Source organism: Eulemur rufifrons, chromosome 28, assembly GCF_041146395.1.
Source record: "Eulemur rufifrons isolate Redbay chromosome 28, OSU_ERuf_1, whole genome shotgun sequence".
NCBI classification, from domain to species: Eukaryota; Metazoa; Chordata; class Mammalia; order Primates; family Lemuridae; genus Eulemur; species Eulemur rufifrons.
This window is the reverse complement of record NC_091010.1, coordinates 5,258,392-5,401,961: the sequence shown is the minus strand read 5'-3', so window position 1 is coordinate 5,401,961 and position 143,570 is coordinate 5,258,392. Positions and strand designations below refer to the sequence as shown.

Below are 143,570 nucleotides of genomic sequence, written 5' to 3'. Positions count from 1 at the left end.
AAAAAGCAGGCAGCTGGATGGGATAGAAGAACAGGGTATGATTGGCCAGTTCCCCTCCCAACCCACGGTAACCTTGGTAGAGGGGAGGAAAAGGATTATATAAGCACAATTGTAGTTACAGTGTCATGAATTATGAGTGCCTCTGTGGAATTCTCTACTCAGCTAGTAGTAGGTCTGCTGTTGAATGACTCTTAATATTTTTGAAGTAGAAAATATATTGAGCCAAATCTATGAATCAATTCATAGCAATCAATACATTAAATACACTATACATGGTTTCAGGGAATTAGCTACCACCTCCCAATTCTAAAACTCTTCACTTAGAACACTGCTAAGATGTATTTAGATTTCTATCAGACATCTGTCGGCATCCCTAAAGACTGACATTTTGAAATAAAATCATAATGGCCATAGCCAGACAACGTAAATCCCTTTTATTTTAAAAACTGAAGATTGTTTCAACTGACCTTATTAAATTTACAGAAATCTAAAATATCGTGTCCATCCCTCTAACTCACCATAAACTCACCACCACAGGGGAGAAATCTGGGAAGTGTGAATATACAGATTGACAGAGAACTGGAAACCTCAGTCCATACTTTACTTCATGGTGTTAAACCATTGACCTAAGGTTGCACAATACAGCCAAAGGCTAAGGCAGAGACAGAAGTAAGTTGCCTTTTTCCCAGAATACAATTTCTTCATTAAACAAACCCCCATCTCAAACAACAAAATACGGAATTAGAACACCTTAGAGGCCAAAATTGTAGAGAAAGGAAATTACAGCCATGAAGTAATCTGGCTTTAGTTTTCTCTTGATATTTTGTCTTTACCTTATTTACTCTAGAAAGTCATTTGATATAAGAGATTAGTATTGTTTGAATCTAAATATTTCAAGTGAAATAAGAAACTAAAATAATTACTTAGGAAATTTAGGCCAAACTGATCCTCCCACCCAAATTTTCACTCCAAAAAGACACAAAATTTCACCAAAGGTGTTTCCTGTTTAGAAATGTCTGTATACTTGTCTCATTTGGGGATTTAAGAGCAGATTTTACAAACCCCATGTGCAAGGCAGCCTCCCATGCCTACTCCTTCCCTGGTACCAATTTTCCATATTAATAAATATATATAGAGAGAGAGTCTTGCAGTTTATAAAGCACTGTTGCAAGTGTCAGCTCATTCAGCCCTCACGACTCTGAGGCAGGGAGTACCGTCCCCTCTTAGCGGAGGAAGAAGCTGAGGCCCAGGGAGATTAGGTGGTTTGTCTTGGGCTGCTCGGCGGCAAGTGGCACAACACGCAAACTCAGCTCTTCTGACTCCACGTTCTCTCCTTTCCCTACACTGTACTGCCCATTAAAGCTGCTTCATTTTTTTCCCAATTAAAAATAATAAAATTGTAGGTAATTTGTGTATTTATCTGCTGCCAGCTACTCTAATGCTTTCTGCTACCAGAGCTTAGACAAAAAGCCTTTCACGGCTTCATTTACAGAAAGCTTAACATTGAATGTTCCAGAACTCTACTCAAAGAATCTCTGGACGATGAAGCAACACATCTCTAAATCCACTGCTCAGTATGATCTGCTTCCACTGGATTTTGATCCATAAGGGTAACTTGTACTGAACCCAATGAGTCATCAGATACCATAAAGGAGAGAGTGACACCGTGCTCAGGCTGGGCTCGGAAGCAGCAGCGTGGGCCAAAAGCATTGCTAACTTGTGCCACCACCCACGTCCCCACCTAAAGCAGCCCTCCACCACCTTACCTAGAAGATGCTTTGTCGTCAAATGCCTCCAGCAACCCCAGCGTCTGTCAAACACATTTCCTTTCCTCTCCAGCCCCCCCACCACTCAGCATTCTGAGTGTGCCCCAGGCCTCGTTAGTTCCTCAGCCAGCGGCCCAGCATCACCTTCAAGCTCGTGTGAAATGCAGGATCTGGGCCCCACCCTAGACTCAGGAATTAGAGTCTGCACTTTCACGAAATCCCCCACTAATTTATAAGAAAGTCAAATTTGAGAAGCACTACCCTACAAAAAAGGCCAAAGCAAGTGAACTCCCTCTTTTTTGGTTGCCACACCATCCTGTCCTTGGCTCTCACTCAGAAGGTATTATGGCCAAGTTCAAACCCTCCAGGACCAGCCCACCTGCCCATTTATTCCCCTAGTTTATGCAATTCAGCTAGGTTTTATGGTTTAGTAAAAGAGCTTGGGCCACTTTACACTAAAGTGTGAATAGCTGGTGATGCTTACAAACACGGTAGATTCTGATGGAATATTACTGAGAGAACATAATGGTAGCAGGAAAGTTGTAAAGTCAGAAAAACCTGGGTTTGCAACTCGGTTTCTCTCAATGACCAGCTGAGGGGAAATCTCAGAAGCTTAAATAACTCTCTGAACTTCTGTTTCTGCCTCTATAAAAAGAGGATAATATCTACCCTACAAAAGGAGTAGGAACAATGCAAAATATCTAGTGTACCATGCCTGGCACATAGTAAGTGCTCTCTTTCTTTTACGTGAATGAATCATAACATCAGGGATCTCAAGATGGTATTGATGCAAATAAGTATCTAGTTGGTGTCCCTCCAGACAGTGTGGCCACATAGGAGACACTCTGGAGTATGTAAGGATTTCTGGTGACTTGTAAACTTTCACCTGCCAACCACCATTAGCCTAGCTACACCAGAAGTCACTCACTGCACACCTCCCACCTACTAAGTCCTCCTGCACTAACTTACAGAGTCCTATGATTCAAAAGGTGTTTCCCTTTTGTCCTTGAAGGAAGTGTTTAATCAGCAAATTAAAGGGCCAAAAATAATGGCCAGGGTAAAAGTAGGTTGAGATGTTTAAATTGTGATATGCCATTTTTAGCACTTAGAATATCATTTCAGCAATAGCAAAGTACATGAACTAGAATTTTCATTATTCAATATGACTAGTAAAATGGTGCTTTATCTGATTTTTAAATTGTCAGCTTGATTATTGACTATACTTGAGGACAATTAACTTTAAAAATGTAAACTAAAAGACATGAAAATAATTTTTAAAGATAATCCTTAAACTACATGTTATAAGTTCTTTTCAGAATTAATAATAGCTCTTTAATTTTTAAATAAGGCCAAAAAAGCATAAAACATGAATAAAAATGATTCATTTAAACAAAATAAAACTTAACGTTTTTGCCAAACAGTAAAGACCATAAACCAAAAGGCAACCAGCCACCTGAGAGATTTCCCAACACATGCATCCAACAAAGAAAGTCAATAAGAGAGAGAAATCAATAGTGAATATCACAAATAATATGAACATGCAATTCCTGGAAGAGCAAATCCATTGCCCAATAAACATAAAAAGATGTGTGACCTCATTAGTAGGGAAAATGCAACTTGAACAACAAAGACACTACCACATTACACTGCTGGGATGGGCAGAATATATTAAAGCGTAACATTACCGAGTATGGAAAAGGACATGTCATAACAGGAACGGCCTATATCCTGCTGGCAGGATTATAAACTCATGTGCCCACTTGGGAAAGCAATCTTGCAATATCAGGTAGCTTGAGAATGGTCACAACCTGTGCCCCAGGCATTGCACAAGTGTGCCCTATATACTCTACAGCAACATTTTCCAAAGTCCCAGTGCTGACCAGCAGTAGCAGTAGCACCTGGGAGCTTGTTAGAAATGCAAATTCTCCAGCCCCAGCCCTGACTTAATGACTTAAATGGGAGTGCATTTTTAAGAAACCCTCCAGCAGATTTGGATGTGTGCTAAAGTTTAACACTTTAACTGTCATATGAGTTATATTTAGCTCATGTTAGTTTTGAGCCCAGGGCCTGGTGAAGCAAAACCTGGGCAAAACCCTGCAGTTGGTTCGTGAAAATCTTATGTGTTGATGTTCTTATTGCCATAATTAATATTGACAAATTAATTCTAATAACATGGATTAAATGAATAGAAGTCAATAAATATCATTTTTCATTAAATTAGAAAGGATCGTTTTGTTTTTCAAGTTTTTATTATATTTTTGTAATAAAACACCATGGCCCCAAGGAAAAATTTTTTTTTCTAGTGTGGCAATGTGTGTTAAGAACCAATAGAGAAACCTCTATTAGTTCTTGTGTTCCAACATTAGACTGTGTCAGAAGGATCCTAGGTACGTTGTCATTGATAATATTCTCTAGAAAGGAGTGTCTGGCAGACCTTGGTTTACTGGGACAGTGTCACTTGAGAGTCAAGGGACAATGTGCAAACATCCCATTTCCTCAGATGGACACATTTGCACAGAGATACACACATGGATGTACATATTTATACAAATAAAGCATTTAAGCCATCTAAACACCTACCAATAGAAGAATGGATACAATTGTATATTACGCTGCAGTTAAAATAAGTGAAGTGGATATACATATTAATATATCCGCAGAGACAAATCTTGAAAATATAATGCTTAATGAAAAAGGCAAGTTGCAGAATGACAACTATAGTATGATACCATTTAACATTAAGTTAAAATCTCACCCCCCAAAAAACTATCTTTTTTTTTTTTTTTTTTTTTTTTGAGACAGTCTCTTTTTGTTGCCCAGGCTAGAGTGAGTGCCGTGGCATCAGCCTAGCTCACAGCAACCTCAAACTCCTGGGCTTAAGTGATCCTACAGCCTTAGCCTCCCAAGTAGCTGGGACTACAGGCATGTGCCACCATGCCCGGCTAATTTTTTCTATATATATTTTAGTTGGCCAGATAATTTCTTTCTATTTTTAGTAGAGACAGGGTCTCGCTCTTGCTCAGGCTGGTCTTGAACTCCTGACCTTGAGCGATCCACCCGCCTCGGCCTCCCAGAGTGCTAGGATTACAGGCATGAGCCACCGCGCCAGGCCAAAACTATCTTATTTATGGATAAATAAATATACATTTGTATAAAAACACCAAGGATGTATAACTGGGAATTATACCCACTGATCTCAAGATAATGGCTGTCTGTGGGTAAGAAATGAGAGGAATGGGATGGAATAGGGGTACAAAGAGAACATTAAGTGTAAGATTTTATTTTTAAAAAACCTGTCAATTTTTAAAAAAGTAAAAGTGTAGTATTTGTTAAATCTAGTTGGGAATAAAAGACATTGCTTATATTATTCTGTGTACTCTTTTGGATATTTGAACTACTTTACAATAATTTTAAAGTTTCAAAGTTGTTCCTTATACTTGTGAATACTAAAAAACCTTATTTCTGTATAAGAAGAAATGTTTCAAAATGACTGACTCAAGAGGCTTTTAAAAATTGATTCTTTGTGACATCTAGTGGTAGCAGAAATAGTTATAATTTCATACCTCAAAGAGCTACAAGTAGAACTACCATTCGATCCAGCAATCCCATTACTGGGCATCTACCCAAAGGAAAAAAAAGACATTCTATAAAAAAGACATCTGCACTTGAATGTTTATAGCAGCACAATTCACAATTGCAAAGATGTGGAAACAACCCAAGTGCCCATCAATACATGAGCAGATTAGTAAAATGTGATATACGTATACCATGGAGTTCTACTCAGCTACAAAAAACAATGGTGATCTATCACCTCTTGTATTATCCTGGATAGAGCTGGAGCCCATTCTACTAAGTGAAGTATCACAAGAATGGAAAAATAAGCACCACATGTCTTCACCATCAAATTGGTGTTAACTGTTTAACACTTACGTACACATTTAGTAGTAACATTCATTGGGCGTTCGGCAGGTGGGAGGGGGAGGAGGGGACAGGCATACTCACACCTAATGGGTGTGGTGCTCACTGTCTGGGGGATGGACACGCTTGAAGCTCTGACTCGGGTGGGGCAAAGGCAATATACGTAACCTAAACATTTGTACCCCCATAATGTGCTGAAATAAAAAATAAAAAAAGAAAGAAGGTTAAAAAAATACACGATTAGAAATAAACTTGATTCAGTGTATTACTATCTGAATACTTGGTTTAATTTTATTTTCACAAAAAAATTAATTTTCAAAAGCTTATGCTTTTGTTTTTTATTTGCTGTTTTCAGTGGCCTATACCTGAATATTTTTAATGAGGATGACACTTCAGAGTAAGGTTATTATCTTGTATACATTAATTATGTGGCTCAGCTGCTGGCCTCCTATCAATTATGTCAATTCTGGTGTCCCCCAAACAGGCAGCCTCCTGCTCTCCCACTCTCTGGCTCAGTGAGAGCAACCAGAAGCAGCTCTGAGCTTTCCTTTACACCCCACTACACGCCAGCTGGCCAGGTGTCCCTCCCATCCCAGACCTGCATCTCTGCCTGACCCCTCTAAGCTCTCAATGCCCCACCATTGTTCTGTCACCCGGGTTTTTCCTTGTCCTTCACCCCCATCCAATCAACTGCCAAGTCCATTTATACCATGTGTTCCCCCATCACTTGTTTTCCTTACATCCTCTACGTATTGTGAATGACTTGAGAGCAGGTACCATGTTTTACACATATGTTCCCCATGAGAACATAGTACAGTGTTTGTCATATAGTAGATACACAATAAATGGTCACTAAATTAATTCCCGCTGCCACAGCCTAGGTTTAGACCATCATTACCTTAAGTCTGGACTGTTTCAACAGCATCCTAATCCTAAACCATCCTAAATACCACCAATGAAGCATCTTAAAACATCTCCTAAGTACATGATACCACTTTCTCATCCTCCAATCCCAGTAAGTGTTTTCAATGCAACTCTCATCTAGAGTCCCTTTGCCAGCAGATACCATCCAAACATCTTAGCTTGGAATTTCATATGCTTCCAAATCTGGCTGACTTTCCTGAACTTCTCTCTCACTGCATCCCTGTACACATCAGCTATTCTTCAAGCCCCCTACAGGCACTCGGACCTTTATTCCTCTGTACACACTTTTACTCCTGCTCACCCATGATCAATTCTGTGCCTTTGTCTTTTGTTGGATTTCATTGGTTTTTATTGGGTTTGGTTTAGTCTTTCACTTCCATGAAGTTCTACATGACTTCTCTCCATGTAAAGTTAATCATACTAACTACCAAACTGGTCATTCAAACCACGCATCATTATTTATCTTCTTTCATGTGCCCTTGCTCGCCATCTGGAAACGTGCTTCTCAATGGTGCTGACCACGTCTCACACCAGCTTGTGCACTCAGAATCTAGCTAAGTCCTCAGAGGGAAGCCAACTAAAAGAGATTTGTTAAAATGAGGAAAATTCAGCAAAGAGTGGATGGCCATCGCTTGCAGTTAGTATAAGCCCACAAAACCTTTGATCTGGAAGGCCGCTGGGAAGGCACCACATGATTCTAAGGAGTGTGTTAAGCTGATCTTCCATATTTTGACAAGGGGCTGGAGACAGTGACACCAAGAAAATGACTAGTTAAAAACCTATCGCCTGTGGCTTCAGAACTTGAGAGGAAGTGGAGCAAGTATTAGTCTAGAAGTGTGGCAACCACAGAAGAGTGAAGGATGACTCTCACTGATTAACTGGGACACTTGGAAAATAATGAAGCCACCTATGATACTAAAGAAGTGAAGAGGAGAAAGAGCATCTAGGAAGTTAAAGTCAACTCTGTTTCATAGATAGCTACTTTTTTATGCTCTTGGTATATCCAAATACATTCAGTAGTTGTATGCCAAACCATGTCTAAAGAACCGAAGGAAAGTATATAGATGATGTTTTGCCAAAGAAAAAGCATCAGTAAAGAGATATAAATCACAAAAGGAAAACAAACATAAATTCAGGATCTGAAAAATTCAATGACTGGTGTGATAAATTTATATGAGGTTCTCAACAGTAGATCTGAGCTTGCAGAATAATGTTATCAGTGACTTTAAAGATAGGTCAAATGAGATTATCCCTTCTGAGAAACAGAAAAAAATAAGGCTAAAGGAATAGAGCCTCAGAGACCAGTGGGACACCGTCAAGTGTACCAACATATGTATAACAGAGTTGCAGAAGGAGAGAAAAGAAGGAGTAAAAAGAATATTTGAAGAAATAATGTCCCTAAATATCCAAAATTTGATGAAAACATTAATCTACATAAGAAGCCCAATTAACTTCAAGTAGGATAACCTCAAAGAGATGCACAATGAGACAAATCAGAATCAGTTTATCCAAAGACAAAAGCAAAGAGTGAATCTTCAGGGCAGCAAGAGAGAAGTGACTAATCACGTACAAGGGATCATCAATAAAATTAAGAGCTAATTTCTCATCAAAAACCTTGGAGGACAGAAGGCAGTGGGAAGGCAGTGGGATGACATATTTAAGGTGGTGAAAGAAATACTGACAATCAATAATTCTATATCCAGCAAAACTATCCTTCAAAAAATGAATGAGAAATAAGATATTCCCAGATTAACAAAATCATAGAATTCATTGCTAGTAGCCTTGTCCTATAAAAAGTGCTAAAGGAATCCTTCTGGCTGAAATAAAAAGACAATAAACAGTAACTTGAACTCCCATGAAAAAATAAAGAGCGTCAGTAAATGTAAGTATATAGGTAAATAGAAAAGACAATATAAATTTTTTGTTTATAATTTTTTTCTCCTTTTTAAAAATTTATTTTATTTTTGACAGATAACACAGTATGTGTTTGTCATGTACAACATGATGTTTTGAAATATATATACATTATCAAATAGTTAAATCTAGCTAATTAGTAAATGCATTACCTCACATAGTTCTCATATTTGTGGTGAGAGCACTTAACATCCACTCTGCATTTTTTGAAAATACAATATATTGTCATTAACTATAGTCACCATGCTGTATAATAGATCTCTTGAATTTATTCCTCTTTCTAACTGTCATCATGGATACTTTGACCAATGTCTCCTCATCCCTCACTCCTGCCTAACCACTCCCAGCTCTGGCAGCCATCATTTTATTCTCTACATCTATAAGGTTAACTTTGTTAGATTTCACATATGAGCGAGATCATGTGATATTTGTCTTTCTGTGCCTGACTTATTTCCCTTAACATAATGTACTCTAGGTTCATCCATGTTTTTACAGATGACAGGATTTCATTTTTTAATGGCTGAATAGTATTCCATTATGTATGTACAATAGTTGTCTGGAAAGTACCCAGTCATTGTTAATATAATGAGAACATATTGGATGGCTGGACACTTTCCGGACAGCCCTCATATACCACATTTTCTTTATCCATTCATTCACTGATGGAAACTTGGGCTGATTCCATGTCTTGGCTTTTGTGAATAACAATTGGCTAATGTGCAATAGGAGTACAGATACCTCTTCAACATACTGATTTCATTTCCTTTGGATATATAACAGTAGTGGGATTGCTGGATCATATGGTAGCTCCATTTTTAACTTTTTGAGGAACCTCCATACTGTTTTCCATAATGGCTGTACCAATTTACATTCCCATCAACAGTGTATAAGAGTTTCCTTTTCTCCACATCCAGGCCAACACTGGTTATCTTTTGTGTTTTTAGTAATAGCCATTCTGACTGGAGTGAGGTAATATGTCATTGTACTTTTGGTTTACATTTTCCAGATGATGAGTGATGTTGAGCATTTTTTCATATATCTATTGGCCAATTATATATATTCTTTTGAGAAATGTCTATTCAGTTCCTCTGCTCATTTTTAATTGGATTATTTTTCTTCCTATTGAGTTGAGTTCCTCATATAGTTTGTATATTAACCCCTTAGCAGATGTATAGTTTGCAAATATTTTCTCCTATTCTGTAGGTGGTCTCTTCACTCTGATGATTATTTCCTTGGCTGTGCAGAAGCTTTTTAGTTCACATTTATCTATTTTTGCTTTTGTTGCCTGTGCTTTTGAGGTCTTATCCAAAAAAAAAAGTCATTGACCAGATCAATGTCATAAAGGTTTTCCTCTATGTTTTCTTGTAGTCATTTCAGGTTTTACATTTCACTTTTTAATCCCTTTTGAGTGGATTTTTGTATGTAATCCTATCTTATTTAAAAGATAACTGTATAAAGCAATAATTATAAATCTGTGTTGATGGGCATGCAAAGTATAAATATGATTTGTATGACAATAATAGGACAAAGGAAGCAGAAGAAATAAAGCTATATATGAGCAAAGTTTTTGTAAATAATTGAAATTAAACTGGTATTAATTAGAATTAGGCTTATAAATTAACAGGTTATTTGTAATCCCTAAGAAAATAACAAAAAGTATACTTGAAAAAAGACAACAGAATTAAAATGATAAACCAGAAAATACCTAACAGAGAAGGTACTAATGGAGGAATAGAGAAATGAAAAGATGTAAGACACACAAAAAATACAACATGGCAGATATAAATCCTAGCTTACCAGTAATCACATTAAATATAAATGTATTAAACATGCCAATCAATCAAAAGGCATAGATTGGTAGCATGAATACCCACAAATATATACTTTGCATTCAACAACACAAACAGGATGAAAGTGAAAAGATAGAGAAAGATATTTCATGCAAAGAGTAACCAAAATAGAGCTGGAGTGGTTATATTAAAATCAGACTTTAAGACAATAACATTTTATTAGAGATAAAGAAGAGCATTTCATATGATAACAAGGTCAATCCATCAGGAAAACACAGCATTATAAACACATGTACAGTTAAAAATTGAGACCCAGAAACTTATGAAATGACAACAGACAGAAGCTATGGGAGCAACAAATAATAACGCAAATGTTGGAGACTTCAATTCTTTCTTTTCAAGAATAGAATAACTAGACAAAGGATCAAACACAAACTAGAGGACTTGAATAACATTGTCAACACTAGACCTACAAATCTATAAATACTCCACCCAAAAGCAGCAGAATATAGATTCCTCTCAAGTACACATAGAACATGCTCCAGAACAGACCATATGCTAAGCCATACAACAACCTTGGATAAATTTTAAATTATTAAAATCACATAAAGTTGTTCTCTGACTACATAGAATGAAATTAGAAATTAATAACAGAAGGAAATTTTGGAAAATTACAAATAAATGGAAATTAACACACTTGTAAAAAACCAATAAGTCAAAGAAGAAATCATAAGGGAAATGAGAAAATATTTTCTAATTGTAAAAACTGGCATTTTTTATGGGAATGAAAAAGCCAACCCTAAAATTGATATGTAATTGCAATGGACCCCTAATAGTCAAAACAATAATGACAAAGAAGCAGAGAGTTGGAGGACTCACACTTCCCAATTTCAAAACTTACTACAAAGCTACAATAATCAAAACAGTGTGGTACTGGGATAGGGACGGACCTACAGAACAATGGAACAGAACTGAGGGTCTAGAAATAAGCCCCTACATCTATGGTCAATTGAGTTTCAATAAGAGGGCCAAGACCATTCAATGGAGAAAGAATAGCCTCACCAACAAATGGTGCTGGGATAACTGAATAGTAATACGCTTACCTCATGCCATATATAAAAATTACATTCTACCATATGTAAAAATTAACTAAAAATAGATCAAAGAGCTAAATGAAAGAACTAAAACTATAAAACTCTTCAAAGAAACTATAGGAGTAAATCTTCATGACTTTGGATTTGGCAATAATATCTTAGGGATAACATTAAAAGAACAAGCAATAAAAGAAAAAATAGATAAATCAGACTTCATCAAATGAAAAACATTTGAGAATCAAAGGATACTATCAAGAGAGTAAAATGACTGATCACAGAACAGCAAAAAATACCTATAAATCTTATAACCAATAAGGCTTTCATATCCAGAATATATAAAGATCTCTTACAACTCAACAACAAAAAGGCAAACAACCAAATTAAAAAATAGACAAAGGACTTAAATGGACATTTTTCCAAAGAAGATGTACAAATGGCCAGCAAGCACAAGAAAAAATGCTTAAAGTCATTCATCATTGAGGAAATGCAAATCAAAACTCCAATGAGATACAATTTCATACACATTAAAATGGTTGCACATTTTTAGAAAAGAAGAAAATAAGTGTGGGTGAGGATGTGGAGAAACTGGAACACTCACACACTATGGGTGGGAATGTAAAATGGAGCAGCTGCTGTGGAAAACAGTTTGGTGGCTCCTGAACAAGTTCACCATAGAACTTACCATATGACCCAGCAATTCCACTCCTAGGTATATATGAGGATTGTAGGGGAAGAGCAGGGTTGGCTAAAGGGTACAAAGTTTCTTTTTGGGGTGATGAAAATTTTCTAAAATTGAATGTGGCAATGGACGCACAACTCCATGAATATACTAAAAGCCAATGAATTGTAAATTTTAAATCAGTGAGTTGTTTAGTATATGAATTATATATCAATAAAGCTGTTACTCCCCCCCCCAAAAAAAAACCATGTACAACTACATTCACGATAATACATCTTCAACCCAAACAAAATAAAGAACATAGCATTTACAGAAAAGAAAAGGGGATTCGAGAAAGTTGGGCACCCAAAAATATCAAATAAAAATAAAGAATGAAGAGTATGAAGAAAAAAATATGTTAGAGAAAAATAAAGTGCCCACAAATATCTTCTTTCTCCATCCACCTTAACTGGAAACAAAAATTTACATAGAATCACAATGTATGGCATATTGACCACAACAGTGACACAGTATTTCAAAATGCTGAGAAATAACTGTTCCAGCATTACATTATCAAAATGGAACTACCAAAATTTTTATAAAAGTATAATATGTTTTATTGCTGTGTTTCAGAAGTTGATATATAACTTCATCCTTGACTTTGGCTGAATACTCAGATTAGCTTTCTGCCATTCAAGATTCCGCAAAAATGTGTATTTGGTGCAACGGTATTTTAATATTCTCATCTTTTGCAGTGCAAAAAATTAGTTTAATTATCTATGCTTACATCCTTGACATCTCTCATGCTTCCATCCATTCCCTCCTCTTCTGGAATCATTGGCTTGCTTGATACCAGTTCAGCTGGAAAATCTAGAATATATCAACCAAGCCCAGGACATCATCTGGCAACAGAAAGTCTATCAGAATAGGAGCCATCTCCATCCTTACCACTGGGTGGGTCTGCTGTGAGTCTTGTTGCCATTAGGAGAACATTCTTGAGGCCCTGAGATACAGGCCAAGGTAGCAGCTCTATTTGGGAGTCACCTCCTTAAAGGGACAGGAACCTCTTCTTCCTCCTCCCTCTTGTGCCCAACTCTGGCTGGGAGCACTTTAACAAGACGATACCCTCACCCAGAACCACAGTGGTTCACCCTGTGACTGTCCAACACTCAGAGATTCCTGCTGCCAAATCCAAGCTCCAGATAATACCCCTCGGAGACAGCCACACTTTGTGCTGAGCCCAAGAACCCCCTGAGCCTGTCTTCTGCCCCAGCTCTCCATGGTGGCACCCCCTCAGGCTGAGCCCAAGGCCTGGAAGACACTGTACTCCTCGTATCCCAGAAACACTCTTGCCTGGGTGGCTGTGCATGCAAGTCATCTGTCCTGGGGGCACAGTGCCTGGCAGCTGGACTGACACAGACGTCATCTCTCCAGGGCCCCTGTGACTTTTTGCTCAAAAATGTACAGAACTGGTATGGCAGAATGACATTTCTTTTTAATGAAACTAATACTTTTCCTACCATTTATTCCCTTTTTCTCTTCCCATTATCTTAGTCCATTTCATGTTGCTACTACAGAATACCACAGACCAGGTAATGTATAAAGAAAAGAAATTTCTTTCTCACAGTTCTAGAGGCCAGGAAGTCCAAGGTCGAGGGGTCGCATCTGGTGAGAGGGTTCTTGTGGCACCATCCCATGGCGGAAGGTGGAGGAGCGAGAGAGCAAGAGGGGGCCAAACTTGCCTTTGTAACAAGCCCACTCTCACGCTAACCAACCCACTTAATCCACTCGTGTGAGCAGAGCCCTCGGGACCTAATCACCTCTTCAAGATCCCACCTCTCAACACTGTTGCTTTGGGGGTTAAGTTTCCAACACGTGAACTTTGGGGGACACATCCAATCACAGCACCATGTAAGCAACCGGGCTATTCGGTTCTCATTGCCTCAGGAAACGCATATTATAAACAAAAATCAAATCTAAAAAGAGAGGAGTCTGTTTCTGACATCTGTGTTTTCATATACGTGCCTTTAAGAACAGAAAGGACACATATCATAGACTTAGATTTGGAAGAATTTGGTAAAGGAAGTAAAGTTCTTCCACAAATCCAAGGATAGATCTGAAACCTCAAAGGGACCAGGAGTGTGTGGCCTGTAGCCAGTGGGATCTTCCCTTCGATAGTTGCCCCGGTGTTTGAGCTTACTGATTGTTCCTGAAGACACTCTGTTTCTTTGCACCCCAAAACTTTGTTTGGTCCCATTCGATTCACTCTATGTGGAAACTTCCTACAACATGCCCGGACTTCATAGACCCCAAAGAGGAAGAGGGGACCCTGGACACCCAGCTGCGCAGTGAGGAAGGGGAAGCCCCCACATCCGTTCCCGGGTGTGGATGAACCAACTAAGCTGGAGAGTGGTGAAGCCCTCCTTCCCCATCCCAGCCCCATCACCAAGTGTCGATTAAGTGGTTCTAGGAAGCATCACCTCCCAGCAAACTGGGGAAAGCTTTGCAGTTCACTCCCAGGGAGAGACGCCGTATCTGGAGCTTGCTGAATACTCCTGAGCCCTGCGCAGTGGCGGCCTCGTTCACAGACAGCAACTTGCCTCTCAGCCCGTCTTGCTCACACGCAGATGCACACGCTGTGTCAGCTCGTCCCCCCTTGGCCCCTCTTGGTTGCTTCAGCAAACTCTCCCATTTTCCCAGTGGAATCATACGCATAACCAGTTGCACTAGGGGATCCAAAACAACATGCTAAGGCTGCCCTTGAAGCCCATTTGTAAAGGTGAATTCAGAGGAAAAAAAGAGGTAGAGTTCTAGTTTGGAGGAAAAACATACAAAATGGGGACCTCATGATTTGAAACTTGAAACGAGCATAAAAATTTATTGTTCTTAGGTTGGTTGTTCCTACAAATCTTGATCAATATTTAATGCACCCTAAAAGCAAAATAAAAAGTAAATTTGCTTCAATTAGAACTGTGAAAAGGTACAAGCCAAAGAAAACACAATTTACGTCATTTCTATGTGACTATGGGAATGAAGCTGAGAGTTTGAGACAATTTCAAATAATATTCAAATAGAATATGATCATAAATTATGCTCTCCAGGTAGTTATTATCCCACCCTTTCTTCTATTTCTCTTGCTATGCTTTCTCGTTCTTGTGAGGTCCTCTTCCTGTGGCCACCCCTTAAATGTTGGGATGTGTAATGGGTTTCTCCCTGAGCCCCCAGGCCTGCGCACAGTGAACACTGTCCTAGGTATTGACTCACTCCCCTCGTGTCATTTAGCACAGATGCCCACGGCTGTTGAATTTATATCTCCTGCCTGGGCCCTTGCCTGTCCTCTAGACCCACAGCATACATCAGCTGGTCTTGGCCATTTTCACCTGCGTAGCTCAGAGCCGCCTGAAAGGCAACATCTCTGCAACTGAAGCCATCATTTTCAAAAAACCTACTTCCTCTTCTTATATTCATCAACTTATCACATAGTAACACTCCTAGCTCATTTGCCCAGGGAAGAAATCTGGGCTTTCTCCTGACCCCTCTCTCTTATCCTGCGAGCCAATCTCAAATCCACCCAGCTCTCGGTCTCTGCTGTCTAACCCTGGTTGTCTTGCGTCGGGTGACTGCAACAACCTCCTACGCGGTTTCCCTTTTCCATTCCCGCCCCTCTCCAATTCTAGCTCCACCTTATAAAAACACAGATCAAATACTTAATTCCATTTAATAACTCTCAAGGCACTTAAGTCGAAAATCCCTAGCAACACATGAAACCCAGCATGACCTGGCCTTTCTCCACCTCTCCGGCTCTAAATCACACCTTTCTCCTAGCTCCATGCAACCCAGCCACAATCCTCAGGTATTTCAGCCCCTTGAAAGCATCGTTCTCTCTCCCTCCTCTGGGCTCATCTCAGGCTAATCTCAAGCTTCACTTCCTCAAGAAGATTCAACCAGACTAGATCAGGTCTCCCTTCGCTGTCCCTCACAGCACCTGTCCCACTGGCCCATGCCCTCAATGATTTTGCATAGTGACACATCGTAGCAGACATTTAATAAAAACATATTCACAACAGACTAGCACCAAGTCCATCCAGCTCCACGTTCTGAACAGCTCTTGGAAACACCATTGGCTGCAGGCTGTCCATGTCCTGTTTCTCTAGATTACTACCATAGCCTCCTCACTGGTCTCAGACCAGCTTCTCCACTCTCTTTGCCTTATTGTAGCCAGATGGTCTTTCTAACATGCGGTTCTGAACGTATCAGCCTCCACTGCCTTTAGGATAAAATCTAAGCTCCTGAGCAGGAATTATAAGTTCTTCCCTGGTCTGGTCCCTGCTTTCTCCCAGCCTCATCCCACAACCCTCCCTGCCTCACTCCCTCCAGACGCCCTCCAGACTCCCTCCTCTCTGCTCTCTGCCGGCGACACCATCCTCTGCCTCCCACACCACCACTTGGTAACAAATCATTGATTTTCTCTGAGAAGCCTTCCCTGACCAAGCCCTCTTGACTGTGCCAGCTGTCCCGCCTTGTCAGTGCACACTGACTGAAGTCACCCACTCTATCCTGCCACGACAGTCCTGGTTTACACCTGCTGGTATGGCTCAATTATTAATATCCTCCGTGCATCCTCAAAAACATACCAGTTTGGACAATAAATTACCTGGTCACTCTAACAAAGACTATTAAATGCTTGTCTAATATCAGTTTGGACAATAAATCACCTGGTCACTCTAACAAAGACTATTAAATGCTTGTCTAATACCAGTTTGGACAATAAATCACCTGGTCACTCTAACAAAGATTATTAAATGCTTGTCTAATATCAGTTTGGACAATAAATCACCTGGTCACTCTAACAAAGACTATTAAATGCTTGTCCAACGGTCTGTTCCCGCCCCCAGACAGTAAACTCCACAAGGTATGAGACTGTCTATTCACAACAGCATCTGGCACAGAGCCTGGCACACAGAAGACGCAACATGTTTGTTAAGTAAACAAACGTACTTACATACTATAAAAGCATGCACTGTCATTAGATATTTATTTGGTTCTAGGCTTTGCTACTGAGAAATAAAATGGTAAGCACCCCCCCAAATTTAAAGATTATATATTTTACACATGATTTTAAAAACACATTTTGGGGAAGTTTTGCAATTTTCAGAGTCTAAATTATAGATACAGATACGCCAGTGACACGCTTCACAAAAAGGCAGGATGCCAGTTAGGAATGTCGTCAGCAACCAGGGAACCGGTTTTTAGTCTATGAAGCAAGAGCCTCATTTGTCAACCAACCCTGGCCTCATTTCCCCTAGGCTTTACCTAAGTTTTTTAAAAATCTGATTTTTACAAAACATTTTGATACTTACATCAGATAAAACTGGCTCATCAAGTTCTTCCACTCTGCTCAAGTTAGGTGCTCTATATCGATCACTGATTTCAGCCAGCGTTTTGCCTGAGTCTTGTGTTGATCCCTACAATCATAAAATCCATTTTCACTTTTAAATGCCTTCAAAATTATGGGCCACGTGCAGTGGCTCAAGCCTGTAATCCTAGCACTCTGGGAGGCTGAGCGGGAGGATCACTTATGGTCAGGAGTTGACATTAGCCTAAGCAAGAGTGAGACCCTGTCTCTACAAAAAATTAAACAATTAATTGGATGTGGTGGTGTGTGCCTATAGTTCTAGCTGCCTAGGAGGCTGAGGCAGGAGGAGCGCTTGAGCCCAGGAGTTTGAGAGGTTGCAGTGGGCTATGGTGATGCCACTGCACTCTAGCTGGGGCAACAGAGTGAGACTCTCTCAAAAACAAAAATCTCCTTCAAAATTAATGCATTACTTTTCTTTCAATTTCGATAAAAAAATTTCTAAATTACATCAAAATGAAGCATTGTTAATTAATGGAATTAGCCAATACCTGTTAATGACAAGAGAATTCTAGAAACAAATGCTAAAACTTATAAAAATACATGCAAAAATTCAAAATACTTATGAATGATTTTATATTCAATGTCTCAGGATATTCTAGTTTTTAAAAATACAAACACAAACTGAATGTCCAATTTTTATTCACTTTGAGATTTTCCTTCAAAGCACATACTTATGACTTGTTATTAGTGGAATATATATTTGGACTAGCTATTTTTATAATGTCCTTATTAAAAATGTAGCCACTAATGCATCAAAATTAAGCTTTACAGAATACTCATTCATTTCATGTAACATAGAATGACTTTTTCTTCTCACCTCTGAATGTAAAGTGTCTTCACTCTTAGCCATATTCATTTCCATCTCCTTTAATATATAAAAGTGAAAAAATATTTAGAATATACTTCATTTTGATTCCATGTTTAATTTTCAAACATTTTTATTTTTTCATAATGCTATGATCAATTGAAAGCAAAAATGCTATCACTCGGTGAGGAGTGGTATGAATACACTTATCACAAAACTGCAGATCACAGCCTTACTTAATACTCGACACTAATAGAAGACATTATGTTTTATATGTGAAACTTATAAATAAAACTGTTAAAAAATGAAATGGACTGAAACATTGAAACTGAAGCCACATTAGCAAATGTGAAAAGTGACAAAATAAAAATTCTAATCAATTCTTAGAAGAAGAGATTTTAAAGAGAACTTGCAGTTGGGTTTTGCACATAGTAAGAAGTAAACGTTTCTGAAGGCACTAGTCCGGCCCACGTCACTACCGACTGCGTAAATCTTCTCCCTGGTGCCCGAGCGCTGCCCTCCGTGACGCTCCCAACACCGCAGCGGGCACGTGCTGCCCAGCAGGGCAGGCGTCTTTCTGACCGTGAAGATGTTCCTCCAGCCAAGCCGGGCCTTGCCGTGGCCCCATCTTCTCACTCAGCAGGGTGACCTAACTGATCCCGAGCTGATTTGTTCCGGCTGTTGGAAGATTCGTGATCTCGTGATCACACACATGGTCACCCTGATTACAGGGACGTATATGGTACTGTTTTCCCAAAACCAGGCCGTTTTCCTGGCAACCACTTCTTCCCCCCCCCCCCCCCCCCCACGTCAGAGGGGTAATGTGCCTTAAGTTGTAACAAGGTTTCAGGAAGGCGCATCTGACGCATGCGCGTGAAAAACCAACCATCACGCTTAGGAACCACAAAAGGATCACCTGGTAACTTCTCATCCCCGTATCCACAAGGCTATAGTGGGAACACCCATGTTCTTATAGGATCATGTCCCCCAGCCACAGGGATGGATATTTCACACAAACTAAACCGGTCAGAATCCTTCCCCAAGATTCTTTTCTTAACTGAAGCCAAAGCAATGGAATCCATGCCTCTTAGATGGTAGGAGCCACAGCGGTGCGAGACTCGGGAGCCAGGAAGGACCACGTTTCTCACCGCGTCCTCATGTGCAGCGAGCCAGGCCACAGTGAGAGAGACTGAGACTGACCACCAGAGGGCAGCAGAGGCCAGAGCCTGCCAGCACCTGATTCTCTTGCTCGCAAAGGTCTGGAAGGCCCGATTGTACCAAGAGTCCTTCACACCCTACCTGTTAAATCCTTTCTTCAAACCAGGATCCTTCAAGTGAATTTCCTTTTGCAAGTGCTAGTTTAAGTTGTGTGTCAGCAGCCACAAGCAGGCCAAGGCAAAAGACGTGAACGGGCTCATCTCTGAGCAATGGGTGAAGCAGGGGTACTGGGGCCGGGCAGGGAGCGAGGGATGATAAGCCAGTAGGAATGTGGATCATTAAAGTCTGTGACTCTGGTCATACAGGCTGATGATGCCTGGAGATGATGAAATAACACGAATGCAACACCCTGGAGCCGCGGAGCAGAGACTCATCCTTCCTACAGACCTCTAAGCATTCAAATATAGCTATCAGATCATCTAAAAAAAATACTTTAAATTCCCTTATTTTGATCATTGTCCTCTTCTTGATATGTTCCTGCTTTTCCTCTCCTTTTCCAACTTGGATCACTGAATTGTTTAAATTTTATGGATATATACTGGGAAGGCTGAGGCAGGAGGATCGCTTGAGCCCAGGAGTTTGAGGTTGCTGTGAGCTCTGATCACACCACTGCACTCTAGCCAGGGTGACAGAGTAAGACATTGTCTCAAAAAAGGGGGGGGGGCAGGGTCAGAGCCCTGTGTCTGCAAGATCAGCCGGACGCTGGCCACCCTTGCCCCCAGTTGTCCTCCTGGCCCAGGATTGTGGCTGCCTGTCTGCAGCCCAGCCCCAGCCTCCATTCCTGCCTTGACACTTGTCACAGTAATTCTCCAGAGGTGGGAGTTTCTTATTTGTGTTGGGTCTCTTGCAAGGGGACCTGATCTACCCCAGGGAATAGGGTCTGCATTTCTGAGTCCTGGCTCCTCCGCAGCCCTGGCACTGGAGGTAAATATTGTGCACCATGGAGTTCTCTCTTTCCATAGTTCCCCAACCGACAAATCAGAGGGAAAATCCAAACCTGGCCCTCAGATGCCACCAGCTCTGCTCTGATTCCTCCTAGGAAAGCCTGGGTGGCACCCACGTCATACCCCCTGAAGGTATTCCATCAGTGGTGACAGGAGGGAGGTGATGAGATGATGACATTGCCCGAAGGCAAGCCTTGGAGCAGGAGTCTGGGTGCAACGGCTGCCAGAGCCTGAGCTCTGGAGGAGGGCAGACCTGGTTCTGTTTCTCCCCATCATTTTCTGCAGGGTTTGCACAAGTTGCCAAAGCTCACCAAGCCTCCATTTCTACTGAGGCCTCAATGTGCAGATCTGTGAAATGGAGCCAAAACTACATTTCTCACAGGTTCACTAAATGATCGAGCACGTAAATGTCTAGCACTGCGTGTCATACCTAGTAGGCCCCCCAGCACATGGAGATATTCTTCCCTTTCCTCAAGAAGTCGTGAGTTTCCTGTGACTGGCAGTTTAGGAGCAGAGAGAGTTGCCTATGTTGTCACTGTGGGGCAGAGATTACAAACTCTGATGCCTACAGGATGAGCGGACTCAGAAAACAGGGCAGTAGCTGGATGGGGCTGTGAGAAACTGGAGGCCACGTGCCTGTCTAACAGGGTAAGCTGCTACTCAGCTCAGCGCACGCTGCCAGGGGGGAATGGGATCCGGGCTGTGGGACTTCCTTGTTTCGCAAGAGAAACTGGGAGATGAAACTGGGTGGCGTGAAGCCCAGGCTGCAGCCAGCCACTTCAGGACTCCGGCAGAGGGACCCATGTGCAGGTCACTGTAAGGTTTTTTGAAGTGGCCAGCGCCAGAGACAGAAAGACGAGCAGAGTTGAAAGGGATAAGTAAAGAGGCTTTATTAGGGCGCTCCCGGGTGGGGGTAACGAGTCCCAAGAGAGGGACCCGGGCAAGCTTCACAGTCCCACGGAGTGGGGCCAGAGAAGTCGCCCAGCCCAGAAGTCTGAGTGGGTTTATATACGTTTTTTAGGGCTGGGGGATGGTAGCTCCTTCGGCCAGGAGATGTTGGCACGAGGAGTAAGGAATTTCTTTGTTTCAGTTTTGGGGCAGGTATTGAGGAATATGAGGGGCTTCTTCTTTTTCCTTAGGGAAGGGAGGAGTGCCTGCCACCAGCCTTACAGTCACCTTTGCTGTGGCCTGCTGCAGCCGGCACCCTTGGCTGCCATCCTGGGAGGCCAGAGAGCGGGGAGAAGCCTGGCTTTGCAGCATGACTCGAGCACTCAGTAAGGAGAGATCCTGGAGCCTCCTCTTCTCCACCTGTGAAGGGAGCTAGTCATCAAACTGACTGCACTGGTGAAACGGCGGATGCGGAGGGGGTTTGTTCCTGTCAACCAGCGAGGAAGAAAGCTCATCTGATGAAGACCACCAGCGATGCCGGTTAGCGCCCAGGGAAGTCAGGTTTGTTTCCTCACTGCAAACAGGGGAGACTGTGCCCTGGGGAGTGTGGGGCGCCTCCAGAGGAGTGACGGGGGACTGCAGACACCGAGCAGGGGGGCGGAGCGCACAGGGGCAGATTTACACAAAGCAGGGCAACAGGGAAGGGCTCTGTGCTGAGGGGTGGCCCCTGGCCCTTGTCCTTGGAAACTACTCTTAAGATCAGTGTAGAGGGCTGGCCTGAAACCCTGTCTCTGAAGCTCTCTGCACCTGGGCTGGAAATGGAGACTCTCTGAGCCACCACGGCCCCTGACTTGGTCCTCCAGAGAGGCCTGGGCTGTCTCATTCTCACCCACCATTCAAACTGCCCAGTCTCTGGCCGTCGATGATTTTAGAAAACAGATTTCTCAGCACCAGGTCCTCGGTGCTCTGCAGATGGGGGTCCTAATGGCAGCACGTGCCCCTCCGGCACTGCACAGGCTCAGAGCCCGTTGCTGGAACCACAAAGCCCACCCCTGAGCCCAGCTCTGCCACCCTCCAGCTCTGTGGTCTTGGCTTTTCCCTTAAGTCCTCAGAGCCTCAGCTGAGGGATGAGTGCAGACCTACAATTCTCCATCTGCAGTTCCAAACTCTAAAAACACAGACAGCCAAAGATTTCATGTAGCTCGTGTGGCTCCAATACCTGTCCTGACCTAACCCATTTAGTGGCAGAACCTGACCCGGACTGACATGAGTCCATTTGTTGTCTTTATTGGTCCCGCAAAGTATGAATATTTGTACAATTCTCTGTAGAGAATATTGATGTACTGGGTTATGGGGAGCCGCCCAGACCCTGCTGGGGAGTCAGGAGAGGTACAGTATATACAGTATATGTACCATCTCATTCTCCTAAAATGTTTAGGATTCTCAATTCCAAGAACCATAAGGCCCCAGGGTTTCGGACAGGGATTTACTGATGGTCGGTAGCTCACAAGGCGATCAGGCAGCGCGTGTGACACTGTGTAAAGCTGTTCCGTGTAGAGGCACCTGGCAGGTGCTCAGTGATGGTGGCCCTGAGGGCCACCCCTGCGTGTGGTGAGTACGGGGCACGTCCTCCATCCTCAGGCTCCCAGGCCCTCGCCCTCTCTTGTCCCTCAAGGCCCCCCCAGGCATCACCCGTCCTGTGCTGTTCTCGTGGAGGAAAGCCACCTCCAGATCCCCCTCCTCATCCCTCTGGAGTCCAGGCCCTCCTCCTGCTCTCTGACCCTTGGCTGGGCAGCTTTCTCCTTCCCACCCCACCTCCACACCTGACTGCTGCCATTGAAGGCCCGAGGACTCCTTGTGTCACCCACCTGCTGGGGGCGGGACCTACTCAGCCAGTTCTTCCCAGAACCTGCCACCTGGGCCACTCAGTAGGAGGCCTGGAGGCTTCTGGGCAGCTCTGAGTTGTCCCCTGGGATTTCCAGGCCTCCTGAACAAGCCATTTGGAGACCCTCTGTGCTTCCTCCCTTTGGACCCAGCCTTGCCAGTGAGCGAAGCTGGGACAAATATCTCCCTTCCAGAAAGTCCAGCTGCCGTGGGTGGTGTGGTCTCTGATTTGACCGAGGTGGAGCCCACCCAAGCTCATACCCTGGTAGCTTTCAGGTCCACAAGGCCAGGTCCCTTCTAAGGGGGCTGTGGCCTTCCAGCCCTGGGGGTCTCAAGTAGGGTGGGAAGAGCTTGGGAATCAGGAGGGAGGGGCACAAACACCCCCGGGGCACCATGGCCACAGGCACAATCTCAACGAGGGCTTTATTGAGACCCTGGACAAGCTAAAGCCAGGCCCAGAAGGCCAGTGACTACACGGTCAGAGGTCAGCCTTCCTGAGCTGTCATGGCTGGGGCCACTTGGGTCCTGCTTTGACAAATTCACAATTCCACCTGTGGGCAGATGCCCTGAGTTCTCCCCTTCCCTCCTGTTTCCTTTCGTGGAGTAGCCTGTGATCAGCTCAGCCCACCCCCTCCTTCCCACCTGCCTCTGCCCACCTTCCCCACACCTGCCCTGCACCTCTGGGCTGTCCTGGATCCTGGTCTTCTCTGGGGACACCGTCTCTTTCCTGCCCCCACTCTGGGTTAGTTCAACAGCCTCTCAAGGGCCTTTGAGGGCTAGCATCTGCCACCTCCTGGTCCCCATGGAAGGGACCACATACGCAGTCACCCAATTCCAGCTGAGGCAGAGAACACCCCGAGGCCGCCTCTGCTCAGCATCCAGCGAGGTCAGTGGGGTGCTACTCTCCTCCTCCCACCAGGAGCAGCAGAGGGTCAGACCCTAGGAGGCAGCCGGCTCTTCTCTATCCCCAGGCCTCCCCCGTGCCAGCTGAGCAGCAGGTGCTGGGCCCCGGGGGGCCACATTCTCCCTTTTCCAGTCACATTCAGCTCTGTGCCCCCACCTCACTCCCCGCTCGCACGGAACCTCATGGAGCATCCACTCCAAGGACAGTAGACAGACCATACACATGATCCGTAAACTGCCACGTGTGGAGTGGGGACATACAGGCTGGGGGAAATGAAGTGGCCGAGGGGAATGAGCAATGCTGGGGAGAGGTTTCTCTGAGGCAGTCTGCAGTTGTTTCTTTAACAAGGGCAGATTGCAGGGAGGCGAGGGAACGAGCTGGGCAGATGGGTTCCCTTCCAGGCAGAGGGATGACCATGCAAAGGGCCCAGGAGGGAGATGGCCCGGGCCTGCTGAGGACCTGCTGAGCAGCGGTGAGGATGGGGGGTAGCCCAGAGGGCCTGGAGGGTCTGAGAACGCTGACCCGGAAGGGCAGTAATCAAACAAGATGGCAGAGATCCCGTTAGCTTGTTGGTGTTTTTAAGGAAATAACATTAAAGAGGCACCTTTCACAGGGGCCGGGGTGGAAGCCAGCATCATGCTTTTAGAGGGCATTGGGCTTTATGCATTTAGAGACATAAAAATGGTCCTGCTTTTTGGATCAGTCATTCTGCACCTGGGGCTGAATCCTTAAGAAAAATTCCAAACATGAGAACCCTTACATCGTTCCCTTTGATTGGCCAGGGAAAGCCAGCTGGCTCCCCAGGGCCCAGCACACTGCCCCTCCCGTCCCCAAGGCTCCACACTCCAGCATCCTCTGCCCACACCTGGCCTCCCACTTGGGGTGCCTACCTTGGGTGTGACCTGGATCTTCTGGTCAGGGTGCACCTCTGTCTCCCCACCTCTGGCCTGGGACAGCCCTGCCAGTCTCCACCCCTGCCCAGGAGAGATCCCTCTTGCTCTCCCTTCCTCTCAGCATGCCCTCAGTCCTGCCCAGGTGTCCCTTGACATCCTTCCTGCTGGACCTGAAGCTGGGCCTGTGTGACAGGGGAGGGGCACAGCCTGGGCCACCCCTCACTCCTCCATGTGGGGCACAGCCTGGGTCCCTCCAGAGCCCCCCAGCATGGTCGGTGGTCCCAGCCCTCATCAGAGATGGCTGAGAAAGGCTACTTAGGGTCAGTGTCCAGGGGAAGGACAGAGGCTTTCCGAGCCCGTCCAGCACCATGCAGACTGAATGCTCCACCAGGGAGTCTGGAATCTGTTCATATCTGGTGTCGGATGAGGAGAACATTCCAGATCATACAGTCTGCTGCCAGAAGGCATCCAAGAAGTTCAGGTGAGAATGGCTTCTGTCTACCCATCCTTGGTCGTTTACAAACCCTTGGATGGTGCACTCTGTGCCAGCCTGGTGGGGCTTGGAGCCCACCGATGGCCGAACATCCTGCTGGGACCTCACAGCCCAGGGGAGACAAGCACGAGCCCTTACGGGGGATGCACATGTGCGTCATCAGGAATCAGTTCGAATCTAGCTTTAAAAGCAGTTTATTAACAGCATCTTAATTCTCCAGGGAAACAATGTGCTAGCTACTCTCAACACTCAAAGCAGACCATGTTTTCAGCTGAGTTGAAATGCCTAGGTGACGCTCCCCGCGGCCACCACCCCCGCTGCCTTGTCCCCACACACCGTGGAGAGATGGAGGCCACACCTCCATTCCTGTCTCCAGCTCGTCTCTGAGTCTCTGGCCACGTGCCGTCACCTGCAGCTCCAGGTACATTCAGGGCCCCCCATCCCCTGCTCAGATAACAGGGAGTCCAGCCTCACCTTAGAACCTGACTGACATGGCCAGTGTGTCTGGAGTTAGGGTCAGTCACGGGTGTCCCTTGCACCTGCCCACACCCCAAGGGTCCAGTTCTTCAAATCAAGATACAGATCTTCTCTCCAGGCCCCCCAGGACATCGCCAGGAGTCTGGGGGTGGGGGTGCCCCAGGCTCTCAGCTCACCCGCCCAGACTTCTCTTCTCATGGACACTTCCTCTCAGAGCTCATCTTGCCACGTGGCCACCAAGGTTCTTCAGGTATGTTTCAACATCTTTATGTCTCAACAGGAGGCGATCAGAGGTCTGGTCACTTTCCTGCCTGTGGGAGACTCCAAAACAAGCCAACTTTGATCTGTTCCTTACACACGTGCCAGGCACGCACTGGGCAGCAACAGGTCTCAGAGGGTCACAGACCATGTGTGAAGCACTGGCCATAATCAGTGCACATTCTCGGGTGGTGACTGCGACGTCCTTGTCCTGCTGCCTACTGTCCACTGCCCAGTACTATCCATGCAGCTGCCGGCCCTCCCGGATATCGCTCTGGTCTCCTCTCTGCTCTGCCAGGAACACTTCCTGCCTCCCTTCCTGGTTCCAGCCTCGCCCCCTGAGCACAGAGAGCAGGTGAGGAGAGGGTCCCCATCCCCCTGGCTTCAGCACAAGCTGTCCCTGCCCCTGCAGGAGCAAGAGCAGCACTCTGGGCAGAGCCACCTGCTGCGGAAGCTGGACCCGGAGGGGAGGGTGGATGCTTCAGCTCTTTCTGTCCTGCTGCCCCTTCCCACAGGTAGGTAGCCACCCCCAAAGAGGGCTCAGTGTGGCCTCCTGTGCTGAGTCACCCAGTCCCTGGAGCCCTGACCAATCACCAAAGCCACATTCGTGGGGGATGGGAGCACAGGCTCTGGGGCCTGGGTTCACATCCTGCCTCTGCTGCTCCCTGGGGCTGTGACCCAGAGTAAGTTGCTTTATCTCTCTGCATCCCAGTTTCATCACATACAAAATGCGAGAGAATAATAGTATTGACATCATAAGGGTGTTCTGAGGGGCTGCAGGTTATTGAACCATATTAGTAGGTTGTGAACAGCATTTAACATAAATACAGTAGATAACAGAGTGTGCCTCACTTCAGAGGGCTGTGCACACATCTGTATGTACGTGTGGCTCAAACCATTCCAGGTGTTTTTCTGCCTGTGGTCCCACTGTGGGCTTGGGGGATGTAAGATGGAGCAAACCCAGGCAGGAATCCCACGTGATGTTGAGTGGTGTCCGCACGTGGGCCAGCTCACTCTCGGTGCTGAGAAAAACCTCTGCCGGGAAAGTGGGGGAGAGAACACAGTCAGCAGTGGGGCTGGGACAGCAGGACCTAGCCATCATGGGAGGCAACCCCGCATGCGGCAGGGAGTGGAGGAGGCGTGGTGGGGAGAGCAGGACCCAGGCACCCAAGGCCTCCGCAGCCAAACTGAGCGAGTGAATTTGACCCCAGGCAGTGACCAATGTAACAACTATCTAATGAGGTCCTACAGTGGGGAAGATCTGTTTTAAGAAGCTGACTTGTGGGGCACTTTGGGGGATCAGGAGCTGGTGTCGACACTGGGGTCAGGGGGAGCTGCCAACAGGCTACTGTAGTTAGTAGTCCCAGCAAGAGCTAATAAGGACAGAGATCAGAATGTCTGGAGAAGGAAGAGACAAAGGGTGCCTGCCACTCTGTACCTGGAGCTGGAGGGTCCCCCGCAACCCGGGAGGGAGAATGGGTTGGGGGACCATGGAAAAAGCAGGGCTTTGAAGACCACAGATTCCACAGGCCCCCAAAGCACAGAAGCCACATGACCCAGTGGATAAACACATGAGCCTGAGTCACACGGCCTGCAACCCTGGCACTTTACTCTCCCACCCTGGGCGGCCGATTTTCAATTGATAAAATGGGGCCCAGAAAAGGACGTACCTCACAGGGGTGTTAAGAGAGTGAACGCTAATGACGGTAAAAGCCTTCCGCCGAGGCTGCTCCTGACCTCTCCCACCTCACAGTCTCTCCTGGACACGACACTGGCTGGCAGCCAGGGAAGGGGCCGACTTCCAGTCACGTAGACACGCGTCATTGGAACTGGCTGACTTTGCAGGCAACACTGCCCCTCTCTGGGCGGCTTGGTCCCCAGCCCGTCTGCAGTGACAGCGTGAGCACGGTACGCGCTCGGCAGGGCTCGGCCTTCCCACTAGATGGGGCCTTCTCCTTGCATCTCCGCGTCCGCACCGGGAGACCCTCTGAGTGGGAGTCTGATCTTGGACACCTCAAGACAAATGATCTTGAACCTGTGGCCACAGTAACCAAGCACACAGGGTAGGTGGTGACCACCACCTACCCATTCAGAACAATTGGCTCCAAAACAAGCATCTCCTTTGGATTTTCACTGCGCGGGGTCCCGGGATACGCAGCAGGCGCGCGGCAGGCGTCTGCACGGGCATCCTGCCGGGCCGCCCCTGCGCACTGCCCAGGCTCCCTCCGCACCAGCGTCCTGAGTCCCCTTCCCTAAATCTGCACTTTTCAAGTCTGAAAATGGAAGTGACCCTGGCTGATCAGTACTTGCTTTTCAGACCACAACAAGCCTTGGGACCCACGAGAGGGCTGGCAGCCTTCATCTATCTCGTTGGTTTTCCCAACAGAGCCAACTCTGACTGTAAAATGCAGTTTCCCCTAAATATCTTTCTTGCCTACCTGACTAGTTAGTCAGGGGATCTGTTTCCTGGGTCTCCCCAGGGTGTATCTGAGGTATTTTTCAGGAATACTTTAGTCTCCTAAGTGTCCCTCCATCCATTCCACGCTCAACAGAATTTTGGCAAGATGAGAAATCCCTAATTCTTTTCAAAACTGACAGACAGGCTTGTTTTTCCATTCCACAGTCATCGATTCAGGATGTTCTGCACCAGGCAGTGAGAGACCCAGCCACCTCAGCCCCCCCTTCAAAGGCTCACACCCTGGTAGAGGAAACAGACATGTGAACACCTGATTGCAATATAGTGTGATATGTACAGTAACAGCACATGGTCACGACACAAAGGAGGAAGAGATCAGGTTTATTTGGGGGGTGGTGGGATGGGACAAAGGCACGATGTGGTCATAAAAGATAAGCGAAAGTCATCGAGGCAGACAGGAAGTGGTATAATCAACAGTAGTATCAACTTACTTTACAAGTAATCTCATTCCATCCATACCAAACCCTATGAGGTATTGGCAATGCACCCATTTCATAGATGTGTAAGTAAGGTTTGGAGAGATTAAGTAACTTGCACAAGATCAGAGAGTTAGAAACTTGCAAAGGAGGGACAATTCTGTAAGGTTTTAAAATTGACAGACCCTAGACACAGAGCATTAAAATAAATTTGCTCAACCGTTAGAGAGATAGAAGGTGATGGAATCAGGAATCAAATCTGGGCATCACAAATCTACCACAGGGGTAGATGGATTATAGAGAACCTTTTATGTCAAGCTAAAGAATTTGGACTGGATACGAAGGGTTTTAATTGATGCAACAACCTCACATCAACTCTAATGTACACTGCCCAGTAAGTATTAGCCATAAAATCTAATTAGTGAAGATACAGCAATAATTTTCATCCACAATGGACATGTCTGGGGCAAAGATACTCTATTTTAAAATGTTGAGAATTCTTACAACTAAGGAAGAAAAAGATAAACAACCTAATAGGAAAACAAGGGGAAAAAGTAACAGGCAAATTTGCAAAAGAGAAAACACAAATGGCTAACAGACATATGAAAAGATACTTAGCCAATTAAACAATTAAGTGATTAAAATGATAATGAATGCCATTTCTCTCCCATCAGATTAACAAAAGGGAAAAAGACTGATTGGAGCAAGTGTTGGCAGAAGTATGGAGAATTGTGTATGGACATCCCCAACGTACATATGGTTCAACTGATGAATTTTGGACTTTGGTGCAGAAGTGATAGGCATTCAGTAGAATTGGTACTTCAAATTCTGAATTTTGATCCTTTCCCAGGCCAGCGATATGTGATATGACCCTCTCTGGTGGTGCTGGGCAGTGGCAGCTCCCAGTCAGCCACAGGATCACCAGGGGAATCAACCAGTAGGTAATCTACAGGGCACTGTGTTGCCAGAGGGTTTTGTCCACTGTAGGCTCCTGTAAGTGTTCTGAGCACGTTTGAGGTAGGCTAGGCTAAGCTATGTTTGGTAAATTAGATGGATTAAATGTATTTTCAATTTAACGATATTTTCAACTTACAAATCTACAGAGGGTTTATCAGGACAAAACTCCGTTGTAAGTCAAGGAGCATCTGTACTCCTGTACACTGCTGGGAGGGTATACATTTACATAGCCACTTTGAAGGGCAATCTGGAAATTTCTTTTAAAATTTAAAGTGTGAGCAGATTGCTGGAATCCACCCAGCAATCCCAGTTGTCAGTGTATTGGTTGGAAAAGTATCTACACAAAAACAAGGAAATTCATTGCAACATTGTAACATCTAAAAATCAGAAATAACCCAAATGTCCATCAAAAGAGAAATATTAATAGTTAAAAACATGGTGGTATGTTCGTAACAAGAAATAGCATGCAGCAGCTAAAACAATTGAGCTATTTCTATATAGACTAAAGAGGATATAATGAGTAGAAAATGAGGGAACTGCAGAATTATACAATATAACAACATTTATGTTAAAATATACTTGTTTAAACATGCTATTTATGTTAAATTGTATATGAGCTCATATATATGTATGGAAAAGAGCTTGGAAAATACACACAAAAACAGTAAGGGTGGTAGCATCTGAGAGGTGGCAGAGGGGTCCCAGCATTCTCAATGCTCTAATTTCTATGAGAAGAATATATGTAGAGAGAGAGATATATATAGATATATATGCATCACTTATGTGATTAATTAAAACAACACTAACACATCAGTTCCTATGCAAAGGGCTGTGGCCAGTGCTATGCAGACGCCTCACAAGCACAGTACAGATCTTGCCTTCAAGCAGCTCTCAGGCTGGAGTGGGGGAACAGCTCCAATACCATGGGGGATAAATTTCAGAGGAGTGGGGGTGGCATTCACAGTATTTCCAGAATCAGGGAGGAGTTATGGCTACCAAAGGGAGGCAAAGCTGGGCAGGAATGGAGAAAACACTGGTTCAAAGGTACAGAGGTAAGAGCTCCTGGGGCCTGCCAGGGAAGACAGGGAGGACAGTTAAGGCAGGAGGCATTGTGGAAGGCCACCATGCTGGGAGAGGGGCTGAGCTCCAGTCCCAGGCAGCAGGGGTCCCTGAGGAGTCTGGGAGCTTGCCTGAAATTTTATAGACAAAAGAAGTTGGCAGCCCCGTAGGAGTGGCTTGGCCAGGTCAGGAGGTGAGGGGCAAGTGGGAGGTGATTGACTGTCCCAGTGTGGGGGAAGATGTACAGTCTGGGCTGGGTAGACAGGCAGTGGTACCAATGGAGGAGAGATATGAGCCTGAGACACTCATTGGATTGGGATAAAAAGTACACGGAGGGAGCAGAAACCAAAGGGATTTGGAGACTGTGCTTCCAGCCAATGATTCATAGGAAGTGTCAGGGAACTAGAAAGAAAGTAGGAGAGCTTTCTTTCTGGGAGCTGCATGGAAGAGCCCAGAGGCCCACCCACAAAGCAAGAGCTGCAGTCCCTTTCTCTCCCCATTGAGGTCCAGCTATGCTGTGCACCAGGCAGATCTGGGCCTGAGGACAGGCCGGCCAAGGGCAGCCAGGCAGACACGTAGTCCTCTGGCTTCCAGCCACCAGACTCGCAGGTTTCTGGGAAAGGCTGACAAGGGGCCACTCTGTTCCTTTGAATCTGAGAAGATGTGACTGGGGAAGCCTAAATTAATTAAGTGATGCCGAGGCCCGGAGGCCCTCCCAAGGAAGTACACAGGGAAGGGCATATAGAGGCCTGAGCAAACTGCACTCCCCCTCCAGTGCTGGAATCCAATGAGGATTCATTGGAACTCAGCCTGCACTTAAGTGCTTCCAGGGAGACAAAGAAATAATAAATCAAGAGCAGACACCCTGCCCACGTGCTGCCGCCACCAACACCAACCTGCGTTTCTGCAGAAACACGGTCATTTCCCTTCTCTGGGACCAGATGTTTCAGTGAAGCAACAAATGGCAAAGCCCTGAAATTGATGAGGCCCCATGACCCTCTCAGAAATGAGGGCAGACTAGGATGGTACCTCCCTTCTAGTAGCACACCCACCCCTCCTGCAACCCACCCAAGACCCCCACATATACCCCAGACCTCACCCAGGCACCACAGGATAGCTATCCTTCTACCCCTTCCCCAAACTCCCATACACCAGGACTTCCCAGTCCCCCAGAAGCTCCCCTATGGCACTGGTCCAGCACGGAGCAGACTGTATTCTATCAAACTACAGGCACAGTTGTATCCAGTGAATAAAAAGAGAAGAAAGGTTTTTAGCCAGAAATCACCAAGCTGTCTCTATCCGTATAAAATAATAATAATTAAGCTCCTACTAAGTGTCAAGCACTTAGCTAGATGCTTTCAAGTAAGTCATCTCAAGGTCCTCAGCCATCCCACAGCAGGGCAATGTGGTGGGTGAGAGCTGGATGCTGGAGCTAGATCACCTGCATTTGAATCCTGTCTCCACCACTCATGAGCTCTATGACTACGAATAAATTACTTTACTTGGTGTCCTCACCTATAAAAAGGTAATATAAATGATGGTGAGAGTATTAAATGAGCTAATATTTGTAAAATGCTTAGAACAGTGCCTGGCACATTATAAGTACTTCCATATGTCTAATAAATAAATTCCTTCCTTTGCTCACTCAACTTACATCGAGTACCAGCTACGAACCCTACAGCAACAGTTGCTATATCTGGTTGAGAAAAAGAAGAATGTTTCCATTTTTTCTTATGGGATTGGATGGGAAGTTCTCTTTTGCCTGGAAGTTATGCTCAGATAGAGCAGTCCTGGAAAAGGAACTTATCCAGAGTTCAAGTGAAGAGGAAGCAGCAGGCGAAGGAAGAGAGGGGACGGGATTCTTGTGGGAGGCTGGTAGGCAAGTAGCAGAGCCAGGGCCAGCACCCTGGACAGCTCCCTGCAGACCAGGACAGGAATGGAGGTTGTGGCCAGGTCTTGCAGTGACTCAGGACCTACATAGCTTTCTGCTGAAGGGGTCCGTCACCTCCCTGCAATCTCTGCACTCAGTCCTTGGGTCTGATGATGGATGAGGGTCGCCTTCTGATCTGGAAGTTGGAGAGTGAAGGAGTTTATTGTCTCTGGGACCTCCTTAGGGAACCAGCCCAGGACCTTCCTTCTCCCATGGGTCTTGAGCTGCCCCTCTCTCCTACACTGCCAAGGTGTAACCACCTTGGAGATGGAGCAGCAGGAGCATAATGTGGCCCAGGGAATAGGAAGGCAGCAAAGGATCATAAGACAGGTGCCAAAGCCCGGATTTAAATCCAAGCTCTGCAAGTAAGGCCAGGGGAATAGCACCCACACTGCACCACGATTGTGGGAGAATGAAATAAAACAGCACACACAACACCACTGGCACAAAGCAAGTACTTAATGAGTCTGCTTCCTGCAATACAGGAACGGAGGACTGGAGAGTTAGGTATGAGTCCCCAGATAACTGGGCTTCAAACTCATGAAGTCATGAATTTTGTGTGCCAGAGGCTGGGAGAAGGGGTCTGCACCTTGAAGTCTCTGGGAAAGTTTCTCTTCTCTAAGATTCCACTGTTCTTCAGCCACTAGACAGAAAACTTCTGCCTCAAATCCTCCCCCCCCCCCCTTTTAAAAAAGTCAGACAGGGAAAACACCATGCGCATAAATAATAATTGCTCTGCAAGCTGGAAGACTGACACTTTAAAAGCCTCATAATGGGAGAGTCAAAAGAGCCCAGAGGTCTCAAATTCCAATGACTGCAGGGCCAGGTAAGTGACATAAGTGTGTGAAGCCAGCTAAGGGAAGACTGGGATGAGCTGGAGAGTATCTGTGTATTGACTAAAGGTCATCAAATAAAATTTAAAATAATTTTTCCATCCCCAAAGAGCCCTTCTGCAGCACACGCTTCTGCTGAGGGGGCCAGTGAGTGGGCTCTTGCCTAAACCCTTACTGGACAGACATCAAGGCTGGGGCTCAGAGAGGGGCTGTGACTCACCCAAAGTCATCCCGAGCCTGTCCTGTCCCCACATTGAGCTCTTTCCCACCCTCAGGGAGAGTGCAGCTTGGCCACTGCAGAGCAGGTGCCGTAGTGGATGAGTTTCTCCTCCTTTCCTGGGGTGCCACCGTGGGTAGAGGGATGGAGCAAAGGTGGCAAGGCTGCTGCCGCTCACCCTCACACCCTGGTCTCCATCATCTCATCCCACAGCCTCTCTTCTGGGGATGGAAGCCAACTTTCCAATGCACCCTCCCCCCCCACACACACCACAGGGAGCCCAGGATCACAATGCCCACCTAACCAGATCAACCAGCCAGGTAGCCACGTGCCTCCTGTGCCTTTTATCTGTTCTTCACAAGACCCACAACTGTGAATTGAGGATAAAACAGCACATTTTACAGGTGATAACAACACAGCAAGTACTTATTATACATTGTTCTTACTATGTGTCAGCACTCTAAGCAGTGGGTACTTGTTATTCCATTTTACAGATAAAGTAACTGAGGGGAAGAGAGGTGAAGCAGTTCCCCCAGGCACCCTCACTAATAAGTGGCAGGGCTGGGAGTCATCCTAGTTTCCTGCCTTCAAAGCCCAGGTTCTTTGTGCTGCATCGCCGGCCTCTGTGGGGTGGGGGCACGGTGAGATAAGCAGCTGGGTCTAATGCTGGCTTGCTTTTGAGGCTAGGATGGGAAGGCTCCTCTTACAGAGAGACAAACTGTAACCTCAACAACGTAAGTCTCTCCCACCCTCAGCTGCCTTGGAGCCTCTCCCCTGCCAGCCCGAAGACTGGAAAAAGGGCCCCGATGTGCCATCCAGGGTCAGTGCTCTTCTAGGGACCCGTCAGGCCCAGCGTGCAGCCTGGGCAGCCCAGGCCGTCAGCTGTGAGCCCCGCGCCTTAGCCGGTGCGCCCTCCAGGAAGGTGAGCCCCCCTGAGCCTCCGATAGCAGCAGAGCGCCTGGGCCCTGTCCAGGGAGTGGGCGCTGCATCCACGAGGGATTTCTTACAGCTCCAAGAGAGGACCCAGCCACATTACTCCCGAGCCCACCCAGGGCTTGGAGGCAGCTCTGGAGATGAGGAGGGGGGAGTAGAACAGTGGGCGAGGCTCGCAGGAGCCGAGAGAGGGCTTGGTCTAGTACGAAGAGGGCCTGGGAGGAGTTAGAGTGGGGAGGGGGGTGAGAAGGAGGGAAGAAAGAAGAGGCGGAGCTGGGGGACCAAGACAGTTAAAGCGGAAAGGGGGAGTCCAGGCAGGGGGAGTGTGGGCAGGCAGTGCGGGAGGGTGGAAGGGGCTGGGCTGATATTCCAGGCCCTGGGTGGGGGACGAAGCAACTTGTCCCCTCAATCCCCATATGCTCATCGTGCAAATTCGCTGCCGTAACATTCTGCCCAGGAGCCCGGGTCGGAACCAGGCCCAACAGTCTCTGAGCCTCCCCCTCCCTTCCTGGGTGGGGGAGGGGCCAGAGGGCGGGGCCAGAGAAAGGGTTGGGGGTCAGTGGCCAGAGCCCCTCGGGTCGCGGCTCCACTATCCAGCTGCGAGAACAGATGGACTCAGGCGCGGCTCACCTCGGGGGCTCCCTGCCCGCTGTGCGCGGAGATCCTGGCTGAGGCGGAGATCTCAAGATCCCGGCTCCCCCCTCTCCCGAGGGGCCGCAGGGAACCTGCTGCCGCTCCCCTCTCTCCGTGGGAGAAGAGCCGGCGCTGAGCTAGACCCGGAGGTGGGGGCAGACAGAGGGCCGGCTCCTCGCGCTGCGCACCCATCTCCAGGGGCTCCTTCAGGACTCTTCTGCACCAAGACCCCTTCCTGGGGCTTCCAGCCCTGGCGCATCTGGGGAGCGGACCCCTGCCCGGCCACGCCCCGCCCCCGGCCCCCGCCCCGCCGACGTCGCATTAGCATGAGCGACGCAAGTGGCCCGGGCACCACTCGGGGGCTGGGACTCGCCGCGTCACAGCCCCGAGTGGAAGGGAAAAAAGAAGAGGCGGAGGAGGCAAGAGCCGACGCGAGGGGAGGGGAGCGCGGTGGCGGGGCGAGCAGGCGGGCGGGCGGGCAGGCGGCAGCAGCATGCCCCTCGGCCGGCGCGGGCTGCGTCTCAGCGCGGCGGGGGCTGCTCCGGGCGCACCCCGGGGGCAGTGCGCCCAGTCTCCGGCCCCAGCCCCTCGGAGCGCCCGCCTCCCCGGCCGCCCCTGAGCTCAGCGGAGGCGGGTCCCCAGATCGGCTAAGAGCAGCTGCGGCTCTTCTCCAGACGGAGTCCTTGCCTTTCCCGGGGCGCGGGGCCATGAGCCCCGCGGCCACCTGAGGCACAGGAGCCGCTGCTCGGCGAGGACCGCGCCCCCAAAGTCCAGTGCCCTCGTCTCTGCACTGCGGGACGCCCGCGCCCAACCCTGGTGGAGGCGTCCTCGGAAGAGCAGCGGGGTGAGGGCATGGAACCCGCGGCACCGGCGGACCAGGCCCGGGCAGCGGCCACAAAGCTGTCGGAGGCAGTGGGCGCGGCGTTGCAGGAGCCCCGGCGGCAGCGGCGCCTGGTGCTGGTCATCGTGTGCGTGGCACTGTTACTGGACAATATGCTGTACATGGTCATCGTGCCCATCGTACCCGACTACATCGCCCACATGCGCGGGGGCAGCGATAGCCCCAGCTCGACCCCCGAGGTGTGGGAGCCCACCTTGCCGCTGCCCACTCCAGCTAATGCCAGCGCCTACACGGCCAACAGCTCGGCGCCCCCGACGGCTGCGTGGCCTGCCGGATCGGGCCTGCGGCCCCGATACCCCACGGAGAGTGAAGACGTGAAGATCGGGGTGCTGTTTGCTTCCAAGGCCATCCTGCAGCTGCTGGTGAACCCCCTGAGCGGGCCCTTCATCGACCGCATGAGCTATGATGTGCCACTGCTCATCGGCCTGGGCGTCATGTTCGCCTCCACTGTCATGTTCGCCTTCGCGGAGGACTACGCCACGCTGTTCGCTGCGCGCAGCCTGCAGGGCCTGGGCTCGGCCTTCGCGGACACGTCCGGCATAGCCATGATTGCCGACAAGTATCCGGAGGAACCAGAGCGCAGTCGAGCGCTGGGTGTGGCGCTGGCCTTCATCAGCTTCGGAAGCCTGGTGGCGCCGCCCTTTGGGGGCATCCTCTATGAGTTCGCCGGCAAGCGCGTGCCCTTCCTGGTGCTCGCCGCGGTGTCGCTCTGCGACGCGCTGTTGTTGCTGGCGGTGGCCAAGCCCTTCTCAGCTGCTGCACGGGCTCGGGCCAACCTGCCGGTGGGCACGCCCATCCACCGCCTCATGCTAGACCCCTACATTGCCGTGGTAGCCGGCGCGCTCACCACTTGCAACATTCCCCTCGCCTTCCTCGAGCCCACGATCGCCACGTGGATGAAGCACACGATGGCAGCGTCGGAGTGGGAGATGGGCATGGCCTGGCTGCCGGCTTTCGTGCCACACGTGCTAGGCGTCTACCTCACAGTGCGCCTGGCGGCGCGCTACCCACACCTGCAGTGGCTGTATGGGGCGCTGGGGCTGGCTGTGATCGGTGCCAGCTCATGCATTGTGCCCGCCTGCCGCTCCTTCGCGCCCTTAGTGGTCTCGCTCTGCGGCCTCTGCTTCGGCATAGCGCTGGTCGACACAGCGCTGCTGCCCACACTCGCTTTCCTAGTCGACGTGCGCCACGTCTCAGTCTACGGCAGCGTCTACGCCATCGCCGACATCTCCTATTCAGTGGCCTACGCTCTCGGGCCCATAGTGGCGGGCCACATCGTGCACTCGCTCGGCTTTGAGCAGCTCAGCCTGGGCATGGGCCTGGCCAACCTGCTCTATGCGCCCGTTCTACTGCTGCTGCGCAACGTGGGCCTCCTGACGCGCTCCCGCTCTGAGCGCGACGTGCTGCTGGACGAGCCGCCGCAGGGTCTGTACGATGCGATGCGCCTGCGTGAGCGTCCAGTGCCTGATCCGGACCGCGAGCCTTGCAGCCCTCCTGGCCCTTTTGACGAGTGCGAGGAAGACTACCACTACTACCATACCCGCAGCTAGCAGCCTGGCTCCTCCTCCAGGCCGCCCGCCCCACCCCCTTGGGTCAAAGTGGCTGCTGCTCTGCAAGCGAGCACTGGCCAGCTCAGGCTCGGGCCCGCCTCCTCTAGCGCGTACCCCAGCCCCACCCCCCACCCCCCGCCCGCCAGTCTTGACTTCTCCTGCCCGAATCCCACCCCACCCCCCATAGCCCATTCCGTGTCCCTCTCCCTTTTGTCCAGTGGGGTGTGGAGCGCCGAGGCAAGTGAAGCGATTGCGCTCCTTGTAGAGAGGAAGAGGAGCGCGCCCCCCTCCCTCGGGGCTCCTCTGGGTAGAGCCAAGCGTCTGTCTTTCCTGTCGTTCCTCCCAGTGCCAAACCGACCGCTGCACCGCGGTGCCTCTAGCTGGAATCAATAAACCATGTCTGTCCCAGGAGGCCGAGTCTCTTTACTGTGGGGGATGGGTAGCCAGGCACAGGGCCGGAACAGAGAAGGTGAGTTGGGTCTTCAAGCCCCAAACCAGGCCTGAGCCTAGCGGGCATGCGGGCAGCCTGTGGGATACTAAGGAAGCAAACCCACGGTCATCCTGGAGCGCACGCTCCCCTCAGCCCGGGACAGCCCCTCCTTCCCAGGCCCAGGGCAGCGCCCGTGGTGCCGCCCTGGGGAACCTGAGGACCGCTCCAGCTGGATACGCCAGGCCCCGCCCTTTGAGGACACGCCCCGCTCCAGCCGCTGAGTTCTGAGCCTGAGCTGAGCTTCCCTTACCACCAGCATCCCGCCCCGTCCAGGCTTCAAGAAAGCGGTAGGAGCCGAGCTGTTCCGGACAGAGGAAGAAAAACAGATCCCACCTTTCAGGGTCCGATCTCCGGAACGCGCGCGTGTGATGTGTGTGCTCGTTAGAGAGCTAGGCTCTATCCTGCGAGAGGCGAGGGAGGTGTCTGCTGTGTCCGGGTCCTGCGGGTCTGAGTCGCGAAGGGAGGGGATGCAAGTGCGGGAGCTGGTGCCAACTCGCTCCATCCCCACGCTGCCCTGAGTGCAAGCAGCCGCCCAGGGCTGTCAGAAAAGTTTCCCATCTTGAATCCCGGTCCTGAGAGCCCCAGGCTAGCGTTTGTGCGACACTTCCAGTCCTGAAATCCGCGGTCTGATGACCGCCGCAGAGTCCTCCGGACCCAGCCTGGAGCGGTGGCTGGGTTGGGGTCGCCTGTGTGTTAGATTGCATCTGCGGGGGTCTGCACTGCCTTGCGTGCGTGTCTGTCCTCAGCGTGGGGCTGGGCATGTGTGTGTCCAGGCAGGGTCTGTCTTTGCGGGTTGTGTGTATTCTTGCGTGGATCTACATGGGGGGGTGCTTTTGTCTGGGAGGAGAGTCTGCCTCTCGCCGCATGTTCCTAAGCACCCCCAGGTCTGCCATGAGGAGAGCCCGACAGAGTCTGTATTCCCTCTCCTCTACAGCCCTCACCCCACGGCGCCCGCAGGGATGGGGTGGCAACGGAAAGGGAAGCAGGTCCTGCAGTGAACAACAAACAGATTTCTTTTTATTATTATTATTATTTTGAAAGATGGTGTGAGACTGGCCGCCTGGACGGTGGGGAGGAGAGGGCAGATATTTCCTCGGGCCCACCCCGCTCCAGGGTTCTGCACTAGCAGCCGGCGGGGATAACCGGGTCGGGGGAGCACGGGGACTGGGGAAGTCTGGTCTGGGGTCGCCGGGCATGGGCGGGGCAATGTCCTGCGGCCCCTTCTCGGGCCTGGGTCTACCGCTTGTGTCCGAGCTAGTCCAGCACGCTGTCCAGGCAGGTTCCGGGGGCGGGAGGTGGGTTCGCGGCGGGGAAGGGAGTGCGGGGGGAGGGAGGGACAGAGGACCTTGAAGAATAGAGACGGGGGAGGGGCCGGGAGAGGCAGGAAAGGGAGAGAGGCGAGGGCGGAGGAACAAGAGGGAAGAGAGGAGAGGCGCGGCCAGCTCGCTCGCACCAGTCGGGCGGCCGCGGGGACCTGGCGACGTCGGAGGCTCTACCAAAAACCCGGGCGGCAACCCCCGCACCACCCCGCGCTGCTGACGCGTCCCTCCCCTCCGCCGGGTCCCTTCCGGCTCACACCCCCGCCCCCAGTCCCTCCTGGCGCGTGCGGTGCGGCGGCAGCAGAGGCAGCGGAGCCAGGAGAGCAGGTGAGGAGGGCTGGGTTGGGCTGGCCTGGCCAGCGCGGTGCGGGGAACGGGGCCCAGGAGCCGAGGGCGGCGGTCGGATGCTCTGTCCATGGACCGCACCCGGGCCAAGAGGCCCCGGCAGCCGCGGAGTCCTGGGCTGCAGCGGCCGTCGGGGGACAGCTGGGAGGATGCGAGATTCCGCTGCTTGGGTGCCTGGGCTTGGAGAGGCTTGACCCGCAGGGCTCTGGGACTCCATGCATGTTCTCCCTTCACCTGGACCGCATCTGCTACCTGCGGAGCTCTTCGCTTTTGTGTGCAGTGGGAGGGTCTGCGAGTCTCACTCCACTTCGCTGAAGTACCGGTTGGCACCCACCCCTCTCCAGACCCTAGGGGAGCTGGGGGTAGAGGGGGAGAAGTGGCTGCCCTGGCAAGTCTGAGCCAGGTTGCAGGTACAGATAGCCTGTGACCCCAAACCAGGCTGGAGGTGGGCCTCCAGGGCAGGGCAGACACCCCTCTGGCAGCCTTTGAAAGCCAGGCCAGAAGGCGCATGGATGGGAGGTACAAAACAGACAGAAAGACATACACACAAACACACACACCCTTAAGGCACTGGCCCAAGAGCCAAGGAGGAAGAGGAGCTGGCAGCTGCAGGGACCATCACAGAACCATCAGGGAACTTATCCCTCTCTGGTCCCACCCTCCTCTCCAAGGCTCTGGGTCCCTCAAGCCTTGCTAGTGTCTTCCTGCAGTGGTGGGGCCCCAGAGCAAGAGCAAGAGGAGGCATTGGCCACACCGTCTGTAGGGCCTTTACCAACATGCCATTGTCCTCACTGTCCCCTCAGAACACTACCACCCTCACCAGGGATGCAGCCTCTTTTACTTTGCAGTTGAGGGTAGCCTCTATGGTCTTATGGCATGGGGGACCTGGGGACCACCCAGTCGGGAGTGCCCCTGCACTGTGCCAGCAAAGACTTTGCATTCTCTGCCCAGGCTGCAAGGCGGCCCCAGGCTCCTCCGTCCTTGGCCTGGTTCATCCCTCTTCCTGGGGCCAGCTGTGCCATGTCTCCATACCTGGCCGTACTTGCCTCTGGGCTAGTGGAAATCATGGGTGTGTGCCTGTGCAGGTTTAGGTTTAGGGGGATCTCAAAGGGTAGCAGTTGTGCCCCACAGCCTTATAAAATGGCCTTTGCCTCCTTGGCCTGGCTGAATTCTACTGCACCTTTCAAAATTAATTGCTTCTGCCCAGGCCAAAGCAGGTGGTCCCTAGGGGTCCTGGCTGGCCAGCTTCCCTGCACTACCCTCCTCAGCATTCCCATGGCACCCTACACTGGGGGCCTGCAGACCAGAGACTGCCTACATCACAACCCATCCAGCAGGCCCCAGGGCCCTCCCTGCCCCGACCACAGGCCAGGCTCCCAGTCAGCCCAGAGTGCCTCTTGGAGCACAGGGCACAATGGAGGGTCTCGGTGCCACACACGCGCACATCCATCTACTCAGCCATGCATTCCTTTTCCTCAGCTAACTGACACTCACCCTACACCAAGCCAGGCCCCAGACAAGGCCCCAGAGATGAAGCACTGAGCATGGCAGGGAGAGGGTCTTGTCCTTGAGAAGCTCACAGTCTAGTGGGAAAGAGATTTTAATCAGCAAAGCACATATCTACCGGGTTCCAGGCAGGACAAAACAAGTGCTCTGCCAGAGAGCCCTCATGGATTTGGAGAGGGCAGGCCTAGCCCTGCACCCTCAGTGTTGTCCTGGGGTGGTCAGTTGGCCTTCAGTGGCAGCAGCCTCATGAGAACAGGTCCCCACTGGAGGCCCACTTCAGGAGCTACCCTCTCCCATTTGGGGGCCCTTAGAGGACATGTGGTCAGGGGGTGGAGACTGGGGCCAGGCCTGCAAAGAGGCTGCTATACACTATCAGGCTCTGGCCTCCTCATGGGGTGAGTTGGGGCCAAGCTGAGGGAGGGAGAGTGATCATGGCAGGCCCAGGTGGCTGCTGTGTTGATGCCTGCCCCTTCTTGGTCCTCAGGTCTACACCTCTGCTTCCCTGGACCTGGAGTCACCACGATGCCCATCCTGGACAAAGGCCCTCATAAGATGGCAACAAAGACTCCCAGCAGTGAGGAAGAGTCTGTGAGTGACTTTTGGAGCCCCCTTTCATCCCTGTTCTCTCTGCTCACATGCCCTTGCTTCCAGAGCAGTCCTGGGTGGCACTGGCCCCCAGCATTTGCTTGGCCCCCAGCATTGTACTCTCCTGGCATGAGCCCTGGGCTGCAGCCCTGCCCTGGGCCTGCTGAGGAGCCTGGGAGGACCTGGAGGGGCTGGGAGTGGCCTTAGGGGGTGCCAGGGGAATGTTGACAGCCACACTTACTGGTCCCAAAGCCAGAGGGAGAGCTTGACCAGGCCAGGGTCCACACCCCAAGTTCTCCTTCTGATAGCTTTGAGCCCAGTGGGCTTGCCTTAGTGGGGCTGAATTACCCACAAGCCCTGCCATCTCTCTGCTCCAGCTGCTATCAAGAGTGCAGCCCTGGAGGCTTAGGCACCATCTTCCCCACTGGCCTGAGACCATGCCTTTGAGTAATAGAGCAACGCTTCTGACTTCAGGTCACTGCACGTGTTGGGCCTTCTCCCACAAATGTCATTTTGCCACCCTCTCTGCCCTCTTCCCCCCGCCTTCATTTGAAACCTTGATCACAGCTTTCTGGCTTCTCCCCACGAGGCCGCTCACTACCTTGTCCTGCCCTCCGGAGCTGAGACATCTCCGCTGTTACCTCTGCCCACGGCATGCTCCCCCACCCCAGCCTGTTGGACCATGGCTTCCCTGAGAGCAGGCTCCGCCTTCCCAACGTCTCCCAGTCCAGCCCAGGGCCTGGCTCACATGCACTGCCTGGAACGCTGTACTGACCTGGGACGCAGGGCCAGAAGTCTGGGAGGGCCTGGGGAAGAGCATCGGAGGCTGAGATGTCTGAGCTGATCCCCTTTTCCCCAGGCTGGGTCCCCAGCACATTGCCAGACCCCAGAAAAAGGGTGGCAGTTTCTAGCAGGGCCTCAAGCCAGACCTGCTGGCCCTCCTGGTCAGACCACCAGCTGGGCTGGGCTTTCTCTAGGTGCTTGCCCACCCACCCACCTCACAGAAGCCCCCCACCACCCACACATGCACACATAGGAAGGAAGAACAAAAGCACCTGGGTGGGGGCCCGGACCTGGCTGGCTGAGAACGGGCAGGGCACCTGGGTGCTGTCCAGACCCGTCCTCCATCATCCCCCAGGGCAGGAGCAGCCTGCAGTTGGCACTGACGCCTGCCAGAGCAGTGAACTCTAAAGACAGGATCAGACAGGCGGAGGACCGTCATTCATCCATCAGCGCACTCTCACGTGGTCGTCCTCCTCCGCCCAGGGTGCTGCAGCAGCGGCAGAGCAGGGGGTGCTTTCGAGGGGCCCCTTCCCTGCACAGCCACCATGGTGGGGATGAACCCGTGGCTGCCTCATGGAAACTCACCACCCACAGAGCAGAAGCCCCTGCAGGATGGTGGCCCACTGCCCGCCGACTTTGTGTAATTTAAGCAATAACATTAAAAGTCCTGCTTCCCTGTCATCACTGGCTAGGTGGGGAAGAAGAGAAGGAGGGGTTGGAAAAGAGGGTGTGGGGAAGGGAGAGAACAACCAGGGAAGGAAGCTAAGTGGATCAGGAAGACTGAACTCAGCACCCAGCTCTGCCACCAGATTGTGGTGTGACCTTGGACTGCTCTTTCCACTCTGGGACTCAGTTTCCTTATCAATAAATGGGACAAAAATACCTGCCATGGCTAAGTCACAAAATTGAAGACACGCATGAAACCTCTAAGTGGGCGAACAGGGTGGGTGAACTGGGAGGCACAGTGCTCACATAGGGCGTGGGGGGGGGGTGTTCTGCCCAGACTCTAGCCACACTTTGGGGCCCCCAAAGATTGCGAGTTTCCTCTTAGGAATTCCTCTGGAGGGATAAGGACAGCAACATCCTAACATTTTCTATGTGTCTGTTTAGGGCCAGTTGTTTCTCCCATTCAGTTCTCTCTGTGTCCCTCTCAGGTAGGAATTGTTACTTACGTCCTAAGGATGAGGAGCTGAGGCCTGGAGAGATTTGGAGAGGAGGGACTGCCACTGTACCCCCAACTCCTGCCCCCAACACCCACATGGATCAAAACTCCCTGCCTGGGTTTTATAGCTAGGATGGACTTACGAAGAGCTCAGGACATGAGTCATCTTCCAGGGAAACTTCTTGCAGAATTCTGGTCATTGGGGCAGTGCTGAGTGTCTTCCACCCCAAACCATCTTTTACCCTTCCAGATCTCTCCCTAAGAGTACCAACCTTCAGGTCCAGAGATTAATCAGACTCTGGAGCCCCAGTCTTATACCAAGAGTGACCAGCAGCCAGCAATGTCAATAATAGGACTATTTCATCTTAGACCCGTCGTTTATGGTTTATAAACACTTTCACATCCATTATCCCTTTGATCCTATGAGAGGTGGGTCATTACCCCCGTTTTACAGTGGAATAAACTGAGACACAGTGGGAGGGTGACTTGCCGAAGGTCACAGAGCTGGTCAGCAGCAGGACTGAGGTATGAACCCAGGTCTGTCTGGTGCCAACATCATGGTCTTTTCCTCTGCACTTTGTGTCTTCCTGGGGACAGAGCATGGAGTGAGCAGGGAGAGCAAACAGGAGCTTCCTAAATTCATGATTCTGCTGAGTCGAGCCCTAGAAACAGGTCCCAGGACAGAGAGCAGGGACGGGCCAGAGCGAGACAGATACCAAGGCCGTGCCGGAAGACAGACAGTGCCTATGAACCTTCTCTTCCAGGCACTGCCCAAGCTGCCAGTGCCCCCACTGCAGCAGACCCTGGCTACCTACCTGCGGTGCATGCGCCACCTGGTACCCGAGGAGCAATTCCGGAAGAGTCAGGCCATCGTGCGGCGGTTTGGGGCCCCTGGCAGCCTTGGCGAGACCCTGCAGCAAAAACTCTTGGAGCGGCAGGAAAAGACAGCCAACTGGGTAAGGGGTGATAGGGGAGACAGGACCCACGGGGAGGGGCAGGAGGCAGACCCGGAGACAGGGATGTGAGTGAGGGGCAGGTCGGGGACAAATACGGGCAGACAGGGCAAAGGGGGACAGGGATGGGGGAGATATGGGGACAGGGATGGGGGAGATATGGGGACAGGGATGGGGGAGAGATGGGAACAGACAGGAGGCATGGATTGGGGTACAGCCAGGGCCAGGTGAGGGACAGACAGGAGGAGGGATGGGGGACAGATGGGCATAGGGATGAGGTCAGGAAGAAAAAGGGGTGAAGGGCAGGAAGGAGACACGCATAAGGACGAACAGGGGACTGGGATGGGGGCAACAGGCTGCCAGGATGTGAAACCAGGATGGAAGAAAGGAGCTAGTGCAGGGCAAAGGTGAAGGACGGGCGTGGTGGCCTGGGGACACCTGGGCCCGAGCAGATAACCGGAGCTCAGTGTATGTCTGTGGAATGAATGAATGAAGTGAGTGCTCCAAGGATGTGTCCTGATTTTCCCTTGGGGCTGCCAGGAGGAGTCTGGTGTCCTCCATAGGCAAGGTGCCCTTGGAGGCACTTTGGCTGGGGTAGGGGGTGTCATCGTGTGCCTCCACTTCCCTCCGTGCAGGTGTCTGAGTACTGGCTGAACGACATGTATCTCAGTAACCGCCTGGCCCTGCCTGTCAACTCCAGCCCAGCTGTGATCTTTGCTCGGCAGCACTTCCAAGACACCAACGACCAGCTAAGGTGAGGCCACGGTGCTCCTGGTCTCCCAGCTTGGGGACCTGCCCAAGGGAGGGGGCCTGGCCCCAGAGACAGGAAGGAAAGGCCAAAGCTAGCGCCTTGGCTGAGCGAGACAGTGACCTCCAGGCCATCAGGTCAGGAAGGAGGCTAGGTGTGGCTGCACTCAAGTAACAAATACACGGTCGGCCTCAGAATATGTTTATTTGTGGTGGGGTGGCACTAACAGAGGTCATGGGCCTCAGATGTCCCCACACCAGTTGCCACCTGGCCCAGGCCCTGGGAGGAGGCGTGTGTCAGTACTTGTTGCTGAGAGGCACAGCACAGGGCTGTCTGAGAGGGTCTCTGCTGCCCTGCAGAGCCCCAGCTCCAAACAGAGGCCCCAGAGGGGTGGAGACGATTCCTCCCTGCCAGCCGCCAGAGCCTGCGCCATCTGCTGCAATTTCAGAGCTCACTGAGCCGCTGGAAGGGCCGCTGGGCCCACTGATGACGAGGCAGGGTGGGGGAAGGAAGAGTCTCCCTGCGGGGGCCCTCAGAGCCTCTGCTCTCAAGACCCGAATGGGGCAAAGGGCAGGGACAGTGCAGAGGCAGGGGTGGGCCAAAGTGGCCTGAGGCGAAGAGGCAGTGCCCACCTCCCCTCTGGGCAGGGCGCACCATGCTGGGAAGGCCCCACCCCACCCCTGGCTCCCCAAGACCAGCCTGGCTGGCCTGGAGGCCAGTCAGCCCCTCCCCCTGCAGCCGGGGCCTCCCCTGGGTAAAAGGAAGGTGTGATGGATGACTTCTGAGAACGGTCCTCAAAATTGCATCTGAGGGGCTATTTTCCTCCCAATGCAATTAAGCCAGGCCTCATCAGCCATGGATAGTTAAGATGACACGGTCCCGTGGCACGGTTCTCTAGCATCTTTCCCCTCAGTTCTTGCTTTCCTTTTCATTGGCACTAAGGGGACCAAATTACTGGCTTTTCCCAGGAGACTAAATTTTCCAAAACTTCAGGGGTCCTAGCCCTGTCCAGCTCCAGGACTGGCCTTTCCCGGGAAGAACTCCACCCCTCCCCATCCAGCCCCTCCGGCCTGCTCTGTGGCCCTCCTGGTCTCCCTCTCCCTCTCCCTCTCCTCCTCCTTCCTGAGGTCACCCCAGTTTCCTCTCCTCTCCCCCAGAGCTGCTCCACCAAAGGAGCATTTTAAATCCAAGGCCTGTGATCGGCTGACAGCACTGGGGGGCATGGGAACCACATCTGATTAGTGCCCCACCAGGGCCTAGCATGTGGTGGGTGATCAGAGAGTTTGGGAGGGGAGAGCCTGGGCTCTGGGAGGAGAGACCCAGGCCTCACCTGTCTCCGCAGGTTTGCAGCCAGCCTCATCTCGGGCGTGCTCAGCTACAAGGCCCTGCTGGACAGGTAGGATGGCCCCGCCTGGGAAGGGTAGCGCCCTGCTCAGGCACAGTCGGCCTGTGCCTCTCTCTCCCTCCCACACTGGACGGGGAGCTCCTCTGGGCAGGGACCTTGTCTTTTCCAGCTCCTGTCACAGAGCAGGTGTCTCCCCACCCACCCCCCCAGCATCAGGCACTAGGGACCCAATTGTTAACTACTCCTTTTCTTGGAGTAAGCATTGTCCTTCCTTGAGCTTTTCAAAATGCCCCTCCCTCCACACCGCAGTTGTGCACACGTGTTGTGCATTAGTTTGAAGCTTGAGAACACATTGCAAGATGGGGAGGAAGAGTTCTTAGAGTAAGTGATGTGAGCTCCCCTTTGCCACTTGGGGGAATGGTGTCCCCACACCGAGCCTCTGTTTCTTCAATGGCACCAAGGTCAGTGAACACAAGGGTGTTCTGACAGCTAGCGTGGACTAGCTTTGATTTCAGAGGAAAGCCCCTCTCCCAGCCAAGCCCCACGGTGCTGGGGGTAGCAGGGGGAGGGAGAGGACCTGGAGGACCCAGGTCTCCAAGGCAGAGACTATGAGGATATCGGATGCTGGGAGAGAAGGGCCCAAAGCAGTGTCCCTCATACAGATGAGGAAGCTGAAGCTCAGAGAGGTTAAGTAACTTGCCTGTGGTCACACAGCTGGGAGGTGGCAGAGCGAGGAGGGCATAGGAGGCAAACTTCACTGTCTGTTCAACTTGATGCAACTCAGTGTTTAGCCTACCTTGGGGCAGAGGCTCAGACCCAAACCCCCGCCCCCAGGGTTGGGCTGTTCTCTCTGGAGAGGAGCGGGCAGGGCTCCCAGATCCACAGGGCAAACCAGCTCAGGGCTTGGGCCCTGGGGTCAGCATACCTGAGTTCGGGCTCCCACACTACTTGGTGTGTTGACCTTGGGCGATGGCGCCTAGCTATCATTCCCCGTCTGTCAAAGGGAAATAGTAATAGTAGCCATCTCATGGAGCCTCTGTGCCTGTCCTATGAGATGATGCCTGCAAGCTCTGAGCCCTGGCTACGCACACAGCAGACCCTCCAGTGCCTCTCTGCGCCAGACACTCCTGGACACACTCTACTTGCTCCTCTCTAAGTGCCACGGTCACTGTCCCATTCTCGTGTTGGGTCTCCAGACCTTGGGGCTGCTGTCTCCTTGTGGTGTGTCTTTGTCTGCCTCCTCCAGAACTCACCCCTCCAGCTCATTGCAATGTCTCTGTTTTCAAAGGGCCTCCCCCCTTACAGTAGCTCTGCAGCGGCCCTGTCCGCTGGGCCTGGGGACGTGTGCCCATCCATCGCTGACAGTCTTGATGCCAGACTCTCACGTGTGTGTGCACACTCAGACACACATGCCCGGGCACATCCACAGGAAGGTCCCCACGTCCAGTGATTGTAAATGACTTAAGGTTGGAACATTTGAACCTTAAAATTCACTCATTCACTCACTTAGTCACTTTGCAAAGTACTGATGCTAAGAAGATGAAGAGAAATAAGGCCTCATCCCGGCCCTGAAAAGGTTCTCAGACTATTGGGCAAGACAGACACATAAACAGACACAAAAAACAGCTTTGTCCCTTCCCCTGAGCCCCACAATCGATCATGCAGCCCCTAGACATCCTCACTGGGGTGGCTCCAGTCACTGCAGACGAGCCCAGTAGAGGTTTGCCACTCGCTCCCGCCCCCACCGTGCCCCCTGCCGGTGTTGCCCTCCAGTAAGTACACCAGCGCACCCCAGCCGGGAGTCCGGGAAGCCGCCTGTGGTTCCTTTTCTACATCACACCCTCATCTAATCCACAGCGCTCCAGTGTGACCGCCTCCCTCCAGAACACATCCCCAGCCCCTCCCTCCTTCCTTCCCAACAGCCCCATCACTTTCCATCTCCTTCCCTGTACTTCCTGTGACCCCCTTGGTCCATTCTCCACATGTAACCATTTAAAAAGCAAAACATTAACCAAATCATGCTCCTGCATGCTACAGCCTTCCACGGGTTTCCACTGCACCAAGAATAAAATGACAGCCCCTTGCCACCCCACTGCAGCCTGGCAGGACCTGCCCTGCCACCTCTCTGGCCTTCCCTTCACTGGGCTTCAATCCCACTGGCTCCCTTTCTGCCTTTAGTGCTTCTCAAACTATCTCTAGGAAGGACTGATTTTTTAAAAACACAACAAAAAATGAATTACTAGAAAAATGGTACAAAAGCAGAAAATACAAGACCATGTGTTTTATTATTAGATTCAACAGCCATAAAATTATTTTGCATTGCTACAAACGTTTCTGGATTCAGGCACTCACCCTGTCATGGGTCAGTCATGACAGTTCAGTCTGATGCCCACACTTTGGCTGCTCCATGAGACACTCCACCCTGCTGTCTTCCATGGCGGTCTCTCACCCTTAGGGCCCACCTCAATCTACCAGGTCTCAGTGATACTGCCACTGGTCACCTCCTCCCACCCCTGCCAGTCACTCTGTCTCACCACCTGAAAGTCTCCTGTTTCATCAGTTTTGCTGCTTATGGTCTACTTCCCACCTACACATCCTCATACCTGCACCCCATTAAAGCAGGAAGTACATGTCTTGTATTTTATCCCCAGATCCCAGAATGGTGCCTGCCACAGAGGAGAGGCCCAGCACATATTTTTTGGCTGAAAGGGTGGAAGGATGGATAGAAGTATGAATGCATGGTGGATGTATGGTGGATGGATGGATGGATGGCAGATGGATGGATGGTGGATGGATGGATGGATAGATAGATGGTGGATGGATGGTGGATGGATGGATGGATGAGTGGATGCATAGTGGATGGATGGATGGATGGTGGATGGATGGGTGGAAGGTGGATGGATGGATGGGTGGATGGTGGATGGATGGGTGGATGGATGGATGGATGGTGGATGGATGGTGGATGGATGGATGGATGGATAGATGGTGGACAGATGGATGGGTCGATGGTGGATGGATGGGTGGATGATGGATGGATGGATGGATGGTGGATGGATGGGTGGATGGATGGATGGATGGTGGATGAATGAGTGGATGCATGGTGGATGGATGGATGGAAGGATGGTAGATAGATGAATGAGTGGATGCATGGTGGATGGATGGATGGATGGGTGGATGCACGGTGGATGGATGGATGAGTGCATGCATGGTGGATGGATGGATGGTGGATGGATGGATGGGTGGATGGATGGTGGATGGATGGAAGGAAGGGAGAGAGAAAGGAAGGATAGACATAAGGCATGCTGAGATTACAAGGGAAAGAGAACTTCCTGCCTTGACCTCACAGGAGGCTTCTAAAAGAGATGATAAGGAGTAGGCTCTTAAATGAGGGGAAAGGGTTTTCTCAACAGAACAGTTGAATTCGGGGATGGGAGAAAAGGTTTGCCAAGTGAAGATCAGCATAAGCAAAGGTGCAGAGGGCTACATGGCAAGGGTTACATATGCAGTGCCTGAGACAGGGGTGAGTGGGGATTAGTGGAGGTTTGAGAAAACCCTAAGAGTCTCTCTTTCCAGTGCCCTGGAAATGGGCACTCCATTACTTTTAAAAGTGGACAATTGAGCTCTGTGACTGACATGCTGATGTAATTCTGAGTTTTGTGCCCCATTTTGCCTGATCAGGTTATAATAGAATGAATTTCTATTCCCTGTCTCCCCCTACCCCTCCTTGATGGCTGCTTCCCTCCCCACTACCCCTCCAGCCACTCCATCCCCATGGACTGCGCCACAGGCCAACTGTCAGGGCAGCCCCTTTGTATGAAGCAGTACTACGGGCTGTTCTCCTCTTACCGGCTCCCCGGCCACACCCAGGACATGCTGGTGGCCCAGAAGAGTAGCATCATGCCTGAGCCCGAGCATGTCATTGTGGCCTGCTGCAACCAGGTAAGTGGCCTCTTGTCTTGGGTTTGGGGAGGGGCGTGGGGCATGCAGTGGCCATGTGCATGCATCCATTCCTGCTTCTCCAGGGGTGCTCAGTCCACTTCCCTGAGTCACACAGTAAGCCCAAAACTGGGGTCTCCTACTCCCAGTCAGTCCGTTTCTCTCTACCAGTTGGCTTTTAAGAATGAGGAGAATCATCAGTTGGAGAATAAACTCGCTGGGCTCTCATTTCAGCCTTGATGGACTGAGAGTTGTGAACAAGACCCAGCATGGCCTCAGCCCCTCCACCTGCACATCTGTTTGTTTCCATGCAGTCCCCCAGGCTGTGGTCTTTCTGGAGACTACACACTGACAGATGGACAGAGTTGTGGACTGACTGACGGGACATCCCATGTGCCAGACCATGGGCTCAGCACTCACACACACGTTCATCCTGTTTAATTCTTACAGTGACCCCGCAGACAGGATCTTAGGATCTCTGTGCAACAGATGAGGCTATGAGATTCGGACAAGTCAAGTGGTTTGTCCAAGAGTGAGATGGACTCCTAGTTCCGGCCAATGCCCAAACGCCACACTCTATACCCTGCAGCTCAGGTCTTCAGGCTGGATTCCACATAGCCAACAAGGACACCCTGGGGCCTGGGGGATGGGCTGAGCCTGAGGGCTCCTGAACCCTCCCCAGTGCCCACCACACTCTATATTCTATACGGTGAGGCATCACATCAATATTTCATCTGACAAAAAGGGTTTTTTTTTTGGTTTGGGGTTTTTGTTTTTTGCTAAAACCCAATTTTGCAACTGTCCCAGGGACCTCCAGTACTTGCTCTACAGTGTGTTCTTCTTGGGCTCATCTCACATTTTTCAGTGAGCTGAGAGCTCAGTGGAAGTCTGCCATCTGAGGGTGGCTGTGACCCCTGTTCCCATGTTTGAAGGCCAACTAGGAAGCATCATGGCCCACCTGGCACCCTGGATGGCCAGCCACAGACCAGAAACCTTTCTCCATCTTCATTCACAAGCCAAAGCCAGCATTTCTCAGCCCCAGCAGGCCGCAGTCTGCACCCCTCTCAGAAATGCTCTCGTGGCTCCTGCTCTGGATTGGGGTAGGGAGCCAGGAATTCATGTCAGTCAGCTGAAAAGGGCATCTCCACCTGGGCCTAGGACCAGACCTTTCACAAAGTCCAAGGCTTTGGCCCTCAGCGCTGCAAAATGACAGCCCCACAGGGCTCACATACAGAGCACATGTAGCTACACATATGTAGGTGCATATATTTATGCATAGAGCGTGTTGGATTTCCATTTTAATCTTCCTCTGCATATGATTTGCAAGCTTGCTTTTTACCTCCACTCACCATGTGTTTGAGATGTATCCCCACAGCTGTACCTAGAGCTAGTCTGCTCTTTCCAATGGCTGCATAGACATGTGCTGGACAAGGACACTACATTTCACTCAGCCACCCCCTCCTGGAGAACCATTTTGCTATTGCCAACAAGGCCGGGGTGCACATTGCCCATGTCTTCCAGTGCACACGGGTATGTTCCTCTAAGCCTTAGGCTAACACATGCATTTATAAGTGCAATTGCTTAGTTGTAGGTGTGTGCATTTTTAATTTTGGTAGACACTGTGCTCCAACAGTGGTTGTACCAACTTATACTCAGTTCCCTACAACCTAATGGTTTTACACCTGAACTAGGAACCACAAAACAACTTTTCTCTTGGCAAAGTTTAATCTTGCCTTTTCTGATTGGGGGCAGCTTGGAATCGAGCACAGCCGGCAGCACTGGGTTGGTCCCCAGGTTGAGGCTACTCGGAACCACCAAGGGCCCTGGGAGCCTGGGGCCCGAGCACCCATCCCGAGCTCCCCTGGAAAGGCTGAGTGGAGGCCTGGCGCCTTGGGCCGCCCCACGAGTGACGTGTTTGACCTGTCTCCCCTACAGTTCTTTGTCTTGGATGTTGTCATTAATTTCCGCCGTCTCAGTGAGGGGGATCTGTTCACTCAGTTGAGAAAGATAGTCAGAATGGCTGCCAACGAGGACGAGCGCTCGCCTCCGATCGGCCTGCTGACGTCTGACGGGAGGAGCGAGTGGGCCGAGGCCAGGACAGTCCTCGTGAAAGGTCAGCGGCAGTGCCTGGCGCGTCTCCACGCCCATCTCATCCTCATTCCCATCGGCTTCCCCTCCTCCGGGGTGGGCGCCATGGCCTCATCCGCATCAGCTTAGCCGCGAGCCTGGGCCGCCCTCCCGCGCAGGACCCGCTGCAGGTCCTGCGGTCAGCAGAGGCGCCTTGAAGCGGAAGCCGCTTTTGTGCCCTTGTGTTTCCTCTGACAATATGCTGGCCTCTGGGTGAGACTGCCTAGCGCTGGAACTGTGGGGTGTCTGGGAGCGTTGGGGCGGAGAGGCTTTCGCAGAGGAAGGCCTGCTGCGAGGGAGAGCTGGGCAGGTCTGAATGCTGGAGTGCGGTCAGCTGTGGTCAGGTGCAGGTCTGGGAGGAAACCTGCCTCTGGGAAGGTGGTCCGCCACCGCCTTCACCTGGTTTTGCCATCCCAGGACTTTTCCTCTTCAAGCTGGCCCTTCTCCTTCTGGCTGGCTGCTTTCTGTGTGAAAGTCTCCAAGCATTCCCATAAGAAAGCCAGTAATATTCTTGAAAATTTTTAATCATCCTTCTGGAAACTGTTTTTCAAACCCAAAGCCAGCCCTCGTTCCAGGGGCCGGATGGAGTGTCCTGCTCTGAGTCTCCATCTGCCCCTCAGACTTCCACTGGGTCAGACAATCCGTTCAGCCTCCCTGAGTGTCTGTAACTGAGGGCTAGGCCTGGGCGGGTGAGAGACAGAGGGTCGAGACCCCTGCCCCTGAGCAGCCCGGGCATGGGGGAGCAGCTCCCAGGACATGGGAATGCGACGTTTATCCACACAGGGCCATGGAGACAGCAGGTGTCAGATAACTGCTCCAGGACTTCAGAGAGGGAGGGAGTCCTTCCAATTGGGATTTCGAAAGGCTTTGATGGAAGAGGTGGGAATGGAGCAAAGCCCTGTGCAGGAGTGACAGGGTTTGGAGGGAGGGAGGGAAGGTGGCACCCAAGCAGGTGGACCGACCCCAGGCACAGCCAGCTGCCTAGCAGGTACATGCCCGTCCTATCCACAGGACCACCAGGACAGCAGCCAGCTGGCAAGGATGGCTGTGCTGGACATACTGGGACCTGGCTATCTGGCAACAGGCACTTGCATTCTCTAGGCCTTCTCTCTAGAAGGTTCTTCCCCCAGAGCCGACTGGTTCTGGTTCCCTGTGTCATGCAGTGCTCAGCTCGGGTGTCCCTGCTACAGCCCTCCTTGAGCACGGTGGGGGGCCCGGTTACATTGGTTAAATAAGAGAATGAGGGTGACGAATGACCCCAGGCCCCAGACTTACCTCCCACCTACCAGTTCTGTCATCTGATGGTTGGCCACCCACTGAATGCTTGGTCCTAAATAGGAGGATTCAGGACCCAGCGGGGGAGCAAGAGCGACTGTCCTCACGGACCTACCTGCCACTTGGGCGATTAATAACTTACATTTCGAAAGTGAGTTAATTCCCTCAGGAAACCACGTTGTAATCAAATCCCACTCCTCTCCCCTCCAGGGACAGAGACAGGCACCAGAATAACCGCCTCTGCTTCCAGCATGTTTCCACTTCATTACCAGGCCAGGCCCAGGACAGCCCCTGCAGGACTGCGGGATTGCTTTGAGGGCTGAGTGCTTGAGCTGCGCTGATCAGAATTAATTTGTTAATGGCACTTGATCTGGCTTTCTGAATGGAAGTGCTGTTTCTGAGGGAAGTGTGACAGAAGGGAGGGACACGCACCTCCCCTCGGGCAACCCAATCAATCAGGTTAGCACCACGTAGTCTGCACAGCAGGAGATGGACCCTTCTCAGAGCCCTCCTCTCTGGAGCAGCCCCGCCCACGGAAGGGAAGCAGGGACATCACTTAGGAAATGATTTCGGTTTCCAAGTAAAAGATTATGGCAGGCTGGGCCAGGGTTGAGAGTGATGATGGGAAATCTGGTGGGGTCTAGCTATATTTCAAAGCAAAAGCATCAGGACGGAAAAGAGAAGTGAGAGAGATTCCTGTGTGGGTGGTTTGGGCCACTGAGTGGATGGCGGTACCATTTACTAAGATGGGAAATGGGGTGGGGGAGGGTACGGAATGGCGAGGTCCTTTCTGCGCACGCTGGGTCCGAGATGCCTTGAGTCATCCGAGTGGACATGTCGAGTTTGAGCTATGTGTTTGGAGCTCCAGGGAGAGGTTGGTACAGAGTTATAAATTTGCGAGCCATGAGCACATGAATGATGTCTAAAGTCATGGACCTAGATGAGATCATCCAGGAACAGAAGAACGGGGGACCCAGAGGTCAGGTAGAGAAAGGCGCCGAGGGGTTGAGAAAGAGCAGCCCGTGAAGCAAGGGAGACCAGGAGATGAGTCACCAAGGCTCACCTATGCCCTTCCATGTGGAATGCTCCTGGGAGCCCGAGGAAGAGAGGGGCAGAGAGGAGACACTGGCGTGGCAGCCCCGAAGTGAGCTGGCCAGGGGTCAGACTGGAGTAGCGGGAAGAAGGAATGGTCGAGTGCTGGTGGAAATTGACCAGCAGTGGAAATTGTGGACAAAAAAGGCGGCCAATGAGCAGTGTAAGTGCGGTTGGCTGTTTTCAGACATTTTGGCACTAAAGGGGGCAGGAAACGAGGAGCTGCTGGGAGAGGAGGGGCCGAGGGGAGCGGTCTTAGAGAGGCAAGTGCATGGAAGGGGCCTGGTGAAAGGAATTGACGGCGGGTAGAGGAGATAAACTGAGGGAGGAATTCTTGCAAAGGTAGAGGAGCTGGAACCCAGAGAGTAAGAGATCTTTGGTTGGTGCAGGGAAAATCAGAAAGCTTGGGAGTGAGGCCCGCGGGACTGTGGCTCTGGTGGCAGGAGCGTGAGGAGCCTCCCAGTTGGTAGCTCCTGGTCTCAGACCAGCAGAGTCGCGGTGTGAGCTGAGGTGGGGACAGGAGTGGGGTTCTGAACGTAAAAGGCAGGGTATGAAATCGCCCCCTGAAAGTGGCAAAGAGAACTTACTCAGGAAACTTGTAAGATTCATGGACTGTGTTGAGCTCACACAGGAGGGTTTGTGGTCACAGACTTTAGGAGAAGCCAATCAGCACTGTTATGCGGAGTCCCCCATCCCTCCCACACACTGTTCAGTCCTCAGGTTCAGCCAGAGGTGGTGGATGTGACTGAGGCCCACTGGGGCAGAGGCGAAGGGAGCACTTACCGCACAGGTGAGCCACGAGGGGTGCTGGCCTGTCCTTACGCAGGGGCCACGAAGGGCTCCGGAGGCAGAGCGGGGAAGGGTGAGGACTGAGTGCACTCAGGGCACACACGGAGCGGGGGGAGGGGAGGGCAGGTGGCCCCCCTGAGGATGTGGTCCATTGCTACGATGCCCCCAAATCCTTAACTTCTGCCAGGCTACTCTCCCAGCGAAGGCGCGGCTGCCTGGCTGTGGTGTTGGGGCAGAGGTTCTTTCTGGCCCACAGCAGTATCCCGATTAACACCATAGACTGGCTCCCAGCCCTCTCAGCTGAAGCCCTGAGGTCCCCTTCCCAGGACCTGCACACAGAGACAGTCCCGTGGGCACTGGGCCTGGGCAGGCGCTGGCCAGCAGGCCTCAGCCAAGCCGAGCCCCTCTCATCCTGGTGGAGTCTGGACTGAGGAGCCTGAGCTCACAGTGTGTCCCTGGGTTCTCATGTGGTCAACTGAGGCCCCTCGGGGCAGGGGCTTGTCCGCCCTGACCCTTCATTTCATCAACCCTCTCTCCTTAGAGACACTGCCCCTGCTTTGCCACCCTGCCCCCAACCAGGACAACTCCCTACTGTGAGCTCCCAGGCTTTCCAGCCCAACCCTCTGCTGTGACACTGAGGGGACAGAGCTTGAGGAGGTCCAGGGACCACCAGGGTGGCACAGCTCACATGAGGAGGGGCCGAGCTGCCTGCTGCACCCTGACAGCCCTCACATGGGGCTTTTCACACAGGGCTTGCTCAGACGCATGCAGGAGTGTGTGAATTGCCATCATTAAATGCAGTCTGGTCACCCACAGGCCTCTGCTAGTGTCCTCCTGGGGCCAAGGTACCAGGGTGTGCAGGCTAAAACCAGAGGAGCACTTCCGACAGAGTCCTGAGGGACTGTAGAGGCTGCCCCGCCCTGCCGGCCGAGACCCGGGAGGGCTTCCTGTCCAGAGTAGAACTTGCGGCTGAAGCCAGGTGGGCTGAGGTCAGCGTGACTCAGCCCTGGCTGCCGACTGGGTTGTCGGCTGACGACATCAGCATCCTCCAGAGCATTCCTTAAAAAAACAAAACAAAACAGATTCCTGGGCCCAGGTGATTTTCCAGTGGCACAAGAGTGGGGCCGAGCAATCTATTTTTAAAGCGCCCTGGTGTTTTCACGTGCAGCCCAGGTTGAGACCCACGTACTCAGATCTTAGTGGCTGCCACGCAGCCTGGTCCTCCTTTTGTGCTTGGCCCCGTCCCACGTGGTGGCTGTTCCTTGTTATACGTCTTCATTGTGCCTGGGAGGTGGGGATCTCACCCCCACTGAACGGAGGAGGAGGCCGCATCTCCTACCGACTGAGCAGTTCCCCACCCTTAGAGGTAGTCAGTGGGGAAGCGGGGCCCAACACCAGGCCCATTCGTCTCCCCAGCCTGAGATGGGCAGCGCCCCACAGGCAGGGGTGGGATTCTGAAGATGAGCCTGGGGCCTTAGGAGGGGCCTGCACATCCTCTCAGGGCCTCCCCACCCAGCCTGGAAGCTGTGGCCTTCCTGAACCCAGGAGGAGCCAACACGGTTACCCTGGTCTGGGAATTTAATTAGACATTTGGCCCCGAGTCTGGAAGACTACAGTGCTTGTCAATTTGCAGAAAAAGGATGGCCAGCTTGGAGAGCCCCCAGCCCACTGGCTTTCCTGGGTGCTGCCGTGGAGATCCTGCCACCAGACCTCAGATGCAGATGCTCTCCGTTTACACAGTCCCGTAAATATTTATCCCTAGCAGCCAATTAGAGCTGAGCCACTGCTTTCAAGGAGGGAACTGACAGAAGGCAGCTGCAGCTGCGGAGGGCTCGGTCATGGTTTACAAGAACCACTCAGGATGGGGGCATTTTGCTTTTTAAATATTGTCATCCAGAGCTAGGCAAGTCTGCTGATTTTAAAACCAATTACACATTAGCACTAACAGCCTCTCTGATTTAATTGGCCCAGAAATACCTCCTGAGAAATGTGATTTCCTTGCTCCGGGGAGGGGCTGGGGCCCGTGCTGCCCTGCCACAGTAGAAGCATGAAGGTCTTTATGGGTGAGAGCGTCAGACAGGGAGACAAGTGGTCCAGGGCAAGAGGCCTGGGCTTGGCCTGGCCTTCCTAGTCTGTGGCATGGAGATAGCAGCCTGCCCTGTGGATGAGACTGGGGGGGCGGGCTGTAAACAGACGGCCTAGTGCCTGGCACTCAGAGGGTGTGCGCTGAATGGTAGCTCTTATTAGATTTGGAGAAATGCCCGGGGGACTCTTTGCCCTAGGCCCACAGCCTCTCTGGAGAAATCTGGTGAATTTGAAAATGGGCACCTGTTGAATGGCATTGTCCCTGTGGTCAGAGGCAGGGGCCTGGGTGGCCCTTGCTCCTTGCATGAACCTTAACCCTTAGTGACTCTGCAGTGCATTTTGCCTCCCCTGAGCTCCCCGCATACAGCACACGCCAGACTCATCTCTTCTTTAATTTCTCCCTGGTCACCATCTCTCTGCCCTCATTCTCCATTTTATGTGCAGTACAATAATATTTGGGGTACAAGGCAGCTGGGGGGCGTTTTTTGTATCTCCTGCCTTTCCGCACCTGCCACTCTTCCCCCCAATTCTGGAAGCATGATAGTTCTTTTATCCTCTGCCTTTGTGGGAAGAGTGGTTAGAACCCAGAGAAAAGAACACTTGTTGGTTCTTGATTCTTGAAATTAAATTTATTTTGGGCAAACTGTAGATTAACATGCAGTTCTAAAAAATAATACAGAGCCATCTCACATGTATCCGTTTTCCCTCAATGTAACATCTTGCAAAACTATAGTACAATATCACAACCACGATATTGACACTGATGTAGTCAAGATGTATTATAGAACATTCCATCACTGTAGGGATCCCTGCTGTTGCCTTTTTATAACTACACCCGCTTTCCTCCCTCCTCAACTCCTGGCAACCACAAATCTGTTCTCCATTTCTATAATTTTGCTGTTTCAAAAGTGTTATACAAATGAAATCATATAGTATGTACGATTGTTGGGGTTGACTTTTTTCACTGAGCGTAATTCTCTGCAAATTCATCCAAGTTGTTGCATGTGTCCAGTTCATTCCTTTTTATTGCTGAGTGGTATCCTATGGTGTTAGATGTCACAGTTTCTCTAACCAATTACCTAAAACAAAGGACATCTGAGTTTTTCCAGTTCTGAGCTAGTATAAGCTGCTATGAACATTTGTGTACAGGTTTTTGTATAAACATAAGTTTTCATTTCTGGAAAAATGCCCAGAAATGAAATTGCTAGGTTACATGATACTTGCATGTTTGGTTTTTTTAAGAAACTGCTAAAATGTTTTCCAGAGTGATTGTACCATTTTACATTCACATCAGTAATATATGAAGGATCCGATTTCTATGCGTCCTTTGGTGTTGTCACTTCTTAATTTTAGCCAGAGTCTCGTTCTGTCGCCCTGGCTAGAGTGCAGTGGTGTGATCATAGCTCACAGCAACCTCAATCTCCTGGGCTCAAACGATCCTCCTTCCTCAGCCTCCCGAGCAGCTGGGACTACAGGCACAGGCACCAGCCATCACACCTGGCTAATGTTTTCTATTGTTTTTTAGTAGAGACAGGGTCTTGCTCTTGCTCATGCTGGTCTCAAACTCCTGAGCGCAAGCGATCCTCCCGCCTTAGCCTCCCACAGTGCTAGGATTACAGGGGTGAGCCACCATGTACAGCCTACTTTAGCCATTTTGATAGGTGTATAGCAGTATCTCATTGTGCTTTTGATTTATATTTCTCTAATGACTAACAATGTTGAATATCTTTTCATGTGCTTATTTTCCATCTATATATCCTCTTTGCTGAAGTATCATTTCATGTCTTTTGCCCATTTTCTAATTGGGTTCTTTGGGGTTTTTTATTTACTGTGAATTCTGAGAATTGTTAATATAATATATTCTAGATATTAGTTCTATTAATATATTGAATATGTGGTTCGCAAATATTTTCTCCTAGTCTGTAGCTTATCTTTCCATCTTAACAGAGTGTTCCACTGAATAAAAGTTTTTAATTTTGTTGAAGTCCAATTTATCAATTTTCCTTTTATTGATCATGCTTTTGGAGTCAAGTCTACAAATTCTTTGTGTAGCCCTAGATGCCAAAACTTTCTCCTATGTTTTTTCTAAAAGTTTCCTAGTATCACATTGTACATTTAGGTGGAAGTCCATTTTGAGTTAAGTTTTGTATATTGTGTAAAGTGTGAGATTTATGTCAAGGTTTTTCTTGTTTTCTTTCTTTCTTTTTTTTTTTTTGCTTATGGATGTCCAGTTGCTCCAGCAACATTTGTTGAATTGACTATTCTTCCTCCATTGAATTGCCTTTGCACCTTTGTCAAAATTAGTTGGGGATATTTGTAGGTCTATTTTTTAGTTTTCTATTCTGTTCTATTGATGTATGTGTTTACTCCTCTGCCTATACCACACATTTTTGATTACATAAGCTATTTACTAAGTCTTGAAATTGAATATACTTTTTCCTCCAACTTTATTATTTTTTAAAATTGTTTCAGCTATTCTACCTCCTTTGCCTTTTCACATAGATTTTAAAATATTAATGTCTATATCTACAAAAATCCTGCTGGGATTTTGATGGATACTGTGTTAAACCTGTATATTAGTTGGAGGAGAACCAACATCTTCATTATGTTGGGTCTTCCAAAGCATGAGCATGGTATATCTCTCCATTTACTTAGATCTTTGATTTCTTTTGTTAGTGATTTATGGTTTCAGCATGTAAGTCTTATATATATTTGGTTAGATTTATACTGAAATATTTCATTTGTTTTGAATAATTGTAAATGGTATTATATTTTTAATTTTGGTGTCCACATGTTTGTCACTGGCATGCAAAAATATAATTGATTTTTGTATGTTAATCTTGTATCTTGCAACCTTGCTGAATTCGTGTATTAGTTCTAGGAGTTTTGTTTCTGGTTTTGTAGATTCCTTAGTATTTTCTACATAAACAATCATGTCATATGAAAATACGGACAGTTTTACTTTTTTCTTTCTGATCTGTATCCCTTTTATTCTCTTTTCTTGCCTTATTGTGCTGGCTAGAACTTCCAGTACCATGTTGAATAGGAGTGGTAAGAGTGGATGTCCTTGTCTTGTTCATGATTTTAGGGAAAAAGCATCAGTCTTTCACCTTTAAATATGATGGTAGCTATAAGCTTTTAATAGATGCTCTTTATCAAGTTGAGGAGGTTCTCTTCTATTTCTACTTTTCTAAGAGATTTTTATTATGACTGGGTGTTGAATTTTGACAAATGCTTTTACTATCATCAATTAATATAATATAATCATGTGAGTTTTCTTCTTTAGTCTGTTAATGTGGTGAGTTACATTGATTTTCAGATATTGAACCAGCCTTGCATCCCTGGAATAAGCCCTATCTGGCCGTGGTATATAATTCTTTTTATATATTGCTTAGTTCTATTTGCTAATATATTGTTCAGTATTTTTGTGTGTGTATTCATGAGGGACATTGGTCTATAGCTGCTTTGGCTTTTTGTTTGTTATTTTGTACTGTATTTGTCTTGTTTTGTTATCAAGGTACTACAGGATTCATAAAAATAAATTGGGAAGTGTTCCCTCTTTTTATATTTTCTGGAAGAGATTGTGTAGATGTGGTGTTAATTCTTCATTAAATGTAGAATTATTCAGTGAAATCATTTGGGCCTGGAGAATTCTTTTTGGGGGAGTTTTAGTCTTATGAATTCAATTTCCTTAATAGTTATAGGGCTATTCAAATGATCCATTTTATATTTAGTGTTCCTTATACTTTCAAGGGGTTAGTACATTTCATCTAAGTCGTCAGATTCATGTGTGTAGAGTTGTTCAGCGTGTTCTCTTATTACACTTTTGATATCTATAAGGTCTGTAATGATAGCCCCTGTTTCATTCCTGATACCAGTGATTGTGTCTTCTCTTTCTTTCTCTCTCTCTTTTTCCCTTTGTTGATCTTGCTAGGAATTTGGCCTTTTAAAAGAACCAGCTTTCTTTTCATTGATTTTGTTCTCCCCTCCCCTGTTTTCAAGTTCATTGATTTCTACTCTTTATTATTTCCTTCCTCCTGCTTGCTTTGGGTTTATTCTGCTTTTCTTTTTCTAGGTTCTTGAGGTAATAACTTACATTATTGATTTAAGACATGTTCCCTTTTCTAATGTAAGCATTCAGTGCTATAAATTTCCCTCTCACCAAAACTTTATACCTCATAAATATTGATAGAGCGTATTTTTAAAATTTCGCTCAAATCTCCCTCTTTGACTCATGATTGTTTAGAAGTGTGTTGTTGGTTTCCAAATGTTTGAAACTTTTCCTGTTATTTTTCTGGTTTTGATTCCACTGTGGTCAGAGAATACATTTTGTATGACTTCGAGTCTTTTCAATTTGTTAAGTGTTGTTTATGGCCCTGAATATAGTCTATCTTGGCATATATTCCATGGGTGCTTAAAAAGAATGTGCATTCTGCTGTTACTGGGTGAAATTTTCTCTAAATGTCAATTGGATGCTGTCAACTGATGATATTGTTAAATTCTTCTATATCCTTGCTGAATTTTTGTCTAGTTGTTCTATCAATTTCTGAGAGAGGGGTGTTGGTCTCCAAGTACATTTATGGATTTGTCTATTTCTCATTTCAGTTCTGTCAGTTTTTGCTTCACATATTTCATGGTATGTGTGGTACATACACATTTACAATTGCTATGTCTTCTTGGTGGATTTATCCTGTAATGCCCTTCTGAGTCTCTGGTAAATTTTCTTTGCTCTAAAGTTTACTTTATCTGACATTAATGTAGCCATTTCCTGCTTTCTTTTGATTAACACTTGCATGACATATCTTTTTCCTTCTTTTTATTTATAACTGACCTATATCACTAAATTTGATGTGAATTTCTTGTAGACAGCATATAACTGGGTAATGTTTTATAATATATTCTGCCAATATGTCTTTTAACTTGTGCATTTAAATCATTTACAGTTAATATAATTTTTTATATATGTTAGGGCTTAACTCTGCCATGTCATTTTTTGTTTTCTATTTTTCAATTCTTACTTTCTTTTTCTTGCCTTCCTGTGGGTTACGTGAACATTTTTTAGAATTCTATCTTGATTTACCTATAGTGTTTTTTAGTATTCTCTGTTTGTGTAGCTTTTTCTAGCAATTTCTATACATATTACATTATATACACATAACTCATCACATTCTATTGGTATTGAAATTTCATTAGTTGTAGTGAGGTGTAGAAAGCTTACCACCCTTTATTCCCTTTACTCTCCCCTGTTTACAGTATAATTGTCTTAAACAATTCCTCTGTATACAATTAGAACCTCAGCAGGCAGTGTTATAATTTTTGCTTCAACAGTGAAACATAATTTAGAAAACTCTAAAGGAAAATAAAAATGAATTTATTTACTCAGATTGTTCTTTCTTCCTTTCTCATGCTCCAGTATTTCCCTTTTATCATTTCTATTATTCTTTCTTCCTTTATGATGTTCTGGTATTTCACTTTTATCATTTCCTTTCTTTTTAGGAAAATCCCTTTAGCCATTCTTTTAGGGTGGGTCTACTGAGGATAAACTTTTCCTCAGATGAGAATGTTTTGATTCCCCCCTTCATTTCTGAAGGGTATTTTTCAGAATATGGAATTCTGAATATGGAATTCTAGATTGACAGTTCTTTTCATTCAGCACTAGAAAAACATGCCATTTCCTTCTGGCCTTCATGATTTCTGATAAGAAACCTGCTGTCATTCTAATTGCTGTTACCCTACAGATAAAGTGTCATTTCTCTCTTGCTGCTTTGAATATGTTTTCTTAGTCTTTAGTTTTCAGTAGTTTAACTACAATATGCCTTGTTGTAGATTTCTTTGAATTTACCCTCTTTGGGGTTAACTCAGCTTCTTGAAATTTTAGGTTTATGTCTTTTGCCAAATTTGGGAACACTTTATCCATTATTTCTCTGAGTACTTCCTGTTCTACCCTCTTTCTCCTCTCCTTTCCTTCTGGGAATTTGATGACATAAATGCTAGACCTTTTGTCTCACAGGTGCCTAAGGCTCTGTTCATTTTTCTCCTCCCTGTCTATTTTCTCTCTACTTTTCAGATTGGCTAATTTCTGTTGTTCTGTCTTCATGTTCACTGATTCTTATCTGTACCCCATAAATTTTGCTTTTGAATTCATCCACTGAGCTTTTTATATTGGTTATTCTATTTTTCAGTTCTAAAATTTCTATTTAGTTCTTATATCCTTATTTTTTGTTGAGAATTTCTCTTTCTTTGCTGAGACTTTCTTTTTTTTCACTTGTTTCAAATGTGTTTAGAATTTCTTGTTGAAGCTTTTTTATTACTGCTTTCTAAATATTTGTCACATAATTCTGAATATCTGTCATCTCAGTGCTGGAATCTACTGGTTGTCTTTTTTCATTCAAGTTGAGATTTTCCTAGTTCTTGGTATGATGAGTGATTTTCTATGGAAACATGGAGGTATTATCTTATGATACTCTGAAGTTTATTTAAACCTATTTTAGCTGGCTTCCCTTGACACCGCTCCAGCAGGGGTAAGGTTATAGAAAGGTGGAGCAAGAAGTACAGGTTCCTCATGTAGCTTATATTGACATCCTGGGGGAGGTCACTCCTTATTATTGTTGAGTGGGGGTGGAAGTTCAAGCTTCGTACATGGTCTCTATTAATACTGTGTTGGAATGGGTTGGGGGACTGGTTACTGCCCAATGGAAATGAAAGTCCCAGTTTCCATTTGAGACCATGCCTTCACTGATACCTTCAGAGGCTGAGATGCCTCATCACAAACTGATGATGGTAGATGTCTAGGCCCACTCAGCCGTTGCTGGTGGGGAGGGGAAATGAGGAAGGATGGTGGCCGGGGTGGGGTCGGGTGCGGCGCATGGTGACACTTTTTTTTTTTTTTCTGTAGTGTTTGGTGAAGTAGAATGATTATCTAAAAGTTTTATGTCTTGCTACTCTGATCCTCTGGATAGAGACAGCAGGCTTTTGTTGTTTGTTTGTTTTTGTCTATACTCATTTGTGCTTTTATATTGTTGTCTTCTTCAGCTTCAAGTATGGGATATTTTAGGTAAAAAAAAAAAAAAATGCCATGTATTAGTTTGCTGGGGCTACCACAACAAAATCCCATAGGCTAGGGGCTTAAACAATGGAAGTTTATTCCTCATAGTTCTAGAGACTAGAAGTCTGAGACCAAGGTGTCAGCAGGGTTGGCTTCTCCCAAGGCCTCTGTCCTTGGCTTGCAGATGGCCACCTTGTTACTGTGTCCTCACGTGGCCTTTTCTCTACACACACATGCTTGATGTCTCTTCCTCTTCTCATGAGGACACCAGCCCTATTGGATTAGAACCTCACTCTTATGACTTCATTTAACTTTAATCATCTCTCTAAAGGCCGTATCTCCACATACAGTCACATTGAGGTTTAGGGCTTCAACATGTGAATTTTCAGAAGACACAATTCAGTCTATAATACCCAGAGAACTTGCCACCATGTGTGGCCTTGGGTCCCAAGGTTTGTAGCTGGTCTGCCTTCCTTTCTCCATCTTTCAGAGTCTTCTTACGTTTCTTTTAAATATAACTTCCAGGTTTTTTAGTGGGAGAAAAAAGGAAAAGTCAGTTTCATCTACCTGGAAGTAGCAGACCCTCCCTCTTCAACTGTTTAAAAGAGGCTTTTGTAACTCAAGTCAAAGCTGTTATAATTTGTAAGAATCAGGCCTCACTGGGTGAGAAACACTTTTTTTCAGGATCCTCATAGCCTCTGGGGTCTGGGAACATAAAGATCACCTCATAGGCCACAGAGTAGGGAAGAATGTGGGATGTGTGCTAGCAGGTTTACCTCCCAAAAGGAGGTGCAACCCCTTCATCTGAGGAGGAAAGGTACTCAGACGGGATTGGCAAAGGTTTAGAAGCTCTAAGCCTCTGAGAAGGAGCTCAGTGCATCCATCTCCCTGGACTATGTGAGAGAGGACAGGCAGGACAGTAGAAATCTGACTCGTGCCAATGTCCCAGGTAATAGCTCAGAGAAGGCAAGCATGCCAGAGAGGGCCGTCTGTGCCTATGTGTGCTTGTGCACAGGTGTACATGTTGGCAACAGCACCTGAGAGTTCTGCACCCCTCCACAGGCAGTGGTACCGGGTGTTTGTTTTATCTTTGCTCACCTGAATCACAGTCTATAAGCTTCCAACCTCTAACAGCAGCCCCAGGGCTCCTCAAGGCCTTATGGACTCTGGAATTTCCGCACCACCGAAACTGTCAGCTCCCCAGGCGTGGGAGTTGGAGCAAGCTCCTCCTGTTACTCAATTCCCACCTCTCACTGTTAAGCAGGGGCTCCTTGAGGAAGATTGATTTACCACTTTAAACGAGCCTCGATGTGCTTGATGAGGATGCCACAAGACAAACGGCTCCTGCCGTGTGCCTCCAGCCTGCTGCCCTGTGTTTCCATTACGTTTGGGCCAGAGTCATGGTGGATGAGTTTGGGTGTAGTTCATTTACTGCCTTACATGATAAACTTGTCAGCATTTGACCGATCAGCTACTTATATGCAGGGAGTTCATTTGCAAGGCCACCTGGCTTCCAGCTTTGCTGTCCTGCTCCCATTTCACTCTATCTAATGATCCAGGACCTGGTTCCTGTTGGGTGGTGCTGAGCTCCTGCACAGCCTGCATGTGATGCCAAGACCTCAGCCCCTCCTCAGGGATCCCTCTCTCTGGCCTGGAGGTAGCCAGGGCACCGATGCCCAGGGAGCTGTCTTTTCTTGCTCCCAGCTTTGCATGGATCAGCAGGGAAGAAACGTGCCAAGCTCCACTCTCCTGCCCAGAGGCTGCATCAGGCCCGGTTTTGGACAGGCTTGCTGTAGGCTTCCTAGGGAGCTGTAATCTGCCCACTCAACACTGGCCTCGGGGCTGTTCCTAAGGAAAGCTTGGTGAAGGCAAGCTCACCAAGGTATGGCCAGCAGGATCAAGGTGTTCAGGCTGCCCATGGCCCGTTGGCTGGCATCCAGGCCATGCATTCCCCAAGCTGCCAAGTATCCTAGACTCTTCTCTGACCACATCAAGCTCTGCCCGAGATCCTTCAGTGACTTCCTGTTGTTGCTGGATGAAGTCACTGCACTGAACCTGGCATGCACAGCCCTTGATGGTGAACCTGGCTTTGCAATTGCATGCCTGGGATCAAACCTGGCTCCCCCACCTACTGGATGGTTATTATCATCCCCTGTTTATAACTGCAGCCTTGTAAATGGCCTCACCTGTAAATGAGGTGTGATAATGATGCCTATCTCATATGCATCAATATGCATGCTTAGATTGATATCAGGCACATAGTAGGTGCTCAACAAAGGTTGGCTAATAGCGTCACATCATTGTGTTCTTCAAACCTCACCTAAATCCTGCATGCTGTCACTCATGAGCTGTAAGTGAAGCTCCACCTACAAGCCTCCTCACTCCCGCACTGTTGTATCCCTCCTGGCATGCCCCTCCCTTCCTCTCTGCTGATCTGAACCTGATCTGGGCCTGGCCAAGGCCTCCCCATTCCCTGAAAGTGCTGGCTAGCCTGGGAGCCTGAGGGGCCCCTGGCATGGCACACAGTGCAGGGCTGAGCATCACAGCCATCTGCAGGCTCACCTACTGTAGGGGGGAGGGGCAGAGCAGGGGACCTTGCAGAGGGGGAGAAATTCCTACTCTAGCCCAGTTTCACATCCTGCGCCATTCCCCCACCATACCATGACGCTCGATGCTGCAAAGGTTGTGGATTTTTGTTCCTCAGAAGGACATGGGCCTTTCTCATCAGCCAGTGGGCACCTCCAGGTCGCCTCTCTGAGATGGGTGTGCAGGTCGCAGCCTCACCTGGGCCAGGCCAAGGGAAGCACACTGAAGTCCATTAGCAACCATGGACACTTTCCTGTACGCAGCCTGTGCTGGGGACCCCAGCCCCACCCTCGGCAAGCTCACAGACATCTGGGAGGGCACCAGATTGGGGCTTCAAGACCTGTAGGTGCTGGATGAGCAGTGACTGCCCAAAGCATGTGGGTCTGGGACAGTTGTGGGGTCCCTCACTGTGCAGTATGGGGTGGTGGTTGTGGAGGGGTGAGTCCAGCCCTGCGCTCGGGCACTGTGTGAGGCTGGCCTGATGGACAGAGTGCGTTTCCACATCTGTGCTGAGCAGGCCGCAGAGGTGGCGAGCTCTGGGTGTCAGAGTGCTCCAGGGCAGGGCCGGCACTGCTAGAGGATTAGGGGGTTTGGGGAGGGCTTGACAGGCAGAGTAGGAGAAGGGCCCCTGTCCTGGGAACAGGAGATGGCATGTGCACAGGTATCAGAGGGTGGCAGGAGGTGTGAGGCCCATGCAGGGATACAGGGATGGTGGGAGGTGACCTGGGGGGCAGCAGAGGTAAATCGTGGAGCCCAGGGTGCCATGTTTAGAAGTTCGGATTCTCCCTGTGGGCAGAAGAAGCTGTTCTGATGTGGCGGCTGCACCCCACTCACGGAGCTTAGAGGAAGGGGACTGACTCTCGCTTACCTTAGATCCTCAGGGCACAGTCAAAGCCTTGATGCTGAGCAGATTGAGGCAGGAAGGCCCAAGAGGCCATGCAGAAATGAGAAGTCACCCTGGCTTCCTAGGGACCTGGAGGGGTCCTGAAAGCACAGGACTCCCCAAAGCCTCATCCTAGACAGGAAGGAGGAACAGATGTCCCAAGCTGCGCTGGCCTCCCAGAGTAGGCCCACTGTGGGAGACACCTCCCGCCCCCAGGATTTGCAAAAAGTATGAGGAAGGGAATGGATGGAGACTGGGGATTCCTCTCAGGCAAGGGCACCTGTAGACACCTGTTGTGGACCTGAAGGGATCACCTGGGTGGAGCAGAGACCAGCACAGGTGGCCCTAGCATCCGCGTACCCAGCAGGTGTTGGTGAGACATATGGAAGCTTCTTGGGGATTGACTGACACGCTGGGAAGGGGGCTCTCCAGGTGCCTGAGGAAGGCAACGTGGAGGCGTGAGCTCCGACCGTTGCACTCGTGTCTCAGGCAGCAGGACGGAGGAGCGTGGAAAGGACAAAGAGCACGTGCTGGTTATCCTTAAAGAGGTGCCCCAGAAGCTGTCGTATAGTGTTTCTAGATCTTACTGGCAGAATTTAGACGCCTGGCTACCGCTGGCTGTAAGGGAGGCTGGGAAATACAGCTTTAGTTTGTTGTCCCTGTACCAGGCTAAAACCAGGGGTCCTGCGAGAAAGGAGCTAGAGCATGCAGCTGGCAGTCTCCACGCTCCGCCTGCAAACACCATGCACCCCATCTTCCCGTGCACAGGACACTCTCACCCCTGCCCCGGGCTGGGGAGAAATCTGTGCCTCACCTTGTCACAGCATCCAGCCCAGAGGTCAGGATCTCTGGGCCATGTGCAGCCATCACTGTTGGGTCTCCATGTGACTCCTTGGAATTTTAAGCCAAAACACTAAACTTTGGTCTTGGTTGACTGTTTAACTTTTGGTGAACTTTAAACCAAAGGCAGGCTATCTACTCCTACTTCCAGTGCCAGACGGTGGGGAAGGCACATGTCTGCACGACAGAGACTCCTGTTTGGAAGAAGGGGACATACAGCAGGAACAGCCCTGGCCAGGATCAGGTCCCACCAGGCGGGCTTTGTGATCTTCCCTGTGCCTGGTGGAGAAGCTGCCCAGGGCAGCCCACCTGGCTGGCCGCTCTGTGCTCCAGGAAGAACATGCATGTCCCCCGTGGAGAAGTCAAGTCCTCTGTGCCTGACTCCCCCACTTCCCCTCCAGAAAAGCTGCGCTTGTCTGTATTCCCTCAGTGCCACCAGGCGGCAGGGGGGAGGGGGAGTTCTCTTTCCAAGCCCCTTTCCTGTAGGAGAAGGTCCCAGAGCCCGGGAATTGTCAGGGGCTATGCGTGAGAAGCAGCGCGGTCCAACCTGGGCTCCCCTGGCTGCGTCTCCTGCACCTCGGTGGCTGTTGGTCTTGGTCCTGAGGAGTCCCTGTGCCTGAAACAGCTGCCATGAGCTCATCCAGATGCACCTGCCACTCCGCCTCTGCGCTAACGGCCAGCCGGCAGGGGCGAGCAACACACATTTTTCAGATGTTCATGCCAAATTGCCTAACTTTACAATTTCAACGGCTAATTTAAATGTTTGAAAATCATAGTTCAGGACAAATAAACATTCCTACCCATAGATGTGGCTCACACGTGCCAGAGTGCAGGGTGCTGTTGGGTGGGGGAGGGGGCCCCTCTGCTGCCGTGGGATGGCCTGAGGATCCCATCATCCTGCTTCACCCCGGCAGGAAGGCTCCGTGGCTCGCACATCTGGGGGCAGCAGCAGCTGTAGCTGGAGGCAGGGCTCTTGGAGGGACGCTGACAGTGAGCTGGGCCACCGGGGTAGGACGGAGGCTCAGGGCAGTCTGGCCGACTTCATTGCCCGCCCACCGCGGGTCAGGGCTGCCTCAAGATCTGAGTCCCGGTGCGTTTTCCTGGAAAACAGGGCTGCCCTGCCGTGTGGGGGGCTCTGCGGAGGGGACCCCAGGCCTGGGGTGGGACAGGTGCTAAGGCCATGCTCGCCTGCTCTGCAGACTCCACCAACCGGGACTCGCTGGACATGATCGAGCGCTGCATCTGCCTCGTGTGCCTGGACGGGCCAGGAGGTGAGGAGCCCAGCGACACCAACAGGGCGCTCCAGCTCCTTCACGGCGGAGGCTGCAGCAAGAACGGGGCAAACCGCTGGTACGACAAGTCCCTGCAGGTAAGCCCCACTTCGGTGGCCCTGCACTGAGCGCGAGTGAGCGGCGCAGTCCAGTGCCCAGAGCCAGCATGTGCTCGCTGCTGGCAGGCACACGGGCTGGAGTCTGCGCCCCGGGTGCTGGATCGAGGGGCCGGGGGAGCCGGAGAGGCTGGAGTGGTGCTGTTGGTGTCGGCCTCCTGACTGGCCAGCGCTCTTCTCGGGAGCACGTGGCCAAACCCAGCTCAAACTCCCTAACCTCCCTGCAGCCTGTGCCAGGAAGGTCTGGGCCACACTGCGAGGTGGGGGTGTGCCGGGGGCGGGAGAGTGCCACAGCCACTGACCGAATCCTGAACGCATTCAGCAGGAGTCACGTGTGGCGCCACAGCCGTCAGCTGCTCTGAATGTCCACCCCCCGGGCCTGGCCGCGTCCACACACCTCCGCAGTCCCCGAGGAGTAGGCCAGGCCAGCATCTCCACAGAAGAAAAGTCCTAAAACGAAATAGTTCATATTTTTTCATTCATACAACATAAGCCTAGAAACAAGACATTTCTTTGGTCTAGAGAAAGATACCCATGCAGACAGGATGACGCCACGGTGGGGCCATTCATTTCCATTGCTCCATCCTTTTCCCCCCAACATGCCCGTCCTGAATCCAGTCTTGTTTATTTTTAAAGCCACCACACGTCCACAATGACCATGTAAAAGGCAGCAAACCGTCTCTCCACATCGGGTTAGCTTAGCTCACATTGGTAAGCACGTCTGGGCAACGCCTCATTGTCCTCCGCTCTGTCCCCAGGTTCTGCAGGTTTTCCTTTGTGTTGGTTTGCATATTGATTCTGCTGTTTCTGATGAGCTCTCTTGCTGCTGTGCCAGCTGCTTGAGCCTCCACAGTGGTGCCAGTGGCTCGTCATCCTTCACGGAGCAGCTGCGGGGGTTAGTGACGCAGTGGATGCGCAGGACCTGGGGCGAAGGGAGCCTGGGTAGCAGTTCCTGAAAGACACCGCCTCCCGCCCTTCCTTTAGAGACAGGGACAGAAAGGCAGGCACGTGGGAGTGGGCACGCCTGCCCCGCCTCCCGTGGCTGAGGCTGTACCGTCGGGCTCTTTTCGTGGGCAGCACACGTGATCCGGGAGCTGAGCTGAAGAAGCCGGCGAGGCTCCGTGGACCTGAATTCGACGGGATGGAGAGCTGGTCTCAGGACAGAAAAGCAGGGCCGCTGGGGAGAGGGAGAGCCTGGAAGGGATGGGTTTCGGGAAGTTTGTCCGTCTGTAGGGCAGGAGTAAAGATCCGGCCCTGCACACCACGTGAGGGACAGGAGGACACAGAGAGGCAGCTCGCGGCGCGTGGGCGGGGAGCCGCCAGTGAGGCCTGCCAGGGCCGGTCGGCTGGCTTTGTTTGTTTGCGGATGGACGGAGGACCAGGATCTCTTGGGTGTGATGAGCTACAACAAGGCAGCTCTGCTTTACTTGGGTTGCACTGTAAGAGCCAAATCTTGTCCTTCTCATTATTTTCTCCCAGTACTTTCGTGCCCTGTGGATGTTCCTTTTCCGAGTCAGCTCAATACAGTCTTTTTAAAGTCATTGAGAAAAGTCGTAAGTGATCTCTGCTGGTCCTGTGGATACTTCCTACACTTCCCCTCATTTCCTCGTCCCGACTGTGAGCTGGGTCCTACTGGGCCGTTTTCAGTGACAGCAAACAGAAGTCCAGAGAGCTGAAGTGTCTCATGGAGGCTCTCCAGTGCCCGGCAGCAGCACAGCTAGGGGGTGGGTCCCTGACTCAAAGCCCAGGCGGCAACTCACAGAGCACCCTTCATGCACCTCTCCTTTATGCTTTGGAGGGATATTTTATTTCTCTCTAGGGATCTGCTTACCATCCAGATCAGGTCATTGTCCTTCATTTTCACTCATTCAGCAAAATTATCAAGCATCTACTGCAGAGTGGACTCTGGTCTCACTCCTGGGAATAAAATCAGTGGGGCTGAAACAAACGGGGTCCCCCAGATGAATTGTCACACAAGCACTGCAGGACGACGGCTGCGACGTGCAGCAGGAAGGGGAACCAGGGCTGAGAGAGGCTGACGGGGGTTGCCCACGCCCCGAGGACACCGTGCAGACTCGGTGTGAGCTCAAAGGAATCCCTGCATTGCTCCAGCCAGGGACCGTGGGCCCCACCTGCACGGCCCAGAGCCTGCGTGGCAGGGAGGTCGCACAGTTTAGAGCTGTCTTGAGACTCTCATGTTCTCAGGCCACCACAGTCACTGTTCAGCATTCTCTTCAGGAAATAGTGTGTGTTGGTGTCCTTGGAGTAGGGCGCTCCTGAGAAGCTGGGGGGCCTGACCTGGAGCCGAGGGACTGGCTTGAAATGCCGGCTGTCTCAGGGTCTGCCCACGCCCTCTTCCCCGTTGCAGTTTGTGGTGGGGCGAGACGGCACCTGTGGCGTGGTGTGCGAACACTCCCCGTTCGACGGCATCGTCCTGGTGCAGTGCACGGAGCACCTGCTCAAGCACATGTGAGTCTGGGGGTGGGGCAGGCTGCCAGGGCCGGGAAGAACGGGGGTGGCTGCTGGGGGGCTGCGTCAGTCTGCAAAGTGTCTTGGCGAAGGGTGGATTGGAAACCCAGCTAGCATGAGACTTCATGTGCTCCACGGGCCATGGATGGAGGTGCAGACCTTAGGGCCATCGGGGAGAGGCGTGGCGAGGAATTTTCAGGAACCTCTGCCCTGAGCAGACGGGAAGCCCAGCCGTCTGTGCTGAGCCAGAGCTGGGCCAAGCGCTGACCCGGCACAGAGGGTGCCCCAGGCTGCGTCCCTCTCCAGCTTCTGAGCTGGCCAGACCGAGGCTTCTCTGGGCTTTATACACACAGTGTTCTTCCTCCACTCACAAATTTGCCCACTCCCTCCGAGGGTCTTCTCCCTGCATCGATGTCCTCAATCAATCTCTTCCACGGAACTCTTTGGGGCCACTGAAACGCAAGCCAGCCCCAGTAGACAGACAGCCCTGGTAGACAGAACACAGCTTGCTCTTAAGTGTCTTTCCAAGTGTTGTGTGTTAATGGTGTCACGTGATCTAACAGGACAAAAATGAAAAGAAATAATGGTCTTTGGAGTCAGGAGGAATTGGGTGGAAGCCCGGCTCTGCCACCTACTAATATTGGTGGCTTCTCTGAGCCTCGGTTTATTCCGCTGTGCCATGGTTCAGGGGCAGCTCGTGCCCCCTGAAACTGCACGGCCACACACACCAACAGCTCAGGTGACTGCAGAGGGCAGAGATCCGTGCAGCCCCGTGGCTCTCCAATGGCAGGGCCTCAGGAGGTCGCCTCTCTGTCTCCGCAGGATGAACAGCAGCAAGAAGCTGGTGCGAGCGGACTCCGTCAGCGAGCTCCCAGCCCCCCGGAGGCTGAGGTGGAAATGCTCCCCAGAAATTCAAGGCCACCTGGCCTCCTCCGCGGAAAAACTTCAACGGTAAGGAAAGGCCAAAGTCTCCTTCGAGGTGGTCCTCTGGGGGCCAGCTGCCCCTCACCCCCAGCTGCTCCAGCATCCTGGAAGTTTCCAAAGACCCTGGCTCCACTGCTGTCCTCATGGAAATGTAGTCAAACTACAGGGGAGTTATAACTCTCGCAGAAATAACCTTGCTGAAGTATCCATTATTTCCATAAAATGCAAACGTGGAGCTATTTTTTTTGGCAGGTTTCACCTGACTGAGCAGAGTCAAGCTGAGAAATCATCCCGTGCTTTCAGGGAGTAACAAGCAACTGTTTTGAATAGGTCATTTGAATCCAAGCTATTTCAATTTGCTTGAATTTACACTGCAACTTGACAAGGGGCCCTTTTTCCCCAAGGGGAGGGGGCTGTTGAGGCCCTAACGGGATCCAGGCAGGGGATGCGTGTGAGCCCGTCTTGGGGGGCCAGGTGTGGGGCAGTAGCCAGCTGTGCTGGCAGCTTTGGGCTGGCAACCAGATCTGGACTGTGGTTGTTCATTCCTCATTCAGTAAGTGAGCATGAACACAGTCATTCATTCATTCCTCAAACACATGCCAGGCCTCACAGAAATTTATGTTCCCTGGGGCCATCACTCCACACTTTAGTGGAGGAAGTAGACCCCAGACCAAAACATGTGTGGCACAATAAGATTAGTCCCGAAACCAGAGAAAGCCATGCAGATCTGAACCCACAAAGAGATAGGAGCTTTAACTCAGCCAGCATAGTGAGGGAGGGGTTTGCAGAGATGGGCCTTGAAGGATGGATAGGAGTTCACAGTGCAGGCAGATGGGAACGAGGCAGAAAGCAGCTTGTTCAAGTCTGTACAGGTTCATAATGATCCAGACTGGTTTGGAGACCAGCAAGTGAGAGAATGGCCAGAGTTGGGGCACAAAAGGGAAGTTGGGGCCACACTGTAAAGAGCTTCACTGTCCTATTGTGGAGCCTGCAGAGCTGCCCTGCTGGTGGTGAAGAGCCCCTGGGGGATTCTCTACCAGGGTTTGGGGGAACAGCGTGGTTGAGGGACAGAGTATGGCCAGGCCAGGAGGCCAGGGGGTGGAGAGGAACCCTCTATGGACAGCTGCTGGGGAGGGGAAGCCTCGGGTTTTCTACAAAGTGATGCTCGAGTTGAGACTCTACAGCATTGTTCCGGGGTAAGGCTGCTTCCAGAGGAGTGAGTTGGTGGGCCGGGAGGTCCCAGGGAGAGGAAGGAGCCTGCTCACTTTAGAGGACATGAGCAGACCCCATGTTCTCTAAGGATAAGGGGAGCCCGAGAGGCCTGCAGGTGGGGACACAGGAGGAGCCTTAGGGGTCCTGAGCAGCTGTGGAAAGGGGGCGGTCTGAGCGGGCACAGCTGGGAAGAGGTCTCCAAGGGGCTGCAGTGACAGTGAACTCAGTCTGTCCAAGGAGTGTGTCAACAGGCGAGATGAGGGGCAAGTTCCTGTGGGAACTGGGCCCCCTTCAAGCCCCCCCTGGGTCCCTAGCACCTGGCAGGGCCCCCAGCACCTGGCAGGGCCCCCCAAGAGCTAAGCCCCTATAGGCAGGAGGAGTAATTCAAGGAGGGGCAGGTGGGGAGCACGGAGTCCCGAAGGAAGTGGGAGTCAGGTGTCCACCCAGGACTCTGCGCTCACATGTGACTGGTGGGCAGGTGGGTGGACCTTGCTGGGCACTGCTCCTGTGGGCGGTCGGCCCAGACCCCAGACTCATTTTGAAGGAGGAGATCTGTCAATGTGGAGTGGCCAGTGCTCAAGACCCTCAGCGTAGACTTGGGGGATTTTCCTGTTGCTCTGACAGTGACGAAGGCCCGGGCCTGTCACCGGAGGCTCAGCAACAGTTTCTGGGTAAAACAGGTTTCCGGCCACTGGCAAAGCCCCAGATGATCCACCCTTGCTGTGGTGATGGTGACAAGCGGCCAGAACCCAGGCCCTTCCTCCCGCAGCGCCGCAGGGGTGTCTTGGGAGGAGATGCTGCTCTGGCCACCTGCGCAATGAGCTCCACCGGGAGGGCCAGATGCCGAGGGACACCGTGGGGCGGCTGCACACCGTCGCAGACGGGCTGGATGAAGGGCGTCTGTGAAGCCTGCTTCCGGGCAGTTTGGTTTGCGGGCAGTATTCTCTGTGTTCTCTGTGCCAATGCAAATGTCTCTCCCCTGCCCACTGTGCCCTTCCCTGCCCCTCACCGCTGCATCCAGGCTCGCCTCCCCACCCACCTTCATCACAGAGTGGCCCTGGTCTGGCGTGCCTCCTGCCACTGTCATAGGTCAAGACGTGTCCCTGATGCCACGGTGCATTCCTGGCGGGCAGGGACGCAGACCCGCCTCAGGAAGCCCGGGTGGATCTGTGGTGCCTGCATTCTGTTTTGCATGCAATAAAAGCATTTTTTTTTTCCCTCCCACAGAATAGTAAAGAATCTCGACTTCACTGTTTATAAGTTTGACAACTACGGGAAAACATTCATTAAAAAGCAGAAATGCAGTCCTGACGCCTTCATCCAGGTAGCCCTCCAGCTGGCCTTCTACAGGTGAGCAAAGGTGGGTGGGCCTGCACCCAGGTGGGCTGATTGACAGGGTGCTCTAGATGATAGGGCCCAGAAGCGTCCTGGAGGGAAGGGTGGCCTTCAGTGGACCTAGAGGACTGCGGGACGACCAAGACAGGCTGTGTGGAAGGAGGCACTGCCCGAACTGGGTTTCAAGTTGGAGTCAATAGATCCAACCCCAGAAAAGAGAAGAAAGGACGTGGCCTCACGGAACTGCCTAGGCGACGGTCCGAGGGCACAGAGCTCCAAGGGCTGCATCGCGGAGCTGAGGGGATGAGGACCTCGAGGGGGAGGAGGCTGCTCTTCCTCCCACCTGAGCCCTGTGGCTATAGCCTGTTCCTCCCCAGCCTTCCCCACTTGCTAAGGAAATGGGACAAGGTCAAAGATTTTGGACTCCTCCTGACTCACCCCTTCCTCTTGTCCCCCAGCCTCCACGTCAGCACTCCCCCAGGGGGCTCTTGACCCTGTCCCCTGCCCCCCACCTCCACTGCCATTGGCCCCTCCCCAGACCGCCTCATCTCGTGCTTGGGCAACCGCAGCACACTCCCAGGGTGTCCCCTCATAGTGTCAAGTGTGGGGACCAGATGTCAGGTCCATGTTCCCTGGTTCCTGGTTCCCAGCACTGAAGAATGGCTACTGGTTCTGAGTCGATGGAGTGAAGTGCCCAAGTTTGTTAAAGCATAGTACATTCTGGAGAAGGAGCAGGTCAACCCCTGCCAGTGGAGGAGACCCCGAGTTTAACAAGATTTTCCCTTTTATGCTGATTCTCTAATTTTATGTTAAGTGGGGGGTGGAATATTCATGATTTTTCTTGCAAAGGGGTGGAGAATTCCCAGAACTGGGGGCCCTCCCCATTTTTAACCTTGTAAGGCAATTTCCGGAGGTTTCCATGGTATTCGTAAACTGTCACGGTGCTGGTGGGTATGATTTTTACTGTGTTAACGAGGGTAGATCACTTGAAGATACTGTCACCTTACTTGTGATAATGCTCCAAAAGACACTCTGGTTGCCTTGTTTATATCTCTACTTTGTGTCCTTTCTACCTCTTTCTGGTTGGTCAGTCCTTGGGCACCTGCTATTGTAGACCAAACATCTGCCCAGTCCTTGGAAGGCCCCTTGACATGTCATCTGTTCCTTATTGGAAGCCCCCTCTGGTCAATGTGTCCCTCCCATTGTAGACACAGCATCTCCTAGTGCCATCTAGTTCTCAGTGGAAACCCCCTAGACAAAGCATCTGTTCCCCTTCCTCCTTGTCCCAATCCAACAATAACCCAGGAAGCGTGAACTTTGAAACATGCAAATCAGACTAGATCACTCACCAGGGGGAAAGCTCCCATGGCTTCCCACCAAGCTCAGAACGAAAGCCTAGAAGGGCCCCTGTGCACTGGCCACCCCTAGGGCTCTCCCTGAGCCCTCTCCCTCCGGCACGGCTCCTCCCACACCAGCCCCTGCCATCCCAGGCCTCACCCCAGAACCCTCCCCGATGCCCTCATCTGAAGCAGCCACCCCATTCTCCATCACACCACATTGTGTTTTCTTTTTCTTTCAAGGCAGTTGTTATTGGTGTGAAGTGCTTTGTTGATGGATGTATTGACTTTGTTTTCTGGATGGTCCCCCCAACCCTGACGCTCGGGGGTCTCAGGGTGTCTCCAGTGCCTGCACCATGCCTGGCGCAGAGTAGGTGCCAGGGACTGAATCACAGATGTGAGGTTTGGCCAGGGCTGGGATTTAGAAATAGCTCTCCAGAGGTAGCCCTGGTGGCTATTTGTTAGGGGAAGGGGTGAAGAGTGGGGTGCCAGGGGTGAAGGCAGGGGGAGGGGCCAGTTGGCCTTCATAGGAGGCGGGAAAAACCAAAATGCAAAATGGATCTCCCAGAAGATGGGGCTGCTCCTGCGGGTTCCTGGGCTCCAGAAGCAGCAGCTCCTAAACCGTCTGGTGCAGACAGACCAGCGCTGTCCCCTGAACCTGCTTTCAGTTTGCAGCACCTGTGGTGGGTGTGACCCTGCAATAAAGCCAGGGCCAGGAGTCTCACCCATGAGCAGGCAGCGCCCATGCGGACATAGCTCCCCAGTGTCCGCTGCGGGGCTGTGGCTCTCAGGGAGGTGAACGAGGCCACTCTGGGCGGCCGTCCTATCAGGACACCTTAGAGAAGGCTGATGTCGCCCCACGTGAAGACTGGGCTCTCACGGAGACATGCAGATGCAGAAACCTCACCGGCACTGAGATGTGGCGGGTCCCGCCTGCCATCTGGAGCTGTTATAAATGCTTTGTGACGCTCAGAGGGCACAAGGCTGAGAGGGACCATGAGGTCAGAGTCCTGCCAGAGCCTTCACTTGGGAGGCCGCCGAGACCCCTTGCTTTGAGCACTTCTGAGCTTCAGGTCCACAGCTGGGAGGGGCCAGTGAAGCCTACACAGCACACCCCTCCTCCACCTTCCAGTGGGCCGTTCTGTCACTGGACGGGCCAGGAATGGACGTAGCCCCAGGCTTGCGGGCTCACTGAAAAGCCAGTGCTATCGGTGGACCCGCTTCCCGTGGATGGCATTCTTCAGAGTCTGAGCTGTAACACAAACAACTGTTTCGATCTGCTTCTAGATTCAGCAGAAACCTGGAAGCTGCCTAAATTGGAGTTGGCCATGGCGTTGCCTCTGGGGCCCATAGAGGTGCAGGAGGGGAGCTCCCTGCCAGTGCTGGGAGACACGCCGAGCTTATTCCCCCGTTCACCAAGCATGAGGTGCCACACACGGTGCAGAACCAGACACGGCCTTCCTTCTATGGAGCCCACCCAGTGTTCCCAGAGGGCTGAGACGCAGGGCCACAACTTGCTGTGTGACTCTGGGCCGTCTCTGCCCCTCTCTGAGCTCTGTCTTTTTCCCCTACCACCGCACTAGGGAATTTACTGACTGGTGACAAAGGGGGTGCCAGCCAGGTGTGCAAGTCTAGGCATGCTCGCCCTGCTCTCACATGTAAGGAAAGGGGCTTGCCCGGGCTGGGAGGGCGTGGTCGCTGCTGCTCCGGTGGCAGACATCAGCAGGTGCCCCGGGGCTGTTGGCAGCCCACACCTGGAAGGGTCGGCCTGTGCGGCAGCTCCTGCTCACCACCACTAAGGCCCCTCCCCGCCTCCAGCCAGGGGTCATGCCTGAACCGTTTTAAATAAACAGGATTCCCTCAAGGGTGTGAATGATTAATTGCACAATTATTCCATTCTGTGCTATTAATCAAACACGCCTTGGGTCTCACAGAAAACTCTAGGTTTCCCACCAGACTGGGAATTCTTTTTAAGAACTACCAGTCAGTTGTTCATGTTGTACCAGCGCGGGGGCCCCGGTGCACGCAAGTGTGGGTGGCTCGGCCCGGCCTGGGGACCCCCCCACCCCCGAACGCCGGCGGCTTTAACGTGAAATACTGCGCCGCGCACAGCCGGACTGCCACACGAAGCCTGCGGAGGCTGTTTTTCTTTCGGCATTTATGATTCCCGGGGAATAAATTACGCTTTGCCACTCATCCTTCATCTCACGCAGGCTCCACGGCAGACTGGTGCCCACCTACGAGAGCGCGTCCATTCGCCGGTTCCAGGAGGGCCGTGTGGACAACATTAGATCGGCCACTCCAGAGGCACTGACCTTTGTGCGGGCCATGACTGACCACAAGGCTGCCGTGCCCGTAAGTCCCGCCCTGTCCTGCGGAACCACAAAGAGACCAGAGAGGCCGCTCTGGCCTTCTGTGCACGGGGCTCCCTGGCGACCGGCTCCTCGGACTCTGTGTGTCACTGGGCAGCGTCTGAAAGCCCCGTGCACTGCCCCTCTGCTCTGTTGACAGGCTTCTGAGAAGCTGCCGCTCCTGAAGGACGCCCTCCGCGCCCAGACCGAGTACACAGTCATGGTGAGTGGCGTCCCACCGTCTCACGACTGCGGCATCCGAGCGGTGCCCAGGGCCTGCCAGAGTCGGGCCACGGTGCAAGACCCTGTGTGAGGGCCCCACCACCAGCTGCCTGGTGACTTGGCAAGGCCACCCCACCTCTCAGCCTCCTTTTTCTTATTTTTAGAACCCAGGTAACAGACCATTCCTGCTTTTTACACGGAGTACAATGAATGCTATTTGAACCCCTTTGAAACGAACATAATGACACTGATAGCACCTGATATGCACAGCGCTTTACAGTTTAAACAACAAGAGAAGTCAAATGTGAGGGGCTGGGCTCCAGCACCGCCAGCCAGCGGCGTGGGCTCCCATGCCTTGCCCAACGTCAGGTGCAGCGGTAGCTATTCCCACCTGGGGCTAGTTTTGCCTCTTGTTCTCCGTGTATTTATTTATACTAGCTGTGAATAAAAAGTCTTTGCTGAAAATTAATGGTGAAACCAAAATCCTAAGGGGAATGTTTCTCTAGTTTAGGGAAATAGTTTATTTTCTGGTACTGCAAAGCCGTCATTGGCATACAAACAATAGAGAATAAGCAACTACTTGGACTGGTGATCAATATATTAATTGCAAATCATTCCAATAGTCTTTGAAGGATCATATAATCTATGAAAAGGAGTTGACCAAAATTCACTCCATATACTTGAAAGCAAGTACAATGCATTTTGGGATTTTAGAACTAGCCAATGTAGCCTTTTCTCTAATTCAGTTGTTAGGTCCCTAATTCCTCTAAATAGTTAAGTGTTTGTTCTCTTTGGGAAAAATTAAGCACCTTTTCATGTATTCAGTAGGCATTTTTTTGTCTTCCTGTTTTAGCCAGGCAAGGCGCTAGAAAGCAAAAAATGCAGTCCATAAACCCTATCCTTCGGTAGTTGGGAGGAAAGGCCTGTTGACATGAAGCCCAACCCCATGAAAAAAGCCCTCAGGAAGTAGCAGAGAGCATGGAGGAGCAAGCTTGTTCCTCTGCTTGGGAAAGCCGAGAAGACTTCCCAGGGGTGGTGCTGACTATGAGACATAAAGGGTGAAGAGAGGCTTAGCCGGCACACACAGAAGGGAGATGTGGCCCAGAAGGGAACAGCATGTGCAAAGGCAAAGAGTCTTGAGAGAGTAGGACATATTGAAGGAAAAGCAAGTAGCTCAGTGAGTGCAGCTTGCAAAGGACAGAGGAGCAGGAGAGGTTGGATTCCCCATTACAAAGCATACTCTGGTGAGTGGACAGAAGAAGGACTGGCTGGAGTGGGGGCTGGTTTGCTGAGAGGCAGAGCCACTAATATGAACCTTTCTAACATTGACAGAGAGCCGGAGTAGGGACTGGAGTAGAACAGGGCAGGGGTGAAGAGGAAGACGTGAACTCTGAGTCAACATGGTAGATCAAACACATGGAGAATTTAACCTTGAAATGCTCTAAGACAACAGCCAAGGAATTTTTCTTTTTAACCATAAATACACTAGGGAAAAGAGAATGGGAAAGGAGGTGACCACAAAGTTTTAGAGCTGGAAAGTAGAACTCATGGCAACTGATTCAGAGAACAGTGAGAGAAGCTTGGGAGCCCAGTGAACTGCACTGTAGAACCTCAGGATGGCTCAGGCACTGGGGCACCCACAAAAAGTGGGGGTGGGGTGGGGATGAAAAGAAGATGGTTGACGTCTTAGTCTGTTTGTGCTGCTATAAAAAAATGCCTGAGACTGGGTAATTTATAAAGAACAGAAACTTATTTCTCACAGTTCTAGAGGCTGGAAGTTCAAGATCAAAGCCCTGGAAGGTATCTGATCTTTACTGTCTGGTGAGGGCCAATCTCCACTTTTAAGATGGTGCCTTCTTGCTGTGTCCTCTAGAGGGGCAAACGCTATGTCCTCACATGGCAGAAGGTGGAAAGGCAAAAGGGCCGAATGCTGTGTGAAGCCTCTTTTGTAAGGGCCTTAATCCCACTCATGAGGCAGGAGCCCTCATGACCTAATCACCTCTAAAATGCCCCACCTCTTAAGAATACTCACACCTTAGCCATTAAGTTTCAGTACTTGAATTTTGGAAGGGACCAAAACATTCAAACCATAGCAGTTAATGATCTATATAAGAAGCAGTTAGACCCTCAGATCCAGTCTCCCACCCCATGCAGCCAGGCTACTACCCCATCCCTCTCCAATGGTGGGCTGAAAGTTTATTCTCAGAGAGGGTGAAGTGGAAGGATACCAGGCACAGCTGAGGGAGATGATACTATACTAAAAATAAGGGGATTGATCAAAGTCTGCGTCCTCCATAGTAAACCCTCCAGCCACTCAGCTCCACACACACTGGGAACCACCTCTACTATCACCCCTCCCCCAGCAGGAAATTAGAAGATTTCTCTGTGGTGAAACTGACCAGGCCAAGAGAGAAGACACTGAAACTCATGGTTGGGGTCCCCAGTGAAAGAGCCCTGTCAGCTGACCCCACAGTGAAGCACACAGGTTAACAAATGCATTCTCACCAGTCTCCTAATCATTTTTCAGTGCTTTATTCTTAGATATAAACAGATAGCCATAGATCACCAGACATTGAGGAGTGGTGCTAACATAAAAGTCTGAAACCAACATAAACACTTTTGTTAATTTTTTAAAAAATCTTAATTTAAGATATTTTAAAGAAACTTGAAAACAATACAGGAAACAAGAGGACATTTTTTAAAAATGATCATTGGGACTGTCTGAAAGACAAAAGAAGTTATTACATCTTCATATAAGAATAGAAAATTCTAAAAAAGTTTTCCAGGAAATAAAAATTACTCTGGGGAAAAATATGGTAGAAAAAATTCAGTGGAAGGATTGGGAGATAAGCTCAGACAATATCCCCCAAGCACCAAAAAACAAAGAGATGAAATATAGAAGAGAAAAGAGGATCAGTCCAGGCGGACCATATTCAAATAATAGATGTTCAGAAAGAGAAAATGGTAGAGGAGGCATCATTAACAAGATAATTCAAGAAATTTCCCCAGAACTAAAGAACATGAGTTTTCCTATTGTGAGAGTTCACCAAGAACCTTGCATAGTAGATGGAAAATACTCATACCAAAGGAAATTTCACAACACTGAAGACAAAAAGAAGATTCTAAAATCACTCAGAGAAAAAATATCAAGTACCAAGATCCATAATAAAGATGCAATTGACTTCTCAACAGCATCATGGACAGTGGAAGATAGTGGAGCAATACCTTCAAATTCTGAGGAAAAATGACCTTCAGCACACATTTCCACACCCAGCTAAACTGTCATCAAATGTGACGATAGAATACAGACATTTTTAGACAGACAAGTTCTCAAAAATTTTACTTGTTAAGCACTCTTTCTCATAAAGGTACTGGAGAATGTAGGCCTCTAAAGTGATAAAATAAAACATGAAAGAGGAAGCCAAAAGCTTAAAAAAAACAGAAGATTTAACACAAGAAAGAGGTAGTGGGATTTCCCCAGATAATAGCAAAAGATCAGACACTGACAGCTGTTCAACAGACATGGGAGCAATCAGTCCATAGAGGGGCAAGAAGAGGAGGACTGAAATTCTGGCTGACTGTTTAGGAATCAGTTACAAATAGATACACAGAAAGCTAAGCACATATAAAAAAAAAACACAACTAAATAATTTAAAACGTTAATTCTAGAGAAAACAAAAATTTCAATAAGAAAGGAAATCTAATCCTAGTATACTACATGACCCAGCTATGAATACTTGCTTAATTATAAGCATGTATGTTGATCTTTATATGTGATGATGCTGTATACTGATCAAACAACAAAGAAAAAACAATTCTAGGAGGATGGAAGAGCAGACACGTGTTGGGGCAACAGGGGAATAAGGAGCTAAAGTTTCACCTTCCGTAACAAGATTATGGGTGAAAATGAGAAACGTAGCAGTGGCAGTCTAACCATGAATTTGGAACATGAACGCAAATGCCAGAAAGACACAGCTAAAGAGAACTGCGAGGGGTTGCCGCTGTGGAGTGGGACTCAGCGCTGGTAAAGTAACCTTAGCCTTTGGCTTATTTGGATTTGTAAACCATATAAATATATAACTTTGATAACAAATTTAAATTTATGAAAATTTCCAGGAAAAAGCATTGCCATAGGGTTCTGTTGTGTTAATGATTTTGACTTGGTAAGAACTGAATCAAAGAGAAGAGGTGGGGAGAGGAGAGATACTAGGGTGCTTGGGAGATGAATCCGGTGCCTGGGTGGCCATAGGGTGAGGGAAAGCGGGAAGCAGCAAGAAAACTTCCTGGTGACTGGCAGTACAGCTGGCAGTGGTCCTGGGGAAGTCAGTTCCAACGGCGGGCAAGCAAGGCGGTCCAGTTCCCCCACGGCTTATTCCAGCACTGTGTGCTTTTCCTTCCTTGCACTCACTTCTGTTTATGACCATATGTTTGCTTGGTTGATGAAAATCTGACCCCGGTGACACTGTGAGCTCCACAAGGACTGAGTCTATGACAGCCTTTTTCTCTGTGGCTCCAGGACCGTGCAGCATCAGGTGTATTGTAGGCACTCAGTTGAGATTCCCTAAATGAATGAATGGAAGGCTGAGTGCTGAGTCATTTTACTCTTTACTACTCATGGCTCTCAGCCAAATGATCTGTTAACGCAGCCCCCTCTTGCTACAGTTAGCTCAGAGGTGGTGGAAACGGGGGTGAGCTGGCTACAGAGCAGCTGCTTCTATGGACCCACACAAAGCAGGGATTACACAGAGGTACCCAGAGACGTTAACAGAGTGGTCTACTTCATAGACTGACTCAAGGTTCTTCCCCTCTATCCTAACGGGGCACATCTAAAGTGAGCTGTGGTTGTGTAACGTACGTCTTTTCAGCCTATAATTAGGTGCGTTCAGAGAGACTGCAGCCTCTGAGTCATCTTCATGCATTCATTCTCAACTGAAAGGGAACAGCTGTCAAATCCCAAAACGTGCCTTGTAAACCTAAGCCAAGTGCATTGTGATGGGAGGTTTCCGCCTGTGTGGGCCTCCAACAGCAGCCCGGCCATCTGACATAAGTGCGAAACCCCAAGAGCTACTCACAATTACCCTGATGTTCACCCAAAAATTATTGCTATAGGTTGGGGTGGCCCTCTGAGTCTCCATCGGCTCCCATGATTGCTCCAAATAAACTTGTAGTCCAAAAGAGTCAGTGTGCACACCACACACCCAGCTTCAAGTGGGAGAGGTGTGGAATGGTACCCTGGCCCCACTTCCCGCCTCACCATCCCCCCGAACCCTTCCTACATTGAAATGCTGGAGCCCTCACTGCTATTATCCTATCCTTAGGTTAGAGTTTAAATATCTTATGATGACAAGAAAAAGACCCTACATCATTCAACTAGTTCTTTCCCCTTAAAACTATCAGCTGAGCCTCTGCTAAGATGTGTAGTTCCAGTCTCAAATCAATTTTTTCGATGATGAATCCAGTTTAACCGAACTGATCCTGAGCCCATGAACTAGCGGGCAAGACTGAGGAACAGACCCGACGCCCTCCATGCCTTGTTTCTTGGGCTCCTGCTGCAGCATAAAGTGTTGGTTGGGAGACTCTTCCCAGGATAGCCTGGGATGCCTTCCCCGATGCTTGGGTGGGACCCAGTAGTCCCTGGGCCCGGCACTCAGCCCCCTCACTGACCCCCTCTCGAGCAGGCTGTAATGACAGTGGCCATGCCAGCCCCACTCTTTCCACTTAGAGCACTGTGTGGCTATGGGTTTTGGTGTGTAGGGGGTTCTCAGACTCACTGGCCTTTCACTCGGATGTCTCAAGTTAGAACCCAATCTGCTCTGAACTGACTCTGTGCACACAAAAATATGCAAGGGCCCCGGGAGCAGAGACAGCGTGGTAAAGCGTCAGTCCCGAGCGGCCATTCACACGCGTTGTCAGCAGCAGGCACTGGGCAAGCACGAGCTGTGGCCACTGGAGTCACCATTAGTCTTGTGGACTAGAGAGGAGGGGAAGAGGAGGTGTGGGGGAGCCCACATCCCATCTCCTGTTCTTTGTCCCCAACTACCCAGGCCATAACAGGGATGGCCATCGACAACCACCTGCTGGCGCTGCGGGAGCTGGCCCGGGACGTGTGCAAGGAGCTGCCTGAGATGTTCAAGGATGAAACATACCTGATGAGCAACCGGTTTGTCCTCTCCACCAGCCAGGTACATGCCGCATGCGGTCATCGCCCGAGAGTAGTGTAACCAGTGAGCTTTCCAAAGACCTCAGTGGCCACAAGGCCCCTGGCGGGAGTCAGGTGGGTCCTGCCTCTGCCTCTGATGAGCCATGTGACCATCAGCAAAATGATATACATGCCAATTAGGAGGCCGTTTCCTGTCTTCTGAATGGGAGTAAACACAGGCTCCACCGTAGCCGAAGTGGAGACAGGATGGAAACACACCCATTCTCTCACCCCGACCATTATGCGATCCCACCTTCCAATCTATGACCCAAGAGGGGTGTTCCAGAGCCACAGGCTCTGACGCCTGACGGGTCCAGAGTGAAGTCTTCTGAGCCAGATGTGATGAGGTAGGAGAAAGCCCAGCCCGGTGCCTGGCCCGGACGGGCCCTCCAAACAGGCCACGGGTACTATTACCAAGTGCCAAGAGACCGGCAGCAGGAGATCAGCTGGCAGCCTAACAGCTCCTAACCAGCACTGCAGCCTGGTCCTGCTGGCGGACTACTGTCACACAGACAGGACGAAATCCACTAGGGAAAGGAGAGTTTAGGAAATACCCCACAATTGTCAATTTACTAACCCTCCACCTCACTGCAAACAGCTGGACGTGGGCAATAAAAGGGGCTGAGAAAGCTGTGTGTGAGGACGGGAGTCCACTCAGTGATTTGATTTTGTCATTAGGGCAGTGAGCACTCAGACACAAATAAACCAGGGCAGAACACAACAACATAAATTCTTCAGGAAACCATCCATGGGCAAAAAGTGCTTTGGAATGGCTTTACGGCCTTCGGCTGTTTGCACGGCAAATTTATCTGACAATGCGGTGACTCTATTCGCAAGACTAATGGTTTGTTCTGCCCCATTAAAACGGCCAGTGTCACTTCCGAAGGCCCAAGTACACAGCACGGGAAACCTGTGGGTCTGAAACAAACCAGACCCTGCACCTGCACAGGATCCTTTCTATTTTCCCATAGGACCAGCTAATAAAATTAATTTGGGGTGTGGGGGGGTTTTGTGTTATTTTCCAACTGGAAAGTAGCATTTATGGCTTGAATGCCTTCAGAAACACACTTTCTTGATCTGTGATACAGATTACAAAATCTCAGCACTCTGAATTCAAATCATACTAGGTGCATAACTAAAACTCCAGTTGATGGCAATCTTTGAAACGCACAGCGTGGGGTAATTGTGCATGGCGGGCTGTGAGGAGCATGTCAGAGCAGCCAGGCAGTACTGACAGTAATTAAGGAGCCGGGGAAATCGACAGAGAGGATGGGCCAGGTTTCCTCCAGCTCATAAATTACTCCCTCTGGGAAGCATCTAACTGTTGGGTGCCACCAGGGTGCCATTTAGTAAATTACCCTGATTGCCTTCGTGCCTCAAACTGCCCCCAGGTGAAGGGGAGATTCAGCCCGAGATCCAGCACCGGATCATTCTGGGAGCTTCCAGCTCCGCAAATAGAGCAGATTGCACACCCGGGAGTGGGCTTGAGGCCCCTCTCCCTCCGATGTCTGCAGTTAGATGTGTTTGTTTTTATGACTCTGGCTGTGTCCATCCATGCTGAAGCAATTGGTCGATTTGGTTAATTCAGTCAAACCCCCCTGGTGGCAAATAGTCAGGAAAGCAAAGACACAGCCAAGGCCCCGAGTGTTGGAATGCAGGCTGCATTTCAGAGCAGGCAGCTTCTGACCTGTCTTCTTCTCCAGGTGCCCACAACCATGGAGATGTTTTGCTGCTATGGTCCTGTGGTCCCCGATGGGTATGGTGCCTGCTACAACCCCCAGCCAGAGACCATCCTCTTCTGCATCTCCAGCTTTCACGGCTGCAAAGAGACCTCTTCTACCAAGTTTGCGAAAGCTGTGCGAGAAAGCCTCGTTGACATGAGAGACCTCTGCAGTCCACCGCAGCCTGCCGAGGGCAAGCCACTGGCAACAAAGGAAAAAGCCATGAGGCCCGGCCAGGGGCACCAACCTTGACTCTTGCCACTAGGTCTCTCCTCCCAAGCCGAGCCTCGCAATCCCCAGACCCTGCCAATCCCCCACGCCCATCCCTCACCCCAGCTTCCTGCAGCTCCCCGACCTCAGGGCCCAACCCACAGACCACATGGAGGCATCACACCAAGCTGGAGAAAGGGGAGGAAAGAGTCCCAGGCTATGCACGGGAACCGTCATTCAAGGTGCCCTCTGCACTGGGCAGTGAGACCAGCCTGGAGGCGTCTTAGGTGAGGTGGGGGAGCCACACTGAGGACCTCCCTCTCTGGTCCTCGGAGGCTTAATGTTCATGTTTCCTTTCCCAGCAGGACCTAGCGTGTCTAGGTGATGTTTCTGCCCAATGAAAGAATGAGTCACCCGATTACATGCAGTGTACCTAAGTGAATCACGAAGGAAGAGGCAGCTCTGGGTCATTACCTCTTCTGGACGAGGAGGCTTTGTTTTCAGATTCAAATCACTTTGATTACAGCGTTCAGTGCCTCCACTGAACCACACAGTCCTGCCAGCACCCGCTCCCTGACACGCACCACACACGGCCCACATTCATTTAAAATACAGTGACCTGGGCGGCCCACAGACACGTTTCTGCCTTTGCTCCCAGGGGCAGCCTTCCATTGGGTTCAGAAAATTGCATCCAGCTATTTTGAAAGGGGAGAAGATTATCTGAAACTTCCCTGGAGTTGGTGCCCCTCTCTGCTTCCCAGACAGCACCAGGGAGGTCCACGATGAGTAAAGCACACAGCGCAGAGCAGGTGGCACCTCGCACAGGTGGATTAGGGAGGTGCTTCCCCTGGACCCCACCATTTGAATTTTTCTGCATCTTTCCCACTCTGCTCCCCACTGTACATGCCCCAATAGGTGGAGAAGAGAGAGGGTTGCCTTGGTTTTTCTACTTTGTGGTTGTTTTGTTTTGTTTTCAAAAAACAGGTTTTTAAGAAAACCACCCTGACATTAATTTCAGAAAACGATCTCAGTGGCCCAAGCAAGCAAGACATCTTTAGACAGCTGGGCTCCTTTATTTGGAGGATACTATCCAGGAATTCTGACTACAACCCGAGTGGAGGAGCCCAGAGCAGGGCTTGCCGGTGGCCTTGGGACTCAGGGGACAGCTGGCAGCAAGCGGGCTGGGAGGAGGGAATGGCTTGCCCAGAGCCAGCCCGAGCGGGAGGCAGGACAGCCAGCCCAGCAGGGTCAGAGTTGAGCGTGTCCTGGGAGCCTGTGGTGGTACAGGAGGTGTGAGAGGCTCTTCCCATTGGGGCACATTTTTATGGAACATCTAAAAGGGCAAGGGAAGGGACCAGGACAGCAACCAGAAACGTCCAAAGCACAGAAGGCAGAGGGCTGTGCAGAGCTGGGCTCTCTTGCTGCTAGTCCCCTCTCTCCCCACCGCCTGTTCCTGGAAGTGCTCCCTCCCCTGCAGTCCTCCACTCCGTGTCATTCTGAGCACTCCCCTTGGCCCAGGGAAGCTCTTCACACCTCGGCATGGATTGTCACAGGTGGGCTGAGGTGAGGTGGGCCAAAAGCTGACTGCTGCTCGCTGCTCGGCTCTTTGGAAACACCAGCAGCCTCAAGCAGGGAACTCCTGGCACCCTGGTTTTAGATGAAGGGTTTCTATTGGATAGTGTGGGAGATGTGGGCACGCCCTTCCAAGGAACAAAGTCAAGTGACTGGTCTGTAGGTCCATGCTCCTTCCCTCCCACGGCCACCTTCCTGCTCCCCTTGGGAAGTTGCAGCCCAAGGGTCCCAAGGGTGTCTGGGGACCAGCAGGTGGACTGCCCATTCCAACGCCACTGGTCTGTTCTCACCAAATGACCACAGTGCAGATCCAAGCTCTCCTCTGGTTTCCCTCTGTGGATTTCTGGGCAGGCAGAGAGCTCTGGCTTTGGGGTCAGGCAGCCCCGCTGACCTTGGCCTAGTGACTTAAATGCCCAGAAACTCAATTCCCTGCATTGTCAAGTGAGGACAGGAATGTCCTCATCTTTCAAGGCTATGAGGATCAGAGAGCATGTGCACAAAGGACCTTGCATGAGAGGGTGGGCAGCAGTGCCTATCTTCTGGAGGACATTACCCCAGTGAGCATTGTTCGGGTGATTTTCTTTTAAACTACACTGATGTGACAGACCCAAATTCACATCTTCTGTTCTCCAAGCATAGGGAAAGGTAACTTACTCTGTACATTCAGACATTAAACCATGCACTTCAAGATGTTTGAAAGGCAGATGCTTGGCAGGAGGGAATGCCTCCTCTCCCTGAGGAGGGGCTGGAAGCTGGTCTTCCCCCTCCAGGAAGAGATGGGTGCGCTGAGACTTTATGCAAAGGCAACGCTGAGCCATGGCCATGGGCATCTCTGTGGGGACCCTGGGAAAGGAGTCAGCTCCAGGTGTCCCCAAAGAGACAGAAAATGAGACAGTCATTTGGAATAGTGACGCATAACAAAAATGTATGTGGCCACCTTACAATACTGCTAAGTTGCTAAAATATATAAAGTTAATATTTGAGTTCTATTTTTATAAAATAGTTCTAGATTTATGGCAATATGTATATGTGTATAGCCTTTCAATTTTAATTTATAGTTTTGTGCTTTGAAGAAATATATGTATGATTAAAGACCTATATATTGAAAGCATTATATATAAATTATTTAAGGACTGTAAGTCTGTATATTCAATAAAAAGTAATGCCAAGAAAGATGATGTTAGCCATTGTTTCCACCCAGAAATACTATAAAATGTAATGTTGTAAATTCTGTGAGCTGGGTCAAAAATTCATTTGTCTTTGTCTGGGGTCTGCCAGAAGCAGTAGCCGATGTCTGAGAGATACAGATGCCCGGAGAGAAAAGGGAGGAGGGAACGGAGTCTCTCTCAATGTTTGGCATACACCATGCGTGGGGGTCAGGGGTAGGGAGGCTTCAAAGGGTGTTGGTGATCAAGTGGGTAGAAACCTGGGTGTGGAGATGGGTATCTTCTCTTAAGTCTGAACGAACGTGCCTAGGCAGCACGGAGAGGAGGGGAAAGGACCAGGCTTGTTGGCGGAATGCCTGAACCATAAACCCAGCTCTATTTCTAACTTGCTGTGGACTTTGGGGAAGTCACTTCACCTCTCTAGTCCTTGGTTTTCTCATCTATACAATGGGAATGTTGATATCAGCACTACTCCCTTCTAAGATTGTGGAGAGACGATATGAGGTGGTCATTGTTTAAAAACTTAGAAGTGATGTGCAAACCTAGCATTCTTGTTTCAGGCTCACACACACATGCACACATGGGTTCCTTTGCCCTGCACATCCCACAGACAGACCCCAAGCTGCAAGATGCCCTCCACAGCCACAAAAATCCACAGAGTCAGAACTGAGATTCCTCCAAGGGGAAGCCCAAATGCTTTCGAATTTGAGTCTAAAAAGAACCTTAAAGTGTATGGATTTGCAAGATTCAGATGTGGGAAAGGCACTATTCAAAGAGAGAGAACAGCTAAGAACATTCCAGGAGGAGTGGAGGGAAAAAGGAAGAACAAGATCAAAGTAACGTGGGTTTGCTCTTATTTATCACATATGCTGCAGGCGGCTCTCGAATAACCAGATGTGAAGAGACAAACCCAAGACAGAGGCACAAACAGGCAAGCCAACCCCCAAGGTACAAAATAACCTGACGCTCCCAGTGGGGTAGATGTGGGGACAAGAGGCAGGGAAGAATCCCTCCTAGGTTCACAAGAGCAACTAGAAGTTTCCAGATTACTCCTAAGCAGTTCTCCTTGGAAAAGAAAGGAGAGGAGAGGAGAGGAGGGGAGGGGAGGGGAGAGGAGGGGAGGGGAGGGGTGAGGGGAGGGGAGGAGAGAGAGAGAGAGAGCGCGCGCGAGAGAACGCCTTGGGTTCCCTTTATAAATCTAGCTGATCTCCCTGCTTTAGTGTTTCTCTGAGTTTTCCTTTCAAAGCAGTCTCTTGAGTCTGCAGGATAGCCATCCCTGGGAAAAGCTGGCCTCACATCACATCAAAGGACCTTTCCAGAAGCTCTGTTCTCCCTTAGTTCCCAGGGACCAGCTCTCTCCTTGTTCTCCTACCATCTGCTTTCATTTCCTTCAGGGATTTCTCTTCCTATTTCTGTCCCTTACATGCCAATGGACCCCAATTGGTCTCTATTTCTTATACTTGGGAACAGCAATATGGCAGGCTGAGCTGATGCAGAAGGACCCCTCCTCTTACAAAAACACACACACAAAGGGGGAACTTCTCTTAAATAGATAGTCAAATTCAAAAGAAAGGAAACAAGTCCTCACATTCCAGAAAAAAAGAATGATGTCAAAGCATGGCAGTAAGCAGGAGCTAAAGGCATACCAGCCCAGACACAGATGCCAGTGGCCCCACTGGGCTGGCCATCCCTGCGAGTCGAGAAGACATAACAGCCCGTGCAAGGCTGGGGAAGCAGCTAAACTCCCTGCACAAAGCCAGGACCTCCCAGAGGTGTCACAACCACATGACAAGGACTAGAAAAACTTTTCTCATCAGCCCCAGAGACGAGCGAGGAAGCCTGCCATCTACTCAGGGCTGTAGATGGAGGAAAAAGATATCCATGAAAAATTAAAACCATAAACTTATGCCATATGAGGATGAAGAGTCTGAATTCATACAACTTATATAAGCAGGCCGTCCACACCAATAATTTTTAAAAGCCAAATTGGTCTGAGTCAGTAAGACCCAAAGGACCTCATCAGAATCAAATACAAAACCACTTTCCACCTCGGACACACTGAACACCCACAGGGGGAAAACACTTGCAGGTGAGTTCACAGTCAGAAAACACAAACAACACCAGAAATGGCGTACATTGAGGGAAAGTAGCAGATAAAGCTAACAGGAGAATTAACATCACAAAGGCTGGAGGTAATAGATGAATCAGAGAGAAACTGTAAAATAAGTACTGTGAAAGTTAGAAGATTCAAAGTAGAGAGTCAAACCCTGGTAAAATGGAGCCAGAGAAGGCCATGAAGGGAGGGCTGTCACACAAGAGTTGTCTGATGACCGGAACTAGCACAAGAAATTTTTCCAAACCACAGCTTACTATGTAAATCACACAAGAACATCCAGCAGCATAAGGAACGCTCACAGCACAAGGACAACCAGCCTCTTATTACAAGAATACTTGCCTGACACACTGTCTCTCAAGCCCAATCCAAAACCCCAAGACCACATGTCCCACCTAACAACCACTGACTCTGGCCAATCAGAATTCACCAGCTCTTGTCAGATGCTGTAAGGGCCAATAAACGTCCTTTCAAAACAACTGGTGTAACTTTTTTTTTTGAATGATTGCATAGTACTTTATTATTTTTTTAATTTCAGCATATTGTGGGGGTATAAATGTTCAGGTTACATATATTGCCTTTGCCCCACCCGAGTCAGAACTTCAAGCATGTCCATCAACCAGATGGTGCACACGGCACCCATTCGGTATGAACATACCCATCCCCTAACTTCTTTCCTTAATAAAACCTTACCTTTTCCTTTGTTCTCTGCACATACCAAAAGTCACCTTGTCTGTATGTATGTCTTGGATTACAATCTTACTTCTTGTATATTATTCCCCCAGAAAACATTTTTACTTAGAAATTTGTCTCTGTATGTTTTTATGTTAACAATATGTTTAATATTATTAAAGGAATTATTAAAGGAATACAGGGAAGATTATATAAGGAGTTCCAACATACATGTAGGAGTTCAGGAAAGAGAGATAAGAGAGTTGGGGGAAAGCGCTGTTCAAAAAGAAAGTGGCTAAGAACATTCCAGAATTGAGGAAACACATGATTCTAAAACTGAGTCAAAAAATAGATTATGATGGAAATTTAAATTCTTTGAGCAGAATGATAAAGATATCTTATATCAAAACTTCTGAGATATAGCAAAACTGTTTAGGGGAACTTTATAGCTTTAAATAATTATATCAGGAAAGAAGAAACACTGAAAATTGATGAGCTAAGTGTAACTTAAAAAGTAAGACAAAGAACCAAACAGTAAACTCAAAGGCAGTAGAAAGAAGAAGATAATAAAGATAAAAACAGCTACCAATAAAAGAGAAAACAAAACAACAGAGAAGCTAAACAAAGCAAAAGTTGGGTGTTTCAAAATACTAACAAAACAGACAAGTCTGGTAAAACCATTGAAAAAAATGAAAGAAAGAAAGTTAGAAATAAATACTATTATGAATAAAAACTCAACATAACTTCAATAAAGCAGACATTAAAAAGAGAATACATCAACTACTTTATGGTAATAAATTTGAAAACATAGATACAAATAGAAAAATTCTTAGAGAAATACAATTTATCAAAACTGATGTAAGAATAAACAAATTTCCAGATAGTCTTATAAATATTAAGTAAACTGAAGCAGTAGTTTAAAATCTTGCCTCGAAGAAAATAAAAAGAAGTAGGAATGTAAAGTCTTACAGACCAGTTCTTTCAAGGAACTGATCATTTCAATTATATTCAAAATAAGGGGATATGCCCTCTCTTTCTATACTCCTTTATTTATTCTCTGAGGTCAGTTTAACTTTAATACCTAAACCAGACTAGGACATACAATTTTAAAAAAATACAGGTCCATTCCACTCACGCATGTATGTGCAAAAATCCTAAACAAAATATAAGCAAACAAATTCTAACAGTATATGAAAAAGATAATACACCTATGACCAAGTCAGGTTTATCCAAAAAGAGTACATGTCACTTACTCATTAACAACATAAAGAATAAAAACAGTAGGTTCATTACAATCATTAAAATGTATTCAATAAAATTCAACAGTCATTCATAATTCAGTTTTGTAAAAAGCCTCATGGCAGGGCTTCAAGAGGTCTGACAAGAGGCATCTGGTACTTGCCTCCTCCGCAAAGAAGAACCCAAACAGCGAGCAGATAATCACACTTGGAATAGAAGAGAACATTGGAATTCAACAGAGAAGTGACAGCAAACACCCAAAGCAAGGAAGGAGGGTGAACCAGGGCAGCCTGCTGGGCTCCCCAGGGTGGGGAAAGGGAAAGCGAGAGGCCCCAGTGGTCCCCATCTCCAGCATGGACTCCTGCGATCCTACCACGGGAGAGCCCCTCAGCTAACATCGGGAGGGCCCTGAGACTAACACAGGGAGCTGACTGAAAGCCACACGATGCCACAGCTCCAGAGGGAGGGAGCCCACACTGGGTCCCACACACCTGTCGAGTCCAAGCAGCAACGGCCAGGTGCCATTTGGGGAGCCCAGCCCCCACCAGATTGCATCCTGCCCTGGGGACCAATAGCCTCTGCATCGCCACACCCTTGGAGCCCCTCTGACATCCCCCACCCACAGCCACTGCTGCTGCTGGCTGTTGCCATCAGGGCTGAAGCATGAGCCATTGGCAGTGACACTGCCACCTCCGGCAGTGGGACCACAGTGCATTTACAAGTACCCTCAGGGCAGGCTCTCCTAGCCACAGCTGTCACTTGGGGCTGAAGGGAGTACACTCCAGTCACCTGCCTATAGCTGCTGCCACTGAAAGCAACCCCACCCTCCCCAGCAGCAGGGCTGCAGTACAGCCATTGCTGCCCCCACCAGAGCACCCTGCTGGGGACCTGGGGATCACCTCACCTCTGTCCACCACAATCAGCACCCACACACACCATCAGGGGGCCCAAGGACAGGCCTACCCAATCTGGCTGCACCACTCACCTCAGTGCCCAAGCATGCCATCCAGGGGCTTGGGGCTTGTCCTGCCCCACCCACCACCATTGGCACCTGAGCACTCATGCTGGGGGTCTGAGGATGGGCCCACCCAACCTGCTACTACCACCTCAGCTGGAACCCACTCACATGTGCCACCTGCGGGCCTGGGGCAGCCACTGTCAACACCAGTGCGGACCACTTGGGGGCCTGAGGATTATTCTGCCACTGCTACTGCCATCGCCCACACCATACCTATTGCCTGGGGGCCTCAGAACTTTCCCACATGCCCAGGCCACCACTGCCACTGCCAGCACCCGAGCAAGCCACCTGGAGACCCAAGAATCAGCCCTCTTGGACCCACTAACACCAGTGCCAGCATACACCATCCTGGGGCCCAAGGAGAGGTATGTTCAGCCTGCCACTACCACCACTGGGGCCCAAGGATTGGCCCACCTGGTATCCCCATCCCCAGTAAAACTTTTAACCACAGCCTCCACTAAAAACTGCACATTAAGCCACTGAGGAAATCATAGACACAACTGATGCTGTTTACAGCTGAAGAAATTATACAGAGACTACACTACTTCATGCACCCAGAATCAGAGCCACAGTGCCCTACCCAACCAACATCATAGATATATCTTCAGGAAAAATCCTCTCCTATGAAAGCAAATCCAAAACATCAGGAGAAGCAACTGTTAGGTCAGATGTGCAGATATCAATGTAAGGACACAAGAAACATGTAAAAGAGAGGAAACATGGCAGCTCCAAAGGAACACAATAATTCTCCAGCAACAGATCCCAATCAAAAAGAAACTTATAAAATGTCAAAAATTTTCAAAATAGTGATATTAAAGAAGCTCAGTGAGATACAAGATAAAACAGATAAACGATACAAAGAAATCAGAAAAACAATTCAGGATATGAATGATAAATTTACCAAAGAGATGAATATCAGAAAAAGATCCAAATGGAAATCCTGGAACTCAAGAATTCATTTAATGAAATAAAAAATGCACTGAAGAGCTTCAACAATAGACTAGATCAAGCAGAAGAAAGAATTTCAGAACTTGAAGACAGATCTTTTGAAATACCCCCATCAGACAACAATAAAGAAAAAAAGAATTTTTAAAAAAAGAGCAAAGACTTTGTGACATATGGAACACCAGAAAGCAACCAAATATTTAAATTTAAGTGTCCCAGAGAATGAAGAGGAAACAAAAGGATAGAAAACCTATTTTAAAAAATAATAGCTGAAAACTTGCCTAGTCAAGTAAGAAATTTAGACATCCAGATACAGGAACCTCAGAGATCCCCAAATAGATACAATTTAAAAAAGGTCTTCTCAATGGCACATTACTGTCAAATTCTCAAATGTCAAAGACAAAGAGAGAATTCTAAAAACAGCAAGAGAAAACCATCTAGTCACTTATAAGGGAATCCCTATTCAAATAACAGTGGCTTTCTCAGCAGAACAGGCCAGAAGAGAATGGGATGATATATTCAAAGTACTAAAAGAAAAAAAGTGATAGCCAAGGATATTATACCCAGCCAAGTTATCTTTCACAAATTAAGGAGAAATAAAGTCTTTCCCAGACAAGCAAAAGCTGAGGGAATTCATCACCACTAGACTGACACAACAAGAAATGCTTAAGGGAGTCCTACACCTGGATATGAAAGGACGATATCTACCATCATGAAAACACATGAAAGTGGCTGGGCGTGGTGGCTCACGCCTGTAATCCTAGTACTCTGGGAGGCCGATGTGGGAGGATTGCTTGAGCTTAGGAATTCGAGACCAGCCTAAGCAAGACTGAGGCCCTATCTCTACTAAAAATAGAAAGAAATTTGGCTGGGCAAATAAAATATAAAAAATAAGCCAGGCATAGTGGCACACGCCTGTAGTCCCAACTACTTGGGAGGCTGAGGCAGGAGGATCTCTTGAGCCCAGGAGTTTGAGGTTGCTGTGAGGTAAGCTGACACCATGGCACTCTACCAGGCAACAGAGCAAGACTCTGTCTCAAAAAAAAAAAAAAAAAGAAAGAAAAAGAAAACACATGAAAGTATAAAGCCCACTGGTAGAACAAACACACAAATAAGCAAAAGGAAGGACGCAAATGTTATAACTACAGAAAACCACTAAACCATGATGATAAACAGTGAGAGAAATAAAGGAGCAAGGATATATTAAACAACCAGAAATCAATTAATATAAGACCTCACATATCAATAATAACATTGAATGTAAACAGATTAAACTTTCCACTTAAATGATACAGACTGGCTGAATGGATAAACAATTATGATACAATTGTATGCTGCCTACAAGAAATTCACCTCACCTGTAAAGATGCATATAGACTGAAAGTAAAGGGATGGAAAAAGATATACAATGCACATTGAAACCAAAAATAAGCAGGAGTAGCTATATTTGAATTAAATAAAACCCACTTTAAGTCAAAAACAGAAAAAGAGACAAAGAAGGCCATTATATAATGATAAAGGGATCAATCCAGCAAATGGATATAACAATTCTAAACATATATGCACCCAACATAACAGCACCCAAATATATAAATCAAATATTATTAGATCTAAAGGAAGGGACAGACTCCAGCACAATAATAGTTGGGAACTTCAACACCACCACTCTCACCATTAGACAGATCACCTAGACAGAAATTAACAAAGAAATATTGAATTTGAATTGCACTTTAGACCAAATGGACCTAACAGAAGTTTACAGAACATTTCATCCAACATCTACATAATACACATTCTTCCCATCAACACATGAAACATTCTCCAGGATAGATCATATATTAAGACACAAAACAAGTCTTAATATATTTTTAAAAATCAAAATCACCTCAAGCATCTTCTCAGACCACAGTGGAATAAAACTAGAAATCAACAACAAGAAGAACTTTGGAAACTGTACAAATACATGGATATTAAAACAATATGCTCCTGAATGACTGACTACTGGATCAAAGAAGAAATTAAGGAGGAAATAAAAAATTTCTTTTTTTTTTTTTAATTTCTTGAAACAAAAATAAAAATACAACATACCAAAACCTTTGGTATAAAAAGCAGTGCTAAGAGGGAATTTTATAGTAATAAATGACTACATAAAAAAAAGAGATGGTTCAAATAAAAAAAAATCTAATGGTGCATCTCAAGGAACTAGAAAAGCAAGAACAAACCAAACCCAAAATTAGTAAAAGGAAAGAATTAATAAAGATTAGAGCAGGACTAAATGAAATAGAGACTAAACAAAATAGAAAGGATCAACAAAATAAAAAGTTGATTTTTTGAAAAGATAAATAAAATCAATAAACCACTAGCTAGAATAACCAAGAAAAAAAGAGAAAAGACCAAAATAAAAAAAATTAGAAATGACAAAGGAGACAGTACAACTGATACCACAGAAATATAAAGGATCATCAGAGACTTAGGAACAACTATTAATTAACAAACTGGAAAACCTAGGGGAAATGGAGAAATCCTTGGACACATACAACCTACCAAGATTGAATCAAGAAGAAACAGAAAATCCCAAGAGACCAATAATGAGTAATGAGATTGAGTCAGTAGTAAAAAGTCTCCCAACAAAGAAAAGCCCAGGACTGGATGGCTTCACTGCCAAATTCTACCAAACTTAACAAAGAAGAACTAACACCAATTCTCCTCAAACTATTCCAAAAAATTAGTGAAGGGAATTCTCCCTAACTCATTCTCTGAGGCCAGCATTGCCCTGATATCAAAACCTGACAAAGATACAACAACAACAACAACAAAAACTACAAGCAAATATTCCTGAGGAACACAGATGCAAAAATCCTCAACAAAATACTAGCAAACTGAATCCAACAGCACATCAAAAAGACAATAAACCATGATCAAGTAGGATTTATCCCATAGATGCAAAAATGGTTCAACATATGCAAATTGATAAATGTGATGCATCACATCAACAGAATGAAGGACAAAAAGCATATGATCATCTCAATAGATGATGAAAAAGCATTTGATAAAATTCAGCATCAGTTCATGATAAAAACTTTTAACCAACTAGGCATAGAAGGATCATATCTTAACATAATAAAGGTCATATATGAAAAACCCACAGTAACATCACACTGAATAGGGGAAGGATGAAAGCTGTCCCTCTAAGAACTAGAATAAGACAAGGATGCTGACTTTCACCATTCCTATCTAAAATAGTACTGGATGTCCTAGCCAGAGCAATCAGGCAACAGAAAGAAATAAAAGGTATCCAAATCGGAAACAAGGAAACAAATTGTTCCCCTATGCAAATGGCATGATCTTATAGCTAGACTCCACCAAAAGTCTCTTAGATGTGATAAGTAAAGTCAGTAAAGTTGCAGCATACAAAATCAATCTACAAAAACCAGCAGCATTTCTATATACCAATAATGAACTAGCTGAGAAAGAAATCAAGAAGGCAATCTCATTTATAATACTTCCCAAAATATCTAGGAATACATTTAATCAAGGAGGCAAAAAATGTATTTAAAAGACCCTATAAAACACTGATGAAATTGAAGAGGACACAAACAAATAGACACCCCATACTCGTTGATCAGAAAAATTGATATTGTTAAAATGACTGTACTACCCAAAGCAATCTAAAAATTCAATGCAATCCCTATCAAAGTAGTAATGTCATTTTTCACAGAAAGAGAGCAAACAATCTTAAAATTTGTATGGAACCAAAAAAAGAGCCCAAATAGCCAAAGCAATCCTAAGCAAAAAGAACAAAGCTGGAGGTATCATACTACCTGACTTTAAAATACATTACAAGGATATTGTAACCAAAATAGCATGGTATTGGTATAAAAACAGACACATAAACAAATGGAACAGAATATAGAACTCAGAAATAAATCCATGTATTTACAGCCCACTGATTTTCAACAAGGGCACCAAGAACATACATTGGACAAAGGACGCCATTTTCAATTAATGGTGCTAGGAAAACTGGATATCCTTAGCAGAAGAACAAAACTCCTATCTTTCACCATACATAAAAATCAACTCAAGATGGATTAAAAGCTTAATTGTAAGACCCAAAACTATAAAAATACTAGAAGAAAACATAGGGAAAAAACTTCAGGACATGGGTCTAAGCAAAGTTATTATGGCTAAGACCGCAAAAGCACAGGCAACAAAAACAAAAACAGACAAATGGGACTATATTAAACTAAAATGCTTTTGTACAGCATAGGAAACAAAGAGTAGAGTGAAAAGACAACATGTTGAATGGGAGAAAATATGTGCAAACTATTTAACAACAGACTAATATCCAAAATATATCAGGAACTCAACTCAACAGTAAAAAAAAAAAAAAATTAATAATCCCATTAAAAAGTGGGCAAAGGACATGAATAGACACTTCTCAAAATAAGATGGCCAACAGGTATATGAAAAATGCTTATCATCACTAATCATCAGGGAAATGCAGATCAAAACCACAATGAGATATCTTCTTAGTACAGTTAGCATGGCCATGATTAAGAAAACAAAAAATAACAGATGCTAGAGAGGATGGAGAGAAAAGGTCTTATCCACTGTTGGTGGGAATGTACATTGTGTAGCCACTATGGAAACCAGTATGGGGATTTCTCAAAAAACTGAAAATAGAACGACCATAAAATCCAGTAATCCCACTACTGGGTATTTATCCAAAGGAAAAAATATCACTGCATCAGAGGGCCACCTGCACCCCTGTGTTTATCGCAGCACTATTCACAATAGCAAAGATGCGGAATCAACCTAAGTGTCTATCAATGGACAAACGGATTTTTAAAACATAGTGTATATAAACAAAGAAATACTATTTAGCTATAAAAAAAGAATGAAATCATGTCATTTGTAGCAACATGGATGGGACTGGAGGTCGTTATGCTAAGTGAAATAAGCCATGCACAGAAAGACAAATACTGCATGCTCTTACTCATATGTGTGAGCTAAAAAAGTTGATTTCGTGGCAGTAGAGAGTAGAATGATAGATACCAGCGTCTGGGAAGGACAGGGTGGGGATGGGGAGAGGTTGGGTAATGGGTACAAATGTACAGTTGGACATTAACAGAAGGAATTAATTATAATGTTATAATGTTCAAGAGCAGAGTAGGGTGACTATAGTCACAACAGTGTATTACATATTTCAAAACAGCTAGAAGAGAGGACTTAAAATGTTCCCAACCGTAGAATCAATAAATACTTAAGGTGATGGATACTCTAAATACGCTGACTTGATCATTACACATTCTACACATGTAACAAAATATCCACATACCTCACAAATACATACAAATATTATTCATCAATAAAAAACTCACAGTAAAATGGAATTAGAAAAGAACTAGCTTAGCCTCACAAAGAGCATCTACAAAAAACCCCTACAACATACATCATCCTAAGTGGAATGTTGGAAGTGTTTCCTTCCCTTTCGGAGCAGGATAAAGAGAGGATAGGTACTATCACCACTTCTATTCATCACTGTACTAGTTGCACTAGAGATTCTAGCCAGTGCAGTAAGAAGCAAAAAAAAAAAAAAAAAAAGGCTTAACAAAGAAAATAAAACTGTCATTGTTTGCAGACAATGTGATTGTTCACATAGAAAGCTCAAAAGAATCTACAGATAGAAATAATTTTAAAAAGTCAAAGTAGCTTGTATAAGATCAATATATAAAAGTCAATTTCATTTTATACACCAGCAACAAACAATAAAATGACAATTTAAAAGATATGTACAGTAGTGTCCAGGAATAAATCCAACAAAAGACATGAAGAACTATGTGCTGATAATTGTAAATTGTATTGAAAGACACTGGAGACGATCTAAATAAAGAAGAGGTTTTCCAAGTTCACAAATAGAAAGGCCTCAGAAAGATGTCAGTTTCTTCATACTGATCCCTAGATTTAAGGCAACTTCAGCCAAACTCTCAACAGAAAACTTCTGCTTCTGATAATGGCAGACCAGTTAATTCAGACTAACCTTCCTACAGAAGAGATCTTTAAAAATCTGCCATATATTTTTTTTTAGAGTCTTCTTTAGAAAGCATAAAAGAGCTTATTGGATCAAGATCAGGGAGGCTGATCCTGGAGGAGGGCTCCCTGGGAGCTCTGGGGCTGCGTTTTCCCCAGGGATATGCAGTGTTCTTGAACAGACAGCGCAGAGGACGAGCTGCACCTTTTGAGTCCTTGCAGAACTAGGGTGTAAAACTGGAGTGTAGCACCACCCAGGAAGGGAATGCCTAGTAAGCCACCAGCCTCATTAGGCTAGGATCCCAAAAAACTGCACAGTAGCAGAGGATAAAACATAAATAAACCCATCTCCACATGTGCTGCAGCCCAGTTTCAAGTCATCTGGATGGCTCAGAAAATCTCAAGCCCTGAAATTGTATTAAGATGATCTGGATTGTTGGTGCAACTAGGCTCTGGCAAGAAGTAAATTTAAAAAATCTTCTACAGGGGAAGATAATATCATCCTAGGCCTCAAATTGTTTCTGCAAATAATTTTTCTAATACAATGTCCAGTACACAATTAAATAAACCAGGCACTCTAGGACACCAGACAAAATGCACAGAAACCAGCAGAAATAACGAACTACAGAAACAGATACAGCAGTTCTCCAAATAGTGTGTTCTCAAACATAGACTATAAAATAACTACCTTTACTATGATGAAGGTGATAAAGCCAAACCTAAAAAACTTGGCAAGAAACAGATAACCATAAAAAGTGGCACTGCAGATTTGAAAAAAGAACAAACTAAAATTCTAGAATTGAAAAATAAATAGCTAAAATAAACTACCAAATTGGTGGCTTTGTTATCAGTTAAGAGACAGCTGAAAAGAAATTTACTAAACTGGATTGCAGGTAAAAATGAATGCACGCGCACACACATATACATATAGCCTCCAAAGAGGCATGGAAGAAAAAAAGAAGGAAAACACAGAAGAGAAGAGACATGAAGAATACAATGAGGACTAACATATATGTAACTGGAGTCCCTGAAGAGTGAGAAAATGGATCAGATGCAATATGCGTGGAAGTAATGGCTCAAACTTTTCCAAAAACTGATGAAGGACCTTAACTCACAGTTTCAAGAATCTCAACAAACCCCAAGCAAGATAAATAAGAAGAAAGCTATACATAGGCACCTTACAGTAAAACCACAGAAAGCAAGAGATAAAGAAACATTTGCAGCCTGGAAAACAACAATCCTTGTAAAACTTATAGCAAAGTTAAAACAAAGTTAAATTTCTAATAAATAATAATACAGCCAATAGAGGATTTTTGCCTTTTAAAAAGTGTACAGAGTTTAGGGAGTACCAGAAAATAAGTCCTTCCAAGGCAGGACATGTGGCAATACTGAACCAAGAGAAAGAATAATGACATTGTGTACGGTCCTGTATTCCTCCAGAGTTTACTGGGTTCGGCTGTGTTGGGAGTTCAGCGGCTCTTACCTTGTGGTGCAAAACACTAACGTGCTGGGAGAAATTACTTATGACCCAAAATAATGTCCAAATTCTACTGACATCATTTCTCTACGTACCAACCACATATGAACTAATTCTCATCAAAGAAATACGTGTCACACTAGAACATATTTCACGAGTGGAGAGAATTCAAATACACGACAACGGCATATGTTGGAAGAATTAATTGGAAAGGGTTTTTTAAATCCTTCTGTTCAAAGCGAGGGTCAAAATATCAACTACAATTGGATTTTTAGAAATTCAAGATTTATGTTGTAATTGCAGGGGTATTAGGATGGTTAGTTTGGCCTAACTGCTATTATAAACAACCCCAAAATCTCAGTGTTTCCTTCTTGCTTCTGTCACCAACTGGTGCAGAAGGGTGAGCCTCTACCCAGCGCAGCTGGTCGGGGTCCAGGTTGCGCCCACGTTTTGGACCTGTCATGTCCCAGGTCCTCCCTGGGTGTTGCATGTGGCCACCGACGAGGAGAGGGCGACAGCAGGTGTGGCCGAGACTTTGTCGGGACAGCCTGGCAGTGGTGGACGTCCTTCAGGTCCGCATTCCGGCGGGCAGACCTGAGCAAACGAAAGGCAGTTGGGCGAACTTACAGCTTCGTCTCCACCAAACGGCCTAGCCAGTAAGAGAACAAAAACAACTTTCAAACGGAGAAAAAAAATGGAGAGACGAACAAATATACTTGATCAGTCCAAAAACAGGCAAAAGAGCAGAGGAAACGCAAGGATTGCCGATGCACACGACGCCTCTGCCTCGCCCGGGAAGGTTACGCGGCCTCCCCAAACCTCGGCTGAGCAAGCGCGAAACACAAAACGCAACTTCCTTCCCAGGCGCGCACAGGATTCAGTGACATGCCCTGGAAAGTGCCTCGCACGCCCCGACACACACAGTGTAACCAGCCCGCACGGGCCGGCTGTTGCTGCTACCGACCAGGTTGACCTCGCGCGTTTACCTGGCGGCCAGGGTCACGACAGCGCTCGGGCGTTGGGCGGGGACTTGGGCGGGGGACCCCGGAGCTCCGCCCCCGCCCCGCCCGCTGTTGGCCACGCCCCTCGCCGAGCGCCGGAGGAGCGTTGCCTAGCAGCGGGTGCTGCTCCGGAGCTGCGGCCGTGCCATGCCCGGGAACGCGGTTGTCGTCTTGCGCTACGGGCCGTACAGCGCGGTGGGGCTGTCCGTGGAGCACCGCACCTTCCGCCTGGAGGGCCTGCAAGGTGGGCCTCCTGCTGCGTGCGCCGCTGTGCGCCCCAGCCCCCAGCATCCATGCAATTTGTGCCTTGTGCCTCCTTCCTCAGTGCCCGACCAAGTGCCGCCTCCTCCGAGAAGTCTTCCTGGAGCCCCGCTCCCCAGGATAACTTAGCATCCTCCGGCTTCCACAGCTCGGATGTGAAAGTGGGGACAAATGAGCTGTGGGCCCCCTGAGTGCGGGACAGTGTACACAGATTTCCTCGGTAGAAAAAATTATATAACCCTGCTTACGAATTGGAAAACAGAATCAGAAATATTAAGTGACTTTCACAAGTCAAATGGCTGGAAAATAGCAGTGCCGAAATTCTCTCTCTTAGTCATTCATTCATACAACAAACCTGAATTGAGGATCTAGTATGTGTCAGACACCCTTCCAGGGACTGGAGACGCGCTGTTGAACAATGATGTATGTCCTTGAAGTGATCTTCTCCTTGCTGACCACTAAGTGATGGTTGGGTCAAAGCTCTGAGGGTACAGAGTGCCATGGGAATGTCACTACCTGTGTCTGGCCATAAATGGAGAGGAGGGAGGGGTCTGGAAAAGCTCATTTGAGAAAATTACATTTGAGTTGAGCTTTAAAGAAATGAGTAAAAACTAACCAGGTAAAGAAAGGAAAGAGCCTTCCAGGAGGGACTAATGTTTGCAAAGGCTGGAGGCATGAATAAGTGATGATTTTTAGCACCGATGGGGGGATAAGGGTGGAGAGGGAGACAGAGGCCAGATCCTGCAGGGCCACAGATGAGTTGTAAGCAGGGGAAGGAAAGCCTGGTTGCCCTGAGGATCACAGATCAGAGGGGCCGAGAGCGGGAGCAGGGAAGACAAGTCAGAAGGCTGTTGTTGGCATGGTCCAGGGTTCAGAGTAGCTTGGACCAGGACAGCCTTAAAGGGGATAATGGATCAAGGTAAAAGCAGTGCTGCTCCCTGAGGATGGATGTGGGAGGCAGGGGTAAAGAGGATGTCATGCACAGAAAGTCAGCGTCTGGCTTGAGACAGTGCTGATGGATGGAAGTGTTCGCCGCTAAAATTGAAAACGCCAAAGATGGACCTTAACTTGGAGGAATATGTTCCATTTTGGATATACAGACAGTCCCCAGATGTGATTTTTCAACCTTACGATGCATTTATCTGGAGGCAACTCCATCATAAATGGAGGTGCATCTGGACTTACAGTGGTTCCACTTATGATTTTTCCACTTTACATGGGTTTACCAGGGTACTAAATGCATTTTAGACTCACGATGTGTTTATTGGGATGTAGCCCCATCGTGAAGTCAAGGAGCATCTGTAGGAAGGTTTTCATGTGCTTTCAGCTGCCTAGATGGAGGTACTGAGTCAGCTCTGCTATCCTGGAGTTGAGAGAAAAACTCTAGAGGTGGAGATAGAAATATATGAGTCATTGACTTGGAGAGAACATATAGAATGAGAAGAGGGCCCAGGACTGAGCCTTCATGAACTCCATTATACGACTCAGACTAAGAATCTTCCATGCAAAATGCTGTGGGAGTCCAGAGGAGGCAAACATCAGTTTTGACTCAGCAATCAGGGAAGGCCCCCTGAAGGAGATGACATTTGAGTTCAAGTTTGAAGGATGGGTAGGATTTCAGTCGGCAGAGAATGTTGCTTTCTCTGAGAGAACAGTTGACAGAATTTCTGTTGTAAATACCTCAGTGTTCGTATTAGTTTACTAGGGCTGCCATAACGAAATACCATAAACAACAGAGATCTACCTTTTTCACAACCTGAGGCTAGAACTCCCCGATCAAGGTCCAGCAGGGGCGGTTTCTGGTGAGGGCCCTCTTCCTGGCTTGCTGCCAGCTACCTTCTCTCTCGTCCTCACATGGTGGGGGGACGTGGGGGGAGTGGGCAAGATCTCTGGTGTCTCTTATAAGGACATTAATCCTACCAGATTAGGGCCCCACCCTTATGACCTCATTTAACCTTAATTACCTCCTAAAGGATCTATCTCCAGATATTAGTATAATCACATTGGGGGTTAGGGCTTCAACGTATGACAGGGGGTGCACAATTCAGTCATTAGCAGTGCCATATAGTGATGGTTAAGATGTTTTGTAGTCTTGGCTAAGGATGCAGCCCAAATAAATGACTTTTCTCTTCCTCCTGCTCTGATGAGGCCCACCCACCGTCACCTCATAATTCACCTTTAGTTTATGTTTACTTTCTCTAAAAATAATGAAGATCTTAGCCCACTGAGGGAAAACAACTACATCCAAGAGATCTTTGAGACTTCTTACTTCCTCTTTCTGTCCCCAGCCTCTTGACTTTTGCAGACACTTTTCTTTTTATTTGTCCCAGACCTAGGGTATGTGAGCTCCTCCCCCCCCCCCCAAAACCCACCCCCACATTTTCAGTCAGTTCAGCTATTTCTTTCTTTCTTTTTTTTTTTTTTTTTACTATTTTTATTGTGGCAAAGTACACATAACAAAATTTCCCACTTTAACCATTTCCAGGGTACAATTCAGTGACATGAATTACATTCACAATGTTGTGGAACTGGTCTGTTATCGATTGTAAACAGAAATTCTGTACCCAGTAAGCAGTAACTTTCCATGCCCCAAGCCCCAGCCCTTGGTAACCTCTACTCTGCTTTCTGTCTCTATGCATCTGCCCATTCTAGATATTTAATAGGAGTAGAATCATACAGTATGTGTGTCTGGCTTCTGTGTCTGGCTTATTTCACTTTTATTTTCAAGGTTCATCCATGTTGTAGCATGTATTAGTACTTCATTTCTTTTTGTGGCTAAGTAATATTCCTATACACACACACACACACACACACACATACACATACACACACACACACACATACACACCAGGTTTCGTTTATCCATTCATTTGTTGATGGACACTTGGGTTGGTTCCACCTTTTGGCTATAATGAATAATGCTGTTAAGAACATTGGAGAACAAATATCTGTTTGAGTCACTGTGTTTCAAAGGAGTAGAGTTGCTGAATCATATACTCATATATTTAACTTTTTGAGGAACCTCTAAACTGTTTTGCCAAAACAGCAACACCATTTTACATTCCCACCAGCAATGCACAAGGATTCCAATTTTATGTTTTGTTTTGTTTTTTATTATAACATTCCTGGTAGGTGCAAAATGGCATCTTGTAGTTTTGACTTGCATTTCCCTCATAGCCAATGACGTTGAGCATCTTTTTATGTGCTTGTTGGCCATTTGTATATATTTGGAGAAATGTCTATTCAAGTCCTTTGCCCATTTATAAATTGGGCTATTCTTTCTGTTGTTGAGTTGGAAAAGTTCTTTATATATATTCTGTTTTTGTTTGTTTGTTTTTTAGAGACAGAGTCTCACTGTGTTCTGGTCTCTGACTCCTGGATTCAGGGGATCCTCCCTCCTTAGCCTCCCAAGCCTGAGTAGTTGGGATTATAGGCACAAGCAACTGTGCCCAGCTATACATTCTGAATACTAGAACTTTATCAGAATAAATGATTTTCTCCCATTCTGTAAATTATTTTTTCATTTTCTTAATAGTGTCTTTTGATGCACAAAATTTTTACTTTTAATGAAGTTCAATTTATCTATTTTTTTCTTGTGTTGCCTATGCTTTGCTGTTTAAGAAACAAACCATTGCCAAATCTAAGATCATACACATTTGCCCCCATGTTGTCTTCTAAGAGTTTTATAATTTCTAAAAATTTTTTTGTGAAGCTATCCTTCAAATATAATTTCTAAATTTAGATCTTTGATCCATTCTTGGTTAATTTTTACATATAGTATAACGTAAGGGGCCAACTTAATTCAAAAGATACTCTTGTGGATATCCAGTTTTCCCAGCACCTTTTGTTAAAGAGACTGTTCTTCACACATTGAATGGTCTTGGCACCCATATCAAAAATCAATTGGCCATTCATTCACATTAATCAGTGTGAAGATTTATTTCTAGGCTCTCAATTCTATTCCACTGTTCTATTTGTTTATCTTTATGCCAGTACCATATTGTTATGATTATTGTACCTTTGTAGTAAATTTTGAAATCAGGAAATGTAAGTCCTCCAACTTTGTTCTTTCTGAAGACTGTATTGACTATTGTGGGTCCCATGAAATTCCTTGTGAATTTTAGGGAATTCATTTCTGCAAAAAACACCATTAGGATGGTTAAAGAGATTGCATTGAATATGTATAATTCTTTGGGTAGTATTGTTATCTAAACAATATTAAGTCCTTTAGTCCATGCACACAGGATATATTTCCATTTATTTAATTCTTCTTTAATTTCTTTTAGCAAATTTTGTAGTTTTTGGCTTACAAGATTGCAGCTCATTGCTTAAATCTATTCCTAAATGTTTTGTTCTTTTAGATGCTATTGTAAGTGGAATTGTTTTCTTGACTCCCTTTTCAGAGTCTGACTCCCTTTTCTATGCACTGCCCGTGCATAGAAACTCAACTGCTGTGTGTTGGTTTTGTATTCTTCAACTTTGCTGATCTCATTTATTAGCACCAATAGTTTTTTTGTTTTAGGAAACTAGAGTTTTGTGGATATAAGATCATGCCATCTGCAAATAGAGGTGGTTTTACTTCTTTCTTTCTAGTTTGGATGTTGTCTATTTCTTTTTCTTGACTGATTTCTCTGGCTAGTACTTCCAATATTATATTGAATAGAAGTGGCAAGAGTGGGCATCCTTGCCTTGCTTCTGCTCTCAGGGGAAAGTCTTTCAGTTGGCCTCATCCAATCGTTGAAGACCTTACTACAACAAATATTGAAGTTTCTCAAAAAAGCAATTCTCCTCAAGACTGCAACATAGAAACTCAACCTGACCGGTGAGCCAATTCCTTAAAATCTCTCTCTCTATGTGTGTGTATACACACACATACACACACATGCACACACACACACAGACACATATATATGTATATACAGATGGTCCCCGACTTACAATAGTTGAACTTAATGATTTTTTGACTGTATAATGGTGCTTTCAGCTATGTATGTTAATGGCAAGAACCCATACAACTATTCTGTCTTTCACTTTCAGAACAGTATGCAATAAATCGTATGAGGTATTCAGCACTTTATTGTAAAATAGGCTTTGTGTTAGATGATTTTGCCCAACTGTAAGCTAACATAAGTGATTGAGCACATTTAGAGTACGCTAGGCTAAGCTATGATGTTCTATAGGTTAGGTAGACTAAATGCATTCTCAACTTACAGTATCTTCAACTTAAAATGGGTTTATGAGGACATAACCTCATAGTAATCTGAGGAGCATCTGTATATTACATATGTGTGTGTGTGTATATATATGTATATACACATACATATCCCCTATTGGTTCCATTTCTCTGGAGAACTCTTACCAATACACAGATTTTGGGTTTTTTTTTCCTTTCAGCATTTTAACAAATATTTAAATATGTTATCCCACTGCCTTCTGGCCTCCATGGCTTCTGACCAGAAATCAGCTGTTAACCTGCTGAGTATCTCTTGTACATGATGAGTCACTTCTCTTTCACTGCTTTCACAATCCTGTCTTCGACTTTTGACAATTTGTCATAATGTGCCTTAGTGTAGATCTCTTTGAGTTCATCCTGCTTGCAGTTAGCTGAACTTCTTTGATATGTATTTTCATGTCTTTCATGAAGTTTGGGAAGTTTCAGTCATGATTTCTTCAAATATTCTTTCTGTCCCTTTCTCTTTTTGCACTCCTTCCAGGACTTCCATTATGTATATGTTGTTATACTTGAGAGTGTGCCACAGGTTTCTGGGGCTCTGTTAATTTTTCTTCATTCTTCTTCCATTCTGCTCCTCAGACTAGGTAATCTCATTTGTCTTGTATTCAAGTTTGCTGATTCTTTCTTCTGCTTACTCAGATCTGCTGTTGAACCTGTCTCGTGATGTTTTTATTCCAGTTATTATACTTTTCAACTCCAGAACTTGATTAGTTCCTTTTCAGAATTTCTATCTCTTTATTGATCTTCTCATTTTGTACATATCTCATTTTTCTCGTTTCTTTTAGTCGTTTATGTGTAGTTTCCTTTGGCTCTTTGAGCATATTTAAGATAGTTGATTTAACATAAGCCCAATGTCTGAGCTTCCTCGGAGAGTTTCTGTCAATTAATATGTTTTCTTTGACTGGGCCATACTTTCCTGTTTCTTTATATGTTTTGTGATTGTTTTTGCTGAAAACCAGACATTCAGATATTATAGGGTGTTATCCCTGGAAATCAGATTTTCCTCCTTCCCCAGAGTTTTCTATTCCTAATTGTTGAAAGCTTAGCTTGTGCTCAGCCAGTATGTTTTGGCTAAAATTTCCTTGAATGCCAAGTGCTTTAAAACCAAACCAAACAAAGAAATTTCTCCCATTCTTTGTGGATTTCCTCTACATTGAGGCACTCCTGTAATACTTAGCCAGGCTGGTCACAGTTCTGCCCCGGCCTCTGCCTCCTCTTCTCACTGAGCCTGTAGATCAGCCAGTGCTGAAAGCTTTGGATCTTCGTGGTCTTTTCGGGGCACGCATCCTGTTCTAAGCCTGCTCTTGGCCTTCTAAATCCCCCAGTATACACGAGTCCTTCTGAATGTCCTAATTTCCCAAAGAAACTCTCTCTCCAGGTTTTCCCCTCAGGCTTTGTGAAATCTATTGTGTGTCTCAGCTATAATTTTTTGCCCAGGCAGCTGTGAGTTTTTCATTTGCCTTACAATGTTTCTGAGCGCCGCCCACAGCTTTTCCACCTTGTGTGGGTTCCAAGTCAGGCAAAGACAGGTGCCTTGTTTCGGTCCTTCCGGAAGGCCCCAGAGGGGTTAGAACAGAAAAACACAAGAATTTGCGAATAAAGTCTGCTCTGCTTCCTCTGGAATGAAGAACCAGGGTCCCACACTGGGAGCATGGGCTGCTGTCACTGAGACTGCCACTGAGTCAGGGAGAAGGTGGGGTGAGGGCAAAGGAAAATTCCACAGAGCGCTTCTGCCATTTTAAAGCTGCCTTTTCCTTAATTCATTGTTCCCTTGGTTGCTGCAGACCTTTGATTGTTTTCTAGAGTTTTAACAAAGTCGGTTCTGACAGTTTCTGGTTGTTTTATCAGTGTTTCTGTGGAGAGGTGGAGTTTGGAGCTGTCTACCCTGCCATTTTGCTGATGTCTGCAGCCACTTGTAATTATGCTCCTTTCTGCTGCCTTACTGCTGCCACAATCAGCACGACTGTGGGAGTCCCATTAGCTCATTTACATACTCAAAATTATATTAAACAGAATGCAGAAAGGTACATTTTGCTCCGATACACATCTTACAAGTATTGGGGGACCCCCCTAGTTTGTCCATGGGTTCTGTCAGCTTTACCTGTCACCTCTCCCTGGTCACTTGTCTCCTGCCTACACTCTTGGCACAGTTGGCAGGGAGATGGCGTGAGCACAGGTTAAGCTCAGGGGCTCTGAAGTGCAGCCAACCTGGTCTGAATTGGACTCTACCATTTGGTAGCTTTGTGGCCAAAGTCAAAATCAAGTAATTTACCCTTATGAGCCTCAGTTTACTTGCTAGTAAAAGGGGAATGTGAATCCCTACCTCACTGATACGAGATTCTGATGAGGAAACGCGTGTAAGGAATACCATGCCTGCACATAGCAAGTGCTCCACAGCATTCATTCTTACTATTCCTGAGGAAGGGTCATTGGGAAGGGGAGAAGAGGGAAGCCTGGGGCACATCTAGGGAGCAGTTGGGTCTGGGTGGAGGATGTTGGGCAACAAGGGTGTCTGACCTGTTTCACCTTTGGCGACAAGGAACCAGCAAAGGTTCTTGAGCTAAGGAAGGGTGAGACCAGGGAGGTGCTTTCAGAGTCCAATTCCAAAGGAAGAGATTTAGGGAGGAGAAGTGGGGAAGAAATGAACTATTAAGAAATATTAATAGCCGGGTGTGGTGGCTCACACCTGTTATCCTAGCACTTTGGGAGGCTGAGACAGGAGAATCACTTAAGGCCAGGAGTTTGAGACCATCCTGAGCAAGAGCAAGACCCTGTCGCTATAAAAAATAGAAAATTAGCTGGGCATGGTGGGGCATGCCTGTAGTCCCACCTAGTCGGAAGGCTGAATCAGGACGATACCTTGAGCCCAGGAGTTCGAGGTTGCAGTGAGCTATGATGACACCTCTGCACTCTAGCCTGGGCAACAGAGTGGGATCCTGTCTCAAAATGAAAAAGAAGGGAAAAAAAGGAGAAAGAGAGAGATGAAAGAAAGGAAAAGAAAGAAAGAAAGAAAAGGAAGGAAGGAAGAAAGGAAAGAAAGGAAAAGAAATAAAGAAATAAAGAAAGAGAAGGAAGGAAGGAAGGAGAGAAAGGAAAAGAAAAGAAAAGAAAAGAAAAGGGGAGGGAAGGGGGAGGGGGAGGGAGGGGAGGAGAGGGCAGGGCAGGGCAGGGAAGGAAGAAAAAGTCAGCCAGTGGTTAGAAATTATGTTCTGGAGCTCAGGAGAAAGATGAAGGCAGGATTTGAGTCAGAAGTAGTTATGACTTTAAGTGACATCTGTATGCTGATGACTTCCAAATTTATATCTTTAATTGGGACCTCTCATTGCCACTGCCTTGCTGAGCAGCAGCTCAGACCTGGTGCGCCAGAATTTCCCGGCGGGACTCCTAACACCCACCCCACCAGCAGCTCTGCTCACTCCCCTCTCTGCTCCTGGCAGCTCCCTGCTTTCAGGTGCTGGGGCAGGAAACCTCGATGTCACCTCTCTTTCCTTTCCCCTCCCCGTTTAGTCTGTCAACACATCCTGTCAGCTCTGTGCTCACAGCATGTCTAGAATTCAACCCTTCCTCCCCCTCCTGCCCACCCCTCCGTCTTTCTGTCCAGCTGCCATCTTCTCCTGCCTGGTTGCTCCCCGGCCTCCTCACTGAGCTCCCCGCAACCGCCCCTGTGGTCTGTTCTCAGCGCCAAAGCCAGGTGTGGTGAGCCTGAGTCATGGCGTGGCCTTTGCCTCCAAGGACATCCTGCTGGCTCCCAGCCGACTTAGGGGAGAAGCCAAAGGCTCACATGGCCCCCTTCACTCCTTCCCTCCCGCAGCTGCTCACCCTGTCCCCGGCTCGGCTCCTGCTGCCGGCCCTCAACACTCAGTAGCTCCCACCCCGCCTTGCCAGTTGCTGTTCTGGAACGTTCTTTCCACAGATCTTCACTCTTCACTCTCTTAAGCTTGGGGTATTCCTCACAAGTCGCCTACAGCAGGCCTTGCTCTCAAATCAGTGCTTCCCTCTGCTCCCTCGGCCTGATCTCCTGTCCCTCCTCCCCGTTGCTTCCTAGTGCTCGTGAGCATCTAACACAACGTGCATTTCACCTATTGCTGGTTCCCCATCTCCCCCCGTGGGTGCATCTTCAGCGGGGCAGGGATTCTCGTCTGTTCTGTTCTCTGCTGGGTCCCAGTGCCTAGAACTGTGCCTGGCTTGTTGTAAACATCAATAAATATTAGTTAAGGAAATCAACCTGCATAAAGCCGAAGGTTGGAGCCACAGGAGGTGGGACTGTGGAGGAAGCCAGGGCAGGCAGGACACTGGCCGCTGGCCCCTCTGAGGGGCAGAGTGTTCAGAGAGAGGAGCGGCCAGAGGGGGAGAGGCGTGGAGGTAGGAGAGAACCCGGAGGCAGGGGCGGTGGGATTTCCAGAGGAAAGGGCCCGTGGGCCCCAAACAGCTGAGTAGGAGTTATCTCCAGAGACGGATGAATGCGTGTTGGCAAAGGGCTTAGAGAACGCGTATTCTCGTGCCCTCTCTATGGGGAGGGTAAATTGGGCAGTCACCTTGGATGGCAACACGGCAGTGTCTATTAAAACGTAACCACAGACTGTAGAATCCAGCTTTCTGTTCCTCAGTATTTTCCTTATGAAAGAAAAAAAAAAAAAAAAAAAAAAAAAAAAAACACCCACACAGGCACAGGGAGATATGTTGCAATATTTTGGTGATAGTGAAAAATTGGAAACAACCAGAAAAAGGAAAGGCTAACTAAATCACAGCTCACGCACCATGCGAGGCACCGTGCAGCTCTGCAGAGGACGGAGCAGCCCTGTGTGCAGACAGGCCCGGGCACCGCGCCCTGAATGCCAGGAACACCCCCGTCCCGCTGCCATTGAGAAAAGATGGCCGGGGGGAGATTTAGGGGTGACTTTTAAAATTTTGCCCTTTTCTATAAGTTTTAAGGTTTTTAAAAAGTCGTGAGTCTATAGTGCTTTACAATCTGATAAAGTGTTAGACTTTAATGTATATATATTTTCTTAATATATTTGCTTAAAGAAGCAAGACAGGAGATGGGTCGAGGGGATGTCTGGGGGCTGCATCGAATGTGTGGATGCTTCTTGGCTCTGGAAGGGCAGCTCTGGAGGGCGGGCTGCAGGCTCCCCACCAGGAGTAAGGGAGTGGGTAGACACGAAGCAGCGAAGAGCAAAGGCAGCGGGCACAGGCTCTTCCCACAGCAGGGGACGGAAGGAGTATTTGAGAAGATCAAGGGGAGCATTTTTATGGTTGAAGGAGACTTGAGGATTGCAAGGTGTCCGCAGGCGGTTGATTTGTAAAGTAAGCTCTGTGTGTCCATGAATGATAACTCGTATGATACTGGCACCAACATTTACCAAGGCCAGGGTGTTAGCAGCAAGGCGGGGAGCATCTGGCCATCACCCCTCCCACACACTTCAGACCCAACACTAACATCACAGCAGGCAGAGTGGTGCAATTGCAGGCCCTCCTCTGCAAAAATCTCCATCTGAATTCTGTGCATTTCTTTAAAAATCATATCCCTTTATCATTTCCTGAAGCCCTGCTGGCTTTGGAAATATGCCTGATCTTTTCTGAACTTAAGCAAACTGAAAATTTTTATTCTTTCTTTATTTCCCATGAATTATAATAGCTCAGCAAAAATATCTCCACTATAGTCTCAATACTGATGAAGCTAAACTAAACCTTAACAAAGAGTTGTAAGTAATTTCTCTGGCCATGGTTGTTCCTGGCCTGCTGCACTTAAGTCTGCCAAATGACCCACGCACAGGAGTTGGAAGGAATTGAAACTGACCCTTAAAAATTGAATCCACTCTTATTTAGCTGAGACGCCCCATGTGCCATTTTCCCGTCCCTAGCTAGGCATTGGCTGCCTTCATTAATGGTGGTTGGCATGGCTTCTGTGCTGCGTAGAGGAGGGAGAGAGGTCTGTCTGTACACCGTGACTTCCTGACCAGCAGCGTTTAAATCACTCGCAGATGGAGCACGATTCTGCCTGCACTGAGAGGAGGGAGGCTTATCTGCGTCCCTTCAGTTTATCTAGATCCCCCTTGAAGAATGAGGTGCCACTTCAAAGAGGTGGGTGTTCTGCGGGTGGCCTTACAGCTTCTGGTTGATTTATGCTGGAGTTTAGCCACTGCCTTTGCAGAGACTTTGTTTCACGGAGTATATTTATCTGACCTTTCTTTGAATAGACAACCCCACAGCAGCTCATAGGAAAAAATGGGTCCTCCATGTAGAGAGGTGGCATTTGGATGAGCTGCAGGAATTCTGGGGCTTCTCTGTGTTTGATCCCTTAAGCTTGCGCTGGCCACCCCACAGCTGGGCTCCGCACATCCCAGACGGATGAGGAGGAGCCGGGCGTCCTGCGGCTGAATGGACGGCGTGGACTCTGAGGCAGCTGATCGCTTTAATAAGAACCAGACTCAGGTCACTCGGGGTCCACAGGAGTCGCAGGCAGTGCCAGCTCCATTCTGAGTGTGTTAACTCAGTGGGCCTGCATTGCTGTCTGGCACCTGCAGGAGCGCTGGGGCTGGGCGTTGAGGGCAGGAGGAGGATGCACACCCTTAGGGACGCAGAGAGTCTGTGCTCCCGACCCCGTGTAAGGCAGAGTAAGGAGCGCTGTGGCCTCGTAAGAGGATTTCTTCCTATTGCCTTCTTCTGCTCACAGATGACATGGACCCTCATTATTCGGCACCCCCAACTCCACAGAGTGGGTCATTCAGTGGATCAAATCCTGGTTGTGAGCTGCACAATGCCATGTAAGAATGACACTGTCCTCATAACCCAGGGGCTGCATGAGGCTCCGTGAGAAGGGCCCCAGGCAGGGCCGTGGCGGCTGCCGGTGCTCACCTAGGGGTCTGCTCCTGCCTATGGGAGACAGTGCCTGTGCCCCCCCTTCTCTCCACAGCCCCTAGGCCTTGGAGCTGGCCTTGGGTGTCAGCAAGAGAGTGCCAGCACCTCACCCCCAGAGGCAGGGCTGTAGGTGGGAATGGAGAAGCTGTTTGGCCCCTACTTCCTTCCTGTCAAGCTGAAGCGTGTTCCCGGAGTGTCTTCAGGCAGACACGGCTTCGTCCGAGGGGGCGCTGCTGGGGGAGCGTGGGGTCCCAGAAATCTCTGCCTGCAGACTGCCTTTATGTCCCCCTAGATGAACGGCCCTTCCAGACCGGCGGGACTGCTTCATTTAAGCAAGTCACAGCCCAAGCTGTACGCCTTCCTCAAAGATGTTTAATACTAGACACTTAAACAGGATACAATATCATAAATATGCCAACAAGAAAGATGCGGGTGTCCTTTAGAGAGGCATTAGGTGATGCAGGCCGATTAGGGCCACCACCAGGAGCCCACAGAGCATTATCTTGTTAATGGAGATCCTCGCTGAGTCTCTTTCTGAAGTTCCTTTCCAGAAGTGAAATTAAAATCACGCAATTAAATTGTTCACAGTTGGGGCTGGATGTTCTTGAACTGATTGAAAGATGAAGTGGACACACCAACATTTTGAAACAGCAATTGTCTCTGTCATTAAATGCAATTAACTGACATAACTGTCTGCTTTTCACCAGTCCAATTAGTAAGACTGATTGAAATGCTAAAACTTTAAAAAACATGCCACCCACCTGATTTCTCCCTCCATCCTCACCAAAATTCTCACCCGCATATGAAGACTGCCAAAGGTGGCTTTGAGCCACCCACTCTAGTGTCTATATCAGGGGGTGAGCAGGGCTTTCTACCAGAAACTGGGGAGGAAGGGCACGCCCACTCCAAGGTCAGTGTTATAGGGCGAACACACCGAGGCAACTGGGAGAAACTCGTTGGCGAGAACAGAGCTCTGGTCTGTGCCATGCACACCACTTCCTCCGACCCATATATCCTTGCACTTCCATGACAGAGATTAAACCTAATGTTTTCTCCATGGCTGATCTCCGGGGAAGGAGCCACTGAATGTAAGTGATAACCAAAATGCAGACTCCAAAAAAAACTTTTTTCTGATTATGATAAACAATCGGGAAAATGTTGAAAGAATAAAAAGGGGAAAGTTTCATATAATCTTACCACAGAGGGGTAATCACTGTGCTAAGTGATATTTTCTTCCTCCTTTCATACATATTTTAATTAATGTTGAATATATATTTTAATATATGTTACACATATTCATGTCTTGTATTTTTGCTCATCAGTATTTTTGCTTGAAGTATTAAAAACTTGAAATATAAAAAACCTAAACATCTTTTAAATGTCCAAATAAAATCTCATTATATGGACATACCATTTTCTTATTATCGGATCTGTAAGTTGTTCCCAGTATTTTGGTATGATAATAATATAGAAAGGACATCTTATTGCAAAAACCTGCCTGTATTTCTAGTTTTTTTGCTTAGGAAGGTTTCTTTCAAGTGCAATTTCCTGGGCCAAAGATCCGAATGGTTTTTTGAGGCTTGTGGTAGGTACTTGTCAAACTGCCCTCTGGAAAAGTGACAGATTTGCATTTCCATCAGTGGGGTGAGAAGTTGCCTAATCACCTGAGTCCCCTCCAACACAATCTCTGGAAAGCCCACTCGCTCTTTCCTAGCGAAAGCTCATTGTTCAACAAATCACCTGGGTCTGGGGAAATAGCAATGCAAAGCTGAATTGTCAGGCCTCTGGCCGTAGCTCCCATCAAAGGGGAGGGCACAGGCCAGCACCAGCTAAGGGCCTGCCAAGGCGGTATACCCATGAGCAACTGGGGGCAGACACGCTACTGTCATCCATGAGGACAGCTACCCGTAATCTGAAACCTGGCCCCGTCACCCACCTCCTTCTCTGTCTTCTCCAGCTGTGCTGGCCAGAGATGGACACGAGGTCATCCTAGAGAAGATAGAAGACTGGAATGTGGTAGAACTCATGGTAAATGAAGAAGTGGTCTTCCATTGCAACATCAAGGACTTGGAGTTTGGTAAGCCCTTGAGCAAGGTTTCCAGCCAGCATTCTGCCGCCTCCTCTGAAGAGTCCCTCAGTTTCTAGTTGAAATGGTCAGTGTGTTGTGTCTGGGTTCACAGTGGGCTTCTTTCTGAGTTTTAAATTCATACTGCGAGCCCTATGCCCTGTGGCACAGACAGGAGAGTGTCCTGAGCCACACAAAGGGAAGTGCTGGATGCCCTGGGAACAGAAGAGGAAAGAAAATGAAGTTAAGCCCTTCAAGTGATATGATGGAATTTAAGGATAATAGGTTTTTTACACTTTAATAATGTGTTTTATTATTTTCTTTCAAAGCTATTTTTGTTCCATTTGTTTATTCTATCTAGACTTACTAAGACAATTAGAGTCAATACGCCAGCAGGGCATGGCGTTATCAGCAATGTTCTAGAGGATTTCTTTGCCCTGGAGACTTTCTGGCCTGGCAGTCTGGCACCGTGCGTGCCTCTCTGTGCTCAGAAGTAAAAGCTTTTGCAATTCACTAGTACTCTTTTATCAGAGGCTAGTTGACATTTTACATGCCTGTGGCCTTTGAAAATGCACTCTGGGTGGAAGCCGGGTATATGTCTAATAAGACATTACATTGTATATAAAGCTGGCCAAAAGAAAACTCTATCTATTTCCCTAGGAGGTGATGGTAAATTAGACCCACTGTGTGAAAAGGCCAGGATAGCCGTGCTGAATGCCTACTGATCTCCTCATGCAACAGACGTCTCGAGTGGGCAGAACAGCAGCTGCCCCCAGCCATTCTGTGATGCAGACAGCAGTGGCCGTGCCGGGGCGTGGACGCTGGGCTCTACCAATCAGAACGGGGTGATGCCGGCCTGTCCGTCAGCTTACACAGCATCGGGTTTCTCACCTGGCTGCTAGGGGCCCAGAAATAATAAAACCACATCATTTGCAGCATCTCTCGGTCTCAACCCATAGGGAGAGCCCTCCAATATTAGGTACGCACTGAGCTGAAGGAAATAATAAAATGCAATCTAATAACAAGGTGCCATCCAGTATTAATAACACATAGTTGCCAGAAGCATTTGAGAAGCCATTCGACAGTCAGTGAAGAGCTAGGTATGATTAGAGAGGGGCTAGTGGGAGGGGGCGTGGGGTGTGGACTAGAGGCCTTTCAATGTCTGAACCCAAAGTTAATGTCAATATTTGGAAACCTAGCTATTCCTACAAATTTATTTCTGGCTCCTGATGGAATAAATTTAAACTTGCTAATATAAAATTAGCTGTAATCAAATCTTTGGTTATTCTCATTTAAAACAAGAAAGTGACCTGCCTTCTTTTGCATTAGCCAGTCCGACAGGATGTTCTAAGGAAGACACGAAGGGGGGCTGGGCAGAACATGAAACGGCTCTCCCGTCCCTTTGGAGGAGAGCAGAGTCCGGTAGAGTTAAAGAGGACTTTAGCTACAGTCAGTGTAACAATCAGTCACGTCAAAATAACGTTCTTCGTACCTCAGGTCCTGTGTGCCAAACTGCAGTCTATGTCCTCAACTGTAGAGCAAAGGAGAGCGAGACGTGCAGATACTTATCTAAGGAGGCTTGATGTGAGGTCACGGTAGGAAGGCCTTGTGCCTTATGGAAGAAAGCTGGATTCCCTAGCAGAAGACTCTGGGGCCCTGGGAACCTGCGGTGCAAAAGCAGGGCTTTCCGAGCCTTCCAAGGGCCGAGGGCTGGCTCCGAGTGCAGCCCTGCAGCCTCGCCACACCTGGGAGCAATGCTGACCGTTGCCCCAGGCAGCCTCAATCCCTACTGCCCCAGAACCTCAAAGGCCAACACTTGCACAAGTTCTCTCTCGCACGTGATGAAATAGAGGATATAATTTTAAAGCCCCAGCCCAAGCTTCACTTGTCAGAGTTGCTTTGGAGTTTATGGATCACGTAGAACTCTGGAAATATTTAATCATCTTCTTACTGAGAAACTGAGGCTCAAAAAGGTTCTTCCTCCCAGTGTCTGATGCTGGTTTTCACATGTCTTCAGTCACCCTAGATTTAGTCTCTTTCTGTCAAGGAACAGCCAGCTTAAGTCACTACAGATGTAGTGTTCTATCTTTGTTTCAATATAAACATTTTATTGCAAGAGAAGTCCATTTTCATTAAAGAAAAATGAAATAATAAGGTAATGATAACGAACAAATTTAATTACATTTTGATATATTTCAGTTTGAGTTTCTTCTATTTATGTCTGAATATTCGTGAAGAGAGAGACATATACAGAAACTGACTTCACCCATTTGGGATCACATTATCTGTACGCAATTTTCTTCCTTTTTTTAACTTAACATTTTATGTTGAGCCTTTTCCCACGTGACTGAAGCATTGGTTGACTATCTGAGTGTTCTGTCTCGAATCAGGAAATCTCTCCCTCCTTGAGCGGTGATCCCTACTGTCACTGCCCAAACTTTTTCTGCTGAGAACTGAAACTGCTAGCTTTCCCAGTCTGCAATCCGTGTGGTAACTTCAGCTCCCCCGGCTCTGCAAACCTGGCGTTGAACTGGTAGCAAGTGCTCCCCCTGGCAGCCCCCTTGCCCTCCTCCACATCCTGCCCACCCCCGCCAGGCTGTGACTGTGCCTTCAGAGCAGCCCATGACACCAGGACCTGCCCTCCTTCCCTCCGCAGGGCTGGGCCAGAGCTGAAGGGCCGGTAAGGCGAGATTGCACAGGGATCCTAAGAAAACCCTGAGATGCCTGTGCCCAGAGCCGTGTGTCCCAGTTTAGATCAGAGGTCAATGGTGTCTGAATCAGCATTAGTGGGAGAAGTCACCGGGGTTACCTCTGGGCAGTGGGATTGGAGAGGGGGTGGGGCGGGGCAGCGGGAGGAGGCCCACGGGCTAGCCTGTCTTCCATGTTGTAGATGTTTCCTGTGTTGGGATTGATTTTTACTTCCTGAGTGTGTGCAAGGGATACTTTTCAAATAAACACTTAAAATAAAATCAAGACTTTGACATAAAGGCCACCTGTCTGTGTGGCCCAACCTTCCTCTGTCACTGATTAAGAAGAATTTTCTTGCTGGAAATGTCTGAAGAAATGTGCCGTCATCCTCCTTCGGCTCCCTCTGTTTTCTGTCTTGTTGAACCAATTCCTCCCTGCAGAGAGCCGGGAAACAGGGCTTGCTCCCGAGCAAAGGCAAAGTGCTGTGTGCTCCCACAGGCTAGACATTCGGGTGCCTTTTAATGCTTTTAAAACACCACTTAATTAAATCACATTTTAAGTTTTATGAGATGCCAAATCAATGTCATTGCTATTGGAACATATATAGAAATTATCTTTTTTGGAATAAAATTAGTAGCATAACCCTGTCATAACAGTTTTTAAACAAAATTTGGAATCTCTAGGCTTTTTCTCTCTAGTTTTAAAATTTAAAAGGAATCGATTTTTAGGGAACCTTTCTGGACTCTTGCCTGGGGCCCCACTCTCTTGGTGGGTTTACCCTTAAAAATCTTGACAGTCTTTTTGCAGAGAGCCATATACAATAGAACTGTGTTAAAAATCAGTTCCCAAGGTAAGTTGCTGGGACATTTCAGCAGTGAGGGGACAGAGGGAGGATCCTGAAAGGACTCTTGTACCCTCAATAGCAAAGGCTACTGCCTTGGACACACATCCTGGACAAAGTAATACTGGGGCTTGATACTCGATTCCTGCTGCTTCAGACGTGCACCTCCAGCTCATAGGCTCCGTGGGCATTAAAGTGTTACAGGGGGAGAATATCTCAGGTGACAATGGATGCCCTGATGGTGCCAAGTTTCCGGGAGAAACACACCAGTTGGCCAAATCCAGGTAAAAGACAAGAAAATGCCAGCCCAGGTCTCTGGCATGAGGCATGGAAAAAATATTCTTTTCAAATTGCTTGAACATTGAAAAGGCTAGTGGAACAGAGCTTATTAGATAGTGGTGTAGTCAGGCACTCAGGAGAGACCGGCGTTTGCCCCGAGCAGCCCGGGGCATGCGCACAGCATCCGGGTGCAGCAGGCCGAGGGGCAGCAGGCTGGCGCGGGAAGACAACAGGGCCGGCAGCGTAGCGGGTGCTGGGGATGCTGCCTCGTGGGGGAGCGTGGGGAGCGGGCACCAGGATTACAGCGGTGGCCGCCACTCAGCTCCGTGACACTGTTGCTGTGCAGAAGGCAGGTCTGCTGGTATCACTCTTCTGAATTTTTCCAGAAAAGCTGGAAATCTGGATTTTTATTTGAAACTTGTTTGTTTAAAGAGACAGGTTCTCAATCTGTCACCCAGGCTAGAGTGTAGTGGCGTGATCATAGCTCACTGCAGGCTGAAGTTCCTAGGCTCAAGGATCCTCCTGCCTCAGCCTCCAAGTAGCTGGGACTACAGATGCATGCCACCAGGCCCAGCTAATTTTTTATGTCTTATTTTTAGAGACTGGGGGTGGGATGGTCTCCAGGCTGGTCTTTAACTCCTGGCCTCAAGCAACCCCCCTGCCTCGGCCTCCCAAAGTGCTGGGATTAAGGCATGAGGCACCACACTGGCCTGAAACTTTTGGTTTGAAAGTGTTCGTTCAGTTTTGTTTGTTTTTTAGCCAGCAATAAAACTTTATCGAAAGACATTTTTAAAATGACCCAACAAAGTGGCATGATTAGCCATTTCTCTCTTTTTTTTAAATTGAACTCTTTATTTTGATGGCTCAGTTTTCAAATGGGCAACGTATGTAACCTGCAATTCTGTATCCCCCATAACAATAAGATGAAATAAAAAATAAATAAGTAAAAAAAAAAAAAAAAAAAACCTGGTCCATCAGTATGCTGATCACTTGCTCCTGTTTCCTGGGACCACTCCCTTGGTCTGTGTGCAACCTTCCCCTTCAGTTCCACGGTCACGTCATGCTTCCCGGGAGGCCATGGCCCCTGTCCCACAGCAGTGGTGTGTGTAGACTGCTCTTTGTTCCAGTGAAACCACTTGACCCAAGCATTTGGTTATGCAAATGAAAGAGCAAAGCTTCTGTTTGCAGATCTCTGAAATAGACATTTGAGAAGCCAAGACCTTAAAAAGCCTTATTGTTCCCATGCTCGGGTGCAAGGGGCCCCAGCTGTAGGCACAGCTGCCTCCCCCAGGTCGGGTTGCCTGATGGGAAGAGCCTCCGAGCGAGGTGGTAGACAACACTTGCCTGCTTGGCCACGGACCCTTGTGAACATGTGTGTCCCTGTTTGAGTGATTGGAGGAGCTCGAGAGCTGAGACCGCAGACTGAAGGAGATTGGTAAATCCCACCCACTCTTCACATGGGATTAAAAGTCAGAGAAAGCTCAGTCCAGACCGTACCACTGATGTCCCCATGTGTAATATTTAAGACCAAAGCTTCTGACTCCAAGGAATGCACAGGCATTGCTGTCTCTTGCCAGCAGATTCTAGGTCCCATTCCCATGTTCTGATGTAATGAGTCTGAGATGGGATCCAGGAATCTTAATTATTTACACATGTTCCACTTGATTCTGATGCACATAGACCCCTTGCCCTCTGAGAGAAGTGGCATCAGGGTGTCAAGGCAAGACCATGTCGTTGTAGGCAGGGTTGGGCACTCTGCCCCAGGGGAGTGGAGCTGCCCTCTGCCAGCCATCCCAGGAAGGGCAAGGAAGGCCATCCCTAGACGGGTGAAATAGGATGTCTCTTCCCTCTCGACCTCATGCTCTTGGTCCTGGATTCCAGGGAGCCTAGAAGGGCTTGGAAATACTCCTGGGGGGAGGGAGTGGGAGGAGCCAGCCCCCAGAGCATGGAGGTAGGTTGGGGTTTAGGCTGGCAAATATCCTATGGCAGGTACCCCACAACATAGCCACTTACCCCTGAGCTCCAGCCAGCTCTTGCTAACAGCTGCAGACGTCTGAACTGTGATGTGCAGAGGCCTGCTCTTGTGCTAGGTCTGTGTCTACTCCCGTGGAAGAGGAAAGGGCCAGAGGAATGTGCTCCCAAGGTGAGCACAGCAGCAGCTGTAACTGTCAAAGCCAGCGGCCCTAGGACCTGCTGGAGGTGTAGACCCCCAGAGCCCAGGACAGTGAAGGAGACCACTGGGGAACAGCCCCCGTCTCTCCTGTCCGAAAACGGGCACTTTGGAGCACGTAGATTTTTCCTTCCACCATGCAGGAGGACTCTTCCAGAGCAAACTTGGGGTTTTATTGCTAATCTGTCACTTGTACTCCTAAAACAAGAAGAGCCAGGTAGCATTTGGGTTATACATATAAAAATTATTTTCCTTTTTATAGATATCTGTTTATCAAAATCCACATTGACAGTAGGGAGGGGTCTTTTACTTTGAATAAAAAGCAGTATAGGCCAGGCGTGCTGGCTCACGCCTGTAATTGCAGCACTTTGGGAGGCTGAGGCAGAAGGATTGCTTGAGCCCAGGAGTTCAAGACCAGCCTGGGCAACAGCGAGACCCCATCTCTACAAAAGAAAAAAAAAAAATAGAAAAATTAGCTGAGCATGGTGGTACGTGTTTGTAGTCCCAGCTACTCGGGTGGCTGAGGCAGGAGGATCGCTTCAGCCCAGGAGTTTGCGGTTGCTGTGAGCTATAATCACACCACTGCACTCTGCCCTGGGAGACAGAGAGAGGCCCTGTCAAAAAAAAAAAAAAAAAAAAAGGGAAAAAGAAAAAGCAACACAGGCAGTCCTCACTCTGCAGAATCGGTATGCTCCAGAGAAGGGCAGTGGTCAGCAACGATTCTGGAGAGACGGGAGGGGAGTTGAGAGGGGAGGGACAGCTCCCTGTGGATGTGTCTGGTTTCAGCTGTTCAGTCTGCAGATGCGTTCAATGGAGACAGATGTGCTCACCCAGGGAATGAGCCTGCAGCGAGCTGAACCTGGTCACTGACGTGAGCTGTGTTGAATGGGGAAAGCAAGTTGAGAACCACAGCTATAAGTTTTGTACAAAGTGCTTCTTTTTCCATTAACTGTTATTTTAGACTTAGAAGTATATTTCTGAACTGCTGTAACTGTTGTGCTACACGTCATTCCCCAATTCATTATGGTTTTTCATACCTTTTAAGCCCAGCCACTGACCTAGACTTTACACACACGCAGTCTGGTTACCCCAGATTTCTCACAGTTCCTCTAAGGAAACCACGGCCTTTTCTTTTCTCTCCTTTTCTCACGCAGCTTCCTCTTCCTAGAACGCCCACGCCGTGCTCCCAGCTTGACCAAATCTTAGGCGGCCTCCAAGTCACTGCTCACCTGTCAGGCCCTCCTTGAAGCCTTCCCTGCCCCCTTCCCCACCCCTGTAGCACCAGCCACGACCTCACAGGCCCTCCCACTGTGGCATCACAGCTGACCCTGCTGGCTTGCCAGTGTCCCCAGCCTCTGCGTGACGTGATGTGCTTGTCGACGAAGATGCTCACTTCTCTTTGCCTATGCTCTGGATGAGTAGGACCAAATTCAGCAGCATGTTGAAGAAAAATCCAAAATAACAACGGTGGAAACCAGTTAGAAGTGGGAAGTCATAATGGTTAACTTTATGTATCAACTCAGCTGGGCAATGGGGCGCCCAGACACCTGGTCAGGCAGTATTCTGGATGTTTCTGTGAGGCTGTTCCTGGAGGAGACTAACATTTGAATCAGTGCGCTGAGCTAAGCAGGCGACCTCCCCGTCCACTGGAGACCTGACTAGAACAAGAGGCAGCGCAAGGGAGAATTCGCTTTCTCCTCTCTCCGCCTGACCGTGGTAAAGCGGGGACACTGGTCTTCTCTTGCACTTGAACTAGAACTGCACCGCCAGCTCCCCTGGTTCTCCAGCTTGCAGGCAGTAGATAGAGGGGCCGCTCGGCTTCTGTAATTGCAGGAGCAATTCCATATGGATACAGGTAGACATAGACATAGACATCGATTTCCTACTGGTTCTGTTTCTCTGGAGAACCCTGACTAGTACAGAAGTCTGGAACTGTGGCCACACCTCAGTCCCCAGAGACCCTGACTTCACCTGCTTCTCTGCTCGGCCATCTTAGCATGGAGCTCTGTGGTCCACGGCTCCTGAGTTCCAGCCACCAGGAATGCGCTGCAGGCAGCTATGGGGAGGAAGGGACAGGAGAAGGGTTTGCTCCCTCCCCTTTAAGAATTCTCAGAAGCCCCACGTGGTCCTCCACGTACATGGCCAAGCCTAATGACAAAAGGGACAGGAATTGGAGATGTTCAACCAAGCTGCAGCATTCTGCTAGCTCATCTTCCTAGCAAAGGAGGGGGACGATCAGTGTGAGGTGACAAGCAGCTGCACCTCGTGCAGGCAAAATAGGTGCTCACAGTGTGTCCACCGAGGGCTCGTGATGCCTGGTCTTGTGATGAGCTGAGTGTTTTAGGTCCAGAAACATTTCTAGACAGTTCTAAAGTTCTTCTTGTCATACCTCCTTCCTCCTCCGGGATACTAAAGGCAGACTCACCATAAAACATCGCCTCCCAAATTAATCTGTAATTTAATGTTATCCCAATAAATATGCCAACAGGACTTTTTGAAAACAAGACAAACTAATTATAAAGTTTATATTGAAATATAAATAAACAATAATCACTAAAAATAGAATAGAAATTCAAAAATTGACAAACAGAGGAATGTAGTATATGATCAAAGGCTTTTCAAATCAGTGGGGAAGAGCCATTATTCTTAAAATGTTGTTAAGGGAATTGGATCACCATCTGGAGGAACGGCTCCATCCCTCCCTGTCTTTGTCCTAGAATAAACTCCAGATGTAATAATAAAATCACAAACTTGAAATATTTTATAAACTTAAAGTGAAGAAGGCCTTTCTAAACATGATTCAAAACCCAAAGGCATAGAAGACTAACTGGATAAATTCAACTTCATAAGAATAAACATGTTTTTTTTTTTTAAAAAAAAAAAAGCAAATAACATCAAAAGTTAAAAATTAAGATATATGTGATGTAAAGCATTTTCAATTCATACCTTTAATCTATACAGAGCTCCCACAAATCAATAAGAAAAAGACTAACAGCCTAACGAAAAAAGGCATATGTGAAGAGAAAATTCAGAGAAGTGGAAATATAAATGGTCCTCGAACATAGGAAAAGATGTTTAACCTCACTCATGCTAAGATCAGTGCAAATTGAAACTAAAATACTCAATCAAAAAAATGCGACCGCGCTCTGTTGGTGGGGATGTGGGGACAGGCGTCCGTGCATTGATAGAGGAAGTATAAATTGCTAAAGTGTCTGCAGAGCAATCTGGGATGATTTGTCAAAAAATTTAAAACATATATTCTTCGATTCCATATATTCCCCTTAAAGGGGTTTATTCTAAAGATCCCGTATATATCTACACATACAAACATTTATGCATACAAAGAAACTCCTGTAGCATGGCTCATAATAACAAAGGATTGAAAGTCGCCCCACGTCCACTCACGAGGGACTAGTTAAATAGACCCCGGATCACTCGTGCCTGGTCCTACGTGTCCAGTCGAAAGAATGAGAGAGACCTTTGGAATACTGTTGTGGAAAGATCTCTAAGAGACATTGCTTAAATCAAGGAGTATATATACTACGTTACAATTTATGAAAAAATGAGAAAGAACACGTGTATACATTGAGTCTATGTAAAATACCAGGAAGCAGTTACCTCTAGAGAGAGAGGCTGGGGCTGCCGGGGACAGCAGTGAGCCGGAGACCGTTTCACTACACACCCTTTCTACCTTTTAAAATCTGTGTATTTGATATCATTTATTCAAAAATAATGTTTTAAAAAATAAAGCAGTTGGGTTTAGATTGACAGAGAAACCAGACCCTAGCGTAGAATCAACTGAAAGACTGTTTGGACTAATGAGAGAATTCAGTGTTTGGAGAAAGATCCAAAAGTCATTTGCCTCAAGAGATGGAGCTGGACAGCTAGGCAGCCCATTCGAAAGAATGAAACCGGACCCGTCCTTCACACCACAGAAAAATTGACTCAAAATGGATCAAAGACCGAAATGTAAGAGACAAAATTATAAAATTGTTAGAAGAAAGCCTGGAGGTAAATTTTCATCCCTTATATTTAATAATGGTTTCTTAGATATCACACCAAAACACAGGCAATAACTACAAAAACAGGTAAATTGGACATCATCAAAATTAAAAAATTTTGTCCTTCAAGGGACACCATCAAGAAAGTGAAAAGGAACCCACAGAATGGGAGAAGTTTTTTGCAAATCGTATGTCTGATAACCTACTTGTATCTAAAATATATAAAGAACTCTTACAATTCAATGAGAAAAAGATGAAAGAAAAAACAAGTTAGAGATGGGCAATGAATCCAAATTCTCCAAAGAAGATATACAAATAGCTAACAAACACATGAAAAGACGCTTAGTATCACCAGTCAGCAGGAAAATGCAAGTTAAACCCATAATAACACCCATTTCACATCCATTAGGATGGTTTTTATCAAAAAGCCAACAAGTGTTGGTGGGCATGTAAAGAAACAGAGCCTCATACCCTGCTGGTGGGTATGTAAAATGAGCAGCTGCTTTAGAAAACAGTCTGGCAGCTCCTAAATACAGTAAAACATAGAGTTACCATCTCACCTAGCAATTCTATTGCTAGGTATACATCCAAGAGAAATGAAAACATATGTTGACACAAATGTTTATAGCAGCATTTATTTATAACAGCCAAAAGTTGGAAATAATCCAAATGTCCATCAACTGATAAATGGAGAAACGAAAGGTAGTATATCCATCCAATGGATATCCTATTATCCCACCATAAAAAGAATGAAGTACTGATACATGCTACAACATGGATGACCTTGAATACATCATGCTAAGTAAAGGAAGATCATGTATAGTAGGCGGCCATTTATGTGAAATGTCGGAATAGGCAAATGTACACAGATAGAAAGTGGATTAGTGGCTGCACAGGGCTGGAAGAAGGGACTGAGGGGTCACAGCTGAAGGATAAGTGGTTTCCTTTTTTAACACGATGGGAGCATCCTATAATTGATTGCAGTGATGGTTGTACAAATGCAGAACATACCGAAACACATGGAACATGCACTTGAAACGGGTGAAGTGCATGTGTGTGAATTTTACCTCAATTATCAAAAAAAGTCAATCACCTTCTCCCTCCAGACTATCTGAACAATTTTAAAAGCAATGAGATAACGTCTACATCTATCTATATGCACTGGTTTTGCAAAGATGTCCTTATCACATATGCATAAACAGTTTTCTGGTGTGTGTGTAGTGTGTGCGTACACATTTGCACAAGCAAAAATAGGCCAGGAAGAATATTCTTGCCCAGGGTCACCTGACAGCAAGGTGAGTAGATGGGAGAACAGGAGGGAAACATTCCTCTCGACTTCACATCTATGTTGCTTGAATTTTTTACAATGAGCACAGGCTACCTTCTTAGTATATAATAAAAAACAATAAAAGGGAAGAATTGAGCTCCTCTACTGGCATCTACCAGTTAGCAAGCCCTGGTTATCTGCATGCATAGATCTGATCTCCTGATGTAGCTGATGTCATCTGATCCTCACGGGAGCCTTGTGCAGCCCTACACGGTGTTTTCTTCATTTAACAGGTGGGGAAACCGGGTCTCAGTGGAGGTGAGGGACCCGACGAGGGAGCAGAGCCAACGTGCAGGGGACCCCAAGGCGCAGCTGGCCCACCCTGTCCCTTCCCGGTGCTGGAATGGGACTCAAGCTGTTTTTGTAATTTTCCCTAAACTGACCTTCTGGAAATCCACTTCAACAATAATGAATGACAAGGACAATCCAGCTATAGTGCCCATATAAGATAAACCAGGTTCATGCAAAAAATTTTAAATTTCACCAGAATTTAAAACAGAGCCTAAATAACAGCAAAGGAGGTTCAGAGCAGGTGGTGATCAGGCTCCAAGACTTGAATGATTCTTGCTGTTAAAATGTTCCAGTCATTTAGATATTCATTAGGGATTCAGCGTCACTGAGGAAATGGGTTAAATGAGTTAAATACCCAATTCATAATGGAAAATATCCAAAACAACGTGTTGACTGCAGTCCGCTCTGAAGCAAGCAGTGGAGAGGCACTGAAGCCAGGTCCACAAGGCCTGGCATAGTGTGTGCTGCTTGGGAACTGTCCTCGGAGAGACATGTATTTCCTGGTTTTGAAAATGCTTCCAAAACATGTGATAGTACCTCAGTGATTTTCTTTAGACATGAAAAAATAAAAAAATAATAAAAAAAAAAAACCAACCCAGAGCCTCCTTATATTTTTAACTCTTTATGTTTTTCCCGAAAGGAAAATGGTGGATCTGGTTCCAGAATAAGGGAGAATAGATACTGAGCAGCCGAAAACAACAGTTGTCCCCATCTCCTGAACATCTCCGAGCGGACGGCCGACAGACAACCTGTGGCAAACCCAATACATCTTCTCCCCAACTCCATCTCTACAACTGCATTCCCCTATGAATTAAAGTTCTCATCAGCGACCTACTTACTCTGTTTGGAAACCTGGGGACAGTCACAATTGCTCCTTCGCCACCTTCTCTTGCTTTGACTTCTGAAATGCACTAATCTGCCCTTCCCTCCACAACGGCAGTGCCTCCCCCTGGCTTGGGGTGTCCACCTCTCTCATCGATGCTGTTTCACTGGATCCCCGCCTCGTTACTGTCTCCATCATCTCCTGCAAACCACTCTACTAAATAATCTTTCTGAAGTATCCATCTGCCCCACTCCTTGCTTCCCCGTGCATTTGTGGTTTTATAATAGCTTTCCGCGGTCATGTCGTGCCTGGGACCTCGCCACACTGTGAGCCTTGGCAGAAGCAGAGCAGCCCATGCTTGGTCAGTCGGATGCACCTGCCCCAGACCCTGACTCTAGTGTCCATGGCATGAGGATGGTGAGAGGACGGAGGACGTGTGCTGTGGCCTGGCAGGGGCAGCTACACCCAGCTTCTGGGGGCAGCCACGACACCCAACATCCAGCAAGCTTTGTGGTGCAAGCTGCCATTTCTGGCCTCAGCAGCCAAGACCATGGCTCCTACCAGGCCTGGCTTTGTGGTGTGACTGGGGCTACCTCTGGCTTCAGAGCCTCTCCTCGTTCCTGTATCTTGTCCAGCCTGCTCCTCCAGCCTTCCAGGCAATTCTCTGAGTTCCGTGATTTCCTTTCAAATAATTCCTTTTTAGCCTTCCCCAGCCAGAGTCCGCTCTGTTGCCCACAGCTACAAACTATGACTGAGACACCCCCAAGTGACTTCAGGATGAAGACTAAACTCTTCAGCCAGGTGTACAGACTCTGTCTGATCTGGGCCTCACTCACCTCTCCCGTGGCCGCCGCCCACACACAGCCCAGGTGACCAGCCAGCCAGGCCCTTCACACTCGCAGGCCTTTGCCCTCCCGTCACTCCTTCTTCGCCTGGGAAATCTGCCCGACTTAAATGCTCCTCTGGGCATCGTCCTTCCTCCTATCCCTTCTCTCCCCCCAAACAATGGGCTCCCTCCTCCGGTCCTCTGCAGCCCATCCTCTCTGCAGGCCCTGAACGAACGCCGGGCAGCTGGTGTCCGTGTGTGCCTGTCTCTGGAGAGGGCCACAGAGCTCCTGGGAGCAGCGATGTGTCATCCTTTACGTCTTTGTGCCTCCCGCGGCAGAGCCTAGCACAGCACTTGTCACATGGTGAGCCCTCAGCAAGCACGCAGTCAGCAGCAGAAGGCAGGCAGTCCCCATCCCGTCCTGCTGGGCCTGGACAGCACCGGCACCGCTCAAGGGGGGTGCGGCATCACACTTGCTAAAGTCCACTGGGAAGAGCGCTTGGTACAAACTGTTGCTGACACTTCTGGGCATCTCCCTCTGCGGGTCAGTTGGCCTTCTGGAGAGAACCATCTCCTTCCGGTGCTGGTGGCTGGCAGAGCCCTGTGACTTGGGGCAGGGAAGCCTGGACTCTCTCCTTTGGCCACTGTGGTGGACAGTGGCTGTTGCCTTCTGCAGCCTTCCTGCCACTTTTTCCAGTAACGATCCTATTGTTTAAAGGATTCGCTTCTCCCAACTCAGGTTACACGGTCCCCTAACACTCCTTGCTTTGCTCTGCTGCAGCTGAAACTCGTGCCCAGACAGTCAGAGCACGACGCCACCCGGGCCACAGTGATTGACTTCTCTGAGGCCAGTGCGAGTTACACTTCCTGTCACTTGGAACCAAAATGTTTTTTGCTCGGTCAGCCACCAAACTCAATGGTGGGTGCTCAGCAAGATTAAATCGCCACTGCTCAGAGCAGCTGGAGAGCCTCGGCCACCTCTCACACAGAGGCCAGGCAGCTCCCTGCAGCTCTTGGCACATCCTGCTCCAGGCTGGGACTGAAACGCCCATTCACCCTGCAGCAGCCAACTGCGTTCACTACTCTCACTTGGGCATCCTGAGGCTCTTCTCTGTCTCACCCAGCCCAGCCCCTCCTGCCTTCTCCCCATTCCCTGGGGCTCTGCCCCCTCCCACTTCCCAAAAGCAAACACTTTCCTGTTTTCTCATCAGGCAACTAACTTTTCCCCTTGTCTTGATTCCAGGCAAACATAGACCACAGTTCTGGAAGCTTCACCCCATTACCTATTTTGAGTGAGGAACCCATGGCATGCTCTTCATGTATGTTCACGAGCTCTCAGCAACCTGTGAGCTAGCAAGCCTTGCTATCCGTATTTTTACAAACTGTGTTTCAGAGAGCGAAGTAGCTTGCCCATGGCCCCAGGGTTGGCTGGGAGCGGAGTCAGGGCTCGAACCCAGGTTTGCACGACCCTGGTTAGGCTGAGAAAACAGCATGGGTGGGCAGACTGCGGATGGGTAAGGGAGATAACAGCAGAGGTGAGAACAGTCAGATTCGCTTCTGAGGCCTGGGAAGGTGTTCGAACATGTTAGGGCTTTTGGCAAAGGGACAGAACATGTCATAGATAGAGCTCGCCCTGAAAGGGACAGAACATGTCATAGATAGAGCCACAACCGTGGCTGCGAAATGCTTGGAAAAACCACCCCGTTTCCCAATATGCTGTTCAGGCTGTCGCAGGGACTGTTGCTGTTTTCCAGACAGCTAGACTTGCACGTTACAGGAGCGATGGCCTATTCCACATGGAGAGTCGCCAGCGTGGGTGGCCGCTGCGTGATTCAAAGCACACATTTCAACAGGCTGTAGGAGCCCAGCAAAAGAGTGCCCCAGATCCCCTTACTGAACAAAATAGTCTTGGCCACGCCTATGTTTGAGAAAATGCTCTGACGGTTGCTCAGATAGAAGTGGGTGTCATGGTGTGGAACCGGGGTACGGGAAAAGGAAAGATGGCTGTCATCCTTATCAGCCACACGACATGCATAGCTCGGGGGTGGGGACTTAGAGCCAGCTCCCCCTCACTGTCAGTACTACGGAAAACTTGGCCTCTCGGTTCTCAGTTTTCTCACCTAGGAAATGGGGGTGGCGACAGCACCTCCTTGCTGGGCCCATTACAGGGACAAAACGGACGCACAGGAAGAGCAGAGCCCAGGGGCCACACAGTTACGCCCTCAAGAAATGTTGCGTGAGCGATGATTACTTTGTTGCTTTTTTTTCTGGACTTTCTCATTTTTACTCAAAGGACATATATTGTTTTCCCCATCAGGAAAAACCTGATTTTTAGGATCATTGGCAATAAAGCTTCTGTTTTCTTTGGCCTTTCTGGGGTCAGCAGTTCTGAGAAGAAAATGACCTCAGGGCATTTTCATTTTGCGCTTCAGCTGGAACAAGAGGTGACAAACAGCGTGTGAAGGGAGGTAATTTGTAATATAGTTCCACCCTGGCCTCCACATTTTGAGAAAACAGCTCACCTCATTCCCTCCTGCCCGCACACATGGAGAAAACCTGGTGAGCCTCGGTCGGCCCCGCGCTGACCAGCGTGGCTGGCACTGAGCCGCCACCCGCCCGGGGCTGTGTCGGCCGCTCCCTCGCTCACTGGGTTCTCACCACACCCTCGTGAAGAAGCACCTGAGTGCCGAGCAGTGTGGCTCAGGGGTTCGCGTAAGGAGTCTAGAACTAACCTATCTGGGCCTCAGCGTCTTAATCAGTAGCACGAAAGTAAGACATGCCCCTCGGGGCATAGTGAGGATTAGAGGCGTTATTAGGCGGAAGGGAACAGGAGCAGTGGCTGACACCTAGTAAGGACTTCAAAGTACTAGATAAATATCAGCTGTTATTATTGTTCTCACACCTACCCAGGGGCAAAGTGGACTGGGCATCCACCACGGTAATGCCCAACACCCATATCCCCTTCTTCTGGAAAGCACACCCCAATTCTATTTGAGGGCTCCTCCTCCATTCATTGCACACGGTCTTGGGTAAATTGTCCATCAAACGACCCCAAGAAAGATATGGATGGCCCAAGAAATGTCAATCAGATATCCTTTCCTGACACTTAAGGATAGTGACAAAATGACTGAAGGTGATTAGAAATCTGGGAATCATTTGGGAACAGGGCATGACCCAGGCTTTCCATAAGCTCCTGCTGCTCAGATCCTCCGATCTCTCCTGGTCACATCCCCCTCCGGCCCACAAGCTGCTTCCCAATCTTCCTACGTGAAAATTCCAGCGGTCATTTCCGCAGCTTGCAGTGAAAGAACTCAAACACAGCCTTCAAGAAATCTTCCCACTTCAGCACACTCCTCTGCTCCAAATATATAACAGTGACAGAAAAAAATTTAAAAGAGAGCACTCTAAGATATAGTCAGTTCCAAAGAAGGTGAATATCTCTGGAGCCAGACACAGGGCAGAAGTGCATGTAGGAGACGGTATGGAAGGCACAGGCCCCTGAGCGCTGGTGCCAGAGCAGGGAAGGAAACTGGGAGTTTGGCTTTTGCAGGGTCATAGCACTAAAAGGTATCCCACGTGAGATGGAGGACCAGTCTCTGCTGACAGTCAGGGCTTAGGACGCGGAGCTGCATGTTGGGAAATACGGCCGAAACAAACCCTGACCCAATACCTGGAACACCAGATTCTTTGAGGCTCTGGACCTAAAGAGGAGGCTGGATAAAGAACTTAAATTGATTAAGGCCCCTGCTGGCTTCTCTTCTGGGCCTAGGATCTCTCTGGCATCCCCACAGAACAGGATCCGTAAAATTCCATTATAATGCGTAGTCCTAGATGGGATTAGATGTGGCTTTGTGAAGAGAACCACAGAAATAAAGAACTGATAGACAAGGCAGAAGAGAGAAGAGAACAAACTGGAACAAAACAAAAGGCCTAAAATATCCCACTCAAAATAAGCCAACAAATCAGTATTGCCAAATGTAAGGGAGAATGTAAATACTAAAAACGATAGCCGATAAATCAACAATGGGAACACGGATTCACTCCAGATACAATTGGGTTTATAAAACAGTCTGACAAATACTTCAAAATTATTATAAGCTTCTCAAAGCGATTTTTAAAATAGTATTCATTAAAAATAAAATAAAATACTTTTAAACAGGCAGAAATGAAGAATGCATACTAAAATGAAATACAAGTATATATAAACAATTTAGAAATCTTAGAAAAGTATAGTCATTAAAATTTTTAAAAAACTCACTAGCGGCCGGGCGCGGTGGCTCACGCCTGTAATCCTAGCACTCTGGGAGGCCGAGGCGGGTGGATCGTTTGAGCTCAGGAGTTCGAGACCAGCCTGAGCAAGAGCGAGACCCCGTCTCTACTAAAAATAGAAAGAAATTATCTGGCCAACTAAAAATATATAGAGAAAAAATTAGCCGGGCATGGTGGCGCATGCCTGTAGTCCCAGCTACTCGGGAGGCTGAGGCAGAAGGATCGCTTAAGCCCAGGAGTTTGAGGTTGCTGACGCCACGGCACTCACTCTAGCCCGGGCAACAAAGCGAGACTCTGTCTCAAAAAAAAAAAAAAAAAAAAAAAAAAAAAACTCACTAGCTATGATAAATTCTAGATAGAAAGTACTTGAGGAGAACATTACTAAATTGGAAGATAGTCCTGGGGAATTCACTGATGACACGAGATACAGAGACACAGACATTAAAAGACATATTTGAAAAAGTAGTTATGAGACCTGAAATCTACTTAGAGACATTTTATCATCTATCTAATAGGGATTAGAGAAGCAGGGAATGGGGAAAATAAAAATATAAAAAACAAAAAAAACCCCACACATATTTGAAGAGATAATAGCTGAGAAATTTCCAGAATTGAAGAAAGGGTTCTCTGAGTGCACCAAGAGTACTGAGCAGGATAAAGAAAGATAAATCTACACCTAGAGAAATTGTAACAAAACTGCAGAACGTTAAGGGTAAAAAGAAAATGTTAAGAGCTACCAGAAAGGAAAAACAAGTTGCTAATAGAGCAACGATTAGACTGAGGGAAGACTTTTCATCAGCAAAAATTGAGAGCCAAGACAACAGAGTCATATCTTCAAAAGGGCTGAGGATAAAGAACTGTCAAGTTGGAATTTTCTGCCAGATAAACTACCATTTATGTATGAGTGGTAATAAAAGCGATTTTATACCTAAAAGACTAAGAGGGTACACCTTCTACAGAGTCCCATTAAATAATGGCTTGTTAACTGGAATTTGTTTTAATCAGGTACAGTAAGACTCACAGACACAGACATGACTGTCTAAAGGCAGAAATTCGTTAATGTCACAGCTCCCCAGACCCGGGAGGCAAGCCACGCCTGGCAGGGCCACACACACTCGGCCGGCCCAGGGTGGGTCAGGAGGCAGAGGGAGTGAGAGGGAAATGGAGGGAGGAGCATTTTTATTATGGTTTCCTTGGGAAGAAAAGGACAAGGGAGGGTGAACAGGCTAGGACTGGCTCGCCTGAGTAAGTTCAGCAGGCTTTTAACATGACAGGGACTAGGGCTGTCCCTAGTTGTCTGGCACCGGACCCCGGGGTGATCAGGGCAGGTGGCTGAGGGTACAGGCTCTGACTGGTTGGTTCACACAGGGAAGACGGGCTCTCAGGGGAGCTGCCCACCGTCTCCAGGAACGGGCCAGCCCTGGCAGGGGCAGTCCCTCCAGGGTCGGCAAGGCCCCAGAATGTCAAAGCATCAGAAAATACAGAAAATAAAAAATGTGATAAATATAGATTGTATTTCAGTCCAAAGTAAAATAAACTGAGAGGGAAGTTGTGGGATTCAAAATACAATGCTGAACACAGGGATGAATAAAACATGTCATCAAATTTAGTTAAAAATTAAAATAGTAAGAGTAATAAAATATTTATAATATAATTTCTGTGTTTAACAATATTGTTTTTAGATAAGAAGACTAAAACGAGGATTATTCAATGAGTAGCTAAAATTTGCAAAGTTCCTTTGTTAAGAAGGAGGTTAGAAATACCAACTAGCAACTTTTTTATAAAATCATACACTTAAGAATGCATATTAAATATTAATATTTATTGCTCTCAAACCAGCAGAGGACAAATTGGATTAAAGAAAATTTAAAACTTTTATTCAAGAAAAGATAGGATAAATAAATTGGTAAGATCGGCTACAGTCTGGAAAAAGATATTTGTAGCACATGTAACTGTCAAGGATCAGATTCCAGGATGTAAAAACAACCCCTAAAATCCAATATGAAAAAGAAAAATAACAAAGAGTTTCAACTCTATTTGTTACACTTTATTGTTTTAAAAATAGGTAAAGCATGTATGTCAGGATTTGATCAAGACAAGAGGTTCATGGGTATACTGATGTCTGTTCTCATATCCTCTTTACTTTTCTGTACGTTTTAAATATTTAATAATGATTTTAAGAATTAGAAAGAACCATGAATGTTTCAGTAGGATCAAATACATACCCATTCGATTCCCAAGGCTTCCCTCAATTGCCACACTAGGGAGCAAATGCTCACTGTCCCATCCCAGCCGTGGTCCCAGCTGAGGCCTGGCAGGTGGGGATGTAAGAGAAATGGATTATAGAGCAGAGATCTTTGCCTCTCTTCAGAGGAAGTCCCTTCCTTTCCACTGCTCAGAAGGAGCTGAAAATTCCACTTGGGTGGCAGGTGTGGTCTTCCAGTGGGCCTTGCCGCGGGGGATCCGGTCCCCTTTGGTGTTCTTTTCCCACTGAGTGGTTCCCTGTCACACATGGTGTCTAGTGACAGGGAACCACTGGCTGCTGCATGGGGCTTACAGAGGGCAGAAGAAGAACAATGCTGTTATTTCTGCAGCTGGGGCCCCATTTCCACCGGCTCCTCGGGACTGCTCACTCCCCGGCACCTCGGGACCTTGGGACTAGAGGCGTCAGTATGGGAAAATCCAGGTCCCATTTAGTTAGGCAGAAGGCGGGAAAATTGAAGGAGCACTCAGGCCATGGGATGTTTCCAGTCCCACATTCTACAGTTTTTCAAAGAATTTAAGCTTCAAACACAAAATTTCTAGAAGTTGCTCCTTAGACAACTTGGGAGTCCCACGTATGCCAGCAACTCCATCTCAAAGCCAAAAAGCATGTCATCGCCATCATTGTTCAACTTATACCTGCTTAGCTTTCACTGATCACGAAGAACTTACCTTTTGGAGAAATCTCAAAGGCATTTTGCTGAATGAAAAAAGTCCATTTCAAAAGTTGATATGCTATATGATTCCATTTATATAACATTTTTGAAATGACAAAATTATACAGATGGAAAAAAGATTAATGGTTTGCCAGGAGTTAGGGACAGTGGGGGTGGGAGTGTAAGTATACATGGGTAGCACAAGGGACATTTTTGTGGTGATGGGTAGTTCTGTATCTTGAATGCCGTGGTAGTTACACAACTCTACATGTGTGATTAAAAATGGCATAAAACTATACACACACAGGTACTAATGTCAATGTGTACAGTTCTATATTACACACACTGCAGTATAGTTATGTAAAATGTAACCACCAGGGAAACTGGGTGGTGGGATCTCTGTACTATCTTTGCAAATTCTTGTAAACCTGTAATTATTTTAAAATTAAAATTTAAGAAAAAATAACTTGTATATAAAGAGTTAAATATATAGACTAGGTGTTTGCAAGCTAGTATATATAATAATACATGGTATATATGGTAGTATATAGACTCGGTGTTTGCAGGCCAAATCTGGCCCACCACCTATTTTTGTATGACCTGACATCTAAGAACAATTTTTATTAATATATTTTGAGAGACTGAAAAATATTTTTAAAAAGAGGGGATGTTTTGTGACACATGAAAATTATGCAAAACTCAAATTTCAGAGTCCACAAATAAAGTTTTATTGGAACAGCTATGCATATTCATTAACATATTGTCTATGGCTACTTTTGCATTATCTTAGCAGAGTTGAGTTTTTGCTTGCTATAGACCGAATGTCTGTGTCCTCCACAATTCACATGCTGAAACCTAATCCCCAGTGTTATGGTATGTGAAGGTAGGATTTTTCAGGGGGGTGATTAGGCCATGAGGGTAGAGCCCTCATGAATGAGACTAGTGACCTTATAAAAGGGACCCCAGAGAGCTCCCTCACCTCAATTGCCATGCGAGGACACAGTGAAAAGACAGCTGTCTATGAACCAGGAAGCAGGCCCTTGCTAGACATCGAATCTGCCAGCACCTTGATTTTGGACTTCCCAGCCTCCAGAGCTCTGAGAAATAAATTTCTGTTGTTTATAAGCCACCCAGTTCATGGTATTTTGTTAGAGCAGCCTGAACAGACTAAGACATTGCTACCAAGATGATATGGCCTATAAAGCCTAAATTACTATGTATTTACAGAAAAAGTTTGCCAACCCTTGCTATAGAACATCTAGAGTTTTTATTTATTTCATTATTTTAAACAATGCTGAAATGAAAAATAATTGCACACATTTCTATGTGCACATGTATAAGAATATCTCTAGGATAGAAAACAAGAAATGGAGGTATTTAGATTTTTAATAGATATTGCCATATCATCCTCCAAATCATCCTGTTCTAGGGAATAGCTTCCTGTAATGTGAGAGGAATTTGTACCAGATTAACCCTCCTGATGATGACATTTACAAACTCTGGACAAAATGTTAAAAGAACAATGTTTGAGACACTGGAAGTCAACCAAAAGTAGGGAGAAATTAATGGGATATGACTCTTATAAGAAGGGAAGCAAAGTAAGTAGGAGTAAATGAATCCTAAAACAAGCAGAAGAAAAATAATAAAGATGAGAGCACAAGTCAATGACATAGAAGATGAAAAAAAATAGAGAAAATTAATAAAACTCACTGTGTTGTTTAAAAAGATCCAAAAAATTGGTAAACTCTAGTCAGACTTATTAGAAAAAACAGAGAGAAGACACAAATTACCAGAATCACGAATGAAAGAAGAGACATTACTACAGAACCTACAGACATTGAAAGAATAATAAGGTAATACCATGAACAATTTTATTTTAATAAATTCAACAACTTACTAAAATGGAAAAATTTCTTGAAAAATCTTGTGTTAGTTTTCTAGCCATAACAAGGTACCACAGAATTTCTCGCAGTTTCTCACAATTCTAAGGGCTGGAAGTCTGAGATCAAGGTCTCAGGAAGGTTGTTTTCTTCTGAGACCTTTCTCCTTTGTAGATGGACGTCTTCTCTCCGTGTCT

At 47.9% G+C, this 143,570-nt stretch overlaps 3 protein-coding genes and 1 non-coding gene across 4 annotated transcripts; 3 read left to right on the top strand and 1 right to left on the bottom strand.

Annotated features, from left to right (window-relative positions):
- Window positions 1-19,093: 19,093 nt before the first annotated feature.
- On the bottom strand, window positions 19,094-19,198 carry LOC138376756 (small nucleolar RNA U13). Its single transcript, XR_011231730.1, has one exon. It is a non-coding gene; the product is annotated as a small nucleolar RNA U13 (small nucleolar RNA).
- A 16,921-nt stretch (window positions 19,199-36,119) lies between these two features.
- SLC18A3 (solute carrier family 18 member A3) lies at window positions 36,120-38,560 on the top strand. Its single transcript, XM_069460813.1, has one exon. The coding sequence runs from the start codon at window positions 36,551-36,553 to the stop codon at window positions 38,147-38,149; it is 1,599 nt and encodes a 532-aa protein (XP_069316914.1). The 5' UTR covers window positions 36,120-36,550; the 3' UTR covers window positions 38,150-38,560.
- A 1,484-nt stretch (window positions 38,561-40,044) lies between these two features.
- On the top strand, window positions 40,045-89,452 carry CHAT (choline O-acetyltransferase). Its single transcript, XM_069460499.1, has 15 exons — window positions 40,045-40,285; window positions 42,294-42,397; window positions 45,104-45,295; window positions 45,928-46,046; window positions 47,383-47,436; window positions 51,144-51,324; window positions 53,257-53,434; window positions 71,243-71,412; window positions 73,799-73,899; window positions 74,722-74,850; window positions 77,263-77,385; window positions 80,921-81,062; window positions 81,219-81,281; window positions 87,325-87,462; window positions 89,183-89,452. The coding sequence occupies exons 2-15, from the start codon at window positions 42,332-42,334 to the stop codon at window positions 89,450-89,452; spliced, it is 1,926 nt and encodes a 641-aa protein (XP_069316600.1). The 5' UTR covers window positions 40,045-40,285; window positions 42,294-42,331.
- A 17,338-nt stretch (window positions 89,453-106,790) lies between these two features.
- C28H10orf53 (chromosome 28 C10orf53 homolog) lies at window positions 106,791-121,785 on the top strand. Its single transcript, XM_069461210.1, has 3 exons — window positions 106,791-106,887; window positions 120,953-121,072; window positions 121,721-121,785. The coding sequence occupies exons 1-3, from the start codon at window positions 106,791-106,793 to the stop codon at window positions 121,783-121,785; spliced, it is 282 nt and encodes a 93-aa protein (XP_069317311.1).
- The last annotated feature ends 21,785 nt before the right edge of the window (window positions 121,786-143,570 follow it).

Excerpts from the sequence above, each read along its gene's own strand:
- C28H10orf53 (XM_069461210.1), top strand. The coding sequence starts at position 106,791 with ATGCCCGGGAACGCGGTTGTCGTCTTGCGCTACGGGCCGTACAGCGCG. Across the intron at positions 106,888-120,952 it reads CCGCCTGGAGGGCCTGCAAG|CTGTGCTGGCCAGAGATGGA; the intron begins GTGGGCCTCCTG and ends TGTCTTCTCCAG. Across the intron at positions 121,073-121,720 it reads CATCAAGGACTTGGAGTTTG|GAGGTGATGGTAAATTAGAC; the intron begins GTAAGCCCTTGA and ends CTATTTCCCTAG.
- CHAT (XM_069460499.1), top strand. The coding sequence starts at position 42,332 with ATGCCCATCCTGGACAAAGGCCCTCATAAGATGGCAACAAAGACTCCC. Across the intron at positions 51,325-53,256 it reads TTGTGGCCTGCTGCAACCAG|TTCTTTGTCTTGGATGTTGT; the intron begins GTAAGTGGCCTC and ends TCTCCCCTACAG. Across the intron at positions 87,463-89,182 it reads TTGTCCTCTCCACCAGCCAG|GTGCCCACAACCATGGAGAT; the intron begins GTACATGCCGCA and ends CTTCTTCTCCAG.
- SLC18A3 (XM_069460813.1), top strand. The coding sequence starts at position 36,551 with ATGGAACCCGCGGCACCGGCGGACCAGGCCCGGGCAGCGGCCACAAAG.